General features: G+C 42.2%; 2 protein-coding genes across 4 annotated transcripts; one reads left to right on the forward strand and one right to left on the reverse strand.

The window, feature by feature from the left end:
* Positions 1-19,331: 19,331 nt before the first annotated feature.
* On the forward strand, positions 19,332-83,285 carry fsip1 (fibrous sheath interacting protein 1). Of its 3 annotated transcripts, none has more exons than XM_029713592.1 (11): positions 19,332-19,587; positions 19,705-19,882; positions 22,357-22,414; positions 22,519-22,688; positions 22,780-22,861; positions 23,155-23,250; positions 26,836-26,963; positions 27,160-27,273; positions 33,208-33,375; positions 68,115-68,249; positions 82,917-83,285. In XM_029713592.1, exons 2-11 carry the CDS (start codon positions 19,712-19,714, stop codon positions 83,157-83,159), a joined length of 1,365 nt encoding a protein of 454 aa, XP_029569452.1. In that variant the 5' UTR covers positions 19,332-19,587; positions 19,705-19,711; the 3' UTR covers positions 83,160-83,285. The 3 variants fall into 3 exon arrangements, with proteins under 3 accessions (XP_029569452.1, XP_029569455.1, XP_029569454.1); XM_029713595.1 differs by having other exon boundaries at positions 22,783-22,861; XM_029713594.1 differs by having other exon boundaries at positions 19,332-19,882.
* Positions 83,286-93,687: 10,402 nt separating this feature from the next.
* LOC115162365 (thrombospondin-1) lies at positions 93,688-104,068 on the reverse strand. Its single transcript, XM_029713596.1, has 22 exons — positions 103,829-104,068; positions 103,605-103,685; positions 102,906-103,465; positions 102,542-102,617; positions 102,229-102,321; positions 102,006-102,115; positions 101,561-101,686; positions 100,862-100,958; positions 99,840-100,013; positions 99,558-99,734; positions 99,287-99,460; positions 98,903-99,183; positions 98,568-98,786; positions 98,377-98,484; positions 97,822-97,981; positions 97,585-97,703; positions 96,874-97,108; positions 96,479-96,706; positions 96,084-96,355; positions 95,873-95,970; positions 95,626-95,765; positions 93,688-95,524 (listed from the first exon to the last, which is right to left on the reverse strand). Exons 2-22 carry the CDS (start codon positions 103,666-103,668, stop codon positions 95,517-95,519), a joined length of 3,519 nt encoding a protein of 1,172 aa, XP_029569456.1. The 5' UTR covers positions 103,669-103,685; positions 103,829-104,068; the 3' UTR covers positions 93,688-95,516.
* Between the last annotated feature and the right edge of the window lie 40,111 nt (positions 104,069-144,179).

The following is a 144,179-nucleotide window of genomic DNA, read 5'->3' on the forward strand; positions in this document are numbered from 1 at the left end:
AAATGTTGCAATACTTCAGCTGTTCCTGAACCTGCAAATAAAAACAAGCTGCAGTACCAAAACAAGTGATCTAATGATTGTCTCTTTGCAGCAAAATCTGCAAAACTGGGATGGTTGTATCCCTCATATATATATATACTGCTCAAAAAAATAAAGGGAACACTTAAACAACACAATGTAACTCCAAGTCAATCACACTTCTGTGAAATCAAACTGTCCACTTAGGAAGCAACACTGATTGACAATAAATTTCACATGCTGTTGTGCAAATGGAATAGACAACAGGTGGAAATTATAGGCAATTAGCAAGACACCCCCAATAAAGGAGTGGTTCTGTAGGTGGGGACCACAGACCACTTCTCAGTTCCTATGCTTCCTGGCTGATGTTTTGGTCACTTTTGAATGCTGGCGGTGCTTTCACTCTAGTGGTAGCATGAGACGGAGTCTACAACCCACACAAGTGGCTCAGGTAGTGCAGCTCATCCAGGATGGCACATCAATGCGAGCTGTGGCAAGAAGGTTTGCTGTGTCTGTCAGCGTAGTGTCCAGAGCATGGAGGCGCTACCAGGAGACAGGCCAGTACATCAGGAGACGTGGAGGAGGCCGTAGGAGGGCAACAACCCAGCAGCAGGACCGCTACCTCCGCCTTTGTGCAAGGAGGAGCAGGAGGAGCACTGCCAGAGCCCTGCAAAATGACCTCCAGCAGGCCACAAATGTGCATGTGTCTGCTCAAACGGTCAGAAACAGACTCCATGAGGGTGGTATGAGGGCCCGACGTCCACAGGTGGGGGTTGTGCTTACAGCCCAACACCGTGCAGGTGGTTTGGCATTTGCCAGAGAACACCAAGATTGGCAAATTCGCCACTGGCGCCCTGTGCTCTTCACAGATGAAAGCAGGTTCACACTGAGCACGTGACAGATGTGACAGAGTCTGGAGACGCCGTGGAGAACGTTCTGCTGCCTGCAACATCCTCCAGCGTGACCGGTTTGGCGGTGGGTCAGTCATGGTGTGAGGTGGCATTTCTTTGGGGGGCCGCACAGCCCTCCATGTGCTCGCCAGAGGTAGCCTGACTGCCATAAGGTACCGAGATGAGATCCTCAGACCCCTTCTGAGACCATATGCTGGTGCGGTTGGCCCTGGGTTCCTCCTAATGCAAGACAATGCTAGACCTCATGTGGCTGGAGTGTGTGTCAGCAGTTCCTGCAAGAGGAAGGCATTGATGCTATGGACTGGCCCGCCCGTTCCCCAGACCTGAATCCAATTGAGCACATCTGGGACATCATGTCTCGCTCCATCCACCAACGCCACGTTGCACCACAGACTGTCCAGGAGTTGGCGGATGCTTTAGTCCAGGTCTGGGAGGAGATCCCTCAGGAGACCATCTGCCACCTCATCAGGAGCATGCCCAGGTGTTGTAGGGAGGTCATACAGGCACGTGGAGGCCACACACACTACTGAGCCTCATTTTGACTTGTTTTAAGGACATTACATCAAATTTGGATCAGCCTGTAGTGTGGTTTTCCACTTTAATTTTGAGTGTGACTCCAAATCCAGACCTCCATGGGTTGATAAATTGGATTTCCATTGATTATTTTTGTGTGATTTTGTTGTCAGCACATTCAACTATGTAAAGAAAAAAGTATTTAATAAGATTATTTATTTAATTCAGATCTAGCATGTGTTGTTTAAGTGTTCCCTTTATTTTTTTGAGCAGTATACATATATCTCATTCTATTGGTTGCAATAATTTTGTATAGTATTACTGATGGTGACTCCCGATAGTGGCTAATAATTAACATGATACAAATTGTAAAATAAATCTTAGAAAAGCCAGGTCTCTTTCATCCCTGCAAATTATCAAGACATATAATAATGCCACAGCTATTTATAGCCTACTTCACTGTGGAAAACGGGCCGCAATATGTCATGTTGATATGATTTCCAGTTTGCTTCCATATGACTGGTTTCACATTAGTGCCCAAGGATCATAAGGAAAAATCATTAAAAATATATATATATATTGGGTCAAGAGCCATACGTCCTCCAAAACACAACTCTGCCCTGGATTGAACCCAGGGTCTGTAGTGACACCGATGCGCCACTCAGGAGGCCCCAGTGCATGGAGAAAGTATATGCTTTTTCGCCCTTATTCATTTTCCTTGAGCTTGGAATTATTCGGGAATTAAGTCAAATACAGATACACGGTATTCTGAAGACACACCTCTACCACACAATTTATTTTATCTCCACCCCAAACAAATAGCATAGCATGCTATTGTAACTGGTATGAAATGGATAGCTAGTTAGCGGGGTGCGCGCTAATAGCGTTTCAATCGGTGACGTCACTCGCTCTGAGACCTTGAAGTAATTGTTCCCCTTGCTCTGCAAGGGCCGCGGTTTTTGTGGAGTGATGGGTAACGATGCTTCGAGGGTGACTTGTTGATGTGTGCAGAGGGTCCCTGGTTTGAGACCAGGTTGGGGGTGAGGAGAGGGACAGAAGCAAAACTGTTACATTGATGCTGTTGACCCGGATTACTGGTTGCTGCGGAAAAGGAGGTAAAATCGGCATCAAAGGGTGGGGGGGTGAGTGTAACTGCTGTGACATGGCTAGCTAGTTACCCGGGGTGCGCGCTAATAGCCTTTTATATTGGTGACGTCACTCTGAGACCTTGAAGTAGTTGTTTCCCTTGCTCTGTAAGGCAGGTAACGATGCTTCGTGGGAGACTGTCGATGTGTGCAGAGGGTTTCTGGTTTGAGCCCAGGTAGAGGGACGAAAGCAACACTGCTACACTATTCTCATGCTTAAATTCAAGGTCAGAGAAAAGTACATTAAAGTACATTCCATTTACGCACGCTTAACTCGGGTCGGAATTCCCCCCCTAAGGGAATAGTATGGTCACATCAAAATGAATGTGAAAAAAGAACAGAAAAAACGAATTAACATAAAACAGTATTTATTCATCATGTACATATTCATATTAAGGATTTATGTTTGTGTATATTAAAATATTTGTAAGACCATATAAGAAAACATTATTTTGAAGTTAAAATTACATTCTTTGCCAATATAAAAAAACTATTTTTCCTAAACTGCTTTACACACCCCAGTCAGCAGATGGTGATGTGAGTCTTTCAGGTGCTTCTTGGATGACGTAAAATCTAGTTGACGGGACGCTTCTTCAAGGCTCTGTGCTATCTGGGATCACCATGAAAAATCTCCATTGAAGTTGAAATGTTAAGGGTAGGGATGTCCAAAGGAGACAGGATAGCACTGACCTTTCCTCAAGGCTTCCACTAGTTACCATAGCCACAAAGTCAAAATTGGCTATATTGTAAAAATTCAAAAAAATAATAAAATAGCTTTTTGGTCTTAAATTAAGATTAGGCATATGGTTAGCAGTGTGGTTAAGTTTTAAAATCACATTTTAAGAAGATACATTTTATAAATGGGTGGTGTGTGTGACTGTGGTAACTAGTCATCCTGTTGTGTTTCATGTTAATTCATTTTGTGTTCCCGGTCCAAAATGACCGTCCCATTATAGCTGATTATAAATCCATAATAATACATATATAATCACCTAATGTTGTGTTAGATCTTTGTATAAAGTTCTTGTTAACATTACAAGTTTTGAACTTCTGTTTGCTATTTATGGCCTGTAGGCCTCATTGACCTGAGCTCATACAACTTGTTTTAGAGTAAAAAAAAGCATAATGTATGGATTATTTTGACTATAATAAATACTCAGATGAAATATGTTGTGCTATTTATCACAGACTACTTTGTGTCAAAGTTTAACAAGGACTTTCACTTCACCAGTGTCATGATCAAAGATATGATCAAAAGCCTCACATACAGTATATATCGTTTGGTCATTGTGCTGCCACAGAATGAATTGTGAGCAAGGCCTCAAAAAAGCTTTATATACCAGAGCTGCGAGAAAAGTTCTATATATTATTGAAAAAATGTTGCAATTGTTTGTGAGAATGCCAAATCAAATCAAATGTATTTATATAGCCCTTCTTACATCAGCTGATATCTCAAAGTGCTGTACAGAAACCCAGCCTAAAACCCCAAACAGCAAGCAATGCAGGTGTAGAAGCACGGTGGCTAGGAAAAACTCCCTAGAAAGGCCAAAACCTAGGAAGAAACCTAGAGAGGAACTAGGCTATGAGGAGTGGCCAGTCTTCTTCTGGCTGTGTCGAGTGGAGATTATAACAGAACATGGCCAAGATGTTCAAATGTTCATAAATGACCAGCATGGTCAAATAATAATAATCACAGTAGTTGTCGAGGGTGCAACAAGTCAGCACCTCAAGAGTAAATGTCAGTTGGCTTTTCATAGCCGATCATTGAGAGTATCTCTACCACTCCTGCTGTCTCTAGAGAGTTGAAAACAGCAGGTCTGGGACAGGTAGCACGTCCGGTGAACAGGTCAGGGTTCCATAGCCGCAGGCAGAACAGTTAAAACTGGAGCAGCAGCATGGCCAGGTGGACTGGGGACAGCAAGGAGTCATCATGCCAGGTAGTCCTGAGGCATGGTCCTAGGGCTCAGGTCCTCCGAGAGAGAGAAAGAAAGAAAGAGAGAATTAGAGAGAGCATACTTAAATTCACACAGGACACCGGATAAGACAGGAGAAATCCTCCAGATATAACAGACTGACCCTAGCCCCCCGACACAAACTACTGCAGCATAAATACTGGAGGCTGAGACAGGAGGGGTCAGGAGACACTGTGGCCCCATCCGATGATACCCCCGGACAAGGCCAACAGGTGTGGTTCCTGTGGGGGAAAGATCCTACTGGGGAAAGGTTCCCGTGGGGGTTGCCATGGAAGCCAAGAAGGGGAGTGACGTGTGTGTGTGTGTGTGTGTGCTCAAACACACATGCATGTGGGGGTCTGGGAGAGGAAGTATATCCATCTGATGAATGGGCATGTGCCTGAACTCAATTTTAAACACTAATTGTAGTCTCACCCATTCATTTCTAATGACTGGTCATTTTTGACTGGAACACCACAGGTGTACAAAAGTTAAATAAAACACCCACAATGTAATGAAAATCATCAAAATGTATTTTGTGTGTTCAGATGCCCTGTGTGGACAAAGTCATGGAACCTTATGACAATCAGATTAAATGAACTACTTTTTTCAGAGAGAGAACTTGTAAATCGGTCCAATTCGACCGGAACACAGCAGGAGTGTTAACTACCCTTCAACAACAACACAGCTTCTATTTCAGCCACCTCGGCAACTTGCTAGACAACATAAGCGAAACATTGAAGCTATTTAAACTATTTTGTGTGTATTAACCTGTTTAAACACAGTCTGCGAATTTAACTACGAGTTAATCCATTTCATATGTGCATTCTTAGTTAGTGATGCTAGCTGGTTAACATAGCACTAAGAAGCTAATTGCTAGTAATGCTAAATTACTAGCCAACATCCCAGACCATGAGCTCAATAAGCTACTCCCCCCTTGCTAATGAAGAGGAGGTCTGCTGGACAGAGGAAGACTCTTTAAAGAGAAGGAAGAGGAGGCTGTCACCGTTAAAAAATAAGTAGCGGGTGAGGCTGTTAAAGTGGAAGAGGATTACGTTACAGTGAAAGAGGAAGACATTACAGTAAAATAAGAGGAAGAAACTTGCAGAGCAAGAGGTGGATGATTTCACGGTGAATTAAGTGCTTGTATCGTCGAATTTCCCCTGATCGAGTTATATCATCACACCGGGACGGTCCTGGGAACTCACTTCACATTTACTGAAAAAATTAAATGACAAGACCCAGGAAATTACAAATCTTTCCCCCAATGTCGTACTAATGCAATTCCATAAAATACACAACATGTGCAGCAGTATATTAGCAAAAAATTAAATAGCACATTGTCGCTTGGAAGCCTAGTGTATTTACTTCACACAAAGTTGCCATAAATTCAAAGCACACACATAATTGACACTGCCGGACTGCACACTCAACCCAAATGCAGAGTTACACACGAGTACCCGTTTTATCAGCCTCGTCTCATAGACTAGACGTGACATAGTAAATGTAAATCCGGGACACTCAAATGATTATGATATGGTACGTTTGGTATGGTTACATAAGAGATGGTTACTTAAGGTGGGGTGGATAGGTGGGCGTATAACACAAACATCTAGCAATCTCATCATGGACAACTTTAGCAACTTTTCTACTACCTTTTAGCTACTTTGCATGTTAGCTAACCCTTCCCCTAACCTTAACCCTGACTCCTAAATGTAACCCTAATCCCTAGTTTAGCTAGCACTAGTGCAATTGCTAACTAGCTTTAGCGCAATGATTGGAAGTCAAGATGCCCATAGACTTCCAGTCATTGGATTAATGCTAGTTAGCATTGGGTCGCAAAACTACCTCTAACTTCATTCATACTGGACACAGATAAGAATGGTATCCACAAGTTCATCTGACTCTGGGGAATTAGATACTTCAGGATCGTTGCCAAAATCCTGAAGTATCCCTTTAACAAATCACATAAATTACAGTGCATTCGAAAAGTATTCAGACCGCTTGACTTTTTCCACATTTTATTACGTTTGTATTAAAATGTTTTTTCCCCATCAATCTTCACACAATACCCCATAATGACAAAGCAAAAACTGTTTTTTAGGCTTTTGCAAATGTATTAAAACAAATCTGATATATCACATTTACATAAGTAAATGTATCATTTAGGTGCCTTTGGCAAACTCCAAGCGGGCTGTCATGTGCCTTTTACTGAGGAGTGGCTTCCGTCTGGCCACTCTATCATAAAGGCCTGATTGGTGGAGTGCTGCAGAGATGGTTGTCCTTCTGGAAGGTTCTCCCATCTCCACAGAGGAACTCTGGAGCTCTGTCAGAGTGACCATCGGGTTCTTGGTCACCTCCCTGACCAAGGGCCTTCTCCCCCGATTGCTCAGTTTGGCCAGGCGGCCAGCTCTAGGAAGAGTCTTGGTGGTTCCAAACTTCTTTCATTTAAGAATGATGGAGGCCACTGTGTTCTTGGTGAACTTCAAGGCTGCAGGAATTTTTTGGTACCCTTCCCCAGTTCTGTGCCTCGACGCAATCCTGTCTCAGAGCTCTACAGACAATTTCTTCAACCTCATGGCTTGGTTTTTGCTCTGACATGCACTTTCAACTGTGGGACGTTATATAGACAGGTGTGTGCCTTTCCAAATTGTCACGTTTGTCGTAGGAATGAGCGGACCAAAGTGCAGCGTGTGTGTCGTTCCACATTTTATTTTCAATGAGAAACTATGCGATACATAAACAATAAACTGAACTAACAAAAACAACAAACCGTGTCGCAGAGGTGAAACATACACTACTCAAAAATAATCTCCCACAAACCCAGGTGGGAAAAAAAAACTACTTAAGTATGATCTCCAATTAGAGACGAGGACCAGCTGCCTCTAATTGGAGATCATCCCAAACAAAACCAACATAGAAATACAAAACTAGAACATGAACATAGAAATACAAAACATAGAAAAACACCCCCTGTCATGCCCTGACCTACTCTACCATAGAAAATAACATCTTACTATGGTCAGGACGTGATACAAATCATGTCCAGTCAATTGAATATACCATAGGTGGACTCCAATCAAGTTCTAGAAACATCTCAAGGATGATCAATGGAAACAGGATAAACCTGAGCTCAATTTCGAGTCTGTAAGGGCCGTCGTCAGAATGAGACCAAGGTGCAGCGGAGGATGTGTTCATCTTAAATGATTTTAATGACCGAATGAACACTAGCAAAAGATAACATGAAAATGACAGCCAAACAGTTCTGTCAGGAATAACAAAATACTAGACAGAAAACATTCACCCACCAACCCCAAAGGAAAAACAGGCTGCCTATGTATGACTCTCAATCAGCAACAACGATCTACACCTGTTCCTGATTGAGAGCCATACACGGCCAAAACAAAGAAAACCACCAACATAGAAAAAGAAACCTAGAACGCCCACCCATGTCACACCCTGGCCTAACCAAAAATAGAGAACAAAAAACCCTCTCTATGGCCAGGGCATTACAGAGTCTCATAGCAAAGGGTCTGAATACTGTAAGTAAAGTATTTGTTTTTATTTTTAATACATTTGCAAAAATCTATTAAACATTTTTTGCTTTGTCATTATGGGGTATTGTGTGTAGATTGAGGAAAAAATATTTAATCCATTTTAGAATAAGGCTGTAACAGCTGTCTTCAAGAATGGACCAAGGCGCAGCGGGTATGTGGATACTCATATTTTAATTCAAAAAGAGTAAAACATCCACCGGAAAAAACAATAAACACGACAACAGGAACAGTCTTGCAGGCACACAAAACGCAATGCAAGAACAAGCAGTGCTCAGAAACAACTACCCACAAAACACAAAGACAAACACACCCTATTATATAGGACTCCCAATCAAAGGCAACTCAACACACCTGCCTTCAATTGGGAGTCCCACCCCAATTAACAATGCATAGAAAACAAACCTAGAACCTATTCCCACAACTAACTAACTAAACATAGAAATACATAAACACAGAGCAGTACCCAAAAACCCCGGACTACATAAATAAAACGACGTACTACCTACACCACCACCCTGAACCATATAAAACAAATACCCTCTGCCACATCCTGACCAAACTACAACAACAAATAACCCTTAACTGGTCAGGACGTGACAAAGGCTGTAACATAACAATGTCGATAAAGTCGTGGGGTCTGAATACTTTCCGAATGCACTGTATATGGACTCACTGTGTGAAATGATACGGGTTGACATGATTTTTGAATTACCCCTTCCTCTGTCCCCCATACATACATACAGTTGAAATCGGAAGTTTACATACAACTTAGCCAAATACATTTAAACTCAGTTTTTCACAATTCCGACATTTAATCCTAGTAAATATTCCGTTTAGGTCAATTAGGATCACCACTTTATTTTTAGAATGTGAAATGTCAGAATAATAGTACAGAGTATGATTTATTTCAGCTTTTATTTCTTTCATCACATTCCCAGTGGGTCAGAAGTTTACATACACTCAATTAGTATTTGGTAGCATTGCCTTTAAATTGCTTAACTTGGGTCAAACGTTTCGGGTAGCCTTCCACAAGCTTCCCACAATAAGTTGGGTGAATTTTGGCCCATTCCTCCTGTCAGAGCAGGTGTAACTGAGTCAGGTTTGTAGGCCTCCTCGCTCGCACACGCTTTTTCAATTCTGCCAACAAATGTTCTATTGGACTGAGGTCAGGGCTTTGTGATGGCCACTCCAATACCTTGACTTTGTTGTCCTTAAGCCATTTTGCCACAACTTTGGAAGTATGCTTGGGGTCATTGTTCATTTGGAAGACCCATTTGCGACCAAGCTTTAACTTCCTGACTGATGTCTTGAGATGTTGCTTCAATATATCCACAGAATTTTATTTCCTCATGATGCCATCTATTTTGTGAAGTGCACCAGTCCCTCCTGCAGCAAAGCACCCCAAAAACATGATGCTGCCACCCACGTGCTTCACGGTTGGGATGGTGTTCTTCGGCTTGCAAACCTCCCCCTTTTTCCTACAAACATAACAATGTTCATTATGGCCAAACAGTTCTATTTTTGTTTCATCAGACCAGAGGACATTTTTCAAAAAAGTACGATCTTTGTCCCCATGTGCAATTGCAAACCGTAGTCTGGCTTTTTTATGGCGGTTTTGGAGCAGTGGCTTCTTCCTTGCTGAGCGGCCTTTCAGGTTATGTCGATATAGGACTCGTTTTACTGTGGATATAGATACTTTTGTACCTGTTTCCTCCAGCATCTTCACAAGGTCCTTTGCTGTTGTTCTAGGATTGATTTGCACTTTTCGCACCAAAGTACGTTCATCTCTAGGAGATAGAATGCGTCTCCTTCCTGAGCGGTATGACGGCTGCGTGGTCCCATGGTGTTTATACTTGCGTACTATTGTTTGTACAAATGAACGTGGTACCTTCAGGCATTTGGAAATTGCTCCCAAGGATGAACCAGACTTGTGGACGTCTACAATTTATTTCTGAGGTTTTGGCTGATTTCTTTTGATTTTCCCATGATGTCAAGCAAAGAGGCACTGAGTTTGAAGGTAGGCTTCGAAATACATCCACAGGTACACCTCCAATTGACTCAAATGATGTCAATTAGCCTATCAGAAGCTTCTTAAGCCATGACATAATTTTCGGGAATTTTCCAAGCTGTTTAAAGGCACAGTCAACTTAGTGTATGTAAACTTCTGACCCACTGGAATTGTGATACATTGAATTATATGTGAAATAATCTGTCTGTAAACAATTGTTGGAAAAATTACTTGTGTCATGCACAAAGTAAATGTCTTAACCAACTTGCCAAAACTATAGTTTTTTTAAAAACAAATTTGTGGAGTGGTTGAAAAACGAGTTTTAATAACTCCAACCTAAGTGTATGTAATCTTCCGACTTCAACTGTATATATAAACACTACCATTCAAAAGTTTGGGGTCACTTAGAAATGTCCTTGTTTTTGAAAGAAAAGCACATTTTTTGTCGATTAAAATAACATCAAATTGATCAGAAATACAGTGTAGACATTGTTAATGTTGTAAATGACTTTTGTAGCTGGAAACGGCTGATTTGTAATGGAAAATCTACATTGGCGCATAGAGGCCCATTATGAGCAACCATCACTCCTGTGTTCCAATGGCACGTTGTGTTAGCTAATCCAAGTTTATCATTATAAGGGCTAATTTATCATTAGAAAACCATTTTTCAATTATGTTAGCACAGTTGAAAATTGTCGTTCTGATTAAAGAAGCAATAAAACTGGCCTTCTTTAGACTAGTTGAGTGTCTGGAGCATCAGCATTTGTGTATTCGTTTACAGGCTCAAAATGGCTAGAAACAAAGAACTTTCTTCTGAAACTTGTCAATCTATTCTTGTTCTGAGAAATGAAAGCTATTCTATGCGAGAAATTGCCAAGAAACTGAAGATCTCGTACAACGCTGTGTACTACTCCTTCACAGAACAGCGCAAACTGGCTCTAACCAGAATAGAAAGAGGAGTGGGATGCCCTGGTGCACAACTGAGCAAGAGGAGAAGTACATTAGAGTGTCTAGTTTGAGAAACAGACGCCTCACAAGTCCTCAACTGGCAAATTCATTAAATAGTACCCGCAAAACACAAGTCTCAACGTCAACATTGAAGAAGCGACTCCGGGATGCTGGTCTTCTGATTTTTTGTTGTAGAAAATTAGAAAGTTTGCAATGAAAATAGATAGCGACAATTGCCTTACACTGTGCGTTTCCATTGAACTGTCTTGTCGGGAAAAAAAACAATACAGTCCAGCTGCGATATCATGTGTCAGAGCAGTCATCCCTCAGGGTGTTTTGGTTGCCACCTACTGATATGTCATCTCTCAGGAAAAATGGTGGTCGAAAGGAGTGGGGGTTTCGAAAGGAACTATATAAGGAGAAGTGGGGATTTCGAAAGGAATCTTTTAACACATGATATTTTAATTATTATTATTTGAAATATTCAATAATAAATAATACATTGTAAAATTAATGCATTTTATATAAGTTAAGGCATGATGTTACAGCTGGACCACTCTCATAAAAACAGCTGGACGAAATGTCGTCACACCAAAATAAATGCTATACTTTTTCATAAAAAGCCAGAATGTCGAATAAAAAGGAAGTGGTTGAAGTGTTTCCATAATCCTATTAGTAAAATGAAGTGGCAACAACCTGTATGCCCTGCTCACCTATGTTATCTGTTTCATGTCTCAGGAAGCCCGTAAAAGCCAGCTTGAATTGAATGCAAGAATTGACGATTTGCCATATTCAAAAAATTCTCATGTGCCTACTTATCGCCATGGTCCGTGACGTGAAATTTGCACTCTTGTAAGCAATACCTAACAAAAATATGAACACAACATGTAAAGTGTTGGTTCCATGTTTCATGAGGTGAAATAAAGGATCCCAGAAATGTTCCATTTGCACAAAACGTGTATTTCTCTAAAATTTTGTGGACGAATTTGTCTAAATCCCTCTAATTGAGCGTTTCTCCTTTGCCAAGATAATCCATCCACCTGACAGGCTTGGCATAAACAGCTTGATCATTACACAGGTGCACCTTGCGTTGGGGACAATACAAGGCCACTCTAAAATGTGTAGTTTTGTCACACAAACACAATGTCTCAAGTTTTGAGTTAGTGTGCAATTGGTATGCTGACTCCAGGAATGTCCACCAGAGCTTTTGTCAGAGAACTGACTGTTAATTTCTCTCCCATAACCTGCCTCCAACGTCGTTTTAGAGATTTGGCATCCAACCGGCTGCTACAACCACAAAATAAAAATCCACCCCTGTCGAACGGATAAAATGTTAGTCGATCTTTAGAACATTTCTCCTACATCTGCCGTTTTCGTTACACGTCACAATGATTTTTTTGTTGTAACATTGCTTTGGTGGATTAAACCTGGGTCAAAAAAAATGTTTTATCCAAGATGGCAGCGAAGTAGGACGTGTATATGTCTTATCCCATGTAAATAGCCGGTCTTTTTCGTATATATCTTAATCTCTCTTTCTATCTACGAACTAAATATACTTTCCTGTAACCCGCCTCACACAATGTGGTATGGATCTGCTATTTCTATTCCTTATAACTGGAACTTCCATCAGGAGCTAGCCAGCTAACCAGCTGCTAGTCGTTGTTAGCCACGGCTAGCGGTCCTCACCTTCTCCCCTCCGGCATCAGCCAACCTTGGCTCGGACAATTACCTGCCAGGCTGCACAGCGCGATATCAACCCAGAGCATATCGGACTGCTTCTCTCTACCATATCACCGGATTCCTGCCACTCTGGATCATTACATCAGATCATTACTCCGGATCATCGCAGCTAGCTAGCTGCAAACGAGTGGCTACTGTTAGCTAACGTCTCTGTCACGAAGCAAGCACCAGCTAGCTTTAAGCTAGCCTCGAGCCAGGCCCATATACCAGCTAATTCTAGGGCTACAATACCTCCTTTGCCAGTTGGCCTGGACCCTTTATTGTCGACACGGAGCCTCGCCGATCCATTACGACTGGACTGCCGACGTGATCGCCCGATGGGGTCTCAACAGGCCACATTATGTTATGATATGCTGAAGAACCATCTACTAGCCCCGGCCCGCTAGCTTTTCTGAACGCTGTGTTCCCTGCTCGCCTAGCGTAGTAGTGACTACCGAACATCACCCTGACTCACCTATTGCTGCACTTCTGACCCTATGATCACTTGGCTACACAGCTGATGCCCCTGGACTGTTTCAATAACATGGTACCTCATTTTGTTTACCTGCCGGCCCCCAGCCTCGAACTCAGGTCCTGTATGTACCTAACTGACCCGCTCTGCCCATTCATCGCCATTTACCCGTTGTTGTCTTAGCTCTCCTGATCAACACCTGTGATTGCTTTATGCCTCTCTCTAATGTCAATATGCCTTGTCTACTGCTGTCTTGGCTAGTTTTTGTTTTATTTCACTGTAGAGCCCTCAGTCCCGCTCAAAATGCCTTAGATAGCTCTTTGTCCCACCCCACACACATGCAGAGACCTCACTGAGGTTAACTGATGCCTCCAGAGATGAAACCTCTCTTATTGTCACCCAACGCATAAAACGTTCTGGGACACTGTAAAGTCCATGGAGAATAAGAGCACCTCCTCCCAGCTGCCCACTGCACTGAGGCTAGGAAACACTGTCACCACGATAAATCTACCTACGATAATCGAGAATTTCAATAAGCATTTTTCTATGGCTGGCCATGCTTTCCACCTGGCTACCCCGACCACGGTCAACAGCTCTGCAACCCCACAGCAACTTACCCAAGCCTCCCCCATTTCTCCTTCACCCAAATCCAGATAGCTGATGTTCTGAAAGAGCTGCAAAATCTGGACCCCTACAAATCAGCCAGGCTAGAAAATCTGGACCCTCTCTTTCTAAAATTATCCACCGCAATTGTTGCAACCCCTATTACTAGTCTGTTCAACCTCTCTTTCGTATCATCTGAGATACTCAAAGATTGAAAAGCTGCCACGGTCATCCCTCTCTTCAAAGGGGGAGACACTCTAGACCCAAACTGTTACAGACCTATATCTATCCTACCCTGCCTTCCCAAGGTCTTCGAAAGCCAAGTTAACAAACAGATCACCAACCATTTCGAATCCCACTGTACCTTCTCCGCTATGCAATCTGGTTTCCGAGCTGGTCATGGGTGCAGCTCAGCCACGTTCAAGGCTGAGCCACGCTAAACGATATCATAACCGCCAATGATTAAAGACATTACTGTGCAGCTGTATTCATTGACCTGGCCAAGGCTTTCGACTCACCGTCACTGTCACTCACCAATCACCGTATTCTTATCGGCAGACTCAACAGCCTTGGGTTTCTCAAATGACTGCCTCGCCTGGTTCACCAACTACTTCTCAGACAGAGTTCAGTGTGTCAAATCGGAGGGCCTGTTGTCCGGACTTCTGGCAGTCTCTATGGGGGTGCCACATGGTTCAATTCTCGGGCCGACTCTTTTCTCTGTATACATCAATGATGTCGCTCTTGCTGCTGGTGATTCTCTGATCCACCTCTACGCAGACGACACCATTCTGTATACTTCTGGCCCTCCACTGTGACATGTACGCTCTCGTTGGCTGGCCCTCGCTTCATACTTGTCGCCAAACCCACTGGCTCCAGGTCATCTACAAGACCCTGCTAGGTAAAGTCCCCCCTTATCTCAGCTCACTGGTCACCATAGCAGCACCCACCTGTAGCATGCACTCCAGCAGGTATATCTCTCTGGTCCCCCCCAAAGCCAATTCCTCCTTTGGCCGTCTCTCCTTCCAGTTCTCTGCTGCCAATGACTGGAACGAACTACAAAAATCTCTGAAACTGGAAACACTTATCTCCCTCACTAGCTTTAAGCAACAGCTGTCAGAGCAGCTCACAGATCACTGCACCTGTACATAGCCCATCTATAATTTAGCCCAAACAACTACCTCTTCCCCTACTGTATTTATTTATTTATTTTGCTCCTTTGCACCCCATTATTTTTATTTCTACTTTGCACTTTCTTCCACCCCAAATCTACCATTGCAGTGTTTTACTTGCTATATTGTATTTACTTTGCCACCATGGCCTTTTTTGCCTTTACCTCCCTTATCTCACCTCATTTGCTCACATTGTATATAGACTTATTTTTCTACTGTATTATTGACTGTATGTTTGTTTTACTCCATGTGTAACTCTGTGTTGTTGTATGTGTCTAACTGCTTTGCTTTATCTTGGCCAGGTCGCAATTGTAAATGAAAACTTGTTCTCAACTTGCCTACCTGGTTAAATAAAGGTGAAATAAAATAAATAAATACATTTGGACACTGTGTTAACAAACCTCCAGATGAGCTTCAATGCCATACAACTCTCCTTCCGTGGCCTCCAACTGCTCTTAAATGCAAGTAAAACTAAATGCATGCTCTTCAACCGATCGCTGCATGCACCTGCTCGCCTGACTAGCAATCACTACTCTGGACGGTTCATATTTAGTACTGTGCACCTTCCATAGTCTGTTCTGGACTTTGGGACTGTGAAGAGACCTCTTGTGGCATGTCTTGTGGGGTATGCATGGGTGTCCAAGCTGTGCGCCAGTAGTTCAAACAGACACCACGGTGCATTCAACATGTCAATACCTCTCATAAATACAAGCAGTGATGAAGTCAATCTCTCCTCCACTTTGAGCCAGGAGAGATTGACATGCATATCATTAACATTAGCGCTCTGTGTACATCCAAGGGACAGCTGTGCTGCCCTGTTCTGAACCAATTGCAATTTTCCTAAGTCCTTTTTTGGGGCACCTGACCACACGACTGAACAGTAGTCCAGGTGCGACAAAACTAGGGTAGGTAGGACCTGCCTTGTTGACAGTGCTGTCAAGAAGGTAGAGCAGTGCCTTATGATGGACATACTTCTCCCCATCTTAGCTACTGTTGTATCAATATGTTTGACCATGACAGTTTACAATCCAGGGTTACTCCAAGCAGTTTAGTCACCTCAACTTGCTCAATTTCCAGATTATTTATTACATGATTTAGTTCAGGTTTAGGGTTTAGTGAATGATTTGTCCCAAATACAATGCTTTTAGTTTTAGAAATATTTAGGACCAACTTATTCCTTGCCATCCACTCTGAAACTAACTGCAACTCTTTGTTAAATGTTGCAGTCATTTCAGTCGCTGTAGTAGCTGACATGTATAGTGTTGAGTCATCTGCATACATTGACACTCTATCTTTCCTCAAAGCCAGTGGAAATTCATTAGTAAAGATTGAAAAAGTAAAGGGCCTAGACAGCTGCCTTTGGGATTTCCTGATTTTACCTGGATTATGTTGGAGAGGCTTCCATTAAAAGAACACCCTCTATGTTCTGTTAGACAGGTAACGCTTTATCATATCACTTCCACCTTACCTGACACCCTAGACCCACATCAATTTGTATACCGCCCCAATAGATCCACAGATGATGCAATAGCCCTATCCCATCTGGACAAGAGGAATACCTATGTAAGAATGCTGTTCATTGACTATAGCTCAGCCTTCAACACCATAGTACCCTCCAAGCTCATCATTAAGCTTGGGGCCCTGGGTCTGAACCCCGCCCTGTGCAACTGGGTCCTGAACTTCCTGATGGGCTTTCCAGGTGGTGAAGGTAGGAAACACCTCTTCACTGATCCTCAACACTAGGGCCCCACAAGGGTGCGTGCTCATCCCCCTCCTGTTCACCCATGACAGTGTGGCCACGCACGCCTCCAACTCAATCAGCAAGTTTGTAGATTACACAACAGTAGTAGGCCTGATCACCAACAATGACAAGACAGTCTACAGGGAGGAGGTGAGGGCCCTGGCGGAGTGGTGCCAGGAAAATAACCTCAACAAAACGAAGGAGCTTTTCGTGGACTTCAAATCAAAGTTTATTTGTCACATGCGCTGAATACAACAGGTGTAGACCTTAAAGTGAAATGCTTACTTACAGGTTCTAACCAATAGTGCAAAAAAGGTATTAGGTGAACAATAGGTAGGTAAAGAAATAAAACAACAGTAAAAAGACAGGCTATATACAGTAGTGAGGCTATAAAAGTAGCGAGGCTACATACAGACACCGGTTAGTCAGGCTGATTGAGATAGTATGTACATGTAGATATGGTTAAAGTGACTATGCATATATATGATGAACAGAGAGTAGCAGTAGCGGTGGTTGGTGGGTGGGACACAATACAGATAGCCCGGTTAGCCAATGTGCGGGAGCACTGGTTGGTCGGCCCAATTGAGGTAGTATGTACATGAATGTATATTTAAAGTGACTATGCATATATGATAAACAGAGAGTAGCAGCAGTGTAAAAAGAGGGGTTGGGGGGGGGGGGGGCACACAATGCAAATAGTCCGGTTAGCCATTTGATTACCTGTTCAGGAGTCTTATGGCTTGGGGGTAAAAACTGTTGAGAAGCCTTTTTGTCCTTGACTTGGCACTCCGGTACCGCTTGCCATGCGGTAGTAGAGAGAACAGTCTATGACTGGGGTGGCTGGGGTCTTTGACAATTTTTAGGGCCTTCCTCTGACACCGCCTGGTGTAGAGGTCCTGGATGGCAGGCAGCTTAGCTCCAGTGATGTACTGGGCCGTACGCACTACCCTGTGTAGTGCCTTGCGGTCAGAGGCCGAGCAATTGCCGTACCAGGCAGGTTGTGTCGACTTCAGAAGACAACAGAGAGAGCATGGCCCTTTTCACATTGACAGGACCACAGTGGAGAAGGTGAAAAGCTTCAAGTTCCTCTGCGTACACATAAATGACAATCTGAAATGGTCCACCCACACAGACAGTGTGGTGAAGAAGGCGCAACAAGGTAGAATTGAGAGTATCCTGTCGGGCTGCATCACTGCTTGGTACGGAAACTGCACCGTCCGCAACAGCAGGGCTCTCCAGAGGGTGGTGCGGTCTGCCCAACGCATCACCGGGGGCAGACTGCCTGCCTTCTAGGACACCTACAGCACCCGATGTCACAGGAAGGCCAAAAAGATCATCAAGGACATCCACCACCTGAGCCACGGCCTGTTCACCCTGCTCTCATCCAGAAGGCGAGGTCAGTACAGGTGCATCAAAGCTGGGACCGAGAGACTGAAAAACAGATTCTATCTCAAGGCCATCAGACTGTTAAATAGCCATCACTAGCCGGCTTCCACCCGGTTACTCCACCCTGCACCTTAGTGGCTGCTCCCTATGTACATAGACATGGAATGACTGGTCACTTTTAATGGAACACTAGTCACTTTAATAATGTTTACATACTGTTTTACTCATTTCATATGTATATACTGTACTCTACTGTATTTTAGTCAATGCTACTCTGACATTGCGCATCCTAATATTTATATACTTCTTAATTCCATTCTTTTACTTTTAGATTAGATTAGTGTGTATTGTTGTGAATTGTTTGATACTACTGCACTGTTGGAGCTAGGAACACAAGCATTTCGCTACACCCACAATATCATCTGCTAAATATGTGTATGTGACCAATACAATTGGAATTCATAACTAGCTTTTTGTTTTTTTGTATTCTAGGGAGTCTCGTGAGTAGACTGGACCCTGGTTTTATGGATACAAAATCAATTGTTTTTCCTGTACAGTGAAATGTGTTTGTGCCACACAACAAAAATAAAGACTTTTCTTAAACATTACATCTGTAAATTAAGAATAATTACACAGTCAAAATAATGATTTCTTATTTTTTAATTGTTATTTTTTTTGTCAGTAGGCTAATGTACCTAACCTTCATTTACTTAAGCTACATCCGTTTCTCAATGTGCTCCACCTTATTTAAAAAATCTATATATAATTTAACTGGGCAAGTCAGTAAAAAACAAATTCTTAATTACAATGACGGCCTACCCCGGATGACGCTGGGCCAATTGTGCACTGCCCTGTGGGACTCCCAATCACGGCCGGATGTGATACAGTCTGGATTCGAACCAGGGACTGTAGTGACGCCTCTTGCATTGAGATGCAATGCCTTAGACCGCTGCGCCACTCGGGGAGCCCTTATTATATTCTTTATCTTATATGAAGTAGAAATGCTCGTAAACATTTTCCCTGATTTGGATATACTTTTTTAACCACATTTTTACATTACGCACTATGCAATGCTGCAAAAAAGATTGATTTCGTTTCATATACATAGCTTTTTACCTCGGACTTGTATTTTGAAGGCAAAATCTGAAAACGGGAAGTCATGTGGACAGATGCTTCTACGTGTTGCGTCTGTGAAGCTAATGTTAGTGCAATCTGCAATCCTTGGGACGTCCCTACTCTAAACCCATATACCCTAACTATAACCATAACCTAACCCTACCATTTTAAATGTCAACTTCCCAAGGATTCCAGATTGCACCAACCGTGATACTAATAATACATATGGCTAGTATTCAAAGTTTGTAGTTACCACATCCGGGTCTTTTGTGTCCTTAGATACCACTCCGAAAGAAAAACATTACCACGCCTGCCTACACAGCTATCAGGTATCTAGACTATATTTATAATTGAACGAAAAATACAAAAGAACATTTGATTTATTTACCTATATACTTATTGCAAAATGCTCAATTCTAATATTGGGTTGCGTTAACATTACCAAGAGCACCCATGGATATTACGAGAGGCAGTTTAGATGATATCTCCCGCCCGGCATCCAACGAGCGTTCTCGCCCGGGTAGCCGTGTATCAACTGTGTCACTACCTGACGTCGGGAGAGTTTTTCATCCCAGCCCGACGTCCCTGGTGGTCCTGAGCGATGATGCCCCCAACAATAAGCAGGTAATGTACTTGCATGTACACTTTGTGTGTGTAGAACAAGATGACCTAACATATGCTCCTCAAGAAGTAAAGGGTCAAGTCAAGAAAACACATTTGGAATAATGTGTCAAGAAGGGGACACAGTTTGAACCTGATAGTATTTGGTCAATGTTTCACAATGTCCTTTGGGTGGTGGACCATTCTGGATACACACAGGAAACTGTTGAGCGTGAAAAACCCAGCAGCATTGCAGTTCTTGACACAAATCTACTACCATACCCGGTTCAAAGGCACTTAAAGTTTTTGTCTTGCCCATTCCCCCTCTGAATGAGACACATACACAATTCATTCAAAGGTTAAAGAATGATTTTTAAGCCATCGCCTCCCCTTCAGCTACACTGATTTTAAGTCGATGTAACAAGTGACATCAATAAGGGATCATACTGTAGCTTTCACCTGGATTCACCTGGTCAGCCTATGTCATGGAAAGAGCAGGCTTTCTTAATGTTTTGTATACTCAGTGTATAAAAGCACCACCGTATTTTGTTCTGTTAGCTAACTGTCCAGGTGGGAGCTTTGTACCTGATGGTCCCATGTAGAGGCTGTGTTGTGTGGTTGCTGTGCATGTTTGTTCAAGAACCATTTGAGGACCTTAGAATAATTTGGTGTGGTGGAGTTTCTTACACTTTTGTACTGTGTTTGGAGGCTTTGATGATGGCTTTTGGGTCTGGGTAGACAGACAAAATATCCACAGGAAGGTATTATTAAACCGACTTCAACGCACAAGTCTCAGTGTGTGGTGAATATATGTTTGCTCGAGACCTAAGACACATGCATGTAATTCATGCATATTAACTGAAGTCTTGCAGCTGTTTTACATGGTTTTGTGCATGTGACAGAAATTTAAACAGCAGTACTTTAAATAATACTTTCCTATGGATAATTTGGCAAAAATGTTGACCCTCTGAAGGACCAACCGCACACAGACAACCGGTAGAGTAAGTTCAAATGTAACCTCATCCCCAGGCTATTGCGCATATAAGCCTGGGATATCAATGATTCAGTGTTGGCCTTAGTGGGAGTGACCATAGAAGTCTATGGAAGTGACCTACTGAGTAAAGTATTTGAATCATAACATTTTTGTGAATCACACAACTGCGAGGCGTGTTGTGGGAGATGATTGGTTGGCAGATTAGCCAAAGGCAATATGTCCAGGTCTTTCTGTTTTGGCAAACAAAGGCCAAGTTTGATGCGTTGGTCCATCAGACATTTGGGTGGAAGTGTCTGGGAACGAGATTAGTTCAAATGTAATTTGATTCAACATTCTGGCTTGTAAGGAAACTTTCTGTTTCAGACTGTATACCAATAATTGGTATCACAGTCTGATTTATTACATTTTAGTCGATGCTCTTATCCTGAGCAACTTACAGGAGTTATTAGGGTTAAGTGCCTTGCTCAAGGGCACAATCCCTGCTCAGGGAATCGAATCAGCGACCTTTCAGTTACTGGCCAAATGCTCTTAACCGCTAGGCTACCTGCCGCCCTTATTATTAGGCAAGGGTCCGAGCAGTTTGAGAGCAGTGTAGCCTATATTCAACCAGTAGAAAATGAATGTTGGCAGAAGGCGGTAAACTAACGCTTTGGAAACTTTGATACCTTTCTGAACTATACAGAAATAGTAAGAGCATCTTGGTGTGTTCTCTTAACTTGTCTTTTTGTCTTTTACTGTTACCCAGTCCTTACAAGGCAAGCCAACCCTAACCTTTATCCTAGACGTTGCTTTAAATATACTACCATTCAAAAGTTGAGAGAATGTCAAGAGTGTGCAAAGCTGTCATCAAGGCAAAGGGTGGCTACTTTGAAGAATCTCAAATATTACATATATTTTGATTTGTTTAACACTTTTTTTGCTTGGTTCCATATGTGTTATTTCATAGTTTTGATGCCTTCACCATTATTCTACAATGTAGAAATATAGAAAAAAATAAAGAAAAATCCTTGAATGAGTAGGTGTGTCCAAACTTTTGACTGGTACTGCATATATATCTGCCTGTAGTAAGGTTTCTTATTGTAACATATATCCACCTTGCTGGTTATTTCTTGATCCGTGCCTGTTTGGCAACACTTTTCCCACCTCCGAAGGTACAGTATATCCATAATCGGTAGACTTTTCTGATTTGAAAAGTCGTCATTTGCGTCACCAAGGTGTGCCCAAGAAAGATTTAAATAATATTGAGTAGTTATTTATGATGCGAGGTGATTTGTAGATTAGTCAGTTTCGACTCGCCTTTAAAGCCGGCTGCAATGTTGAAAGCGCAAAAGCGAAATTCATGGGAAACTCTGCCTCCGCTTCTTGTCTGGAAAGCCCTTAAGACGGCATGTTAATGTTAAAATAAATATACTGTTTTTAACTGTAAACATGACTGCCTCTTGACTTTCCCCATCAACGGGCCTAGAACCTGTGGTTTGAATAGATGTTACATTTACTTTCCTAGGATCACAACAACTCACATGAAAACCTCAAGTCTCCAGATGAAAGTCTTCCTGAGAAAGGTAGGCATAAGTACATATCACTATGACATTTTAGGAAGTAGAATACTGAAAAGAAAACGGATGAACATATTTGTATGCATGCATTTCTTTGAATGAATTTCCAGATCACTCCATTGGAGATGTATTTGATGAGGAGAACGAAGATCCAGAACTCCAGAAGGCCATCAAGAAAATGAAAATACTTGACACAATCTTGGCTTCAAGGATCTCAAATGAAAAAGAGGTCAAGAGAAAAGGAAAGGAGCTCCGTCAAAAACTATGGCAGGAACTATTGGTAAGCACAGGGATATGCAGAATACACACATTAAATTACATTTTAAGAATGTCTATATGTTAAAGTATATTTCCTACCTATTTCTGTGCAGCAGATAAAGCCCAACAGATCTTCAGAATGGGCAGATGAAGCAGAAAATACAAGGATGTTTTTGGCCCTGGCTCCTTCCAGTAGTAAGTGAAATATTAAACAGTAATTCCAAAACGCAGATCAATGTGGATACTGTTTGCAATGCACATTAGCTGGAGCTTTGAGGACAATGTACTCATATGCCAAATTACTATTCCAAGATATACAGTATAAATCACTTTTTTTTTTTTTTTTATCATCATTTTTTATCAGCTTTTTTTGTATGGGATATGTCACAGCAAATTGATAACATTTAGATTCAGTCTCAGAATTTGAATATGGTAATTTACTATTCATATACCGGCTATGTGTAATAATCCATTTTCATTCACCCTAGCTCACGGATCCAGTGAAGAATTGGACTTTGCTCCTGTGTTTGGGACTCAAGTGCCTGACAAAGAGTATGAAAGACACAACAGACAAGTGGAGGAAAGTGAGTTTGTTTAAAAATGCTGGAACACAATTATACACTTTACATCATTAAGTTGCTCATATATGTGTATGTAGGCCAATGTACACTGTAACTAGTCCTGTAACAACGTTAGAATAATAAAACTACATTGCAATATAGTCCTACGCTAGATGGCAGTATAACCCTAGGAAACAAATGTAACTATTTTGTACTTTCACTGTGTATTCAGTTTTCTTGGTGCTTTCATTCCTGAAAACACTGCATAGGCTACATCTTTCCCTCCAAACTATCCATGAACAACTTTTCCCATCTTTTGAATTTGCTGTTTGCTGGATGACATGTCATAGTTTGAGAGCCATGAACATTGTGGAGTGGGCCCTTTTCAATTGCATGTATTTCAGTGGTCCAGAAACATAACATGCATCAAGTTTAATTGATACATGGTCATTTGGAATACTTCCTTAGATTGTTGACAATGTCTCTCCAAAATGTCTCGGGATGATATTAGACAGAGCCTTCTAATGGTTCTTAAACTCCTAAGTTTACATGTTTACCTGCTGGAATCCAAAAATGCATGAACAGCTCCCAGCAGTGGAGGATCCTCAGAAGAGGAAGGGGAGGACCATCCTTAGTAAATTTAATAAAAATAGTGAAACATTTAAAGAAGTAATCCTTTTTAGATAAAACTATACTAAATACAGTGCATTCACAATGTATTCAGACCCCTTGACTTTTTCCACATTTTGTTATGTTACAGCCTTATTTTAAAATTGAGAAATTGTTTATTTCTCCTCGTAAATCAACACAAAATACCCCATAATAACAAAGCAAAACTAGGTTTTTAGAAATGTTTGCAAATGTATTAAAAATAAACTGAAATATCACATTTACAAAAGTATTCAGACCCTTTACTCACTATTTTGTTGAAGCACCTTTGGCAGCGATTACAACCTCAAGTCTTCTTGGGTATGAAGCTACAAGCTTGGCACACCTGTATTTGGGGATTTTCTCCCATTCTTCTCTGCAGATCCTCTCAAGCTCTGTCAGGTTGGATGGGGAGCGTCACTGCACAGCTATTTTCAGGTCTCTCCAGAGATGGGTTCAAGTCTTGGCTCTGGCTGGGCCACTCAAGGACATTCAGAGACTTGTCCCGAAGCCACTCCTGCGTTGTCTTGGCTGTGCGCTTAGTGTCGTTGTCCCAGTCTGAGGTCCTGAGCGCTCTGGAGCAGGTTTTCAACAAGGATCTCTCTGTACTTTGCTCCATTCATCTTTCCCTCAATCCTGACTAGTCTCCCAGTCCCTGCACTGAAAAACATCCCCACAGCATGATGCTGCCACCACCATACTTCACCGTAGGGATGGTGCCAGATTTCCTCCAGACGTGACGCTTGGCATTCAGGCCAAAGAGTTCAATCTTGGTTTCATCAGACCAGAAAATCTTGTTTCTCATGGCCAGAGTCCTTTAGTGGCCTTTTGGCAAACTCCAAGCGGGCTGTCATGTGCTTTTTACTGAGGCGTGGCTTCTGTCTGGCCACTCTACCATAAAGGCCTGATTGGTGGAATGCTGCAGAGATGGTTGTCCTTCTGGAAGGTTCTCCCATCTCCACAGAGGAACTCTGGAGCTCTGTCAGAGTGACCATCGGGTTCTTGGTCACCTCCCTTCTCCCCTGATTTCTCAGTTTGGCCAGGCAGCCAGCTCTAGGAAGATTTTTGGTGGTTCCAAACTTCTTCCATTTAAGAATGATGCAGGCCACTGTGTTCTTGGGGACCTTCAATGCTGCACAAATGTTTTGGTACCCTTCCCCAGATCTGTGCCTCGACACAATCAGGTCTCGGAGCTCTATGGACAATTCCTTCGACCTCATGGCTTGGTTTTTGCTCTGACATGCACTGTCAACTGTGGGACATACATACATACATACATACATACATACATACATACATACATACATACATACATACATACATACATACATACATACATACATACATACACAGGTGTGTGCCTTTCCAAATCCTGTCCAATCAATTGAATTTTCCCCAGGTGGACTCCAATCAAGTTGTAGAAACATCTCAAGGATGATCAATTGAAACAGGATGAGCTCAATTTTCGAGTCTCATAGCAAAGGGCCTGAATACTTATTTACATAAGGTTTTACATTTTTTTATATTAAAACCAGTTTTTACTTTCTCATTATGGGGTATTGTGTGTAGATTGAGGCCTTTTTATTTATTTAATCCATTTGAGAATTAGGCTGTAACGTAACAATGTGGAAAAAGTGAAGGGTTCTGAATACTTTCCGAATGCACTGTATAACCACATGTCACCAAATAATTGATTTAAACACACTGTTTTGCAATGAAGTTCTACAGTAGCTTCAACAGCACTCTGTAGGGTAGCACCGTGGTGTACTTCCGTCCTCCTCTGGGTACATTTACTTCAATACAAAACCTAGGAGGCTCATGGTTCTCACCCCCTTCCATAGACTTACACAGTAATTATGACAAAATCCTGAGGACGGCCTCCAACCTATCAGAGCTCTTGCAGCATGAACTGACATGTTGTCCACCCAATCAAAGGATCAGAGAATTAATCTAGTATTGAAAGCATAAGCTACAGCTAGCTAGCACTGCAGTGTATAAAATGTGCTCAGTAGTTGACTGAAAGAGAGAGAAAGACAATAGTTGAACAATTTTAAACAAATTAATTTCTTTAAAAAATGAAGGAGAAGCGAAAGAAAGGGGACATAGCTATATTTCATCATTTTTTTTACCACTTACTTAGCTAGCAAATGCAGCTAACTAGTTTAGCCTACTCAAACACCCGGCTGAAACCAAGGGATGCTATGTTAGCTAGCTGGCTATAACTATCCAACAAAGTTAAGGTAAGCTTTTGGTTTTACAAATTTATTGCCACCGGGGACTGACTGTGAAACTGCTTACTGACTGTACACTGTACTACATGATTGTAGCGGGTTTACTAACGCATTAGTTATATTAACTATGTTGACTATGAAGTTACTTTAGCTAATATGGTGACAACAATGTAGGCTGTTTGTAGCTGTTATTTGGTTTGGTTTGGCTTGGAATGTTTTTCTTGCCTGGTCATATACAGCTGATGTGTTGTGTATTGAAGTCCGCAAGCGAAGGGAAAAGGTGAGAGGAAGAGAACGCATAGATGCGAGAAGGAATACAACCTGGCTGCTATGAAAGTGAACTGTGTTTATGTGTGGTCAGGGGTCTATTCATTCCGCCGATTCTGTTAAAAAACATTTCTAAAACGGAAGCAAATGGAACGAAACGGGGATAAACATACTTGAATTTGTCCACCATCAGCTAGATGCAGGCAAAATGTTCTCTTGACCTGTGTGCATCTACATTGTAAACTTTCATTCATAGGCTAGGTTGTAGCAACCTCATGATGGGTATATGGAAAATTTGAGTATCATTCATGTAGTAGCCTATCAATGTTACATTGAACTGGGTGAATGGAATATGAATGACAGTCATCCAATATGCTGTAATAGAAATAAGGCCATGCTCATGAAAAAAAATGAAAACATCCTTCACCTAAAACTGTACCAACCGCCACTGACTCCCACACAGGTGAAAAGGACACAGCAGCAGACTTGGCTGAAGTGGGTCACGAAGAGAGGGCAGACGAGTCAGAAGGCAGCCAGAGTGGGGTTCCCAGGGGCAAAAATAAACAAGACTTTGTGAAGAAAAATATTGAGGTATGTCAAAGTTCATGTTGGGCAAAGTGCAGTGTCAGACTGTCACATGACTTTAGAGTCTCACATTACTCATGTTATTTTTTTTTCAATGGGAAATATATATAGTTCTTCAACTCAAAGACTCGGGCCTGATTTGAAAGTAACTACAATCTGATCTGATGAATGATTGTTGTCACTACTTTGTCAAACATGACAGTTGGCGAGTGGTGCTGGAGGTCCAGTGCAGATGACACAGGAGGAGAAGTATCGTCTCGAGGAGCTCCTCAGAGACATGGAGGAAGGGGACAATGCTGGGAAGGCAGGCTGTGAGGTAGGCCAAAATACAGCCCTGATGGTGAGCATGTGGTGTAGGAGGACTCATGTTTTCAAGTGTCTAAATATGGCAAACAGAGTTCATCTAGACTGCACCATTTGTCTCTCTCGCACAGCACTTGGTCTACACACAAACATTTCACTTATTATGTTTAGGGTAGTAGTAGCCAGTAATCACTCGTTATCATGGTGTGAATAGTTTGTAATGTATTGAGCAACATCTTTCAAGCACTGTGTTACTCACATAGCTGTTATGGTTGTTGCTATGGCCATTACTCATGAGTACACAGAGAAACTGTTTAAATGGTCTACCGTTTTGAAGTCATTTGCTAATCAAATTGAAGTGGCCTAACTAAACTGGCCTAAACGCTGACCTACTTTACAATTACAGCATATGTTGTAATATACACTACCGTTCAAAAGTTTGGGGTCACTTAGAATGTCCTTTTTTTTGAAAGAAAAGCACAAAAAAAATGTCCATTAAAATAATGTAAAATTGATCAGAAATACAGTGAAGACATTGTTAATGTTGTAAATGACTATTGTAGCTGGAATATTTTATGGAATATCTACATAGGCGTACAGAGGCCCATTATCAGCAACCGTCACGCCTGTGTTCCAATGGCATGTCGTGTTTGCTAATCCAAGTTGATCACTGGCAGCTTCATTAAATAGTACCCGCAAAACACCACTCTCAACATCAACAGGGGGTGACACTCTAGACCCAAACTGCTACAGACCTATATCTATCCTACCCTGTCTTTCTAAGGTCTTCGAAAGCCAAGTTAACAAACAGATTACCGACCATTTCAAATCCCACCGTACCTTCTCCGCTATGCAATCTGGTTTCAGAGCTGGTCATGGGTGCACCTCAGCCACGCTCAAGGTCCTAAACGACATCATAACCGCCATCGATAAGAGACATTACTGTGCAGCCGTATTCATCAACCTGGCCAAGGCTTTCAACTCTGTCAATCACCACATTCTTATCGGCAGACTCAACAGCCTTGGTTTCTCAAATGATTGCCTCGCTTGGTTCACCAACTACTTCTCCAATAGAGTTCAGTATGTCAAATCGGAGGGCCTGTTGTCCGGACCTCTGGCAGTCTCTATGGGGGTGCCACAGGGTTCAATTCTCGGTCCGACTCTCTTCTCTGTATACATCAATGATGTCGCTCTTGCTGCTGGTGATTCGCTGATCCACCTCTACGCAGACGACACCATTCTGTATACTTCTGGCCCCTCTTTGGACACTGTGTTAACTAACCTCCAGACGAGCTTCAATGCCATACAACTCTCCTTCCGTGGCCTCCAACTGCTCTTAAATGCAAGTAAAACTAAATGCATGCTTCTCAATCGATCACTGCCAGCACCTGCTCGCCCATCCAGCATCACTACTCTGGACGGCTCTGACTTAGAATACGTGGACAACTACAAATACCTGGGTGTCTGGTTAGACTGTAAACTCTCCTTCCAGACTCACATTAAGCATCTCCAATCCAAAATTAAATCTAGAATCGGCTTCCTATATCGCAACAAAGCATCCTTCACTCATGCTGCCAAACATACCCTCGTAAAACTGACCATCCTACCAATCCTCGACTTCGGTGATGTCATCTATAAAATAGCCCCAACACTCTACTCAACAAACTGGATGCAGTCTATCACAGTGCCATCCGTTTTGTCACCAAAGCCCCATACACTACCCACCATTGCGACCTGTACGCTCTCGTTGGTTGGCCCTCGCTTCATACTCGTCGCCAAACCCACTGGCTACAGGTTATCTACAAGTCTCTGCTAGGTAAAGCCCCGCCTTATCTCAGCTCACTGGTTACCATAGCAGCACCCACTCGTAGCACACGCTCCAGCAGGTATATCTCACTGGTCACCCCCAAAGCCAATTCCTCCTTTGGTTGTCTTTCCCTCTGCTGCCGATGACTGGAACGAACTTCAAAAATCTCTGAAGCTGGAGACTCATATCTCCCTCACTAGCTTTAAGCACCAGCTGTCAGAGCAGCTCACAGATCACTGCACCTGTACATCTGTAAATAGCCCATCCAACTACCTCATCCCCATACTGTATTTATTTATTTATCTTGCTCCTTTGCACCCCAGTATCTCTACTTGCACATTCATCTTCTGCACATCTACCATTCCAGTGTTTAATTGGTATATTGTAATTACTTCGCCACCATGGCCTATTTATTGCCTTAACTTACCTCATTTGCACTCACTGTATATAGACTTGTTGTTTTCTTTTGTTGTACTGTATTATTGACTGTATGTTTTGTTTATTCCATGTGTAACCCTGTGTTGTTGTATGTGTCGAATTGCTATGCTTTATCTTGGCCAGGTTGCAGTTGCAAATGAGAACTTGCTCTCAACTAGCCTACCTGGTGAAATAAAAATAAATAAAAACAGTGAAGAGGCATCTCTGGGATGCTGGCCTTCTAGGCAGAGTTGCAAAGAAAAAGCAATATCTCAGACTGGCAAATAAAAAGAAAAGATTAGGATGGGCAAAAGAACACAGACACTGGACAGAGGAACTCTGCCTAGAAGGCCAGCATCCCGGAGTCGCCTCTTCACTGTTGACATTGAGACTGTTGTTTTGCGGGTACTATGTTTAGGGTAGCTGCCAGTTGAGGACTTGTGAGGGTTCTGTTTCTCAAACTAGACACTCAAATGTACTTGTCCTCTGGCTCAGTTGTGCACCGGGGCCTCCCACTCCTCTTTCTATTCTGGTTAGGGCCAGTTTGTGCTGTTCTGTGAATGGAGTAGTACACAGCATTGTACGAGATCTTCAGTTTCTTGGTAATTTCTCGCATGGAATAGCCTTCATTTCTCAGAACAAGAATAGACAGACGAGTTTCAGAAGAAAGTCCTTTGTTTCTGGCCATTTTGAGCCTGTAATCGAACCCACAAATGCTGATGCTCCAGATACTCAACTAGTCTAAAGTCCAGTTTTATTGCTTCTTTAATCAGAACAACAGTTTTCAGCTGTGCTAACATAATTGTAAAAGGGTTTTCTAATGATCAATTAGCCTTTTAAAGTGATAAACTGGGATTAGCTAACATAATGTGCCATTGGAACACAGGAGTGATGGTTGCTGATAATGGGCCTCTGTACGCCTATGTAGATATTCCATAATAAATCTGCCGTTTCCAGCTGCAATATTAATTTACAACATTAACAATGTCTACACTGTATTTCTGATCAATTTGATGTTATTTTAATGGACAAAAGGCTTTTCTTTCAAAAACAAGGACATTTCTTAGTGACCCCAAAACTTCTGAATGGTAGTGAATGTCAGAGCGGCATTGGACTTAGTCATAGTGGCATAGTATAGAATACAGTATATACATATGAGATGGATGATGCATATTTACCAGCAATTAAACTGACTAACATACCATAGAATAGTATAGAGGACATATGAGATGAGTAATGCAAGATACGGAGGCATTATTAAAGTGGCTAGTGTTTCATTTCCTTAAAGTGTCTACACTGTATTTCTGATCAATTTGATGTTATTTTAATGGGCAAAAAATGTGCTGTTTTTTCAAAAACAAGGACATTTCTAAGTGACCCCAAATTTTTTAACGATAATGTAGTTTAGATTTGGGCAAATCTACGGTAACAGAGTGATGCTGAGACTGAGATTTTTCACTTTAAAATGTATGTCAAACTAAACACAATGTTTGCAAAGTTAAACAAGCCAAAGTGAAATATCTGAGTCTCTGCATCACTCTGTTACTGTGCCCATATGCACGTTTTGAAACAATGACTACTTGGCAGCTACGGTAGCTGATTTTGACTCCCCATAGTCGTTATTTACCAGATGTCATGTGCCATGCAAAGGTCACAGGGATTGCCGCATCTTCTGAATATTAGACAGCAATCTTATTCAGTATTATGGTTTATTCGTATGTGCAGAACATTTGTGCTTATGCAGTGCCAGGTGCATTTGAATAACCCCCTGTATTCCTATGTTTAATATAATTTGTGAGAGTGTTTGCCACCTGGAGCAGACAGTTTTCTGTTCTGCAGCCACCCACTGACCCACACCCTGTAAACTTCAAATGGTTGATTTTCAGGTGCAATTTTCCCCAATTGGCTTAGCTGGCAGCTGTGGCTGCAAAGCCTGAATTTTGAGGTCAGTTATGATGAACCTTGCCCGTCTGATGAGAGGACCTAGACTAGCACTTCTCTCACATACGGTACCATTTAGTCTGACCTGGACTGCCATGCATCCCTGGAACATCTTGCCAACGTTTTGAAGTCTGGCTGCTGTATTTATGATGGTTTCCTTTACTTTTTAGAACAATACTGCTGTAATTACGTGGCGGATATCAAACCGAGAGGAGCATACATGTAGATGCTGGGGTCTTTTATTGGTTAGAATTAGACTTCCTGTTATTGCGTGGCGTGCTGTTATGAATGGCTGTTGAATAGGGAGCACGTATTTCATGTTGATTGTCAGGAATCCACAGTGACCATGCGGGCAAGTGCACCCAGACAGGGAACTTGGCAGGGCCAAGTAGGACTCATAATCAGTTACAGGCCATAGCGCTGCGTCTGTGTCTCTCTTCCTGAAACACTTTCATGAGGGCCTTGCCTCCATTACTAGTACGATCCTCAACTGCGTATTGTACTAGAAACCTGGGGTGATAAACATGGCATCACACTGAGTGCTCTTTGAAAGGCTGCCTTTCCATAAACACAGGAAGACCTCTCTTTAGAAAGTGAATCGCTTAGGCCTACCTCAGGTCCCACTGTGTTTTCAGTGTAGAACAGGACACAATGTTCCTCAGATTTGGCTGTAGTTTTTCCTTAAATTAATCTTACAGATCATGGGTACAGTAATACAGTATATAGGCCATTCAATACAGGGTGTTGAAGAACAACTTTGTGCGTCATTCTCTATGCCTCAACAGTATAAATAAATGAATAGTGTGTCCAAGACCGTGGATAGCTCTGTTTCATCATGTCTCTTCCTAGATCAATCCTGTTGTGCTGCACATCCAGTAGCTGACCGATTTGTCTGTTAATGTGTCAATTTGTGCTCCTAGCAATTAGACTGTCCTCTTTTTACATTCACATTCTATCATTCTACTGTATTCACATTCGATTGGTCAACTATATTACTACATATTTTTATCACGAAGTAATCACACGCAATAAACAACTGTAACTGGGCATATAACTAATGGGTTATAATTTTATTCAGATGGGTCATTTTGAAGTCCTTGGTTTGTGCTAGGTGGTAGTGGAAGCTTTATGGCTCTGTTTGTTGATAAAATATTCTCCTGTTCACTCCTCTTCATGCACTGAGATCATAGCGTGAAAGGGTTTGGCTCTCTCTGTGGAGCCACTACTGAGATCTCTGAGCTTAGCAGTAGGGCTGCTGGACAAGTCTTAGCTCATTACTGGGCCCAAAATGAGCTCACCATCCATCTGCTGTTTCATATGATATAATGTAAGCCTTACGAGACAGTCACTCATTGTGAGGCAGAGGCAATTGTTAAATATTTGGCATTTTGAGGAGTTCTTGGCAAGACCCATGGAGCAGAGTGACCAGTAGTCTGTCTTCTCTCCAAAAGCGAATTCCGGGTGCAAGAAAGAGTTGTATTTAGAGTACCTTTTTTGTAAAGAGTGTAATTTGTGACAGTAGTTTGGATGGGAGGTCAAGTAGTCCAATTTTGTATTTGAATAATAACCGGAGGGTAGATTTAACTTGGACATGGCTTCGGTCCAGTTTTGAAGATATAGGGTTTGCCAAGTATTTCTGACAGAATTCTCAGTTGGGAGTCTGTTTTTTGGGCTCAACCTTTTTTCTTTTGTTGTTATTTGGGGGACATTTTTGTGCCCTTGCTACATGGAGGGAGGGACCGCTTGTCATATACTACAGCCTATATGTTGTCTTCTTCCTAGGGAGACATGTGGGCCGCTCCAGTACAAGCGGGTGAGGGTTACACCCCCGAACCAACAGAACGAGACCAGCTAATTCATATTGACTCCAGACTGCAGCTTCTCCTTCCTGTTGAAGACTTCCTGTCTGTGCGAAGCCCCTACCCTGACCACAGTCTGCCCCAGGCCCAGGTATGTACTGTACAGCCCAAATGTCTACTGCCTAATAGGCCTGGGTTCACAAAGGTGCCATTAACTACTCAAAACACCATCTCTACCTGCAAAGAGCCAAGGTCATTAAGACTCATAACATGGTCAACACAGTGGGACATCAACTACAGACTCTTGTAAAAGCTTTGTTCATTGAACCTCAGGCAGACCCACTTTCATAAAATGGGAAAATTTGTGATTTTGTGTTGTTAGTTTGCACCCTAACTTTAGTACTCACATGTTGAGTCATATTACCCCAACACCCATGCTAAATGCAACAGAATTGCATAGTTTACCCCTTGTAAATTGTAAAAAAAAAAATTAAAAAAAATTGAGCATTAGCAAATTGTAGGCTACTTTAAGTTTCTGCGAGGCTGAGCTTGAGAATTGCCCAATAAATGTTCATTCACTTTTCATATGTTGCATGCACAAATCTATCTGGCTCTTACCCATGCTAATGCAGTACAACAAAGTACTGTAAATTCCGGACTATAAGCCGCAACTTTTTTCCCAGGCTTTGAACCTCGCGGCTTAAACAATGACGCGACTAATATATGGATTTTTCCCGCTTTCAAATTTTTTTTTTTCTCCAAAAAAGCCCATTCTGTGACGTGCTCAGTTTTTTGGCGGCATGAAGCTTTCATTAGACCAATGAAATTGCCGAACGGGTTAAGGTCAAACAACTTTTTTGTTTACTGTTTAGATTAAATCGAGCGCTCTCAAACTTCCCATCATTCTGATTACGGTAGTCATTTTGTCACCCTCATCATGGCAAAGACACGGAGAAATGCATATGATGCAGCTTTCAAGTTGAAGGCGATTGATCTGGCTGTTGGAAAAGGAAATAGAGCTGCTGCCCGGGAGCTTGGTCTTAATGAGTCGATGATAAGACGTTGGAAACAGCAGCGTGAGGAATTAACTCAGTGCAAAAAGACAACTAAAGCTTACTGCAAATTTTTTATTTTTTGTTACAAGCCGTGTTTCGTTAAAGCCTATTTATTTTTGTTACAAGCCGGTTTCGTTAAAGCCTGTGTAAAGTTCATTTGTTTCAATGTACCGGTAGGCACCTGTGGCTTATAGACATGTGCGGCTTATTTATGTTCAAAATAATTATCATTTTTAAATTCAGTGGGTGCGGCTTATATTCAGGTGCGCTTAATAGTCCGGACATTACGGTATATGCAAAATCAACAAAAATCTGGGTTTGAGGCGAAGGATGATGGGAACGATTTCCCTTCATAAAACTACCACAATGGAAGAGGAACATTGTGTCCATTGATTCACATGAGGATTCCAACATCTCCTTGTGTGCTGTTTGAACGTACTGTTCTGGAGTGGCATGGTCATTTATCTGCTCATTAAAACCCTATGTGCTACTTGAAAGTCAACTCTCAACTGTTTACCATTTCATCACTGAATATATAATTTATCTTAGATTTGAATTTCAATGACAGAATAATAAGGCTAATTTATTCAGCTTCTACATTAGGAAAGCAGAAGCTGTACTTTTTCTTCAGGTTAGGTAGTTGAGACTGAGCTTGTTGAGGAGCCTAGATAAGACTTGGCAAGGCATGACTCCTGTGGCTCTCCTTGTTTACTGGATCTTTGCAGAAGAGGAATCAACACAATAAAAGACAACAATAGTCATAATCAGTATTGATACCCCTTCGGTAAAGACCATTTTTGAGGACATTTAAGTTCATTGTATTGGCACCAGATTATCTTTTGTCCTCACTTTAGTGACTTCTCCCAGACATGAGCTCACTCAGAATTATCTCAGAACCTTATTGCTAAATTCACTAGGCCAGATGGCATCCTCATTAGTGTCTTCTGTTGAGGCCGTGTTCCTGGGGAAGATGTTTTTGAAGTCATAAAATGTTTTGGGATAAGAATTTTGAGCATCTAGGGTATCATTTAATTCTGTCACTGATTGGATCAGTTTGGAAAAAGAATGGCCATGGAATCCCAGCCTTTCAATGTCAAGTTCACGTTTTATTTCGTAATGTCCAGAGTATTTATTGTGCTGGAGAGGAGTAGATGAATCTCTGCCTGTCCGATTTGACTTTTTCTCATGCTCCCACCAGAGGCCTAGATCTTTTCAACCATTCAAAGAATATTAGTAACAGAATGTGACACTGAAGGGACCATACAAAGTTTGATTTCGAAAGGCAAAAATAATATATGCGGTGCGATGTTGCAAGCGGCTGTGCCCATAAAAGAGTTTTTAGCAGTTTGATTGCCATGTCTGAGGGGGCAGGGACTTGAAGCTATGGTCACAGTTATGGCATGCGCATTAAAGCTGGACTACATTGTCAATAAACCAAGAGCTTGGGACTATAAGGTTCTGTCTGCATTTTTGTCCAATTTTTGCTATTGACCTGTTCAATGTTCTCTACCTATATAGTACTCTGAATACCCCAATTAATGTTGTTAAGTTCAAAAGAATACAATATAAAAATTGCTGACACCATTCAAACTAATGAGGGTTCGGAACTTTAAAGCCAATTATATCAGAATCATCTTTTGGCAGATAGAACGTTATAGTCCCAAGCTCTCTAAATCACTATATACACCAGCCCTTCATTCTGCCTCAGTGGCGGTAAATCCAAGGGTGGTCGTAAAATGATATGCTTTTGTTTTGTGGTTGCCTTTCTTCTCGGAAGTAGCTTGCACGAGTCTGACTCCTAATTGAAACCGTTTGGATGCACTGTAGTAACCTGCTTACGTGCCGTACACACACCGCCAAGTTATCGGAAAAAGTTATTTATTGGGAAGTTCTTCCTTGCTCACACTATACAAAATGAAACATAGTGTGTCTTTTTAAACAGCACATGTTAACCTTCAACTAACAGATTGCTGTTGGAACAATCTCGTTTCAGATCGATGACCTTCTACATTTGACATGGAAGAGGCAACTGTTTTAACACCCCATCATGCCCAGAGCTTAATGACAGGGCTGCTCAACATAGAGAAGTGCGAGCCCCACACATGGCACAACCTTATCCCTTTCATTTAGAGGCATCTGGGCATACAGTTACAGCATACTACATGTAGATGATGTGGAATAGTGTCTCCTTAATAGTATTCTTAATCTCATCATACCGCAGTGATATTTTTTAATTTTTTGGAGTCCGGTGTCTCAGACCAAGGCAGAAAATACATTTTAAATGCCTTTTTTTGTTACTGAGACCTTCTACCATGCACACATATCTTTAGTTAGGGTGTGGTCTTGTCTACATCCTGGTTTTTAGTCAGACATGCAGCCTTTGGTTTAGTGGTGGACCTAGCCCAAGTTGAGTTACTTGAGGCTGACATTTGATTTTGAAGTTCTCTTTTATACATACCTCCACTCTATTGTAAAACACTGGCATGCAGGCCTTGGTGGATATTGTACTCATTTAAATGAAAGATGCATGGATTCCTGAAAAATCCATTTTGTTAAATGGCTCATGAACCTGATTCTAAGAAACATCAGTCAAATGGCCCTTTCACGGCAAGGGTGTCTCCCGTCTCAGGTGGAGGGCTTACATAAGAGAGGCCCTGAACTCTTTCCCCTTCCATTTTTTGTTTTTTATTCTAGGAAGTGGCCATGTATCATATCAATCTCATACCTGTGTTATAAACATATAGTTAACCTCACCTTGTTGCAAATAGGATGTAGTACTAAGAAGTTGTGGACATGGTTGTCTATCATTACTGTATATGCACCAGCCCCTTACAGTGTGTTTGTGTGGGAATGTGTGTACCACCCAAAGGTAAAATCTAGAGGTGGGGACTCAGTTATGAGCATCAGCTATTGAGTGGTGCAGCTTTTACATTTCCTTATGACACATGCTATTCCTGCAAGAGGTGGCTGGTAGGGAATGTAGTGGTCAAAAGGGGTGGTCACCATGGCAGCAGATGCAGTGGGATTTGACTATGGAACAGTTTCCTTAGTGACCATTGCGATTGCACCTGATCTTTCCCCCAAGAATATCAAGGCCTTGTTAACGTTTGCCTCCTAACTCCAGCATTGCTATTGTTGTGTGCTGGCAGGCTATTTCTGCTATAAGGCTATGAGGTCACTTTGTGGGTTTTGAAGAAACCTATGGTTTCACTGCACTGAATGGTGAGTCAGAGACCAACACAGAAAACGCCCTGCTGACCACCACATGAGCAGAGTGTTTACTAGGCCTATACTTTGCGAACTCAGCTTATTTGATATCTTAAAACCCGTTAGCAGCTTTGGCAATGTGTACTAGCCCGTCTTGCCATGCCATCGCTACAGGAGTAACAAATCCCGCCGAGGCTTTGGAGATAGTGTCATCTCTCAAGCAATCACAGATATTCCTTAGTCCTAGAATGACCTAGAACGTTGTATGAGGAGGTGTTTTGTTCCACGTTTTGAGCACTTCTGTTTGTTTTTCTTTCCCAAGACCCACTGTGTGCCTTGCCCTCAATAGGACTAGAGTAATTGATATGACAAAATGGGGCCGGTGTAGATTTCAACAGAACAATATCAGTTCCTCTAATCCTTTGCCATTAGGAAGATGGGAGTAGAATTCTTTGCCTTAATATTAGAAGAAAATGTCCTCCTTGATATATTAAAAACACTACCAAAGGCAACAATACAAAAGGTATGTTCTGTTTCTGGGCGACTGCTTTAGTTTTCAAGTCCAACTTGTAGTACATTGCACATTGTTAAACCAATCTGACACAGTTGAGCACCAAGCCATTTAGACTAGCACGACCAAGGCAAGAGATGACAAGGCGGTCAACCTATGGTCTGGTATCAACCTTAATTTGAGGATAAAGTATAAAACAGGATGGTAAAGAGAGCTTGGCCTTGGGAGCAGTGAGATGTCATCTGGTGGCACTTTAATGTTTCTTGCCTGGGTAAAGAGACCGTACTCCACACCCTTCCCTTCCCTGTAATTCCCATGAAACAGGTTTATAGGCTCTTTATAAACACGTTTCCCATTGGTGTTATCCACAGGAACACTGGTGTTTATTTATTTGGTTAACTTTCTTTGTTTTCTTTTTTATTCCGATGTTAAGACTCATGAGTTTGATATAGGCCTGGGCCTATACTAGTGATACAATGATACATGGATTTAAGAAACAAAGGCACTGCAAGCTATTTAAAATATGCCTTCTAATAGCCTAAAGCAGGCAATCCTTTCCATTCCCTAGTTACTTGCACATTTACATTTACGTCATTTAGCAGACGCTCTTATCCAGTAGTGAATGCATACATTTCATACATTTCATTTCATGCATTTTAATTTATTTTTTTGTTTATAATTGTTTTCTTTTTTTTCTTTTTTTTGTACTGGCCCCCCGTGGGAATCGAACCCACAACCCTGGCGTTGTACACACCATGCTGGCGTTGCAAACACCATGCTCTACCAACTGAGCCACAGGGAAGACTTGCCTTGCCTGATACAGTTGTAATAATATTATAGATATAGCTGTTCGTTTAGCAGTAGGACAGGAAATGATGACAGGAAATGATCACATTCCCCTGCAGTCACTACTTGTCTGAATGTATGGCCCTGGCCAGCTATACATTAACTACTGGCACTGCTCCCTGTTCAGCAATCTGTGTCCTTTAATAAACGTCATTGTATAATTAAGCAATGAGGCCCAACGGGGTGCGGTATATGGCCAATATACCACGGCTAAGGGCTGTTCTTAAGCCCTGAATGCTGATTGGCTGACAACATTTTAATTTTTACTGCTATAATTACGTTTGTAACCAGTTTATAATAGCAATAAGGCACCTCAGGGATTGGCCAATATACCACGTCTAAGGGCTGTATCCAGACACTCGTTGCATTCTGTGTAAGAACAGCCTATTGGCTATATTCCACAAACCCCCGAGGTGCCTTATAAGTTTCTCAATTTATTCATGTGCGTCATTCTTTGGCTAAAGTTATCTCTACTTCATATTGTTGAAGGGTCTAAAGGGGGGATGTTAGTGGTCTCCAATGTATCCCTATGCTTTAGCTGAAGTGTTGGGTTGTGATGTGTTGGTGAGAGAATAGCGTAAACACAGAGGCAATTGCTGGATGTTAGTATAGGTCCTCCTTTGCCGAGAAATGTGTAGAACATATTACCCATGCAAGACTTCAAAAAGATTACACACTAATTTCCTCCAAGCTTTACATATGGTTTAATTGTATTGCATGCCTGTTGTGAGACATAAGACATAATATTTGTGCAATATTGTATTCCATGTTCTTTTTGGGTAGTAGATAAGCCATGAGGTTTTGATCTACGGAACAATGATTGCTCCAGACCACCCTCAGTTCCCCAGGAAGGAACTATAAAGTCCAGATGACCCACGAGAACATCTTCTAATACCTCAGGAATGTCCAGCAATCAGAATGTCATCTGCTGATGATCCAGCATGCTGTTGTAAAAGCTGAACTCTTGTGTGAGGGAAGGAAAAGGTCAACTTCGACACAAGCTAATATAGAAACTAGGACATTTGAAAGATGTAAATATATACTGATAAAAAAATATAAACGCAACATGTAAAGTGTTGGTTTCATTAGCTGAAATAAAAGATCACAGAAATGTTCCATACGCACAAAAAGCTAATTTGCCATGATAATCTATCCACCTGACAGGTATAGCATATCAAGAAGCTGATTAAACAGCATGATCATTACACAGGTACACCTTGTGCTGGGGACAATAAAAGGCCACTCGAAAATGTGCAGTTTTGTCACACAACACAATACCACAGATGTCTCAAAGTTTTATGGATCATGCAATTGTCATGCTGACTGCAGTAATGTCCACCAGAGCTTTTGCCAGAGAATTTAATGTTAATTTCTCTACCAGAGCTTTAGAGAATTTGGCAGTACGTCCAACCGGCCTCACAACCGCAGACCACGTGTAACCACGCCAGCCCAGGACCTCCACATCCGGCTTCTTCACTTGCGGGATCATTTGAGGGGGTGCTAAGGAGTATTTCTGTTTGTAATAAAGCCCTTTTGTGGGGAAAAACTCATTCTGATTGGCTTGGCCTGGCTCCCAAGTGGGTGGGCCCTTGCCCAGTCATGTGAAATCCATAGATTAGGGCCTAATGAATGTATTTCAATTGACTGATTTCCTTATATGAACTGTAACTCAGTCAGATCTTTGAAATTGTTGCATGTTGCGTTTATATTTTTGTTCACTCAGTATATGATCTGACATTGTCCTCTTTTAAAAACATTTTTTATATTAAGTGTATATGTTTTTCTATGTCAGTCAGGTCTCTAGTAAGTAGAGGGATACTGAGAGAGATCAGTGTGGGCTGCAGTGTATGTCTGTGTAGGTTGATTAGTGTGGGGTTATGGGGTTGTTGCTGTTGGATTGACCTCCATGTCCAGGCATCACTGTGCAGGTGGTGCTGACAGGCCACATCTGCATTTCACACCTCTGTCTGCGAGGCGGGGAGAAGGTTTGGGCAAAGCGTCAGTCTGACAAAGGATCTCAGCCAGTGCTTCCGCACGGCAGACCCCAGAGCTCTCGCAGCGCAGAGCTCTTGGCGAGGCATGTGGAAAGACCTTGGCAGATAGCCAGAGTCCACGTGGCACAGCCCAAATACGAAGCTCCGCTGTAGCCCAGCCTGAGAGGGGAGCATGCTTTTCTAAGAAACAACCGCTCTGAATGAGTCAGACAGGCTACGTCCTGTTTTCATTAGTACACATTCATCTTTCACTGCTTACAATGAAGAGCCCTGTCAGAAGGTCACCTGCAAGACAACAAAATGTTGTTAATTTATTAGATATGCAAAACAGTGAATATACTTTTTCAAGCTAGACATGGTCGATCATGGTTAGCACTAGGATGAGAGTTTAAGCCCCTGCAAGAGCATTAGTCCTATGTCAATGTGTATCATGAGTATTGTTTTTAGCATTATCAGTGATCAGAATGTACTGTGGTCCTTGCTGCATTATTGTTGCATTATTGGTTATTGGGCAGCGTGCCACGTCTTTGTTTATCTTATTTCCTACTATGTTCGGGAAAAAACAGGCCCTGTTTGGCTCCTCTTCAGTCTGTTGACAAGGGAATGGTGCAGTTTCGGTGGCTCTTGTTATTCTTACCTGAATCTGGACTCCTGTAGTCAAGAATAAATCTAGCATCAATATGCTTTCAAGCTGCTGCCATGTATCGACTGTCAGAATAAATATATGGCTCCTATGTGAATACACGTGCTGATAGATAGTAAGTGCAAATGTGACCTAATTAGTTGTCTTGTTGCAGTGGGTGGGCTATGCAGTGGTGTCTGTATCAATAGGGATCCAGCTGTTGCTCTAACCTGGCAAGCAGCAGGACAGACGGGACCCACATTGGACTCTTGCAGGCACTGCTCAGTATCAGTCTCAGTGGCTGTTCTTCACTCCTGAAAAATAAAACATTCGCACAACGACATGTCATTTGTTCAGGTACAGGACCTAAAAAATATAAAAAATGTCCACACCTCTGATATGGTGCCAGGAGTTATCTTTACTCGTACAACTCTGATTGATTGTATTTTAATTTTGTCTTGAGTAGGGCTGTGGCGGTCATGAAATTTGGTCGGCCGGTTATTGTCATGAAAAAGTCTACTGGTCTCATTGTAATTGACCGTTAATTAACTGAAACACCTTTTAGCATCTCCAGGCCTCCATGCATACAAGCTGCGTACAAGCCTCAGATGCACGCCTTTGGAACATCAATTTAATATCCATTATTTATTTTAGTCAGGGCTAAAGAAACATTATAATATGAAGAAAATGTGTTTCAGAAGAACAGAAAATGAGTTGGCCTAACCTCTACCCTATGTTATCTGGCTATGCTCCATGCCATAGGCTGTAGGCTTTTTCATTTATCTGACAAGATATGCTTATAAGTCCTGTGCCGTTTTTATATTATATGATTGTAAAGAAAGAATAATATAATTTAATATTAATATAGTATCATATAATAAGGATATTTTTCCCATTCGGGAGTGACTGCACATATGAAGTGGCTCTGTTGAGCGTAAAAGTTATAATTTGAAATAACTCTAAATCTAGCATATAGGACCTATTTGGCAACTTTAGTTGTGAATGATACAAACCTTAGAATGTCTTACAAATCAAAACGTAGATGGGCTGCATGATACGACTATAGGCTATTCATGATTTGAGAAAGTTGGGGGAAAAAAGCTTGCGCTCTGTTCCTTGCCTCAGGCTGGAAAGCTGTTCTCTCTTCAAAGGATCATATTTTCACCCATCAGACTATTCTCAATTGAATCTTGTCTTCACTAATATGTAAAATTAGTTTGGATTTAGAATGGCCCATTACAAAGTCGGCAGGAACAGGGGTGGGGGAACAGGGGCAGGAACAGGGCTGGGGCGAAAAAAGACATGGCATCTGTATGCACTCAAATAGCAAATGGAGGCCGAGCGCTTTCCCGCCGATATGTTTTTCTATGATGCCGGGTAGGCTACTTCGGTTTTATAGTGGAGCTGTGCTTAATATGAGCGGCTGAGAAATAAATATAACAACTTATTTCACTCCATGCATCAACCACTGAGGAAAATGCGCTCGTCGCACAAACTGTGTATGCCATGGGCTCTCCAACCCTTTTCCTGTAGGTTCCCAGTGCTTCATTTGGGAAACCAAGTGAAATCTGTTCGGGAACATCGATAGGAACATGTTTTTGCGACTGAACATATTTCACGAAACTGTTGACAGCCCCTCTGCACACTTGAGAAAGGAATAAAGGAGAGCGAGGAAGAAGCCACCCAATCTACCTACCTCATCCCCATACTGTTTTTATTTTATTTACTTTTCTGCTCTTTTGCACACCAGTATTTCTACTTGCACTTCATCATATGCTCATTTATCACTCCAGTGTTAATCTGCTAAATTATAGTTATTCGCTCCTACGGCCTATTTATTGCCTACCTCCTCATGCCTTTTGCACACACTGTATATAGACTTTCTTTTTTTTCTAATGTGACATTGACTTGTTTATTGTATAATTGGCTTGTTTATTGTTTACTCCATGTGTAACTCTGTGTTGTTGTCTGTGTCACACTGCTTTGCTTTATCTTGGCCAGGTCGCAGTTGTAAATGAGAACTTGTTCTCAACTTGCCTACCTGGTTAAATAAAGGTGAAATATAAAAAATAAATGGAAACGCATGGTGGTGAGATATTCTGTATAGCTAAAGGTAATGTGTCACCCAATTTAGTTATGAAAATTGAAAAAAAATCCCTATTACTAGACTATTGAAAATCAAATACATATCACTATACTTGTGGGCTAACTGGAAGCCGCCCTGCACAATCAATGAACCAACAGCATTGCCTAGGGCTCTGCGTTATCTCCCAGAGTCGTGGATAGAAATTTTGGAGTGTAGCATAAGGTAACCGGTTCATCCAGTATGCATGATAATACAGTCCACACTCAAAGGTGATTACTCAAATTTGTTTAATTTTAGAGTATAGGCTAGACCAGTGGTTTCCAAATGTTTTATAGTCCCGTACCCCTTGAAATATTCAACCTCCAGCTTCGTACCCCCTCCAGCACCAGGGTCAGCGCACTCTCAAATGTTTTTTTGCCACCATTGTAAGCCTGCCACACACACACTATATGATACACTCATTCTTATGTTTAATAAATGTGAGTTTTTGTCACAACCCGGCTCATGGGAAGTGACAAAGAGCTTTTATAGGACCAGGGCACAAATAATAATAATCAATAATGTTGCTCTTTATTTAGCCATCTTACATATGAAACATTATTTGTTCATCAAACATTGTGAATAACTCACCACAGGTTAATGAGAAGGACGTACTTGAAAGGATGCACATAACTCTGCAATGTTGTATTGGAGAGAGTCTCAGTCTTAAATCATTTTCCACACACAGTCTGTGCCTGTATTTAGTTTTCATGCTAGTGAGGACCGAGAATCCACTCTCACATAGTTACGTGGTTGCAAAGAGCATCAGTGTCTTAACAGCGTGAAACTCTGAGCACAGCCCTATCCAGAAATCTGGCAGCGGCTTCTGATTAAATTCAATTTTCACAGAACCGCTTGTTGCAATCTCGATGGGGCTCTCTTGTTCAGATATCGGTAAGGGGACTGGAGGTAGGGCATGAAAGGGATAACGAATCCAGTTGTTTGTGTCATCTGTTTCGGGGGAAAGTACCTGTGTAATTGCCCACCCAGATCACTCAGGTGCTTCGCAATATATCACATTTGACATTGTTCGTAAACTTGAATTCATTTGCACACAAAAAATCATACAATGAGGGAAAGACCTGTGTGTTGTCCTTGTTAATGCAGACAGAGAAGAGCTCCAGCTTCTTAATCATAGCCTCAATTTTGTCCCGCCCATTGAATATAGTTGCAGAGAGTCTCTGTAATCCTAGATTCAGATCATTCAGGTGTGAAAAAACATCACCCACATAGGCCAGTCGTGTGAGAAACTCGTCATGATGCAAGCAGTCAGACAAGTGAAAATTGTCAGTAAAGAAAACTAAGCTAGTCTCTCAATTTAAAAAAACATGTCAATACTTTGCCCCTTGATAACCAGCGCACTTCTGTATGTTGTAAAAGCGTTACAAGGTCGCTGACCATATCATTGCATAATACACGAGAGTTCAGGGGCCTTGCTTTCACAAAGTTAACCATTTTCACTAGTGTCCAAAACGTCTTTCAAGCTGTCAGGCATTCCCTTGGCAGCAAGGGGCTCTTGGTGGATGCTGCAGTGTACCCAAGTGGCATCGGGAGCAACTGCTTGCACGCGCGTTACCACTCCACTATGTCTCCCTGTCATGGCTTTTGCGCCATCAGTAAAGACACCAACACATCTTGACCACCAAAGTCCATTTGATGTCACAAAGCTGTCCAGTACTTAAAAAATATGTTGTCTCTCATGTTGTCCTGGTTTCCAGTGGTTTGCAGAAAAGGATGTCTTCCTTAGTTGACCCCCCATAAACATAACGGACATATGCAGTTGAAGTCGGAAGTTTACATACACTTATGATGGAGTCATTGAAACTCGTTTTTCAACCACTCCACAAATTTCTTGTTAACAAACTATAGTTTTGTCAAGTTGAAGAAATTTGTCCAACAATTGTTTACAGACAGATTATTTCACTTATAATTCACTGAAGTTTACATACACTAAGTTGACTGTGCCTTTAAACAGCTTGGAAAATTCCAGAAAATGATGTCATGGCTTTAGAAGCTTCTGATAGGCTAATTGACACAATTTGAGTCAATTGGAGGTGTACCTGTGGATGTAAGTCTGGTTCATCCTTGGGAGCAATTTCCAAATGCCTGAAGGTACCACGTTCATCTGTACAAACAATAGTACGCAAGTATAAACACCATGGGACCACGCAGCCGTCATACCACTCAGGAAGGAGACGCGTTCTGTCTCCTAGAGATGAACGTACTTTCATGCGAAAATAGCAAATCAATCCCATAACAACAGCAAAGGACCTTGTGAAGATGCTGGAGGAAACGGTACAAAAGTATCTATATCCACAGTAAAACGAGTCCTATATCGTCATAACCTGAAAGGCCGCTCAGCAAGGAAAAAGCCACTGGTCCGAAACCGCCATAAAAAGCCAGACTACGGTTTGCAACTGCACATGGGGACAAAGATCGTACTTTTTGGAGAAATGTCCCCTGGTCTGATGAAACAAAAATATAATTGTTTGGCCATAATGACCATCGTCATGTTTGGAGGAAAAAGGGGAGGCTTGCAAGCCAAAGAACACCATCCCAACCATGAAGCACGAGGGTGGCAGCATCATGTTGTGGGGGTGCTTTGCTGCAGGAGGGACTGGTGCACTTCACAAAATAGATGGCATCATGAGGTAGGAAAATTATGTGGATATATTGAAGCAACATCTCAAGACATCAGTCGGGATGTTAAAGCTTGGTCACAAATGGGTCTTCCAAATGGACAATGTCCCCAAGCATACTTCCAAACTTGTGGCAAAATGGCTTAAGGACAACACAGTCAAGGTATTGGAGTGGCCATCACAAAGCCCTGACCTCAATCCCATAGAAAATTTGTTGGCAGAACTGAAAAAGAGTGTGCGAGCAAGGAGGCCTACAATCCTGACTCAGTTACAACAGCTCTGTCAGGAGGACTGGGCCAAAATTCACCCAACTTATTGTGGGAAGCATGTGGAAGGCTACCCAAAACGTTTGACCCAAGTTTAACAATTTAAAGGCAATGTTACCAAATACTAATTGAGTGTATGTAAACTTCTGACCCACTGGGAATGTGATGAAAGAAATAAAAGCTGAAATAAATAATTCTCTCTACTATTATTTCACATTCTTAAAATATAGTGGTGATCCTAACTGACCTAAAACAGGGAATTCTTAAATGTCAGGAATTGTGAAAAACTGAGTTTAAATGTATTTGGCTAAGGTGTATGTAAACTTCCGACTTCAACTGTACCAGGAGCTGTGCCAGGCCCGCCATGTCAGTTGACTCATCCAGCTGTAACGCATATAATTCACTGGCTTGTATGCAAAGCAGTAATTGTTTCAAAACATCTCCTGCCATGTCATTGATGCGTTGTGAAACAGTGTTGTTTAATGAAGGCATTGTCTGTCTAGTTTTTTTGGCCTTTTTCCCCAGCATTGTCCCAGCCGTATCCGTGGCAGCTGGAAGAATTAAGTCCTCCACAATAGTATGGGGCTTGCCTGTCCTAGCCACTCACCATATAAGACCCTTCTAGACCCTTCTTATTAATGGTATCTGTATCTTTTATATATGTCTTACTACTCGAAAGTCGTCTTTATTCTTGCTCAAAAACCTCCCGTGGCTTATTTTTCAAATTGTCATGTTTCGTTTCTAAATGTCTGTACAAGAGTGAAGGTTTTCTGCGAGAAAGTAACGGTTAATGTGATTGGATGTTCATTATTTGACTAGGCTACCTGTATTTGACATTGTTATTTCGCTGAACACTAGATGGTTAAATTTTATTTTTGGTAGTGAAACGAGGCTACTCAGCGAGAGAAAAAACCTCACCCAAATGTATAGCCTCGTTGGAAAATATAAATGTACTGTTTGAAAATGTGAAGAACATTTTTTTATTTTTCATATATATTCATTCTTTATAAAAAATGTATATATGTGAATCACATTTTAATTTGCCGTACCCCCGACGGCCAGGGGTACCCTAGTTTTGGAATACCTGGGCTAGACCAGTTATGTACCAAAGACATCTTAAATCAGTTTTGTTTTATGTTTTTCTGCCAATGCGTAATATGTGGTAGGCTATATATTGTATAATGGTGCAAGCATAATTTGAATTATGTTTTTTTCGTGCTTGGGCTTATATGCATATGCATAAACACTCATTCTTCCAAACAAGCTGTTGTCCAATAGATTGATGATCATATTATGAGCAAAAAAGCATGCTATTTTACTCTACAAATGGTGTCAGTAGAGGTGTTAAATCTATTGAAGTCATTACCCGATGGTAAATCTAAAGGTTATGATCTTATGACATTTTTTTTACTTTGCTTTGCTGCTCCCCAGATTGTAGCTCCACTGAAATACATATTTAATTGGTCACTGGAAAAGGGGACATTTTCAAATGAATGGAAGCATGCTAAACTGTGACCAATCCCGAAAGACTCCTGCCAATAGTCGACCAATTAGTCTACTCCCTTCACTCAGTAAGATATTGGAAGGTATTGTGAGTAGACACATATGGGAGTAATGGAAAATAATGATCTGATTACAGCCAATCAGCATGCTTATCGCAAAAAACATTCCACCACCACTGCATTGGTTGACATGACTGACCAGAGGCTCAATGCTATGGATAATGGCAGGTTTGTGGAGTACTATTTTTACATTTTAGTGCAGCATTTGATTTAGTGGATCATGAAATAATTTTGACAAAATGATAACATTATGGGTTTAAAGAAGCAGCATTGAATTGGGTACAGTCATATCAAACTGACAGGAAACAGTCCACCTATATCAATGGGTTGTTTTCTTCCCCTCGTGCTTTAAACTGTGGAATACCACAGGGCAGCTGCCAAGGGCCACTTATTTACTTAATATATACCATCAACCTTCCTTATGCCTTATCTGAAACTCAAGCTGCTATATTTGCTGATGATACTACAATTTATACAGCAAGACAATCGGTTCAACAGATACAGCAAGCTCTACAAGTAGATCTGGGAAATATCAGGGATTTGCCGGAACAAACTTGTTTTGAAAACCATGGTTATGTTGGTCTGTTCCACCAGGAAAATGCCAACACAGCATGGGATGCAATTAAGTATGGGGGAGTACAAATTGAGGAAGTGGCAGAAACCAAACTAGGGGTGCATCTAGACAACTGCTTATCATGGTCGTCTCAGATAACTAATCTATGTAAAATAATTTAAACTTCATGCATGGTAAGAAGGATAGCTAAATATTTACCAGGAAAGATTCTTAAGCAAACAACCCAAGCATTAATTCATTCAGGTAAACTACTGTTCTGTGGTCTGGGTAAATGCATCAGCAAGTGAAATTAGGAGGCTGCAGATTGAACAGAACTAAGCAGCAAGGATTGTTTTAAGGTGGAGATATGGTTCTTCTGTGTAGTCATGCTCAATGATCTTGGTTGGTCATCAATCAACAAGATAATTGACAAAAACATGCTTATTTTCACAACATTCTATTCCAAGATGGCATAGCAGTCAGACGTCTTTGTCTTGTCTCGTCCCATGTATATATCTTTTTACATCTTTTTCTTTGCATTCTTTTTAAGATTTTTCCTAAACCTCAACTTCAAAATACTCTCCTGAAACCCGCCTCATTCAATGTGGTGTGGATCTGTTTTTTTTTCTAAAGTATTTCGATTTACCTCCGAACTGGAATACCTCAACTGAAGCTAGCTAGCTAACTAGCTACCAGCTATCAGCTATCAGTCAGCTAACCACTGCTAGAGGTCATCAGCTAACCTTTAGCATGGAAAGCTCTCGCCAGTTCGTACAACACGTTTCAAACCAGAGCATACCGGACCTATTTTTCTCTCCATATCCCCGGATTCCTACCGCAAACTCTGAACCTTTTCATCTGGATCGTGGCAGCTAGCTAACCGCAACCCGGGTTGATTTCTCCTGGCTAACGTTTCCGTCCCGGAGCAAGCACCAACTAGCCTGGAGCTAGCCCATGCTATACCCATCTCCCGGCTAAAGCTCCTGGGCTACGCCTGGACCCTTCTACTGCCGGTACGGGGCACAGAACCCCGCCGATCCTTCACGACTGGAATACCGACATAATCTGCCCGAGGAGGCAAAAACAGACTTTCCCCCATCGCGATGTCCCTCTAAGGCCCTTATGCTAGCTTGCTAGCCCTGGCCTGCTAACTGCTAGCTTGCTAGCCCCGGCCTGCTAACTGTCTGAATCGCCGTGTCCCCAGCCAGCCCAACCACTCACTGGACCCATACAATCACTTGGCTACGCATGCTTCTCCCTAATATCAGTATGCCTTGTCCATTACTGTCCTGGCTAGTGATTGTCTTATTTCACTGTAGAGCCTCTATCCCTGCTCAATATGCCTTAACCAACCATGTTGTTCCACCTCCCACATATGCGATGACATCACCTGGTTTAAACGTCTCTAGAGACTATATCTCTCTCATCATTACTCAATGCCTAGGTTTACCTCCAATGTACTCGCTTCCTGCCATACCCCTTGTCTGTACATTATGCCTTGAATCTATGCTATCGTGCCCAGAATCCTGCTCCCTTTACTCTCTGTTCCAAACGTGTTAGACGGCCAGTTCTTATAGCCTTTAGCCGTACCCTTATCCTACTTCTCCTCTGTTCCTCTGGTGATGTAGAGGTTAATCTAGGACCTACAGTGCCTAGCTCCACTCCTACTCCCCAGGTGCTCTCATTTGTTGACTTCTGTAACCGTAAAAGCCTTGGTTTCATGCATGTTAACATTAGAAGCCTACTCCCTAAGTTTGCTTTATTCACTGCTTTAGCATATTCTGCCAACCCGGATGTCTTAGCCGTGTCTGAATCCTGGCTTAGGAAAACCACCAAAAATCCTGAAATTTCCATTCCTAACTATAACATTTCCCGCCAAGATAGAACTGCCAAAGGGGGCGGTGTTGCAATCTACTGCAGAGATAGCATGCAGAGTTATGTCTTACTATCCACGTCTGTACCAAACAATTCAAGCTTCTACTTCTAAAAATTCACCTTTCCAGAAACAAGTCTCTCACCGTTGCAGCTTGCTATAGACCACCCTCTGCCCCCAGTTGTGCCCTGGACACCATATGTGAATTCATTGCCCCCCATCTATCTTCTGAGCTCGTGCTGCTAGGTGACCTAAACTGGGACATGCTTAACACCCCGGCCATCCTATAATCTAAGCTTGATGCCCTCAATCTCACACAAATTATCAATGAACCTACCAAGTACAACCCCAAATCCGTAAAACGCTCCCTAAAGCACTTCAGCGAACAGGCCTTTCTAATCGGCCTGGCCGGGGTATCCTGGAATGACATTGACCTCATCCCGTCAGTAGAGGAAGCCTGGTTATTCTTTAAAAGTGCCTTCCCCACCATCTTAAATAAGCATGCTCCATTAAAAAAAAATGTAGAACTAGGAATAGATATAGCCCTTTGTCCACTCCAGACCTGTCTGCCCTTGACCAGCACAAAAACATCCTGTGGCATTCTGCATTAGCATCGAATAGCCCCCGTGATATGCAACTTTTCAGGGACGTTAGGATCCAATATACACAGGCAGTTAGGAAAGCTTAGGCTAGCTTTTTCAAACAGAAATTTGCATCCTGTAGTACAAACTCAGAAAAGTTCTGGGACACTGTAAACCCATGGAGAATAGGAGCACCTCCTCCCAGCTGCCCACTGCACTGAGGCTAGGAAACACTGTCACTACTGATAAACCACAATAATTGAGAATTTCAATAAGCATTTTTCTACGGCTGACCATGCTTTCCACCTGGCTACCCGTACCCCGGTCAACAGCCCTGCGCTCCCCACAGCAACTCACTCAAACCTCCCCCACTTCTCCTTCACCCAAATCCAGATAGCTGATGTTCTGAAAGAGCTGCAAAATCTGGACCCCTATAAATCAGCTAGACAATCTGGACCCTCTCTTTCTAAAATTGTCTGCCGAAATTATTGCATCCCCTATTACTAGCCTGTTCAACCTCTCTTTCGTGTCATCTGAGATTCCCGTAGATTGGAAAGCTGCCGCGGTCATCCCCCTCTTCAAAGGGGGAGACACTCTAGACCCAAACTGCTGCAGACCTATATCTATTCTACCCTGCCTTTCTAAGGTCTTTCAAAGCCAAGTTAACAAACAGATTACCGAACATTTCCAATCTCACCGTACCTTCTCCACTATGCAATCTGGTTTCAGAGCTGGTGATGGGTGCACCTCAGCCACGCTCAAGGTCCTAAACGATATCAAAACCGCCATCGATAAGAGACATTACTGTGCAGCCGTATTCATCGACCTGGCTAAGGCTTTCAACTCTGTCAATCACAACATTCTTATCGGCAGACTCAACAGCCTTGGTTTCTGAAATGATTGCCTCGCTTGGTTCACCAACTACTTCTTCGATAGAGTTCAGTATGTCAAATCGGAGGGCCTGTTGTCCGGACCTCTGGCAGTCTCTATGGGGGTGCCACACGGTTCAATTCTCGGGCTGACTCTCTTCTCTGTATACATCAATGATGTCGCTCTCGCTGCTGGTGATTCTCTGATCCACCTCTACGGGGACGACACCGTTCTGTATACCTCTGGCCCTTCGTTGGACACTGTGTTAACTAACCTCCAGATGAGCTTCAATGCCATACAACTCTCCTTCCGTGGCCTCCAACTGCTCTTAAATGCAAGTAAAACTAGATGCATGCACTTCAACCGATCGCTGCCTGCACCTGCCCACCCATCCAGCATCACTACTCTGGACGGTTCTGACTTAGAATTTGTGGACAACTACAAATACCTAGGTGTCTGGTTAGACTGTAAACTCTCCTTCCAGACTCACATTAACCTCTCTAGGGTAGGGGGCAGTAATTTCACATTCGGATAAAAAACGTACCCGATTTAATATGGTTATTACTACTGCCCAGAAACTAGAATATGCATATAATTGTTTGATTTGGATAGAAAACACCCTAAAGTTTCTAAAACTGTTTGAATGGTGTCTGTGAGTATAACATAACTCATATGGCAGGCCAAAACCTGAGAACATTCTGTACAGGAAGTGCCCTCTCTGACCATTTCTTGGCCTTCTACACTCTCTTTATCGAAAACAGAGGATCTCTGCTGTAACGTGACACTTTCTAAGGCTCCCATAGTCTCCCAGAAGGCGCCAGAACGTTGAATGATGACTCTGCAGGCCATGGCTGAAAAACAGTAGCGCATTTGGATAGTGTTCGATCTGAGAACAATGCGACGGGTGTGCGCGTGCACGTGAAGAGGCCATTTTACATTTTCAGTCTTTGAACGTAAAAGACGTCTCCCGGTCGGAATATTATCGCTATTTTACGAGAAAAATCGCATAAAAATTGATTTTAAACAGCGTTTGACATGCTTCGAAGTACGGTAATGGAATATTTTGAATTTTTTTGTCACCATACGCGTCCGTGCGTCACCGTTCGGATAGTGTCTTGAACGCAAGAACAAAACAGAGGATATTTGAACATAACTATGGATTATTTTGAACCAAAACAACATTTGTGGATGAAGTAGAAGTCCTGGGAGTGCATTCTGACGAAGAACAGCAAAGGTAATCCAATTTTTCTTATAGTAATTCTGAGTTTAGTGAATGCCAAACTTGGTGGGTGTCAAATTAGCTAGCCTGTGATGGCGAGCTATCTACTCAGAATATTGCAAAATGTGCTTTTGCCGAAAAGCTATTTTAAAATCTGACACCGCGATTGCATAAAGGAGTTCTGTATCTATAATTCTTAAAATAATTGTTATGTTTTTTGTGAACCTTTATCGTGAGTAATTTTGTAAATTCACCGGATGTTTTCGGTATGTTTGCTAGTTCTGAACGTCACATGCTAATGTAAAAAGCTGGTTTTTGATATATGAACTTGATTGAACAAAACATGCATGTATTGTATAACATAATGTCCTAGTAGTGTCATCTGATGAAGATCATCAAAGGTTAGTGCTGCATTTAGCTGTGGTTTTGGGTTTTGTGACATTATATGCTAGCTTGAAAAATGGGTGTGTGATTATTTCTGGCTGGGTACTCTCCTGACATAATCTAATGTTTTGCTTTCGCTGTAAAGCCTTTTTGAAATCGGACAATGTGGTTAGATTAACGAGGGTCTTGTCTTTAAAATGGTGTAAAATAGTAATATGTTTGAGAAATTGAAGTAATAGCATTTCTAAGGTATTTGAATATCGCGCCACTCGATTCCACTGGCTGTTGACTAGGTGGGACGATTTCGTCCCACATACCCTAGAGAGGTTAAACATCTCCAATCCAAAATTAAATCTAGAATCGGCTTCCTATTTCGCAGCAAAGCATCCTTCACTCATGCTGCCAAACATACCCTCGTAAAACTGACCATCCTACCAATCCTTCACTTCGGCGATGTCATTTACAAAATAGCCTCCAACACTCCACTCAACAAACTGGATGCAGTCTATCACAGTGCCATCCGTTTTGTCACCAACGCCCCATATACTACCCACCACTGCGACCTGTATTCTCTCGTTGGCTGGCCCTCGCTTCATATTCGTCGCCAAACCCACTGGCTCCAGGTCATCTACAAGTCTCTGCTAGGTAAAGCCCCGCCTTATCTCAGCTCACTGGTCACCATAGCAGCACCCACCCGTACCACGTGCTCCAGCAGGTATATCTCACTGGTCACCCCCAAAAGCCAATTCTTCCTTTGGCCGCCTCTCCTTCCAGTTCTCTGCTGCCATTGACTGGAACAAACTGCAAAAAAATCTCTGGGGCTGGAGACTCTTACCTCCCTCACTAGCTTTAAGCACTAGCTGTCAGAGCAGCTCACAGATCACTGCACCTGTACATAGTTCATTTGTAAATAGCCCGTCCAATCTACCTCATCCCCATACTGTATTTATTTATTTATTCATTATCTTGCTCCTTTGCACCCCATTATCTTAACTTTGACATTCATCTTCTGCACATCCTACCATTCCAGTGTTTAATTGCTATATTGTAATTAATTTTCCACCATTACCTATTTATTGCCTTACCTCTCTTATCCTATCTCATTTGCACATACTGTATATAGACTTTTTCTACTGTATTATTGACTGTACTTTTATTCCATGTGTAACTCTGTGTTGTTGTATGTGTCGAACTGCTTTGCTTTATCTTGGCCAGGTCGCAGTTGCAAATGAGAACTTTGTTCTCAACTAGCCTACCTGGTTAAATAAAGGTGAAATAAAAAAATAAACGTTTTTCAACAAAATCGCCGGAATGAGTCTCCCAGTCCCTGCTACTGAAAAACATCCCCACAGCATGATGCTACCACCATCATGCTTCACCGTAGGGATGGTGCCAGGTTTCCTCCAGACGTGACACTTGACATTCAGGCCAAAGAGTTCCATCTTGGTTTCATCAGACTAGGTGAATCTTGTTTCTTACGGTCTGAGAGTCCTTTTAGGGGCCTTTTGGCAAACTCCAAGCCGGCTCTCATATGCCTTTTACTGAGGAGTGGCTTCCATCTGGCCACTCTTCCATAAAGACCTGATTGGTAGAGATCTGCAGAGATAGTTGTCCTTCTGGAAGGTTCTCTCATCTCCACAGAGAACCTCTGGAGCTCTGTCGGAGTGACCATTGGATTCTTGGTCACCTCCCTGACCAAGGCCCTTCTCCACCAATTGCTCAGTTTGGCTGGGTGGACAACTCTAGGAAGAGTCTTGGTGGTTCCAAACTTCTTCCATTTAAGAATGATGGAGGCCACTGTGTTCTTGGGGACCTTCGATGCTGCAGAAATGTTTTGGTACTCTTCCCGAGATCTGTGCCTCAACAGAATCCTATCTCGGAGCTCTACGGGCAATTCCTTCAACCTCATGCCTTGGTTTTTGCTCAGCCATGCACTGTCAACTGTGGGACCTTTTATATATACAGGTGTGTGTGCCTTTCCAAATCCTGTCCAATCAATTGAATTTACCACAGGTGTAAAACCATCTCAAGGATGATCAATGGAAACAGGATGCACCTGAGCTCAATTTCGAGTCTCATAGCAAAGGGTCTGAATACTGATGTAAGTAAGATATATTTCTGTGTTTTGCTTTTTTATACATTTGCAAACATTTCTTAACCTGTTTTTGCTTTGTCATTATGGGGGTATTGTATGTAAATTGATGAGGATTTGTTTTATTTAATTCATTTTAGAATAAGGCTGTAACATAACAAAATGTGGAAAAAGGGAAGGGGTAAGAATTATTTCCCGAATGAACTGTATAAACAGCATGATCACTTTGCTCGTTGTGTATATAATTATTTCTCGCATTGACACTCTCCTCCTCTCATCTATTCCCTTAATTTGTGGACTTCAGTGCACAATATAACAGCTGTCTGTGACCAGGAAAACAAAACTTTCCAAGCCAAACTTTCATACCAAAACCGCTAACCGCTACACACAGCCTACATCGTTGTCACCATATTGATGTCATAGTCAACATAACTACTAGAACTAACACGTTAGTAAACCCGCTACAATCATGCAGTATAGTGTACAGCAATCAGTTTACCACTTACACCGGCGGGCCCTGGTGGCAACAAATTAATAAAACCAAAAGCTTACCTTGACTTGGAAGAGTTCCAGTGTTGGATAGCCATTGCCAGTTAGCTAACATAGCATTCCTCTCTGTATGAACCAGGTGTTTGAGTAGGCTAAACTAGCTAGCTGCATTTGCTAGCTAAGTAAGTGAAAGTAAAAAAATACTGTGTGTACATACATACATATACACACAAACACACTCACACACAGTACTGTGCAAAAGTTTTAGGCAGGTGTGAAAAAATGCTGTAAAGTAAGAATGCCTTCGAAACAGCATAATTTCTTGTAGATACACTTGCACAAAGTCAAGGATTTTGTAGGCATATAGTCAGGTGTATGATTAAACAATTATGCCAAACCGGTGCTAATGATCATCAATTCAATATGTAGGTTGAAGCACAATCATTAACTGAAACAGAAACAGCTGTGTAGGAGGAGTAACACTGGGTGAGGAACAGCCAAACTCAGCTAACAAGGTGAGGTTGCTGAAGACCGTTTACTGTCAAAAAAAGTCATAGACCATGACAAGACTGAGCACAGCAACAAGACACAAGTTATACTGCATCAGCAAGGTCTCTCCCAGGCAGATATTTCAAGGCAGACAGGGGTTTCCAGATGTGCTGTCCAAGCTTTTGAAGAAGCACAAACGGGCAACGTTGAGGACCGTAGACGCAGTGGTCGGCCAAAGAAACTTACTGCAGCAGATGAAAGACACATCATGCTTACTTCCCTTTGCAATCGGAAGATGTCCAGCAGTGCCATCAGCTCAGAATTGGCAGAAAACAGTGGGACCCTGGTACACCCATCTACTGTCCGGAGAAGTCTGGTCAGAAGTGGCCTTCATGGAAGACTTGTGGCCAAAAAGCCATACCTCCGACGTGGAAACAAGGCCAAACGACTCAACTATGCACGAAAACACAGGAACTGGGGTGCAGAAAAATTTCAACAGGTGGTCTCGACTGACGAGTCTCCTCAGTTTTGTATTGAAATCAATGTACCCAGAGGTGGACGGAAGTTAGCTGTCCTCCGGCTACACCATGGTGCTACTCTACAGAGTGCTGTTGAGGCTACTGTAGAGCTTCTTTGAAAAACAATGTGTTTTAATCAAGTATTTGGTGACATGAATATATTTAAAAGGATAACTTTTTTAATGTTTCACTTTTTATTTTTCTGAAATTCACTAAGGATGGTCCTCCCCTTCCTCCTCTGAGAAGCCTCCACTGGTGCACACTTCCTAAGTAATGTCAATGCGCTTTTATTACTTCAACTATAACAGGGCTATTCAACTTATAATTTAGAATGGCCTTTTGATCAATTCAGAACATCATTTTTTTAAAATCAGCCTAACAATCCCTTCAAAAATTCTGATGTTTAGTGCCAAAAGGAGCCCTCTTTCAATATTCTCCAATGGGATAATATATTTCTTGTAGTCCCGCCCATTAAGTGCTGTCAATCAATATCACCCAACATCTCTTTTACAGCCAATCAGAGCTGCTAACAGGGGAACAGGGTCTGTCTGCCTACCTATCGGCTCTTTCATCTCAGAACATCATTTAACATAATGATGTTCGGTGGCAAAGCAAGGGTAATAACGCTCTTGAGGGCAGTCTACATGAGTTTATGGAGGAGATAGTTGCTTTTCTCTTCGATTGCCACCACAAGAAAGAAAACCCATATCTAGCAAAAATGTATGATGAGGAGTTCGTATCAGATGTGTTTTTTTTGTTGTGACATCTTCAATCAATTCAGTGGACTTAATTTGGGACAACAGGGGAGGGATAAAACAGTTGTTGACATGATTGAAAAATTGACTTCTTTTAAAATAATGTTCTTTTCTCCTTGAAACCAAACAAAACGCTCAATTTCTATACACTTCGCAACTATATTCAGTCATCATCAGTACAGATCACTCCCGTGATGTCAGAGTTTTTAGGTAACTGAAAGCTAACTTTCCAACGAGATTTTATGAACTGAGGGGGGGGGGGGGCATTTTGTTATAGGGACCCGTTCTTTACTGATGTGGGGGAGAGAGACTTCTCCGCAAAAGCTAGTCAATTGAGATATGCCTAAAACGGTTTCAATGTAAAAAAAAATAATAATAATAACGTCAGAGAAATGAACAACATGATAAAGAAATAGAAAATAGAACAGAATATCATGCTGGTCAACTGAGATATGCCATGCATAAAATGTTGAAAAAATATGAAGTTATGTATGTAAAACAGACATTTTAATAAAATTGTATTAATGTGATGCAGATCAACTGTGTTATAAGTACAAATGTGTTCCATTATTTAAACAATTTGATGCACTGAATTAAGCTAATCTTAAAGAACTTAAAATGAACTTTTAACAATATGCCATGCATAAAAGGTTTCTATGTTTAAAAAAACAACAAAACAAGTTAGAGAAAATAATGACGTAATAGAAAATACAGTGGCTTCAGAAAGTATTCATACCCCTTGAGTTATTGTTGAATTCAAAATTGATTGAATATATTTTTCTCAAGTGATTTTTTTTTTATAAAGAAAAATTACATTTTGGCACATTTATTGAAAATGAAATAGTGATGTACTGGGCCGTACACACTACCCTCTGTAGTGCCATGAGGTCGGAGGCCGAGCAGTTGCTATACCAGGCGGTGATGCAACCGGTCAGGATGCTCTCGATGGTGCAGCTGTAGAACTTTGAGGATCTGGTGACCATGCCAAATCTTTTCAGTCTCCTGAGGGGGAAAAGGTCTTGTCATGCCCTCTTTACGACTGTCTTGGTGTGTTTGAACCATGATAGTTTGTTGGTGATGTGGACACCAAGGAACTTGAAACTCTCGACCCGCTCCACTACAGCCCCGTCGATGTTAATGGCTTTTCATGTTGTCCATGATCAGCTCCTTTGTCTTGCTGACATTGAGGGAGAGGTTGTTGTCCTGGCACTACACTGCCAGGTCTCTGACATCCTTAGAGGCTGTCCCATCGTTGTCGGTGACTAGGCCTACCACACTTGTCGTCAGCAAACTTAATTATGCTGTTGGAGTCATGCTTCGCCACGCGGTCATGGGTGAACAGGGAGTACAGGAGGGGAATAAGCATACACCCCTGAGGGGCCCCAGTGTTGAGGTTCACCGTGGCAGATGTGTTGTTGCCTACCATTACCACCTGGGGGCGGCCTGTCAGGAAGACCAGGATCCAGTTGCAGAAGGTCTTTAGTCCCAGGGTCCTTAGCTTAGTGATGAGCTTTGTGGGCACTTTGGTGTTGAACACTGAGCTGCAGTCAATGAACAGCATTCTCACATAGGTGTTCCTTTTGTCCAGGTGGGAAAGGGCAGTGTGGAGTTCGATTGAGATTGCGTCATCTGTGGATCTGTTGGGGCGGTATGCGAATTGGAGTCGGTCTAGGGTTTCCGGGATGATGGTGTTGATGTGAGTCATGACCAGCCTTTCAAAGCACTTCAAGGCTACTGACGTGAGTGCTACGGGGCGTTAGTCATTTAGGCAGGTTACCTTTGCTTCCTTGGGCACAGGGACTATGGTGGTCTGCTTGAAACATATAGGAATTACAGACTCGATCAGGGAAAGGTTGAAAATGTCAGTGAAGACACTTGCCAGTTGGTCCGCGCATGTTCTGAGTACACGTCCTGGTAATCCTTCTGGCCTCGCGGCCTTGTGAATGTAGACCTGTTTAAAGGTCTTGTTCACATCGGCTACGGAGAGCGTGATCAAACAGTCACCCGGAACAGCAGTTGCTCTCATGCATGCTTGAGTGTTGCTTGTCTCGAAGCGAGCAAAAAATGCATTTAGCTCGTCTGGTAGGCTCGCTTCACTGGGCAGCTCTCGCCTGGGTTTCCCTTTGTAGACCATAATAGTTTGCAAGCCCTGCCACATATGACGAGCGTCAGAGCCGGTTTAGTAGGATTCAATCTTAGTCCTGTATTGACCCTTTGCCTGTTTGATGGTTCGTCTGAGGTATAGTGACATTTCTTGTAAGCGTCCGGATTAGTGTCCCGCTCCTTGAAAGCAGCAGCTCTAGCCTTTAGCTCTTGCGGATGTTGCCTGCAATCCATGGCTTCTGGTTGGGATATGTACACACAGTAACTGTGGGGACGATGTTGTCAATGCACTTATTGATGCCGGTGGAATAAGCCGGTGACTGAGGGGTATACTCCTCAATGCCATTGGTTGAATCCCGGAACATATTCCAGTCTGTGCTAGCAAAACAGTCTTGTAGCATAGCATCCGCATCATCTGACCACTTTTGTATTGAGCAAGACACTGGTACTTCCTGGTTTCGTTTTTGCTTGAAAGCAGGAATCAGGAGGAAAGAATTATGGTCATATTTGCCAAATGGAGGGCGAGGGAGAGCTTTGTATGCATCTCTGTGTGTGGAGCAAAGGTGGTCTAGAGGTTTTTTTTCTGGTTGCATATGTGAAATGCTGGTAGAAATTAGGTAAAACGGTTTTACGTTTGCCTGCATTAAAGTCCCTGGCCACTAGGAGCGCCGCTTCTGGATGAGCATTTTCTTGTTTGCTTATGGCCTTGTACAGCTTGTTGAGTGCAGTCTTAGTGCCAGCATCAGTTTGTGGTGGTAAATGGATGGCTTCAAATAATGTAGATGAAAACTGTCTTGGTAGATAGTGTGTTCTACAGCTTATCATGAGGTACTCTACCTCAGGCGAGCAATACCTCAAGACTTCTTTAATATTCGACATTGCGCACCAGCTGTTATTGACAAATAGAAGCACACACCCACCCACCTCTCGTCTTACCAGATGTAGCTGTTCTGTTCTGCCGATGCACGGAAAACCCAGCCAACTGTATATTATCCATGTCGTCGTTCAGCCACGACTCGTTTAAACATAAGATATTACAGTTTTTAATGTCCAGTTGGTAGGATAGTCTCGAACAGAGATCATCAAGTTTATTTTCCAACGATAGCACGTTCGCCAATAGAACAGATGGTAGAGGCGGGTTACTCACTCTCCGAAGAATTCTCACAAGGCACCCCGATATCTGTCCGCTGTATTTCTGTCTTTTCTTCACGTGAATGATATGTATTTGGGCCTGGTCTCGGGAAGCAATATATCCTTCGCGTCGGACTCATTAAGTAAAAACTTTTCATCCAGTTCGAGGTGAGTCATCGCTGTTCTGATATCCAGAAGATATTTTTGTTCCTAAGAGATTGTAGCAGCAACATTATGTACAAATAAGATACAAACAATAGGGGAAAAAATTGCAGTCTGTTAGGAGCCCGTTAAACTGGAGTCATCCCCTCCGGTGCCATTACTCCAGTGACTTGCTGCAAGCAGGATGGATTTTAAAAATATATTTTATTCTGAACAGGCTTCCTTTTCACTCAATTAGGTTAGTATTGTGGAGTAACAACAATGTTGTTGTTCCATCCTCAGTTTTATCCTATCCACAGCTATTAAACTCTAACTGTTTTAAAGTCACCATTGGCCTTATGGTGAAATCCCTGAGCGGTTTCTTTTCTCTCCGGCACCTGAGTTAGGAAGGACACCTGTATCTTTGTAGTGGCTGGGTGTATTGATACACCATACAAAGTGTAATTAATAACTTCACCATGTTCAAAGGGATATTCAATGCATTTTCTATTTTTACCCATCTACCAATTGGTGCCCTTAGGGAGACATTGGAAAACCTCCCTGGTCTTTGTTGTTGAATCTGTGTTTGAAATTCACTGCTCGACTGAGGGACCTTACAGATAATTGGGGTAGAGAGATGAGGTAGTCATTCAAAAATCACAAACACTATTATTGCACACAGAGTGAGTCCATGCAACGTATTATGTGACTTGCTAACCCCAGCAAGACACCTGTCGACAACTTCCGGTGAAATTGGAGGGCGTGCAATTCAAATATATAATCATACAAATTCTGGATATTAAACATTTAGGTATATACAAGTGACTTATATCGGTTAAAAGCTTGAATTCTTGTTAATCTAACTGCATTGTCTGATTTACAATAGGCTTTACAGCGAAAGCATGAAATGCGATTGTTTGAGGACGCCCCACGTCAAAATATTTTTCAACCAGCACAGGATTCATAAATTCACAAATAGCGATTAAATATTCATGTACTTTTTGAAAATCTTCCTCTGATTGGCAATCCAAAGGGTCCCAGCTACAACATGTAGTGTCGTTTTGTTGGATAAAATCCTTCTTTATATCCCAAAACGTCTGTTTAGTTGGCCCCATCGATTTGAGTAATCCACTCGTTCAACATGCAGAGAAAGGAATCCAAAAATCTACCGCTAAACTTTATTAAAACAAGTCAAAATACGTTTCTATTTAATCCTCAGGTACCCTAAAATGTAATTAAACTATAATATTTCATACGGAAAGAAGTATGTTCAATAGGAAAGCGATATTAGCCGGTACGCGTCCTCTTCATTGCGCGTCCTCTTCATTGACTGATTTCCAACTCTGAGTCCCAGTACTAAAACTCATAATTCTTCCTCGTTTTGGAAGAAACAAGCCTGAAACCTTGAACAAAGACTGTTGACATCTAGTGGAAGCCATAGGAACTGCAATCTGGGAGCTGGATATTAATATGCCCCTATACTTTCCATTGTAAGCCATGGGCTCTCAAAAAAAAAAAAATTACGGTTGGTTTATCAATATATTGTGTTATAGTCTCATACATTATTTTAACATTTCTACAAACTTCAAAGTGTTTTCTATCCAATGGTACCAATTATATGCATATCCTGGCTTCTGGGCCTGAGTAACATGCAGTTTACTTTGGGCACATCAGTCAGGCGTAAATTGAGAAAAAAGGACCCTAGCCTGAAGAAGTTCTTGAATGTATTTAAGCTTGCCATAACAAAGCGGTTGAATACTTAATTATTATTATTATTATTTTTTTTTTTACATAATTCCACTTTAACATTATGGGGTATTGTGTGTAGGCCAGTGACCAGAAATGTCAATTTAATCCATTTTAAATTCAGGCTGTAACATAACAAAATGTGGAAAGGTCAAGGGGTGTGAATACTTTCTGAAGGCACTGTAGAAAATAATGTGATGCTGCTTGGTTAACTGAGATATTCCATGCAAAAAAGGTTTCATAAGTGTAAATAAAAACAAAAGATGAAGCTATGTTCAGTTGAAGTCGGAACTTTACATACACTTTGGTTGGAGTCCATTAAAACTCGTTTTTCAACCACTCCACAAATTTCTTGTTAACAAACTATAGTTTTGGCAAGTTGGTTAGGACATCTACTTTGTGCATGACACAAGTCATTTTTCCAACAATTGTTCACAGACAGATTATTTCACTTAACTCACTGTATCACAATTCCAGTGGGTCAGAAGTTTACATACACTATGTTGACTGTGCCTTTAAACAGCTTGGAACATTCCAGAAAATGATGTCATGGCTTTAGAAGCTTCCGATTGACATCATTTGATTCAATTGGAGGTGTACCTGTGGATGTATTTCAAGACCTGCCTTCAAACTCGGTGCCTCTTTTCTTGACATCATGGGAAAATCAAAAGAAATCAGCCAAGACCTCAGAAAAAAAATTGTAGACCTCCACAAGTCTGGTTCATCCTTGGGAGCAATTTCCAAATGCCTGAAGGCACCACGTTCATCTGTACAAACAATAGTACGCAAGTATAAACACCATGGGATCACGCAGCCGTCATACCGCTCAGGAAGGAGACGCGTTCTGTCTCCTAGAGATGAACGTACTTTGGTACGAAAAGTGCAAATCAATCCCAGAACAACAGCAAAGGACCTTGTGAAGATGCTGGAGGAAACAGGTACGAAAGTATCTATATCCACAGTAAAACGAGTCCTATATCGACATAACCTGAAAGGCCGCTCAGCAAGGAAGAAGCCTCTGCTCCAAAACTGCCATAAAAAAGCCAGACTACGGTTTGCAACTGCATATGGGGACAAAGATCGTACTTTTTTGAAAAATGTCCTCTGGTCTGATGAAACAAAAATAGAACTCTTTGGCCATAATGAACATCGTTATGTTTGGAGGAAAAAGGGGGAGGTTTGCAAGCCGAAGAACACCATCCCAACCGTGAAGCACGTGGGTGGCAGCATCATGTTTTTGGGGTGCTTTGCTGCAGGAGGGACTGGTGCACTTCACAAAATAGATCGCATCATGAGGTAGGAAAATTCTATGGATATATTGAAGCAACATCTCAAGACATCAGTCAGGAAGTTAAAGCTTGGTCACAAATGGGTCCTCCAAATGGACAATGACCCCAAGCATACTTCCAAAGTTTTGGCAAAATGGCTTAAGGACAACAAAGTCAAGGTATTGGAGTGGCCATCACAAAGCCCTGACCTCAATTCTATAGAACATTTGTTGGCAGAACTGAAAAGGCGTGTGTGAGCAAGGAGGCCTACAAACCTGACTCAGTTAAACCAGCTCTGTCAGGAGGAGTGGGCCAAAATTCACCCAACTTATTGTGGGAAGCTTGTGGAAGTCTACCCAAAACGTTTGACCCAAGTTAAATAATTGAAAGGCAATGCTACCAAATACTAATTGAGTGTATGTACACTTCTGACCCACTGGGAATGTGATGAAAGAAATAAAAGCTGAAATAAATCATTCTCTCTACTATTATTCTGACATTTCACGTTCTTAAAATAAAGTGGTGATTCTAACTGACCTCAGACAGGGAATTTTTACTAAGATTAAATGTCAGGAATTGTGAAAAACTGAGTTTTAATGTATTTGGCTAAGGTGAATGTGAACTTCCGACTTCAACTGTATGTAAAATGGACAGGAAAGTACAAATTAATGTGATGCAGATAAACTGTGTTAAAAATGTCTTCCATTATTTAAACAATTTGATGCACTGAATTAAGCAAATCTTAAAGCACTTAATATGAACTTTTAGCAACATTTAATTTTAATAAAAGTGCTTCATAAGATTATAATTGTGTTTGTGAATGTTTTCTTTCTACTGGTTTTAGGAATAGTAATCCCATGTAGAAAATATCTGCCCCCCTATAAATAACCTTTTTCATATCTGGCCCCCGTAAGAATCTAGTTGAATGGCCCTGAACTATAAGGTGTTTATTTTTTTTTTTTCCTAGCTGTGCCATTGAGGAACTAGAGCAAGCACATTTGTTAAGTTTGGAGCACAACCCTTCCTCCCCGCCATCACACAATTACTGTAGTTTACGCAATTCAAAAATGGCCCATTTATAAATCGCAATCTGGGTCAGGTGGGCATCATTTCAAAGCTTGTTCTATTGCCAACATAACTAGCTACGTTATAAAATATGATCTTACAGTGTTAGGCTTTCGAAAGGCAATTCAGAGAAACATATCATTATTTTGGTCCGCATGGAAAGGAGTCATGATTCAGGTGCGTGCATTCACAATAGACAAACAGGCTCGTTCTGTTCAGAACAACCCAGGGTATGATGCAAAGTCATCTATTAACTGTATATCAAACATAGTGGTCATAAACGTTGACACTGTATATGGCATGAGATTTATGATATGCACATTTGGACTCACGTCGCATCTTTCAAAATACATTGAGTCCTCTTAATTTACAGCATTTCCCTCACTCGGACAACAAAACATTTGCAAAAGTTGGCCAATTAGTGGGAGGGATGGGGGCAACTTATTGTTGCTTGCATTGCTCAAGCTCAAGTTCTGAATGGCTGACAGTCAAAACCTATACAGCGTTGTGGAGCGCAGAGCCTGAGCTCTGACGTCATGTATACATGTTACTGTACAGCCACTGTATTCCAATGTAGGCGCTTATCAGTGCCTAAATCTGCCATTCAACCCTTATGAGGGTACAAGTGTACAGGGCTACAGTGAGTTATGTTGCAACTGAAAATAGTCAAACTGAAATGATTGAATTTGACTTAATCATATAAATACTTAATAAATGAGAGATGGAATCTCTTGCTCAGGTTAGGCATATCTTAATCAGACACATGCTAAGTTGTCTTTCCACTGTGAAGAAATGCTGTTGAATGGATAAAATATGTGCACATGCTGTGGACTCCATAGTGTATATATTGATAGCTCTAGCCTTAATTACAGTACATGCAATAGAAATAGCACAGGATACCCATGTAGCCTATGTGGCTATTATAAGTGATAAAAAGTCAATGGTATTTCAAGCCTAAATGTATGTCTCATCTAGTCTTCTGACGATGGTTGTGATTTCTTGAAAGTAGGGCAGAATAAGCTGTCTTTTCCAAATTAATGGTCTGTCTTTCCCAACGATTTTTGAGAAAACATTTTTTAGAAACATGTAGTTAGTGGTGTGAATAAGGTAGTAAAACTAGACTTTAATTTGTATTTTGCCTAGTTGGGTCGGCGTGTTTCTCACTCAAGTGCACGAGAGCAACCTGATCCCACGGTGGTAGTCCATTGTGAGTGAGTCTGAAGGGCTCTAATAACAACCACTTAAAAGAGACATCACACGGAGGTTGTCATCGTTTCCCTCAGGCTCAGGGAAACTACAGGGCATGTATAGGTGAAGCCACACACACTCCACATGCCATGTGTTAAAAGAGGGCCTTTCTATGTTCAAATCTAAAATTGATCAAATAATCTCATAGTGCTTGATGATTTCGTGGACAGAAACGTGGATATCAATAGAATTGCGATTGACACTTATTCTGTTAAGTTTACTACTTATGGAAGTTATGAGGTCTTATATCAGACATACATTTACAAAATGTGTGTAATGCGTCGTTACTGAGCTCTCAACTCTGAACTCAACTTGTATATGAAATCATAAATGTGTCATAACAATTATTTACTTTTTTTTGTTTTGTTGCAAAGAACAGGCCTCTCCCATAACCTACAATGTCACAATGAGCGAATCTCACTCAAAATGTCTATTTTTCATCATATTTCCATCAATTTCACATGATTAGATCATAAATAGTGCTGCATGTCAAGCTGACCAGAGGATATGGAGACTTTAACCGCGTATCACTGGTTAGACACACAAAGAACCCTGTGGTTGGCTACATCCTCTTAAAACCAACCATTATTTTACTTAGTTAGGTCTTAAATGTGCACTCATATATTTTAGGGGTTGGATTGTGACCTTACTACAGGTCATCTATTAGTCACTCAAAGCAGGAAAGAAAGACCTCTCCAGGACGCCCTTTGGAACCTAAGTACAAGTGTATTTTCTGAAGTATTTGGTACGATGTGTCAGAACCCATTGCTGTGAATCACCTTAATTATAATTTACAAGAAAGCACCGTAATGTAAACATTATAAACATATGTGATCTATGGATTTCTGGGGTAGATATCTGTGTCTCTATGGAGTCTAGACCTCATGATGATGCCTGCTCAGAGTTTCTCTCCTCTGTAACCAAGACCTACCTAGACCTATGGTCTACCCATGAAACAGATCCCATGGTCATGACAAGCTCTCGAGGCCTTCTCATTCATCAGCCCTGGATAGTCCTCCAGGCATGATTCATCCATTTCCTCCTGACCCATTTTCAACATTTGCTTTGGATGTAGCATACTGCAGTCTGTGTCCCCAGCTTACAAGTCCATGCCATAAATATGAGATTTATGTTGGACCCCATGAGAAGTGGAATGGGGTTATTCAGTTTCCTCAGCTCTTACGACGGTTTGGTTTCAACTCTCCTATGTCTCAGATTTTTTCCCATAAATCTAAAACATTGTACAGAAATCTGCCATTGGGATTCATTGCATTGTATTGTATTGATTACAGTGCATCATTACAGTGAAGTTCTACAGACAGACTAATTAGACTTTAGAATGATGGCATTTTTATACAATGTAGTTAGTTATTGTTAAGTGGAAGTCTTTTGATGGCTGTTTCCTCTGTGACAGTTTCAACTCTGCCTCATGGAAGTCCCCTCTGCTTTTATGGTCAAGTGAATGTCTCCTTCTACATGTGTGATGATTAGGGGTGTGTTCCCCATGAGAACATTACTGTCTGTTGTGTGTCTGTCAGGATCTAGAGGCTGGCTGGGACAGGTTGCCAGGAGAGAAGGTCCTGCAGGATATAAGGGAGAAGAGAGGGCAGGAGAGGCGCCTCCAAGAGATCCAGCTGCAGCTAGAGCTGCTGGACCAGGGCCAAGAAATGACTGTGAGTTCAAAGCAGCCACACTCACACACACCACAGCGCGCACACACACACATTCATATACAGTCACTAATACACACATATGCTCAAAGTGGACAATTGACTCCACAGTGGGAATTCCACATGCACAGATATGCATGCACACGCACTGACACAATTACATATAGTTTGTAGGGGAATTGAAAAGAGCCTTATCACAGCTGGCAAAAATGTCACAGGGCATTGGGCAATTAACCTTAGGTCAGATTAAGCATTACATTATACTGTAGGCAAGTCATTATTTTATTGCACTGTGCCTAGAGTTACAGGTAGCTGCCAAAATAAAGGAAACACTTGAGCCAATGAGGGATACCACACAGGTGTGGCCCCTGAGCAATTAAAACATCCCATCATGCTTAGGGTCATGTATAAAAATGCCCAGTTTCCCAATATTTTGGCTACCATGGCTAGAAGAGATCTCAGTGACTATGAAAGAGGGGTCTCAAAAGAGCATAGGAGGTTTAAAGGGTGTGTCAGTCACCAGATTTCAAACCAATTGAACACTTATGTGAGATTCTGGAGCGCCGCCTGAGAAAGCGGTTTCCACCACCATCAACAAAACACAAAATTATGGAATTGTTTGTGTAAGAATGGTGTCGCAGCCCTCCAATAGAGTTCCAGACACTTGTAGAATATATGCCAAGGTGCATTGAAGCTGTCCTGGAGGCTCGAGGTGCCCAACACCCTATTAAGACACTGTTTTTTGTTTCCTTTATTTTGTCAGTTACCTGTAAATCCAATGACTTTATTTTTAATGCTGTATCACTTTTTAGGTCTTTAACGACCTTATTTATGAATGCTGAACACATTTTACTCTTCATTTGGGAACTTGTTAATTCCATTGATTGTCTGTGCCCAAGGTTCCTTTTTAGTGTTTAATGGCTCACTGCAATTCTTCCCTCAAATTCTATTCTCCCAATGTCCCCTGGAAACAATTGAGCATGGCCTCGTTCTGGGACTCTGTAGAGTTACAACCACAACTATTACAAATGGCAAAAATGCTGGTTTCTAGGGGCAAAAACGCGTGAACACAGGAATGTCCCTGCAACAAAGGGTGATGGATTTGTTTCCTCCATCCACTGACGTTTGTGACTTTCATTTATTGTGTAGCAAAAGAGGGCATCAGCCGTCGATTCAGTGATTTTGCCATGTCATTTTTCAAAGTGGCAGCTCTTTACAACCCCACACATTATGGCTTTCAATGGTAGCTGCCTTATCCCCATTTGGTAGTATGGATGTTTATTGTAGGTGTTACTTTTGGAGTCTATGAAATATGCCTTGATCTCATTTAGGGCTACCACTTTATCAACTGGTTGTGTACACTTTGCCATGGTGAACCACAACTCAACTTATCCGTGCTTAATTAAAGCATCAGTAGAGACTATTATGCTAAACAATTAAAGGTCCAATGCAGCCATTTTTATCTCAATATCAAATCATTTCTGGGTAACAATTAAGTACCTTGCAGTGATTGTTTTCAATAAAAATTGTCAAAAATAGCTTCATACCAAAGGGCAATTTCTCTAGCAAGAATTTTGCTAGGAGTGGTCTGAGTAGGAAGTGGAAAACTGAAAATGTGCTGTTATTGGCAGAGAGGTTTGGAACTCTCTTTCTTATTGGTCTATTAACTCATTTATTGCATGGTGATGTCACCATGGAAGGCCATCCAACCAAATAGGTGGACATTTCAGGCGGTCTTTCAGCTCTTACACTAAAAGGGCATTATCATAATTTTAACAATTTCACAGTATTATTCCAACCTATAGTGTGGATATACAGTACCAGTCAAAAGTTTGGACACACCTACTCATTCCATGGTTTTTCTATATTTTTACTATTTTCTACATTGTAGAATAATAGTGGAGACATCAAAACTAGGAAATAACCCATATGGAATCATGTAGTAACCAAGAAAGTGTTAAACAAATCAAAATATATTTTATATTTAAGATTCTTCAAAGTAGCCACCCTTTGCCTTGATGACAGCTTTGTTTCATAGTTTTAATGTCTTCACTATTATTCTACAACGTAGAACATAGTAAAAATACAGAAGACCCTGGAATGACTGGTACTGTATATATAACACAGCCTCATTTTTGAGGAACAAATAGGATTTTATGTTAGCTAATTAAGGCCAAATCTTCTGGAGGATACTCTCATTATGAAAACCACCACCTAAACAACGACATGATTCTGTTCTCAGACTAGATTTATGTGTTCTACCTCTAGATTTACCCCTAAACTAATCAGAACCCACTCATTTAGATGTTGTAAGAGTATGGTTCTAGAGTTTGATTGTGTTGGTCAGAAATAGAAACAAGCGTATAGGGAGACTAGGTTCACAGCATTGACATGGTGAGTTTGCTTGGTCCAAACTCAGCTGAGTGCTTCATGTTGATGTTCCTGCAGCCTGGTTACAGCTCTTTTGGTACCAGACAATTGTGTCTGTCCTTAGGTCTTTATTTTGCCATCCATTCTGCATAGTTATTGCCCTGGTTAATGTGCCAGGAACAAGCCTGTAAAGAGAGGCAACATAAGCTTCATCTAGGGGACTAGGGATCGTGGGATAAATCAAAAACATAATTCTGCGTATGCTGCAATGAACGGGAAAAGATCTGCCTTCCAGATCAATAGATCCTAAATAAATTGCTTAGAACTACCTGGAGCAGTAGCAGTGGTTTCTCTCCCAAGACTTTGTAGAGGGAGGAAAAGAGGTATGCTCTCTCATATTGTTTAGTCTTGAGTCTCTGGAATTCAGCACTTTTTGGAGAGGAGGAAAATCTTAAAAGCTTTGGTAAACTAAATTGTTGATGTAACTCACAGATTAATGACCAGAGACGACCTGTGTCCCGTCACATCACATTTGATGGATTTCATTGTGGTTGACAGAATTTTAGGTGATTTAATCTTATCTGTATGGATCATGGAAACACACATTCACCCATTTTACTCCAAAACAGTGCTATGTACAGGTAACTGCCAAAGTAAAGGAAATGCCAACAAAAAGTGTCTTAATGGGGCGTTGGGTCAGAACAGCTTTAATGCACATTGGCATAGATTCTACAAGTGTCTAGAACTTTATTGGAGGGATGCAAGCGACACCATTCTTACTCCCATAAGTGTTCAGTTGGGTTGAGATCTGGTGACTGAGACAGGCATATGGTTTACATCATTTTTATGCTCATAAAACTATTTCATGACTACTCATGCCCTGTGGATGGGCCATTGCCATCCTAAGGGGGCATAGCAATGTTAGCAAAAATAATGGCCAAATTAATGCCCTGCCCAGCATTTTTATAGATAACCCTATGCATGATAGGATGCTAATTGCAGATTTAACTCAGGAACCACACCTGTGTGGAAGCACCTGCTTTCAATATACTTTGTATCGCTCATTTACTCAAGTGTTTCCATTACTTTGGCATTTACTTGTATATGTCATATTTTTGCTTCCTACTTTTTTCTGGAATCAGATCTGAGGTTAGCTTTATTGGCGTCCGTGAAGCTTCCCTGTTCCAAATTCTCCTGAACCCCCAACTCCTCTCTCATCGAAGTCTTTCATTTCTCCCACCTTTTGTTCCCAATCTTGCTGGAATGCCTCTGTATCATGTTGATATACATGCACCTTTAAATATCGTCTCATTCATTTATTATGACCATCTATTTGGTCCATTGTGTGATGACCCCCCCCCCCTGAGTTTCTCAGTAACAAAAACATTAAAAGTATACTTGTTGAGATGTGATAACCCTGCTCTTTAGCTGTCTGCAACAGGTCAAGCTAAAATGTTATTCCCACACCCTCTTCTGGCTCTGTCCCAATATCAACAGTATGAATAAGCACAATCACAGAATTTACAGTAAGACAGGATACATCCAATGGGGCACTCCTCATTTTATCACTAATACATCATTAATACTGTCATTAGCCATTGTCTCAGATTTTATAAATGACAATCCAAAGGCCATGTTTATACACACACTTACACTTTTGATAAAAAATATTAGATGTTAGATCTCTGTGAAGTATTGTTGTAGTTGATATATTTTTCACACAGTAGTTGTTGACTGACTAGTACAGGCTCAGACTGTGCTGATTAGAAAATAAGCCTGTCTTATGTGGAATGTGTTTGCTCTGGGCAGGTGGAGGTATGAGGGAAGGGAGTAGCTAGAGGCTATGGCTCTGACACATCGTGGGTGGAAGGCTGGCTCTGCTGTCAGAGACCTGTTATGCTCAGTATTCAGGTGGTTTAGTATATGGGCTCTTTGTTCTGACAATCTGGTAGTTTCATAACAGTTTTCCACATAAGAGCGGTCAAGCAGTCCAGAAAGTCCTGTTTGTCTGTGTCTGTGGGGAGGAAAGCACAGGAATGTGAATTACGGGTGCTGCTGCACACTGCACTGCTACACACCCTGGATGAGTATAAAACAATTATTTTATATATATATATATAAAACTCAGCAACAAAAGACACGTCAACTTTGTTTATTTTCAGAAAACTTAACATGTGTAAATATTTGTATGAACATAACAAGATTCAACAACTGAGACAAACTGAACAAGTTCCACAGACATGTGACTAACAGAAATGGAATAATGTGTCCTTGAAAAAAGAGGGGGGGGTCAAAATCAAAAGTAACAGTCAGTATCTGGTGTGGCCACCAGCTGCATTAAGTACTGCAGTGCATCTCCTCCTCATGGACTGCACCAGATTTGCCAGTTCTTGCTGTGAGATGTTACCCCACTCTTCCACCAAGGTACCTGCAAGTTCCCGGACATTTCTGGGGGGAATGGCCCTAGCCCTCACCCTCCGATCCAGCAGGTTCCACACGTGCTCAATGGGATTGAGATCCAGGCTCTTCGCTGGCCATGGCAGAACACTGACATTCCTGTCTTTCAGGAAATCACGCACAGAACGAGCAGTATGGCTGGTGGCATTGTCATGCTGGAGGGTCATGCCAGGATGAGCCTGCAGGAAGGTTACCACATGAGGGAGGAGGATGTCTTCCCTTTAACGCACAGTGTTGAGATTGCCTGCAATGACAACAAGCTCAGTCCGATGATGCTGTGACACCCCGCCCCAGACCATGACGGACCCTCCACCTCCAAATTGATCCCGCTCCAGAGTACAGACCTTGGTGTAACACTCATTCCTTCGACGATAAACACGAATCCAACCATCAGGCTAAACCGCGACTCGTCAGTGAAGAGCCCTTTTTGCCAGTCCTGTCTGGTCCAGCGATGGTGGGTTTGTGCCCATAGGCGACGTTGTTGCTGGTGATGTCTGGTGAGGACCTGCCTTACAACAGGCCTACAAGCCCTCAGTCCAGCCTCTCTCAGCCTATTGCGGACAGTCTGAGCACTGATGGAGGGATTGTGCGTTCCTGGTGTAACTCAGGCAGTTGTTGTTGCCATCCTGTACCTGTCCCGCAGGTGTGATGTTCAGATGTACCGATCCTGTGCAGTGTTGTTACACGTGGTCTGCCACTGTGAGGACGATCAGCTGTCCGTCCTGTCTCCCTGTAGCGCTGTTTTAGGCGTCTCACAGTGCGGACATTGCAATTTATTGCCCTGGCCACATCTGCAAGTCCTCATGCCTCCTTGCAGCATGCCTAAGGCACGTTCACGCAGATGAGCAGGGACCCTGGGCATCTTTCTTTTGGTGTTTTTCAGAGTCAGTAGAAAGGCCTCTTTAGTGTCCTACGTTTTCATAACTGTGACCTTAATTGCATACCGTCTGTAAGCTGTTAGTGTCTTAACGACCATTCCACAGGTGCATGTTCATTAATTGTTTATGGTTCATTGAACAAGCATGGGAAACAGTGTTTAAACCCTTTACAATGAAGATATTTGGATTTTTACAAATTATCTTTGAAGGACAGAGTCCTGAATATATATATAATTCTGTTGATGTGCCATTGAGCAAGGCACCCTAATTGCTCCTGTAAGTTGCTCTGGATAGGAGCGTCTGCTAAATTACTAAAATGTTGGAGGGGAGGATTCTCCCTGAATCTAATTCTGACTAACTCAGAGTGGGTTTGTTTTGGGCTCTGGCCAAGTGGCCACTGCCTGCCACTGGGCGAGACATCTAATGAAAGATTTAATGGAGCACTTTACCATTTAGCAGAAATTAAATATATTTCCATAAAGACTCTCCTGCCGGAGTGTGAATAAGGCTTACTCACCCTTGTATTCACACCCAAAATACTACAGTTCTATAGTTCTACTGTCCTTCTGGTCATTATGTATACCTGTAGCTGTAAACCCACTTGAAGCATTTCGCTACACTCGCAATAACATCTGCTAACCATTTGTATGTGACCAATAAAATTTGATTTGACATTTATCCAAGTCAGGTCAAAGTGCATCTGTCATAATCTCACTAAACGAGTGCCTTGTCATACTGAGCCATCCCTCAGCAGCCCTCTATTGATGAAGACCAGAAGAGGGCTCCCTGTTGTATCTTATCTGTTGGACTTACAGAAGCAAGTAGGGTTAAGTTCCTTGCTCAAGCGCACATCAACAGATTTTTCACCTAGTTGGCTTGGGGATTCAAATAGCTACCCAGACTATTCTCCCCCCGCACACACACACACACTGCTGCTACTCTCTGTTATTGTCTATGCATAGCCACTTTAATACCCTACCCTCATGTACATAGTTACCTCAATTACCTCGACACCGGTACCGATACCCCCTGACTATAGCCCCGCTATTGTTATTTACTGCTGCTCTTTAATTATTTGTTTTTCTTATCTCTTACTTTATTATTATTTGTATTTTTAGGTATTTTCTTAAAACTGCATTGTTGGTTAAGGGCTTGTAAGTAAGCATTTCACTGTAAGGTTATTTATATATTTTTTACTGTTAGTCTAGCTGTCAAACCTAACTTTCTTTTTTTCTGAAAACACTTTTTTTGAAAGTGACTTTTTTTTATGGAAGGCTTTGAAGGTGATCACACTGGGCACTGTAAAGTAAGCCCGGATCTTTATTGACCGGCCATCTCCGCCGGTCATCTTCAAATAATATTTTTGCAGGAATCTCCTTGCGAATGATTTTGCCGAAGATTGTATCACCGCCGGCCTGGGCAACCTGAGCTTTTGCTATCACATGCGCCGAATACCTGTTGTATTCGGCGCATGTGACAATTATTTTGTTGATTTGATTCAAACCAGTTGACCTTTCGTTTACTGGCCCAACGCTATACGCTAGGATATCCCAGACCTAACCTCATCCCCAGGCTAAGTTGGCCTTAGTGGGAGTGACCATATAATTATATGGGAGGGAACTTATTGAGTAAAGTATTTGTCCTCATTTAATTTTAGCGAGTCACACATCCCTCCCTTTATTAGAGTAGCATTGGCCACAGGTTACTTTGGCTGAAGAAAAAAGGGGAGGTTTGTGACTGACCTTGTAACTTGAGCAGTCCACAATGTGGGAAGCTAGCACCGAACCCTGCGTGTACAGGATCTCAACAGTGAGCCCTCCGAGGTGATGTAGTCCAGGCTGGGGTGGGGTGGGCTGGCCTGGGCTAGGTGAGGTTGGAGGTAGGGGGTGGCTGGTGAGTTTGAGGGTGTTGAAAGATGCAACTCCAGTGGGCCACCTGTGTGAAGGGGAAGCTATGATCTGTTGACAGCTGACGTTGTTGTTTGTTTGAAAAACTTGAACGCAAGGAAGAATTTGACTTACCTGGATGGAGGATGACACATTGGTGGGTTCTTATATTTCTCCTGTTTGTCCAATGATCTTAGAGTTACAGTACTATACAATACAAGTACATGGGGATGACTGATTTTACAGTGTATCAACTAGCCCTGTAAGGTAGAGCTTTGATATGTCTTTCACTTTCTTTTATAAAGTGTGAGAAAAAGAGTTGCGGATGGTATTTCACTGTGACAATGTTTAATGAGAGAAATAGATATTATAACGCCTATATCATTAGGAGAGGCAGTCACTAATCATCTGAATCCAGGGTCTCCTCTTACTCGCAATTCAAATTCGACAATAAACAAATTTACCACTTCCCGAATTTACCCTGCAAGTGTAATATATGCATGGCCAAGGTTCAGCTGGTGTTATATGGATTTTGTTATATGAATTTTGAAAGGTTTAGAATATTTGACTGTCTGAAATGAATTAAATGGGTCTGTCTGGTGTGCATGTGGTGCAACCAGAGTGGGGAACATGGAGAGATGTCGGTCGGTCTGTCCGTCTCTCTGTCTGGCCCAGCCTCATTAGGATTCTGTAACAACCGCCAGACATATGGCCTGGATCTATACTCCATGTCTTGTTCTAATCCTTCAGACCTCCAAGTCTTCCCTTCTCTAGAATATAGTTGATCCTCGGCAGCATCACATTTATGTAGAAGTATTTTTGTTCTTCGTAGTTGATGTCTTTATAGTCTTTATAGCCCATACACTATCAGAATTTTGCAATTTCCTTTCCATAGTGTTACTTACAAATTGATCAGAAAGTTGTAGTTCATGCTTTGTTTTCATTGTGCTATAGGCAGCTTCAGTCAGAAACGAGATCAAGGAATCTGGCACCTCTGCCTTATATTTCACATGTCCGTGTGGAGGTTGTATCGCTGTGAGGAAGCTGACCACAACGGGTCCGCAACTGCCGACTTCCTGACTGGCTCAGAGTTGGTCAAAAGCAAACATGTATTATTAACTTTTATTTATTCAGGGTAGCCCAATTGAGACCAGGGTCTTATTCCCAGTGGTGCCCTGAGTTAGATTTTTTTTACAAACAGGAAGAAACATCTGCATTACAAAAAAAAAACAAGAAGAGTACAAATAACCACAAGGCACAACCTCAACAAAATGTCAGCAAATAAACCATTACAATCAATCAAAACAACTACAATCCTCACTGAGTTCATTCAACACCAGAGTCCTAAACTGCTCTAGCTGTCACGCCCTGACCTTAGAGAGACATTTTATTTCCTCTAGTTTGGTTAGGTCAGGGTGTGATGTGGGGTGGGCAATCTAGTTTTTGTATTTCTTTGTGTTTGGCCGAGTATGGTTCCTAATCAGAGGCAGCTGTCTATCGTTGTCTCTGATTGGGAATCATACTTAGGCAGCCTTTTCCCCACCTGTGTTTGTGGGTAATTATTATTTCTGTGAGTGTTTTGGGTGCGCCACAGTTCCGTCACGTTTATTACTGTTTATTGTTTTGTTCGGTTATCTTCAAATAAAGAATGTGGAATTACCGGCACGCTGCGCCTTGGCTGATTTATGACAGGGAGTTTGAGGACAGTGAACGTGACACTAGCGGCACCAGGGAATCATGATGTAAGGAATTTTGTAGGTTATTCCAAAAATGGGGGGCACTAAAACTAAAGAGGGATTTACCTAATTTGGTCGAGACCAGAGGGACCTCAAGAGTTAAACAAACCTTTTGATACAAGATGTAGTGGTAATTATTAAATCTGTCACCTGTGATAAAGCGAAAGGTGCTATGGTAGACGCCATTGAAAGGTTTAAGAGTAGTGGCTGTTGTAATCTGGTACATGGTGTCACCATAGTCAAGAACTGGCAGGAAAGTTGACTGTACAATCTGCTTCCTGCTATTTAAGGAGAGGGGACAAGATCCATTTTTTAGAAAGAAGCCCCCTTCAAATCTTGGATTTTTAACTAGCTTATCCAGATGTTTTTTAAACGTTGTCTTTATCAATCCAAATGCCCAGATATTTCTAGGCGGGAACCCGATCGATGAGAGAACCATCTAATGAATAAAGGTGTAGTTCATCTGAAACATGTTTGTGAGAAATTAGAAAACAACATATATTTAGTCTTGCCCACCTTAAGTACAAGTTTTAAACCGACCAGGGCTTTCTGTAAGGCAACAAAGTCGCATTGCAGCTGTAACAGCCTGGTCAACATACATAATATTGTGCCATAAATGTTTCCCAGCTCACTCCCCAGAGCGTTCAAACGGATTGTCTCACAAAGACATGCATTCTCCAGGCTGTCCTTTTCCCAACGGAACCAGCGTTTGATTGCTTTGCTCTGCATTACAAATGCCCAAGCAGGCCTAACGGCCTTATTCCCCACTCAATGATAACCCCGTGAGAGAGTGCAGTCCCAAAACACAGCACCTCATTGAAACAAGTCACTTTTCATTTCTTTTGGATAGGGTTCCTCACTTTCCTGTCAACGCAGCACTTTCTCTGTTTGCTGGAATGTGGTCTCTGGGCTGCTGGACGGCATCCCAGAAGCCCCGGCTGCAGCACAGGCCTTAACGAGTGGGTGCTGTGGAGAGCAGACTGGGCAGAGACAGACTAGTTAGAGACACACTAGGCAGAGACAGACTGGGTACAGACTTGGCAAAGAGACTGGGCAGTGACAGACTGGGTAGTGACTTGGCAAAGAGACTGGGCAGTGACAGACAGGGGAACATACATCAGTCACCCAGCAACACCACCGGCCCGCATGGCAGAGGGGCATCTAGGGTCAGCCGCTCCGTCGGATCAGAGCACTTTGTTATAGCCATTAAGGCTTCTCTCTCTCCATAGGGGAAGCTCACATGTGCTTCCCATGTCCAACGCACATGGTATTGGTAAGCCTAGAGCCAGAGGTACCCATTACTGCAGGCTGACCATGGAGTGTGTTTTATTGCCTCATCCATGAGCACTCAAACGCTGACGTGCCTATAATTGACCGATGGCGATGTGTTTTAATTACAGTGGTTTCAAGTTGAAGTAATGGCTCATTTACAGTCCAGCACATGTATTTCTAGTCACTGTCGTTCCCTCATGGCCCTTATCTTTTAGTGTGTGAGTCAAACACACCAGTCAAAAAATGATAGTGTAGACAGGTTGAGAGAAAGGTTAAGTGTGTAATGTTTTACTTAGTGTTATCACCATATATTCTGTACACACCATCAAGAGGCCCTAAGCCAGGGCCAGGAACATGCCCCATGCGTCCTCGCCCCTCAGTGCAGGGGTTTCCTCAGGGCCCCTTAGCCATGCTAGGATTGAAGGTCAAGTCCACAGGCGGAGCAGCATGGGGTGCTTAATGCACGGGGTAGGGCAGGAATGTGTCCGTGGAGTGTACACCTCTGGCCGTTGTCAGCAGGGAAAAGACGATATGCTGTGCGGGTAATTGCAGGGGTCGTAAATGAGTAACACCGCCCACCCTGTAATGGCCTAAAGCATTGGTATTCAAAGTTGGGGTCGTGGGGGAATGGCAGTGGTGTTGCCAAATAAAAATGAGGAGTACAGATTATTTTATGGGACAATATACAAACGTTTTGAGAAAGATAATTTTGATTTTATTGAGTAAATGTATTTATTGGTTCTCTTCATTTTTATTTGAGAGATTCAAATGTAAGGAATTTAAGGTTATTTGTTGGTGTGAACATTTTTATTTGGCGATTTGTAAGGTTGTGTCATTAGATGTGGGGTGGGCAGAATTTCTAGTGAAAAAACAAATGGGGTCTCGGCTGAAAAAGTTTGAATACCACTGGCCTAAAGGGGGTCATTTAAGCAATAAGGCCTGAGGAGGTGTGGAACATGGCCAATATACCACAGCTAAGGGCTGTTCTTATGCACGACGTAACGCAGAGTTGGCCATATACCACAAACCCCTGAGGTGCCTTATTGCTATAATAAACTGGTTACCAACGTAATTGGATCAGTAAATAGTAATTGTTTGTCATACCCGTGGTATACTTAAGCATTAAGGCACGAGGAGGTATGGTATATGGCCAATATGCCACGTCTAAGGGCTGTTCTTAAGCACAACGCAACACAGAGCGCCTGGATACAGCACTTAGCCGTGGTATATTGGCTATATACCACAAATCCCTGAGGTGCCTTATTGCTATTATCAATTGGTTACCAACGTAATTAAAAATAAATGTTTTGTCATACCTGTGGTATACGATATACCATGGCTGTCAGCCAATCAGCATTCAGTACTCGAACCACCCAGTTTATAAAGTCTGATATACCACGGTTTATAATACATTTTAGAGGACGTTCAACATACACAGGTAAGCTGAGGGAGAGACATCTAGCAAGCAACTGGGTCATGAGGGGCTGGTGAGTTTCAAAGGCTGGAAAGAGAAGGGACATTGATGAGCGATTAGGCCGTGTTCCCATTACGAGATATCAAGGAGAGTTTAAGGAGCGGGGTAGCGAAAGAGAATTCAACTTTTCAATTCGCATTACATTCTTGCCTTACCTATCATTGTGGCTAGACATTTTTGGTCCGCACCTCAAATTGAACTTAAATATCCCAGTAGCGAATTGCCAGTAAGCACAAACTGTTCAACAATGACAAAAACTTTTCTTCCAAAACATATTACATATTGAATAATGCAGCCAAACCATATTACTCTCTTGAATAATACAAACAATTCACAAGCTGTACAGTTGAAGTGGGAAGTTTACATACACCTTAGCCAAATACATTTAAACTCAGTTTTTCACAATTCCTGACATTTAATCCTAGTAAAAATTCCCTGTCTTAGGTCAGTTAGGGTCACCACATTATTTTAATAATGTGAAATGTCAAAATAATAGTAGAGAGAATGATTTATTTCAGCTTTTATTTCTTTCATCACATTCCCAGTGGGTCAGAAGTTTACATACACTCAATTAGTATTTGGTAGCATTGCAATTCAATTGTTTAACTTAGGTCAAACGTTTCAAGTAGCCTTCCACAAGCTTCCCACAATAAGTTGGGTGAATTTTGGCCCATCTCTCCTGACAGAGCTGTTGTAACTGAGTCAGGTTTGTAGGACTCCTTGCTCGCACAAGCTTTTTCAGATCTGCCCACAAATTTTCTATGGGATTGAGGTCAGGGCTTTGTGATGGCCAGTCCAATACCTTGACTTTGTTGTCCTTAAGCCATTTTGCCACAACTTTGGAAGTATGCTTGGGGTCATTGTCCATTTGGAAGACCCATTCACGACCAAGCTTTAACTTCCTGACTGATGTCTTGAGATGTTGCTCCAATATATTCACATAATTTTCCTACCTCATGATGCCATCTATTTTGTGAAGTGCACCAGCCCCTCCTGCAGCAAAACACCCCCACAACATGATGCTGCCACCCCTGTGCTTCACGGTTGGGATGGGGTTCTTCGGCTTGCAAGCCTCCCCCTTTTCCCTCCAAACATAACGATGGTCATTATGGCCAAACAGTTCTATTTTTGTTTCATCAGACCAGAGGACATTTCTCCAAAAAGTATGATCTTTGTCCCCATGTGCAGTTGCAAACCGTAGTCTGGCTTTTTTTATGGCGGTTTTGGAGCAGTGGCTTCTTCCTTGCTGAGCGGCCTTTCAGGTTATGTCGATATAGGACTCGTTTTACTGTGGATATAGATACTTTTGTACCTGTTTCCTCCAGCATCTTCACAAGGTCCTTTGCTGTTGTTCTGGGATTGATTTGCACTTTTCGCACCAAAGTACGTTCATTTCTAGGAGACAGAACGCGTCTCTTTCCTGAGCGGTATGACGGTGTTATACTTGCGTACTATTGTTTGTATAGATGAACGTGGTACCTTCAGGGGTTTGGAAATTGCTCCCAAGGATGAACCAGACATGTGGCGGTCTACAATTTTTTTGCTGAGGTCTTGGCTGACTTCTTTTGATTTTCCCATGATGTCAAGAAAAGAGGCACTGAGTTTGAAGGTAGGCCTTGAAATACATCCACAGGTACACCTCCAATTGACTCAGGCTAATTGACATCATTTATCAGAAGCTTCTAAAGCTATGACATTTTCTGGAATTTTCCAAGCTGTTTAAAGGCACAGTCAACTTAGTGTATGTAAACTTCTGACCTACTGGAATTGTGAATTATAGTGAATTATACGTGAAATAATCTGTCTGTAAACAATTGTTGGAAAAATTACTTGTGTCATGCACAAAGTAGATCTCCACAACTATAGTTTGTTAACAAGAAATGTGTGGAGTGGTTTAAAAGCGAGTTTTAATGACTCCAACCTAAGTATAAACTTCCGACTTCAACTGTACATGCATATGATACCTCTAACACAATACATTAATTCGACCTGGTGAAAATCCGTTTTTGGGACCTTACTTGCTTACCACTTTTTCCATGTGCTTTCGTCCTTCACAGAAAATGATGACCTCTTCCTAATATTTGGTCAAATTATGCATTTTTAAAGATGGTTTCCAAGAAATAAGGTTAACCTCAACTTACCCCTTTTGCTCAACTTACCCCACTTTGAAAATGAATCCTCATTGTTAAGTTAAGAAAAAGAGCCTTGATAATACAGAAGTTGCCAAACAGTTGAACGCCCTGCATTTCCAAAAGGCGCTTGAAAAACAACCTCTCGTCCAACTAGAAGTGTTTTAGGCAACTGGAAATTTGTTTAGTTGGATTGTCCAACTATTTTGTGGGACGCAGTCCCGCCAAGCACAGAGACGTCTGTGGCAGGTTCATTTATCATCTTGAAATACCACTGCTATCAATGGTAGAGCATTTTCATCAGAGCTTATCGGAACCAAGTCATCGGCCTACTGAACAATGACTGCAGTAGGAATACTGCTGGGAAGTGATCTTAGACATCTTCAGTGTTTCTTGTTCAGTATAGTATTTTGTCTCTCTGTCTTTGTCACTGTCTCTATCTCTCTCTCTTGCCCTCTCTTTTTCTAGTTTGACAAACCAATACTACTGGAGGAGCAGCTGATGACTCTGTTGGAGGAGTTTGAGATATCACAGAGCTGGGGACATGGTCTGGGGACAAGGGACACATCACCCAGGGACAACTCTGATACGGAGAGCCTGCCAGACAGCACCCCCCGTCTCTCTGACTATATCCTGTCAGAGTTGCTTAGAGATGCATACACCACCAGCTTTAGCCAGTTGGACAAAGCCACCACTATGTCTTCACCATAGGGTATTAATACATATGTTGGGTGTGACAAATATAGAAATGTGTATATTTACTGTGCATTCGGGAAAGTATTCAGAACCCCTTTTTCCACATTTTATTACGTTACAGCCTTATACTAAAATGGATGAAATACGTGTTTTGCCTCATCAATCTACATACAATACCCCATAATGACAAAGCAAAAATAGTTTTTTTGATTATTTTGCAAATGTATATTTATAAAAAAAATAAAACACATTTACATAAGTATGCAGACCCTTTACTCAGTACTTTGTTTAAGCACCTTTGGCAACAATTACAGCCTCGAGTTTTCTTGGGTATGACGCTACAAGCTTGGCACACCTGTATTTGGGGAGTTTCTCCTATTCTTCTCTGCAGATCCTCTCAAGCTCTGTCAGGTTGGATGGGTAGCGTTGCTGCACAGCTATTTTCAGGTCTCTCCAGAGATGTTCGATCGGGTTCAAGTCCAGGCTCTTGCTGGGCCACCTAAGGACATTCAGAGACTTGTCCCGAAGCCTCTCCTGCGTTGTCTTGGCTGTGTGCTTAGTGTCATTGTCCTGTTGGAAGGTGAACCTTCGCCCCAGTCTGAGGTCCTGAGTGCTCTGGAAAAGGTTTTCATCAAGGATCTCTCTGTACTTTGGTCCTTTCATCTTTCCATCAATCCTGACTAGTCTCCCAGCCCCTGCCGCTGAAAAACATCCCCACAGCATGATGCTGCCACCACCATGCTTCACCGTAGGAATGGTGCCAGGTTTCCTCCAGACTTGACGCTTGGCATTCAGGCCAAAGAGTTCAATCATCAGACCAGAGAATCTTGTTTCTCATGGTCTGAGAGTCCTTTAGGTGCCTTTTGGCAAACTCCAATCATGGAATGTGCCTTTTACTGAGGCGTGGCTTCCGTCTGGCCGCTCTACAATAAAGGCCTGATTGGTGGAGTGCTGCAGAGATGGGACTTTTTCTTTATGGAAAGTTCTTCCATCTCCACAGAGGAACTCTGGAGCTCTGTCAGAGTGACCATCGGGTTCTTGGTCACCTCCCTGACCAAGGCCCTTCTCCCCGATTGCTCAGTTCCAAACGTCTTCCATTTAAGAATGATGGAGGCCACTGTGTTCTTGGGGACCTTCAATGCTGCATAACTATTTTGGTACCCTTCCCTAGACCTGTGGCTCGACACAATCCTGTCTCGGAGCGCTACGGACAATGCCTTCGACCTCATGGCTTGTTTTTTGCTCTGACCTGCACTGTCAACTGTGGGACCTTATATAGATAGGTGTGTGCCTTTCCAAATCAAGTCCAATCAATTGAATTTACCACAGGTGGACTCCAAGTTGTAGAAACTTCTCAAGGATGATCAATGTAAACAGGATGCACCTGTGCTCAATTTCGAGTCTCATAGCAAAGGGTCTGAATATCTATGTAAATAAGATATTTCAGGTTTTTTTTAATTATACATTTGCCCAAATTTTGAAAACATGTTTTCGCTTTGTCGTTATGGGCTATTGTGGGTAGATTGAGGAGAAAAACAACATTTTAATTCATTTAAGAATAATGCTGTAGCGTAACAAAATGTGGAAAAAGGGAAGGGGTCTGAATACTTTCCGAATACGCTGTGTATGGTTATATGGTGCAAACAACCAGGCCTGCGGTCATGTCACCAGAAGGGCAGCAAAATAGATTTCTTCCAGACACTCTCCCACACCAACTAACACACATATCCTGTATGAATCACTGAGCCTTGTTAAACTGTGTAGTGTATAATCATAAGAATATAGAGAAATAACCATATTATACAAGTATTTTGATGTTTGTCAAGGCTTTATACAATGTCTTAAGATTTCCTAAATGGCGTGATACATTATGAAACATTTAAACCTGTAACAAATGTTTTAATCGCTCTATTGTGCCTTTTTTACAATGATTGCTCCCCTAGCTCTGTATATTCTTCTTGAGTATTTCCATTCATTTACACTTTCCTGTAGCTCCAAATGAGGAGTCAGAACAGTAGGAGAGCCCATTGTATTAACCCTGGTAATGTAGAGGAGAACAGACCGTTTCTGGTCTCATTAAACTTAACAACGGATTTATTTGACACAATGTACTACATGTATAACCATTTAGCTGTGAGCAGTTGGAGTGTGGGCCTGTTGGACAGACAGACCCCCAGGAACCAAACTGCCCAATGATTTCACTACAACAGTTTCACTCCAATTCACTTAGTCAATCTATATGTGCAGTTGAAGTCTACATACACTTAGGTTGGAGTCATTAAAACTCGTTTTCAACCACTCCACAAATTTCTTGTTAACAAACTATAGTTTTGGCAAGTCGGTTATGACATCTACTTTGTGCATGACAAGTAATTTTTCCAACAATTGTTTACAGACAGATTATTTCACTTATTATTCACTGTATCACAATTCCAGTGGGTCAGAAGTTTACATACACTATGTTGACTGTACTTTTAAACAGCTTGGAACATTCCAGAAAATGATGTCATGGCTTTAGAAGCTTCCGATTGACATCATTTGATTCAATTGGAGGTGTACCTGTGGATGTATTTCAAGACCTGTCTTCAAACTCGGTGCCTCTTTTCTTGACATCATGGGAAAATCAAAAGAAATCAGCCAAGACCTCAGAAAAAAAATTGTAGACCTCCACAAGTCTGGTTCATCCTTGGGAGCAATTTCCAAATGCCTGAAGGCACCACGTTCATCTGTACAAACAATAGTACGCAAGTATAAACACCATGGGACCACGCAGCCGTCATACCGCTCAGGAAGGAGACACGTTCTGTGTCCTAGAGATGAACGTATTTTGGTGCGAAATGTGCAAATCAATCCCAGAACAACAGCAAAGGACCTTGTGAAGATGCTGGAGGAAACAGGTACGAAAGTATCAATATCCACAGTGAAACGAGTCCTATATCGCCATAACCTGAAAGGCCGCTCCGCAAGGAAGAATCCAAAACCGGCATAAAAAAGCCAGACTACGGTTTGCAACTGCACATGGGGACACCATCCCAACCGTGAAGCACGTGGGTGGCAGCATCATGTTGTGGGTGTGCTTTGCTGCAGGAGGGACTGGTGCACTTCACAAAATACAGGGCATCATGAGGCAGGAAAATTCTGTGGATATATTGAAGCAACATCTCAAGACATCAGTCAGGAAGTTAAAGCTTGGTTGTGAATGGGTCTTCCAAATGGACAATGACCCCAAGCATACTTCCAAAGTTGTTGCAAAATGGCTTAAGGACAACAAAGTATTGGAGTGGCCATCACAAAGCCCTGACCTCAATCCCATAGAAGATTTGTGGGCAGAACTGAAAAAGTGTGTGCGAGCAAGGAGGCCTACAAACCTGACTCAGTTACACAAGCTCTGTCAGGAGGAATGGGCCAAAATTAACCCAACTTATTGTGGGAAGCTTGTGGAAGGCTACCCGAAATGTTTAACCCAAGTCAAACAATTTAAAGTCAATGCTACCAAATACTAATTGAGTGTATGTAAACTTCTGACCCACTGGGAATGTGATGAAAGAAATAAAAGCTGAAATAAATCATTCTCTCTACTATTATTCTGACATTTCACATTCTTAAAATAAAGTGGTGATCCTAACTGACCTAAGACAAGGGACTTTTACTAGGATTAAATGTCAGGAATTGTGAAAAACTGGAGTTTTAATGTATTTGGCTAAGGTGTATGTAAACTTCCGACTTCAACTGTATCTGCAGGGACACAGATGTTCTAATCTATCAAATCATTATTGCAGTTATTGGCAGAATAATACGGTTCAATCAGAGTGATTTGAGGAGCCAATGATGTCCTCTAAGTATGGTCTGCTTACCTTCATTCCATAACAATGAGGTCAACTCTGAGGTTAAGGGAGCAGTAGCAAGCTGGGGCTGTCTGGATTTGGATTTGGCATAAACTTGCAGTGTTGCCATTCGCTGTCAGAGATGTGCCCTGGTAAATGACTGAATCAACATTCTATTTGTAGACAATAGAAAGTACAAGCTCAGTGTCTCTTCTACAAAAGCCAAACAGCAAAGGCTGTAGGTCTGTGGAATGCCTCAGATAGGTGTGACTGTAAGCTATGAGGTTTTATTCACTGGGCAATTCCAAGACAAATAGACAGTGCTATGTGGGTTATATTGTGTAATAGCTCTACATTAGTAATAGTATTCTAATGGTGGCACACATTCCCATAACACAATCATTTAGAAGGCTTTGGTGCTAAAGTCCTATGGCTCCTGAGCAATGTTCACTCAAAAAAAATTCAGCATTGAGAAAATGTCAGGTCTGCTGAGTGCAAACTTGAACATTCTGTGCAACTTCCGCCCTGAATTTACTGTGAACGCAGAGGCTGTACCCACTTTAAGTTTTAGCAGTGATCAAATAGCCACAGTAGCCTTACTGTGGCTATTTGATCATAATGTAGGCCTACCAGAGTGGCCTACCATCAAAAACAATGGAGAAAAACACATCCCATAACATTTTAACATGGAAATAGCTGTTATATCATTCAGCCTACAGTAGCAGCCAATGTGTGGTGTTCAATGACTACATTCCATGAGACTTAAAAAATAGAAAATACATCCAGGGCTTGACATAAACCTGTTCAGGAGGTGACTTAAAATGTTATGTTTGATGCAATAAATCACTTTCCAAAAGAAATGCATTATTATTCCCATACCATTATTACAGACAATCAGACAAATTATGCTACGTACTGCCTATTGGCTACTTACCTTATTCAAAACCGTCTCAAAATACAACACTTCCCCTAAGACATAAAATAGGTTTTTACCTGATTTGCCTTTCAAAAATGGATAGAAATACACACGTTTTGTGCTCTTGTTGGAAGCAACCACTCCCCTATTGTTGACCCAAAATGAACTATAACTTCTTACTACTCGAAAGTCATCTTTATTCTCGCTCAGAAAACTCCCATGGCTTATTTTTCAAATTGTCATGTTTCGTTTCTAAATGTCTGCGCAAGAGTGAAGGTTTCCTGCAAGAGAGTAACGGTTAATGTAATTTGATGTTAATTATTTGACTAGGCTACCTGTATTTGACATTGTTTTGTTATTTCGCTGAACACTAGATGGTTTAATTTTATTTTTGGCAGTGAAACCAGGCTACTCAGGCGAGAGAAAAAACCTCACCCAAATGTATAGCCCCGTTGGAAAACTATTAATGTAGTGTTTAAAAAAAAGAATGGGAATCATATTTTTATTTGGCGTACCCCTGATGGCATTGCGCGTACCCCTGGGGGCTTGCATACCTCAGTTTGGGAATACCTGGTCTATCGTATCAAAATCTTTGGCCAAGTCAATAAAAATAGCAGCACAACATTGCTTAGAATCAATGGCAAGGGTGACATCATTAAGGACCTTTTAAGGTTGCAGTGACACATCCATAACCTGAGTGGGAACCAGATTGCATACCAGAGAGAATACTATAGACATCAAGAAAGCCAGTCAGTTGATTATTAACAACACTTTTGATCAACAGGGCAAAACAGAAATAGGTCTATAACAGTTAGGATCAGCTTGATCTTCCCCTTTAAATAAAGGATGAACCGTGGCTGCCTTGCAAGCAATAGGAACCTCCCCAGGAAGGAGAGACAGGCTTGGCAATGATAGGGGCAGCAACCTTAAAGAAGAAAGGGTCTAAAATATCTGACCCAGATGGGTTTTTTGGGGTCAAATTTCATGAGCTCCTTTTGCACCTCATGACTGCCTGCAGGGAGAAACTTTGTAGCGGGGTAGGGGAAAAAGAGGGAGAAGCATCGGGGATAGTCACATTAGAAGGAGTGGGAGATGAGGAAATATGGGACGGGCAAGGAGGCATGGCTGAGTCAAATAGGAATCATGACTTAAGAGCTCAGCTATGTGCTTCTTATCAGTAACAACCACATCATCAACATGAAGGGACATGGTTAGCTGTGATGAGGAGGTTTTATTATCCAGGTCTTTAACCGTTTCCAGAACTTCTTGTGAGAGAACTGCCCCTTAAAGTAACTAACGTTGGCCTTCCAGATAACCTGAGTGCACGTATTTCTCATTTGTCTGAATGAGAGCCAGTCAGCTTGAGTATGCGTGTGCCGAGCCTTTCGCCAAATGCAATTCTTGAGGTGGAGTAACTCTGGTCGAACCAGGGGCTGAACCTGTTTTTAATTCTCCTTTTCTTTATGGGGGCGTTTGTTAACAATACCACTGAAAATATTAAAAAAGAAGGTCCAAGCGTCTTCGACAGAGGTGATCAAGCTGATTCTATACCAATTTACAGAGGCCAGATCTTGAAGGAAGGCTTGCCCATTAAAGTTTTTTAGCAAGCGTCTATGACAAATCAGGACAGGTCGTTTCCATTACGAACAAAGGCTGTAAAACAGTGATCACTAAATTCATTACAGAAAAAAACAGACTGATACCTATCAGGATTATTTGTGAGGATAACATCAAGGAGAGTAACCTTTTCTGGGTGCTTGGAGTCATACCTTGTGGGATTGGTAATAATCTTGCTTTATTACTTGGTCAGGTGGTTTGGGGTATGTGGGACGTGACCGTCCCACCTGCGGGACACACTATTTAACAGCCAGTGAAATAGCAGGGCGCCAAATTCAAAACAACAAAAATCTCATAATTCAAATTTCTCAAACATACAACTATTATATCCCATTTTAAAGATACACTTCTCGTTAATCCAACCACATTGTCCGATTTCAAAAAGGCTTTACGGCGAAAGCATAACATTAGATTATGTTAGGACATCACCTTGACAAGAAAAACCACACAGCCATTTTCCAAGCAAGGAGAGGCGTCACAAAAAACAGAAATACAGCTAAAATGAATCACTAACCTTTGATGATCTTCATCAGATGGCACTCATAGGACTTCATGTTACACAATACATGTATGTTTTGCTCGATAAAGTTCATATTTATATCCAAAACCCCATTTTACATTGGCGTTGTCACCTGCGTCAAAATGAGTAGACCAAGGTGCAGCGTGGAATATGTTCATCTTGTAGTTTAACACTTTACAAATTAAACAAAAATGACAGCCGACAGTTCCGTCAGGTACTTACAACGAAACGGAAAACAACCCACAAAACCCAAAGGAAAAACTGTAACAGTATTCGTCGTCTGAAGAGGAGGAATCATTGGACCAAAACGCAGCGTGGTAAGTGTTCATGCTTTATTTAATAAACTGAACACTAAAACAAAAATAACAAAGAGAAGAACTGAAACAGTTCCGTAAGGTGCAAAACACTAAACAGAAATGAACTACCCACAAAAACCCTGTGGGAAAAGGCTACCTAAGTATGGTTCCCAATCAGAGACAACGATAGACAGCTGTCCCTGATTGAGAACCATACCCGGCCAAAACAAAGAAATACACAAAACATAGAAAAGGGCACATAGAATGCCCACCCTAGTCACACCCTGGCCTGGCGTGACAAAAACAGGCTGCCTAAGTATGGTTCCTAATCAGAGACAACGATAGACAGCTGTCTCTGGTTAGGAACCATACTCGGCCCAACACAAAGAAATACAAAACATAGAATGCCCACCCCACACCCTGACCTAACCACATAGAGAAACAAACCCTCTCTCTCAGGTCAGGGCGTGACAGTACCCCCCCCAAAGGTGCGGACTCCCGGCCGCAAACCTGAACCTATAGGGGAGGGTCCGGGTGGGCATCTATACTTGGCGGCGGCTCTATTTCGGGGCGTAGCCCCCACACCACCCGCTGATCCCCCCGCTTCTGTGTCGCCGGAGGAACCCGACCGTGGATCACCGTGGATCAGCGGCTCTGAACTGCCGACCGCCGCTGAAGACTCTGGGCTGCAGGCCGTCGCTGCAGACCATCGCTGAAGACTCGGGGCTGCAGACCGTCGCTGAAGACTCCGGACTGGAGAGCGTCGCTGGAGGCTCCGGACTGGAGAGCGTCGCTGGAGGCTCCGGACTGGGGAGCGTCGCTGGAGACTCCGGACTGGGGAGCGTCGCTGGAGGCTCCGGACTGGGGAGCGTCGCTGGAGGCTCCGGGCTGAGGAGCGTCGCTGGAGGCTCCGGGCTGAGGAGCGTCGCTGGAGGCTCCGGGCTGGGGAGCGTCGCTGGAGGCTCCGGACTGGGGAGCGTCGCTGGAGGCTCCGGACTGAATAGCGTTTCTGTAGGTTCCGGACTGGGGACCTTCGCTGCAGGCTCCATGCCATGGATCATCACTACTGGTTCCGCGCCATGGATCATCACTACTGGTTCCGCGCCATGGATCATCACTGGAGGCTTTGTGCCAGTCCACTACTCCAAATGCAGGAAGCGCGCGAAAATGTCACGACGAAAATATAAAAAAACTTTCTATTTACGTTTGTAGAAATATGTCAAACGATGTATAGCATCAATCTTTAGGATGTTTTTAACATAAATCTTCAGTAATATTCCAACCGGACAATTCATAGAATGCCCACCCCACACCTTGACCTAACCACATAGAGAAACAAACCCTCTCTCTCAGGTCAGGGCGTGACAGTACCCCCCCCCCAAAGGTGCGGACTCCCGGCCGCAAACCTGAACCTATAGGGGAGGGTCCGGGTGGGCATCTATACTTGGCGGCGGCTCTGGTTCGGGGCGTAGCCCCCACACCACCCGCTGATCCCCCCGCTTCTGTGTCACCGGAGGAACCCGACCGTGGATCAGCGCCGGAGGCTCTGAACTGCCGACCGCCGCTGAAGACTCTGGGCTGCAGGCAGTCGCTGAAGACTCGGGGCTGCAGACCGTCGCTGAAGACTCGGGGCTGCAGACCGTCGCTGAAGTCTCCGGACTGGAGAGCGTCGCTGGAGGCACCGGACTGAATAGCGTCTCTGAAGGTTCCGGACTGGGGACCTTCACTGCAGGCTCCGCGCCATGGATCATCACTACTGGTTCCGTGCCATGGATCATCACTGGAGGCTTTGTGCCAGTCTACTACTCCAAATGCAGGAAACGCGCGAAAATGTCACGACGAAAAATTTAAAAAAGTTCTATTTACGTTCGTAGAAATATGTCAAACGATGTATAGCATCAATCTTTAGGATGTTTTTAACATAAATCTTCAGTAATATTCCAACCGGACAATTCCAATGTCTTCAGAAAAGAAAAGGAACACTCACGTGAGCGTGCGCCTCTGAGCTCATGTCATTTCCTCACTCCCAGGCCCTCTTCCAGGCCCTCTTGTTCGCTTCATATTCACAGTAGAAGTATGAAACAACGTTCTAAAGACTGTTGACATCTAGTGGAAGCCTTAGGAAGTGCAAAATGAACCCTAAGTCACTGTATACTGTATAGGCAATCACTTGAAAAAACTACAAACCTCAGATTTCCACACTTCCTGGTTGGATTTGTCTCAGGTTTTTGCCTGCCATATGAGTTCTGTTATACTCACAGACATCATTCAAACAGTTGTAGAAACTACAGAGTGTTTTCTATCCAAAACGACTAATAATATGCATATCCTACCTTCTGAGACTGAGTAGCAGGCAGTTTAATTTGGGCACGCCTTTCATCCGGACGTCAAAATACTGCCCCCTACCCTAAAGAAGTTAAGCATGTCCCAATTTAGGTCACCTAGCAGGACAAATTCAGACTTAGTGTAAGGGGCCAGGAGAGAGCTTAAGGTAGGTAGGGTACAGGCCGGTGCTGCTGGAGGACAATAGCACCCAGCAACAGTCAACAAAGAGCTATTTGAAAGTTTAATGCTTTAAAACCAGCAAATCAAATTGTTTGGGGAACCGAGCACTGAAGGTGATCCTTGGTAAAGATTGCCACTACCCCACCTTTGGAAGATCTGTCTTGCCGAAAAAGCTTATAACCAGAAAGGTTAACATCAGTATTCAAAACACTCTTCCTTAACCACGTCTCAGTAATAACCAACACATCTGGATTGGAGCTGTGTTGGAGCATATAGGCCTACTTCAGCTCTGATTGGTAATTGTGCACTGGTCTGTGTAGAGTACTGCCTGTCCATGCAATAAAATCTTAGTCCAATGCGCTGTGCCTACAAGAAAAGCTCTTGCACACTTAGTTCTGCATACTAAATCTTGCATAGTTCGTTTTGTTTCAGTATATTACATTGAAAGTGGCTAATATTGCGTTGATTCGATCACAATTCCCACAGTAGAGCGAAACGTTGATAGTGTTAACTAAAGGGGAAAACTGTCAAGTTGAGTGAAGTTTGATCTCGTGCTTCTCTGCAGGGGCTCATGTTTCTTCTGTGTGGTCGTCCTAGGGGAGCTGTGCGCCCATGTGCAGCTTAAAGGCAACATTGCTCCTGTGATTGTTGAATGTGGATAATGTTCTAAAACTGGGCCTTAGTTCATCTTAAATGATCATGCTGTTGACTCTCAAGGATACTCCCTTTCTCAGAGGGCTCCCAGGAATCAAGTAATAGATTCCAGCAGTTGACAGAATATGGCATCTTTCCCTGTAATGCTTTGTAATACTGTAGTTATTAAAACTGAGAATATATCCACAAGCAAGCAAAGGACACTCAAACAATTTTTTTCCCTCGTGTATTTATTGTTTGGTTGAGATTACAAAATAACTGACAGAAGTATAAACAACATTTGGGGAGTAAAAATATGGTAAAAATGTTTATAGACAAGCATCACTAACAGTAAAAAAAAGAAAGGAAATATACAAAACAAAACAATATTCAAAGACATCCTCATGTCAGTGTGCAAACAAGTTTATACAAACAGAAACACAGGTCACGTTTCTTGATAAATTATTTAAATAGCATTTATCTACACATATGAAATAACCTCTTAACATAGAACAGACAATCCTAACAATAATTTATCCATTACAAATGCACAGGACATATATAAAACAAATCATATTTATGAAAACGTTTTTATCAATTGCTTTCTTGTTGAAGAATTTTCTGCTACAAAAATATCTTACAGCATACAAATTATTGTACTACAGTGAAACACACAAAAAAAGCCAACCAAATTCTGCTGCTAAAAAGGTACTATCATGTTTTGTTGGTTTCAATAAAAAAAAGAATGAGGTAATATTTGTACATAAAGGTTTTCCTTTGTTTTTACCATCAGAAATGTACACACATTCTCAAGCACACAAGTCAGACATACTGTGCAAAAGAACAATGAGATTTAAATGACACCTAATTAGTCTATTTTGGAAGGTTGGAATGAGGGATAATACTGATAGTACTGAACACTGTTATTAGAGGACTTTTTAGAGGGATTTATCCCGGTTTCAAGATTTCAATTATTTAGAACAGGTTTCTATGAAAATAAGACACAGAGATGAATAAAGACAAGAGATATCCTAACTCTAGGATCATGTGTCAATACTCTCAAATGGTAACAAACAAAATATGTAATAAGTTATATACAACCTTAGTAACCATAGTCCTTTCTTTTTTCAAGGCAGGTTAGACTGACCCATGTGGTTTTTGTCTCTCCACTTATGTCTAAACTAAGATGAGAGAAAACCAAAAATATCTTCCTGGAATTCTGGCGAAATAGCAATTGTGTTGTTGTTCGCTAGTAGTCTATATTGGCTTTTGGTGCAACTCCTGGTTCTATGCTCCTTCCATATATCATCTAGAGTTCTTTCCTGAAAAACCACTTGGCAAGCCTGGTCAAACCCTGAGGACATACTTCATACTGAGCTGAACTTCAAGGGTCTACTTAAAGCCAATTAGTTACCAAATATAACAATTTGTAGACTCGGGGGGAATTTAAAGTTATTGAGAATTTGAAATTGCTAATGCATTGACTACAACTGGCTTAGGTGCCTTTATCACAAAGCTCTTCATGGGTAGCATTCACTCTCTTTGATGGTAACAGTCAATCCATACTGTCACTGATGCCTCCACAGTTCCTTCAACAGGTATCTCTGGCCCATCTGTAGAACATCTACTGCTTTCTTCATTTGGAAACAACTCAAGTCATTTTGAGTCCACAGCAGATCTGAAGTAATGCTCAAAAATAAAGAAAATACTCTTCCCTTTGGACCTCCATCCAGAGAGAGATAACAACTAGTTCAGAAGTGCAGAGATATCTGTCTGAGTACAGCTAGAGAAACAGAAACTTCAGAGACAGAGAGAGACCGATTTCTTCACTGAGCAAAGTTATGCTCAACCTGCTGTTAGTGCAGGGGTCTAGTCATCACAGGGCAGTCAGTTGGCCTATGTCCTGAGGTCAGTCTGCCTCAATGCTGCACACTCGCTCTCCATTACACCAATGTGCGTGTCACAAAGTAAAGAGTAATAAAGATATGGTCCCAGGTCATACGTTACATGTATATTTGAGCAGGTAGATACATTCTTCTAAGAGCCTCTCTCTGGTCTGATTTAAGAATCTGGAGGAAAAAGAGAAGAAAAAAATCTGCTAAATCCCTGTAAAAATGCAGACTCAAAGTACGTTTTTTGTTTGCCAAAACATTAATAAAAAGCATCTTACCTCTGCATTCGTATTTGAGGTCTGAGAAGTATGTCATCTCCTGAGAGAAGACATACATGCCTAGTCTTCCACCAGCATAAGTCTTGTCGTAGATATTTCCAGAATCCGCCATGATTCTCTTGCCTTCATACATCACAACTCTAAAAGGAGGGAAGATGACATGAGATCATTAGCTCATGAAAGCAGGAGTTTATGTGGCCTTGGTAAAGGCGGAGGTCATTCAGAGCTAAAGGTAATCTGAGCTCACCTGATGAGTCCAGACTTGGGCCTGTGGACCAGGTGCCATCTGTAGGCGGTGTAGTCTTTCCAGCCAATGTTCTTGGGGTCGTGCCACAGAGTACGCACCTAAGAGGAGGAATAACAAAAATACATGAGACATGTTTCCTACCCAGTAGTTTTCTCTCTCACTGCTCTTAGATATGGCCTGTGCTCTTAATGTGGAAGGAAGCTAAGCGTACCTGTTCAGCAGTGTCACCAGTGTGCCAAAGGGCGTTCCTCAGATGCTCCCCAGGTCCTGTGGTGGAGTTGACTACTTTGATGGACACTCCGGAGTAGCCCTGAGCTCTGGTCGGGGTGTGGGACCAGTAGGTCTGTGTGATCTGCTTCCACATCACCACATAGAACCTGGAGCTGGACTGGTAGCCAAACACAAAGCCAGCGTAGTCATCATCCCTGTCTGTGTTGATGAAGAACGTTCCACTGAAGTCCACTGCATTAAACTCATCGAACCCTATAGACAACAAAGAGAGATGGTTAGGACTTTCTCAATGGACCCATGATCTAGAAATGGTAGTTATTTTTGTAGTTGTTTTCCTTAGTTCCAAAGGTGTTATATTATTGGTGCAGTACATACCAACAGCGATGCCAGGGTCACAGTTGACAGTCTGCACCAGCTCTTTGCCCTGGTGGCGGACCACCCAGTTGGGGTCGATCTGGGAGGTGCCCTTGGGGTCCAGTGGTACCATCTGGAACCTGCGGAAGTCTGTCTCGCTGATGGCAAAGTTCTCAGGGCACACATCGTAGATATCAAGTATGTTGTCTTGGTCAAAGTCATCTTTGCAAACATCTCCACGACCATCACCTGACAGGAGGAGGCAGAGAAAAACACTTAGACACTTTGGCATGGAGACAACAGGTTGACCCTATGTTAATCTCTGTGACACTGCACTTCTGTAGCGAGTACTGTATCTTTCTAGATGAATCGTTCTATATGTCAGTTGAATCGAGCTACTGGAGAGTGTGACTCACCATCAGAGTCCACCTGGTCAGGGTTAAAGGCCAGCCTGCAGTTGTCCTTGTCGTCAGGGATACCGTCGTTGTCGTCATCGTGGTCGCAGGCGTCACCCTTGCCATCTTTGTCGTGGTCGGCCTGGTTGGCGTTGGGGATATAGGGACAGTTGTCCAAGTTGTTCTGATGACCGTCCTCATCAATGTCCTGGTTGTTGTCGCACTTGTCTCCCACACGATCTGAGTCAGAGTCAATCTGGAGGACAACACAATTAATTTAGTCTTCACAAAAGCACATTCTTACACACTTGTATAAGCGAAACTTCTCTCTACTTCAATGCACTCAGACATGATGAATGTATTTCACCACTCATCTCCCTTAACATGAGAAGCGCTATTATTTCCCTCATCTTAAATGTACCCCATTGTCTTCAGGTATTCTAGCAATGCTTCTTCAAACAAGAATCCTGTGTCCTTGAACCTTGGCAAGACTACACACACATACACATTCATATCTCTTCAAAAAGGGGGAATGAATAAGGGGAGGAGGAGGATTGCACTCATTTTTCTCGCAGCTTTCTCATTCCTGTCTTTCATTAAAACTGACCCCTGATGCAATATGTGGCTACTGTCCTAAAAGGCAGGGGGGCCTATGAAAGTTCTACATCCCTCTAAGGAAGATATTTGATAAGATTGGGTTCTTATGTATTAGAAGATGAAAGCTGCAGTTACCTGGTCTGGGTTATGCTCAAGAGGGCAGTTGTCGCAGTGGTCTCCCACTCCGTCCCCGTCAGTGTCTCTCTGGTCCACATTGTAGACATAGGGGCAGTTATCCCTCTCATTTAGAATACCTGTGAAGTGAACACACACTTACATCAATCTATGATACCTTTTAATAAGGACTTTGATAATGACTGACAGCACTGAGAAATGTAATTGTCTGGTGCTGGAGGAATGATGATATCTTACCATCACCGTCAATGTCAATAGCACAGGCATCTCCCTCTCCGTTGTTGTCTGTGTCGACTTGGTCGGGGTTGCTCTCATGCACACAGTTATCACAGCGATCACCAACGTCATCTGTGTCCACATCATACTGAGCGGGGTTGTAGACCATTGGGCAGTTGTCCTATTATTAAAATGTTTGTTAAAGAATACCATTAGTACATTGAAAATACAGTATTAGAGAGGCTATTGTATTGGAAATGGGAAAAACTCTGACTTTACAGCTGGCTAGTGTGTAAGTGAGTGTGCTGGAATCTGATATTTCACTCTGAGAAAGCTAGTGTTTGCTTACCACACCATTTCTCCCTGGCCTATTTACAGTATGCACACTATGAATTATGGGCATAAGGCCATGCTGTTTTGCACTTTTGGCCACAAGCCCAAAATGATACTATTTCTCATATTTCTCCCTGACTCCTCCACTTTCTCTAGCCAAGAAGAGAAATGCCTACTGATTGCTATGTTTAGTTTCTCTGTGGATACCAAAGTCCTGAGAGAGAGGATGTTTTGATGTCTCACCCTATCATCAGGGATCCCATCATTGTCATCATCGTGATCGCAAGCGTCACCAAGCCCATCTTTGTCATGGTCCTCCTGCCCAGAGTTGGGAAGGTTTGGACAGTTGTCCTGCAAAACAAAAGGGTTGGTTAGACCACAATAACACAGTGGAGAAGCTAGGAATAGACTGTGTGTAGTGGGGTCCTTCCTACTTTCTTGCAGTGGTAGGTGGCGTTCTCCACACACAGGAGGTCTTTGTTGGGCCATCCATCCAGGTCGGTGTCATCTCCACAGATGTGGCCATTGCCAGCGTAACCAGGTTTGCACTCACAGCGGAACATGGTGTCGCTGAACTGACCCAGGTAGATACAGTTAGCATTCTTGTTGCAATCATGGCTGCCATCTTGGCAGGGGTTACGGGGTGTGCACACCTAGGGGGAAGGGAGAGATATGTAGGGTTAAAATGTGCTTCTGAGCTCCTAGCATCAGAATAAAATCGAATCCTCGCATTCTTGTATTTTGTCGCAGTAGTCAACGGCTGTCTCACCTGTTTCTTGGCTGTGGCCTGCTCCACTCCCCTCCCGAAGGGCTGTGGTCCTGAGTAGCGGGGGGGGCAAGCAAGGCAGTTGTAGCCAGGCTCAGTGTTCTCACAGCGTTGGACTCCGTTGAGTGTGAAGCACGCGTCAGGGACCTCCTTGCACTCGTCGATGTCCTTGCAGTTGATGCCGTCTCCGGTGTAGCCCACTGGGCATGCGCCACACTTCCAGGAACCATCATCAAAGCTGGTACACTTAGCGCCAGCAAAGCACGGGTTGGACAGACAGCCATCTGTAGACAGAAGCATGTTGATTTTAAATACTGAACAATATTGGATTTGTACACTGTTAGGTAAAAAGAACAAATGCCATAATCTATTGATAAAAATGCTTACTGATAGGGCAGTCCTCTTTGCCACACAATTGGGATGTTTTGGTGTCACCCTGACATTCCTTCCCTTTGTACTTGGGGGCGGGGTTGTTACAGAGACGCTGGCGAGTCTGGAGTCCACCTCCACAGGTGACAGAGCAGGTGTCCCACAGAGACCAGGGTCCCCAGCCTCCGTTAACTAAAGGACAGAGAGAGAGAGAGAGATGAGTTACACCTGTATCTCCAGACAGATGGATAGATATGTGCATGTGTTTAGATGCTGCTCTTCTGCTTACTTGGACAAGGTGATTCCTGGCAAACCTCTGTCTCTCGGCCCTGTCCTTGACAGTCTCTGCCTCCCATCTGGGGAGTGGGGGAGTTGCAGAGGCGGATGCGGGTGATGACTCCCTCACCACAGATCACAGAGCAGGAGGACCAGGGAGACCAGTGGCTCCAGCCACCATCCTGCTTAACTGTAGAGGACAGACATGTAATTATTAATGAATGTGCTATTACAGTACATATGAGAAGGATGTTACTGAGAGAGACTGTAGAGTAGAAATGGTAGGTTTACTCACAGCGCTTGTCACATTCCTGAGGGTAGCAGTCGCGGGTCTGCACAGAAGTGCCTTCGCAGTTACTGTTGATGCGGTCACAGGAGCGACCTCGCTGCTGGATACCCCGTCCACAAGACACAGAACAATGGGTCCATTCAGACCAGGGGGACCAGCCATCCTCAGCATAGTTATTCGCTGGGGGCAGAGAGATAATGGGAGAGCTATTACCACAGCAGAGCTCAGCCAGGGGGGCAAAGGATTTGTGAAGAACAGTGCCTTTTTAGAATCAGTTTAACCCAGGAGATTTGACACTTGGCATTCCAAGGTCAGGGAATGTGAAGGACTGAGAAAAGTTAATGAAAAGTAAAATGGAAGACATTTTGCAAGTTAAAATACACCGATAAGCAGGTTGTTAAAAAAGTTAAACTTCTAGGGCCTCCTAAGTGGCGCAGCGGTCTAAGGCACTGCATGGCATCACTACAGACCGAGTTCTATCCCAGGCTGGGTCGTAACCGGGAGTCCCATAGGGTGGCACACAATTGGCTCAGCGTCGTCCGGGTTAAGGGAGGGTTTGGCCGGGGGGCTTTACTTGGCTCATCGCACTCTAGCAACTCCTTGTAGCGAGCTGGGTGCCTGTAGGCCGACTCCAGTCGTCTGTGTTTCCTCCTACACATTGGTGCAGCTGGCTTCCGGTTTAAGGAGGCTGGTGTTAAGAAGCACGGATAGGCGGGTCATGTTTCGGAGGATGCATGACTCAAACTTCGCCTGTCCCGAGCCCTTTGGGGAGTTGCAGCGATGAGACAAGATCGTAATTGCATCGCAATTGGATATCACGAAATTGGGTGGGGGGGGGGGGGGGGGGGGGGGATTATTCTACAATGTAGAAAATAGTAAAACATCTTGAATGAGTAGGTGTGTCCAAACTTTTGACTGGTACTGTGTGTATATATATATATATATATATATATATATATATATATATAAGTTCAACTTCTAGTTCAAAGTCCAGCTCACAAAAAAGAACTACGGAGAAAAATACTCACGGTTTCCACAACGTGGGCAGCACTCTCCATCAGGCACGGTGGCGTTGGCACAGGGCATCAGGGGGCAAGAGATTTTGCGACACACAGTGGCAGAGTTCTGTAGGGAGGATTGCTGGGATTAGTAATGGGTTTGTCTCCAGAGCAGAGTGTCTGGCAACAGCAATGGAAAAGAATCTGGATCATTAACTTTGCGCTACGCAAAAGCGCTTGCTGCTTTGCCAGGATTAATTGCTATGTTTGGGAACATTGGGATGGTCTCTGGTTAGGGCAGGGGGTTCACCGCTATGCTACCACCCCAGTTCTGTGCACCTGCACTGGGTTCAGGCAAGCAATGAGCTGGGGGGAAGGATAGTGGCAGTGGGAAAGGCAGAACAGAGGGTCTCAGCAAATGTCCTAATTAAAGACACATTCTTGATACCTATCCAAATAGATAACCCTTAGTGAGAGAGTAGGTGAGAAAGAGAGGGGTTTGACAACCCCCCTACTTCATTGCTATTGTCTCTAACATCTCATTAGAGGTGATGGATAGCAGACGGACACTGCCTGGTCACACAGAGGCTTTGGTTAAGTCTATAAACATAAGAGCCCATTAGCACCTTATTACAGAAGGGGTTTAGGAGCTACTGCCTGGTTTTCACACAGCTTACTACTGGCCGGATTACTGGATAACTGCATTCCAACAAGTGTGATGACACCTACCTGGCAGGTACACTCTGTGCAGTCGTCCACAGTCCACTCATCTTTGTCCTTGTGCACAATGCCGTTGTGAAGACAGACCCCTCTGTGGATGTTCATCTGGTTCATGAGCAGAGTGCTCTCCTTATTCTGCACACAGAGGGGAGGTAGAGAAAGGAGCATGGTTTCAGACACGAGGATGGAAACTTTTACATAGCCAAGGTTCCAGTAGAAATGAATCACCTACCAACATTGTGATTAAAACATAGCTTGATTTAACTGAAGTAAATACAAATTAAATGACAGTCAAACATATTTGTGTCCTCATATGGGAGTCATTAGGGATCTGGCAGGGAATGCCATTCCAGGGACAAGTGGCTGTGCAGTGGAGAGGTTTTAACTGGGAACAGACTAGAGAGGGAGGGAGAAAGGATGACAGTGCGCACACCAAGCTGCTTCCTGTGCTTACCACTCTGTTGAGCTCATTTGACAGCTGCTTAACAATCACACCAAGTCCCTTGAGCTCCTTGAACATGCTAGTGATATCCTCACAGGAAAAACCACAGACCTGCTGAATATCTGGAGAGGAGAAAATCAATCAGTTAGTTACCTACCTCCTTCACATTAACAGTTGTACACAGACCAGTATTAAGCAAATGACTTTGTCCATGGAGTGTGAAGTCTGGTCTCACCTTTAGTTTTGTGGCCAGTGTAATCAGTCCTTATTGCTGGGCTGGACCCATTTACTGGGTTGTCCAGTGTCATGACATCAGTCAAAGTTACAGCTGGAGAAGAACAGACATATTCATTTCCCCAAACAGCATAATAACACCCACTGTGAATTGACTTTAATGACCAAAGCAATAGAATTACTATTAATTATATTTGTTAATGGAAGGCATTTAGATTTGTACAATTAACAAGCATTGGATAACATATACCATACACAGTAATTCCAACATTTAAATGCAAAAAGAACGTTTATATTTTGTAATTTACACTTACAGCTTTGGCATCCCTTATTGCGTAAAATCGCCTCCAAAGTGGTTCCAAAAACGAAGCGCACGTTCTGAAGCACTCCCTGCAGACGTACACATTGCACTTGGAGTTATTCCATATCCACGCATTTACATATTTTCAATACATTTCCTAAAGGATCATAATAGCGTATTTTAAGTTTGATGTCAAACATTAGGCTACATGTCTGTGAGTGTGACTATCCTCGCGCACCAAACGCTGCGCTGCTCGCAATAGCCTCTGGACAAGGTTAGACTTACTCAGACTAGGCTATAACTGTAACATTTATATGTATACAATTACAACATTATTTGCAATGTATTTATGAACTCATAAATCAATTCATATTTACCATAAATCTATCTTTCACAGCTCCTTTTCCGATCCTCAGACGGGCAATGTCGGCAACCTCATGCGTCAGGACCTTTTGAATGGGCACATCCATTTCTGATATATTGATCTCTTCACACCCGACGAACAGCTGGGCACGATCCTCCTGAATGAACAGTGTGATATTCTTCCAGTGTCCAGTCGCTAGATCCGCATCTTCTATGGACACTACCTGTTGCTTGTTCCCGGTGGAGTATACCACATCCAGAGTTTGCGCCTTGCCATTAGAAATTATTTCGAATAACGGTCCTGATCCGTCATCCTTCTCCACAGTCAAAAGACTACCCCTGGTTTTCTTGAACTGCTTGAAGTTGACCAGGAGAAGGAATCCCCTCTCAGCTTGTATCGAATCGATGAGGTCCCTGAAGGAGATCTCGGGAACCGGGGGGATCAGGTCTGCGTTCAGGATCTTATAGGCTGGGCTGTAAGGATCTGCGCCTTTTACCAAGGTAACTCCTTGGTGCCTTTTATTCACTTTCACAAGCTCGAATAGGTCGTATACACTGTTATCATCTCTACTCTCTGTGAAGGGAGAAACTGTAGTGAGTCTCTATGGGCAACTTTAAGTTCACAGATAAACTATTGACAGACCTTTTAACAGAATAATTCCATTGTTGATTTTAATATTTCTATATTTAATAAAACATTTACAAAAACTCACCTGCCACCCTGCTGCCCTCACAATTCCAAAGCACCAAAAGGAGAAAGACTCCTGTCAGCTTCATCTTGAAACCTCAGAAATCTGTTTAAACCAGAAGGTAGAAACACAGTTAAATAGGTATTGTCATTTACACACTTCTAAAAGTTACAGTCCAATTATAAAAACGTAATAAAAAGCTTATAATATATTATTCAAAGAAAATATTATGATTAGAATTTACCGACCTGAATAAAATAAAATAATATAAATAAGTCACAGATGGATAAATTGAAGAAACTCCTTGATTGTCAGAGCTTCGTTTTCCCGTTATTTCTTCTTTAATTCTCCAATTTATTCCATGTGTTAAATAGTCTTAGAAATCTTAATGTTCGCTAAAAACTCTCAAGTTCATTCTGTCTTTATTCCAATGCTCAGACTATTCTACTAACACTGTGGACATAAACGCTATTTAAATAGTTTCGTGACATTCCTGAGACAACACTTCCTCCAATCAGAGCGCAGAAGGAAAAAGGGACGAGCTTATTACCTCAAGAAGCTGAGCGTAATATCCGAGACATACTTTCAGAGCCGATTTCCATCAGCGGATAAATATTTTATAGATGGACAGGGGCCAAGTGGGGCAACCCGTCATTTCCTGTAAAAAGGAGCCTACCTTATTTGTGAAATGTGCTTCTCTCTTTATTTTCATTGTCGCTTTTTAATACATTTCATATAAAATGGATCAGAATAAACCATGTAGATCCCCTTATAAAAACATGTGGGTGAAGTTGTTAGGCCATATGTTATGGAGGGAATCATATATAAATGGAAAAACCTTTACTTTAATAAGCTATAATGGAAAATATATAATATCAATGTGTGTGAATAGGCCTATGTCCGTTTTTTGAGAGGATGCGTATTGCTGGTCTATTCATCTTGCCATTCACAGTTCATCCACCGAGAGCCGTTGTGAGTTTAGGCTACACCTTTGTGTTGGACAGACTTTTCACTAACACATACACAAAGTATACAAAACATTAAGAACACCTGCTCTTTCCATGACAGTATACAGTGGCTTCTGTAATTATTGGGACAGTGAAGACTACTTTCTTATTTTGGCTCTACACTCCAAAAGACTTTAAATCAAACAATGACTATGAGGTTAAAGTGCAGACTGTCAGCTTTCATTTGAGGATATTTTCATCCATATCGGGTGAACCATTTTGAAATTACTGGACTTTTTGTACATAGTGCCCCCTATTTTAGGGGAGCAAAAGTATTTGGTGCCATATTCATAGCACGCAAAGACTACAACAAGCTTGTGACCCTATCTTGAATAATGATGAGTTAGAAAGTACAGACACACAAATATCATACCCCCAAGACATGCTATCCTCTCACAATTACAATAACAGGGGAGATTACCATTTTGGGGTGGGTATGATATTTGTGCGTTTGTAACTTTCTCACTCATCCTTATTCACAATTCATTCTGGATTATCCATAATAGTGGTAGCATCCACATTCATGTAGAAGTGTTTAGAAACATATTACATTCTTATTTACAATAAAAGTGACTTAAAAATTACACAATACATGATTTACAAATAATTTCTATTGGGCACAAAATATTCTGAAACAACCAAAACCAACAGAAATGCATCCAACAAATATGTATTGGGTCACAAACTTGATATAATCATTGTGTACTATGAATATGCGATGAAATACTTCACTTTTTACTACTTCAATGCACATATAAGTGAATTTGTCCCATTACTTCTGTTCCCCTAAAATGGGGGGACTATGTACAACAAAGTGCTGTAATTTCTAATTTCTTTTAATCCATATGGTTCACCCGATATGGATTAAAATACCCTCAAATGAAAGCTGACAGTCTGCACTTTAACCTCACAGTCATTGTAAAATTTGAAATCAAAACTTTTGAAGTATAGATCAAATCAAATCAAATTTATTTATATAGCCCTTCTTACATCAGCTGATATCTCAAAGTGCTGTACAGAAACCCAGCCTAAAACCCCAAACGGCAAGCCATGCAGGTGTAGAAGCACGGTGGCTAGGAAAAACTCCCTAGAAAGGCCAAAACCTAGGAAGAAACCTAGAGAGGAACCAGGCTATGAGGGGTGGCCAGTCCTCTTCTGGCTGTGCCGGGTGGAGATTATAACAGCACATGGCCTAGATGTTCAAACGTTCATAAATGACCAGCATTGTCAAATAATAATAATCATAGTAGTTGTCGAGGGTGCAACAAGTCAGTAACACAAGAGTAAGTGTCAGTTGGCTTTTTCATAGCCGATCTTTGAGAGTATCTCTACCGCTCCTGCTGTCTCTAGAGAGTTGAAAACAGCAGGTCTGGCACAGGTAGCACGTCCGGTGAATAGGTCAGGGTTCCAGCAGGTCTGGGACAACAGGTCTGGGACAGGTAGCACGTCCGGTGAACAGGTCAGGGTTCCATAGCTGCAGGGTGAACAGTTGGAACTGGAGCAGCAGCACGGCCAGGTGAACTGGGGACAGCAAGGAGTCATCAAGCCAGGTAGTCCTGAGGCATGGTCCTAGGGCTCAGGTCCTCCGAGAGAGAGAAAGAAAGAAAGAAAGAGAAAGAGAGAATTAGAGAGAGCATATTTAAATTCACACAGGACACCGGATAAGACAAGAGAAATACTCCAGATGTGACAGACTGACCCTAGCCCCCCGACACATAAACTACTGCAGCATAAATACTGGAGGCTGAGACAGGAGGGGTCAGGAGACACTGTGGCCCCATCTGATGAAACCCCCGGACAGGACCAAACAGGTAGGATATAACCCCACCAACCACCAACATACCATCCCGGGACAAGGCCGAGTATAGCCCACATAGAGACAAAAGAAGAAGAAATTACTGTCCCAATAATTATGGAGGAAGTTGTAGGTAGGAGTAAAGTGACTAGGCAACAGGATAGATAATAGACCGAGCTGTGGCAGCATCGTATGTGGAGTAGTAGCAGCATATGTGGTGAGTATGGAAATGTGAGTGTATGCATGTGTGCGCATGTTATGTGTGTGTGGGGGTATGTGTAACAGTGTAGGTTCCGTCCCTCTCTTCGCCCCAACCTGGGCTCGAACCAGGGACCCTTGCACACATCAACAACTGATACCCCACGAAGCATCGTTACCCATCGCGCCACAAAAGCCGCGGCCCTTGCAACGCAAGGGGAAACCCTACTTCAAGTCTCAGAGCGAGTGACGTCACTGATTGAAATGCTATTAGCGCGAACCACCGCTAACTAACTAGCCATTTCACATCGGTTACATATGTAGTGTGTGTATGTGTGCATTGGGGTGTCAGTGTAAGTATGTGTGAGTGTGGGGGTAGAGTCCAGTGTGTGTGCATAGAGTCAGTGCAAGAGAGTTAGTATAAAAAAAAGGGTCAATGCAGGTAGTCTGGGTAGCCATTTGATTAGCAATTTAGCAGCCTTGTTTAGCAGTCTTATGGCTTTCGGATAGAAGCTGTTCAGGGTCATGTTAGTTCTAGACTTGGTGCACTGGTACCACTTTCCGTGTGGTAGCAGAGCGAACAGTCTGTGGCTTGGGTGGCTGAGGTCTTTGCCAATTTTTTTAGGCCTTCTTCTGACACCGCCTGGTATAGAGTGATGTACTGGGCCGTACTCACCACCCTTTGTAGTGGTTTAGCATTCGCTTCATTAGACCACTTCCTTATTGAGCGTGTCACTGGTACTTCCTTTTTTAGTTTTGCTTGTAAGCAGGAAGCAGGAGGATAGAGTAATGGTCTGATTTGCCAAAGGGAGGGCCTTGTATATGTTTCTGGGTGTAGAATAAAGGTGATCTAGAGTATTGTCACCTCTAGTTGCACAGGTGACAAGCTGGTAAAAATGTGGTAAACGGATTTTAGTATTCCTGCATTAAAATCACCAGCCTCGGGAAATGCAGCCTCTGAATGTGCATTTTCTTGTTTGCTTATGCCCCTATACAGCTCGTTGAGTGCGGTCTTAGTGCCAGCATCGGTGTGTGGTGGTAAATAGACAGCAACGAAAAATATAGATGAAAACTCTCTTGGTAAATACTATGGTCTGCATTTTTTTATCAAGGTATTCTAACTCAGGCGAGCAAATACTAGAGACTTCCTTAGCATTAGAGATTGTGCACCAGCTGTTGTTAATGAAGAGACACACCCCTCCTCCCTTGATCTTACCCAAGTCTGCCATCTGGTCGATGCATAAAAAAACAGTGAGATGTATATCCATGTCCTTGTTCACCCATGACTCTGAGAAACATAGGATATGTTTTTCAGGTCCCATTGAAAGGATAGTCTCGAACGGAGCTCATCCAGTTTGTTCTCCAGTGATTGCACGTTCTCCAATAGAGCAGAGTGTAATGGGAGTCTTTTTGTTCACCTTGGTATTTTCATCAGGATGCCGGCTCGCCTGCACTCTTTCGCCGCCGCTTCCTCTTTAGAGTCCCGGGGCTAAGGCCTCGTCCGGAGTAAGCAAAACATCCAGACCTGCAAATGTTGGTCCAAATCGCAGTTAGCAATGGCTGTTATAATGTCCAGAAGGTGTTTCGGTCATAGTAAGTGATGGCGGTGACAATTATGTACAAAAAAATGTTAAGATCTGCTTAAAAAAACACAGTTCACGTGAAAGGTAAGGCCATGCAGTAGCCTCGGAGTCATTCCTAAACTCTCTAAAGCCCTTTTCACTGCATCTGTCTACTCTCTTTCGGTGTCAACTCAGACGCTAGACCCCTGCTATGTAATGACAGCTTCCCCCCTTCCTGATTGAGACTTATTTCACTTTTGGCAGGAGATTATGTATTTTAGCCCAAATCAATGTTAGCTAATTGTTGGAATAGTAACTTCCCTCCAGATGTGGATGAGGAGCAGAGATTAGGAGGAGGCAATGACAGTGATAGAAACACTCTGGACTAACAGCAGGGGACTCACAGCAACTCACCACCTACGCATCATCACTTATTGATGTAGGATCTTAATTTGATCCCCCTGTTTCAGGATAACTTTCCTGCAATGCAGGACATTTAAAACTTGTAATGTATTTTTAGGTTGAAAAAGGCGTCAACCCCTAAAAAGTTAATTAGCGGTTAATGTGAAACCTATTGTCATTATTATTATTTTTTATATCTTTTTTTCTTACGTTAACAATCTATGCTCCAGTTACCATGTCAAATAACTAAAGCATAGATTGGTAACAACAACAACAAAACATATTGCACACGAGTAAATTGGTCAAAAACAATGGCACTAATTGGCCTATAGGTGGTGCGGTTATAAGCAGTCTCACTTAAACCCTCAAATGCGCCGCCCCATTTGATCTAGACTTCAAACTTTGTATGTATGGGTCTTTCCTCGTGCTGAACAAATTTACCTCAAGAACCCATAAGGTCTGTCAAGATAGATTTTCCTCCATCTTGGACATTTTGGAAAACCTTTGAAAACTTCTCATGAACCATCTCATGATCCAAATAACACCAACTTCACTAAGGGATTGGTTAAAGGGAAATTTCTAAAATGTTCAACTTCATGTTCATCATCTCCAGCACCACCTTAGGTTTTGTAATAAAAAAGATAGAAGATAAGTGTTTCCAATGTCATCATCGGTGTGTATTGTGTGATTTTTGCAAAATATGATTAGGCATTGCCTACTAATTGATTGATGTCATTGGAAACACTTTTCTTCCTCTATCTTTTTTACTACAAAACATAGAAACGCCATTTTCACATATTGTTACGCTCGTCGATTGAAGAATCAGACCAAGGTGCAGCGTGGTAAGCGTACATCTTTCTTTATTCGATGAACACCAACAAAACAACAAAATACAAAACCGAACGTAACGTTCTGCAGGGCTAGACAGCACAATGCAAAAACAAGATCCCACAATCTCAGGTGGGAAAAAGGGCTGCCTAAGTATGATCCCCAATCAGAGACAACGATAAACAGCTGACTCTGATTGGGAACCATACTAGGCCAACAAAGAAATATAAACATAGATTTGCCCACCCAAGTCACACCCTGACCTAACCAAAAGGAGAATAAAACAGACTCTCTAATGCGTGACACATACAGTGGGGGAAAAAAGTATTTGATCCCCTGCTGATTTTGTACGTTTGCCCACTTACAAAGAAATGATTAGTCTATAATTTTAATGGTAGGTTTATTTGAACAGTGAGAGACAGAATAACAACAAAAAAATCCAGAAAAACGCATGTCAAAAATGTTATAAAATTATTTGCATTTTAATGAGGGAAATAAGTATTTGACCCCTCTGCAAAACATGACTTAGTACTTGGTGGCAAAACCCTTGTTGGCAATCACAGAGGTCAGACGTTTCTTGTAGTTGGCCACCAGGTTTGCACACATCTCAGGAGGGATTTTGTCCCACTCCTCTTTGCAGATCTTCTCCAAGTCATTAAGGTTGAGGCTGACATTTGGCAACTCGAACCTTCAGCTCCCTCCACAGATTTTCTATGGGATTAAGGTCTGGAGACTGGCTAGGCCACTCCAGGACCTTAATGTACTTCTTCTTGAGCCACTCCTTTGTTGCCTTGGCCGTGTGTTTTGGGTCATTGTCATGCTGGAATACCCATCCACGACCCATTTTCAATGCCCTGGCTGAGGGAAGGAGGTTCTCATCCAAAATTTGACGGTACATGGCCCCGTCCATCGTCCCTTTGTTGCGGTGAAGTTGTCCTGTCCCCTTAGCAGAAAAACACTCCCAAAGCATAATTTTTCCACCTCCATGTTTGACGGTGGAGATGGTGTTCTTGGGGTCATAGGCAACATTCCTCCTCCTCCAAACACGGCGAGTTGAGTTGATGTCAAAGAGCTCCATTTTGGTCTCATCTGACCACTACACTTTCACCCAGTTGTCCTCAGAGTCATTCAGATGTTCATTGGCAGACTTCAGACGGGCCTGTAAATGTATTCTTGAGCAGGTGGACCTTGCGTGCACTGCAGGATTTCAGTCCTTCACGGCGTAATGTGTTATCAATTGTTTTCTTGGTGACTATGGTCCCAGCTGCCTTGAGATCATTGACAAGATCCTCCCATGTAATTCTGGGCTGATTCCTCACCGTTCTCATGATCATTGCAACTCCACGAGGTGAGATCTTGCATGGAGCCCCAGGCTGAGGGATATTGACAGTTTTTTTGTGTTTCTTCCATTTGCGAATAATCGCACCAAATGTTGTCACCTTTTCACCAAGCTGCTTGGCGATGGTCTTGTAGCCCATTCCAGCCTTGTGTAGGTCTACAATCTTGTCCCTGACATCCTTGGAGAGCTCTTTGGTCTTGGCCATGGTGGAGAGTTTGGAATCTGATTGATTGATTGCTTCTGTGGACAGGTGTCTTTTTTACAGGTAAGAAGCTGCGGTTAGGAGCACTCCCTTTAAGAGTGTGCTCCTAATCTCAGCTCGTTACCTGTATAAAAGACACCTGGGAGCCAGAAATCTTTCTGATTGAGAGAGGGTCAAATACTTATTTCCCTCATTAAAATGCAAATCAATTTATAACATTTTTGACATGCGTTTTTCTTGACATTTTTGTTGTTATTCTGTCTCTCACTGTTCAAATAAACCTACCATTAAAATGATAGACTGATCCTTTCTTTGTCAGTGGGCAAACGTACAAAATCAGCAGGGGATCAAATACTTTTCCCCCCACTGTATGTTGATGTTGGGCTCGTGCTGGAGATTGGAAAATTATTTTATATTCCCCTTTAAGAGGTGGCTGAGTTAATGATAAATCAGAAAATCCACATGTCCATTTAAATCCTTTGTAAATCCACTTCAAAATGGCATGTCAACTTGAAACATTTTAGGGTCATCAAAGACATTACCATGATAAACTGCGCTCAGTTGATATGGCATTGATATCTTCAAAAATAAGGAAACTATTAACAATTCATTTTTTGTTTGACTATGTAACGCTAAAATAATCATATACAATCTTCTCATGGACTAAGTCAGATTCACTCCAAATTTGGTCTTTGGACTCATCACAATAGTCCCTAAAGAGTTTGAGAAAATAATGTTGATGCATTTAATGATGGCCACACTATGATATCCATGCAAAAAAATATTTGGGTTCTGGGTTATCATATACTCGGTCACAAAATGTAGTGTGCAGAGTCATTGTTCGAGAGTGCAGGCGATTGGCCTCCACAATCACCCGACCTCAACCCAATTGAGATGGCTTGGGATGAGTTGGACCGCAGAGTGAAGGAAAAGCAGCCAACAAGTGCTCAGCATATGTGGGACCTCCTTCAATACTGTTGGAAAAGCGTTCCTCATAAAGCTGGTTGAGAGAATGCCAAGAGTGTGCAAAGCTGTCATCAAGGCAAAGGGTGGCTACTTTGAAGAACCTCAAATATAAAATATATTTTGATTTGTTTAACACTTTTTTGCTTACTACATGATTCCATATGTGTTATTTCATAGTGCTGATGTCTTCACTATTATTCTACAATGTAGAAAATAGTGAAAATAAATAAAAAGGGAAGTATGGCTTTTACCATGGCATTGGAACTGCCTAGCACGGCTTGATCTAAATGAAGTACTATGAAATAACGTCATGATCGCCTATTCAATCTTTTCACCATAACACTACCATAGAGCCTGGCAAACAGCATGTTCTGATCTGGATATAGGTTATCATTGCGTATCCATGGGCACTATACTTGTATGTATGTATACAAGTCTAGGCAACATGTTTGGAGGTAACTTAGCGAAAGCACTTCCAATGCAGTGTGTTAGCATTGTTAACATTGGAGTCCTTCTGGATCCATGCTTGGAAGAAGATGATTCATTGGTTGCAGTGACTCTGTCCGATTCCTGTAAGTGAGGTCATACTGTGAATATGTTGGATGCACTTCTCTCAAAGGTCTTGTCTTCATCCATTGTTTATAGACAGACGCCAAATCATCCGCAGTGCTCCGTGTGCGCCAAAGATGCAAGCCCAGAACATTCTAGCTAATTGGCTCAGAGTTGGTGATAATGGACGATCAGCTGCCTTTCAGGGTATAGGTATGTCCCACTGTGTTTTGCCATGTGCTGTACTAAATATATGGATGAATAATGCCCCTCAACTCTCAGTCCATTGAATCCAGGAATGTAAAACACAGTGTGCCGTTTGTAAATGAATCGTAAAGCATTACGAAATGCAGAGCAACAAGGTGTCTCATCACATCATTACATTAGAGGTCCTCCTGGCGACCACACATGTGGATAAGGATGACATTGTCTGAGTGCCGTGGACATGCAGACTGTATTTCACTACTTCAGTTGACTGACTGGCACCAGTGGAACAGAATGATTCTGAGAATCCCATCCTGACACTGATGAGGTCTAGAAGGAAAGTTATTGGAAAGGTAACTCATAGGATCACTAATGATATTGTTCTGAGATGTCCGTTCAAGCTTAGTGAAAATTGCATTTTTGGCTAATAGCAAAAGCACAAGAACATACCATGATCGTTGTTACTACAGAATATGGAATTAAGTTGTTCCAAAAAACCCAAAGCAGATATATATGTAATCATTACTCGTACAAAGCAAAATAATTTGCACTATAATCATACATCTTGTTTTTTGGGGAACATGTCCTGTTCCATTGCTCAGTTTCCAGTGGATATTGTACAAACTTCTGTTTCATCAGTTCATTCAGTTCGATTAGAGAAAGACCAAGCAGCTGTAGGGATTATCTTATTGTGTTTGTTTGCTTTTTCGGTATGTAAACACATCTGTACCACCAATATTATGTCATTTCAAATCTTATTGACAGGGTACCGTACCTCAGAGTATTGCCAAACTATCGTAGTTTAATAATATGGCATGAATGTAATCTGAGGGACTGGTCATAGCTGTTCATGACTTAATAATTGAGTGGTTGATAAGAGTGCATTAGTAGAGTGTTGCACACAGTGAACAAATATGCACACACAAACAGACAGCCCTTTCACTGTACAGAACACCAGCATAGCCTGCCTTTCCCACTAGCCAACACTGATTTGAATGAAAGTAAATTCTTCACTGAGGGTTTGCAGAATGAATCGAAGGTCAACAATGGCATTTCATCCTCCCACATATACTTCCAGTTTTATTTGCTGTGGCTACTCTGCTTTTGTCCATTCTGATAGTATGGGCGTTTGTGCAATTTTAGCTGCTCAGGCGCTGGATGATGTTGAGACCCATGCATCGAAACTGCTTTGAATAATGGCAACGGATTGAAGTCAAACCTCTCCCTTGTGCCACCCCCCAGACACTGAGCACCCATTAACAGCCATTCGGCCATAGCTCTCCACAGTGCGCCAGCATACATCATTCCCCTGACATCATAGTAATCTGCTGATGTAGAGGTTCTAGTTCTGACAAAGTCACATAACAGATCTGGATATGAGTCCATGGGGAGCTCTGGCTCTCAATGCTCCTACAGTATGTGTGTAAACACTTCCAGTGCTTTTTATTGGGCCCTTTACAGTGCCAGAGTGCTCTGAGGGGAAAGAAAAGAGCACAGACAGCTCACAGATCTTTTAACTGCTTTAGGCATTGGGCTAGTTCTGTCTTTGGGTTTGGAAACCAAAGGTACTGCACACAACACTGAGTCTTACTACAACTCATGCTTTTATCTGCACTTTTTGCACCCCACAAAAACCTTATGAACTAGGCTTTGGATAAATCAAATATGATGACTGATCTACGTAGCTGAACAATATAAGGTTATTATGACCATCCACGTGTAGTTAACAATGTAGGGTTATGAAACAGTGTAGGCTTATGACCATCCACGTGTAGTTAACAATGTAGGGTTATGAAACAGTATAGGCTTATGACCATCCACGTGTATGATTTACTCAAACTGTAAAAACATCTGCTTTCGATTGTTGGATCAAAAGCTCTTGTTGCAAATCACTTGATCATATCACACCGTGCGCCTGCACATAACAGGAGAAAAAGTGTCAAATGAAAGCCACGCGATGGAAACATTAATCATTTGGAAAATAAAAGCGATGTTCACTTGCATTACGATGCATCATCCATACATATCACGTAGCCAAGGCAGTCTCTGTTGCCATGTATCATCCATACACAAGTCACAGATAGTTCAGTAGTGTAAGCTATCTCTGAATAGAAACAACTGGGAAAAACCAAGGGGAATTCCTCGGACATTGATGGCTCGGGAATCCCTTTTATCCCAGGTTTCAAGAGTGTGCAAATTAACAGAACAAGATCATCGCTCATTTACAGGAAGCATATGTTCTTTGCGATATAAGTCAGAGTATCAGAGGGGATCCCTCATTGTGGGCTTTAGGAGTTCCCCCTCTTGCATAGCTGAGGTACTCTGGGAAGTGAGATCTGCTGTACATGTTTTACTATCGTGATTTGTGGCACATGACTGATCCATTTTGAAAAGACTAGTAAAAAACTACCCCCTTCTTCTGTGAAAGTATTTATTGTCATTTTGGACTATGAAAACGACCACGAAAACCTGTGAAAGCATGCCGTACTGTCCGCCCTTCCTATTGTGGGGAGCTCTCAGTCTGTCACGTCAGATATTATTATTTGTATAGAGAAGTAACTAATTGGAATAGTTTATGACGCATATCTCCATAGTGCCCTCCAAACTCAGGGTCTGAACCCCTTCCTGTGCTACTGGGTTCTGGACTTCCTGATGGGCCAACACCAGATGGTGAAGGTAGGCAACAACACCTCCACCACACTGATTCTCAACACGGGGTCCCCACAGGGGTGAGTGCTCAGCCCCTTCCTGTACACCAGGGGAGAGCAATTCCAACCCTCTGGGGCCTGATTGGTGTCACAGTTTTGCCCCAGCCCCAGCTAACACAACTGACTCCAATAATCAACTAATCATGATCTTCAGTTTAGAATGCAATTTGATTAATCAGCTGTGTTTACTAGGGATGGAGAAAAAGTGTGACACCCATCAGGCCCCTGAGGACTGGATTTGCACACCCCTGCTGTACACCCATGACTGCGTGGTCATGCACATCAACAACTCAATAATCAAGTTTACTGATGACACAACAGTGGTAGGCCTGATTACCAACAACGACAAGAAAGCCTACATGGAGGAGGTGAGAGCCCTGGCAGAATGATACCAGGAAAATGTACATTTAGTCATTTTTAAAAACACTTTAATCATTTAGCAGACACTCTTATCCAGAGAAACTTACAGTAGTGATTACATACTAGTCCCCCATGGGAATCAAACCCACAACCCTGGCATTGCAAGCAGCCATGCTCTACCAACTGAGCCACACAGTACACCTCTCCCTCAATGTCAACAAAACTAAGGAGCTGATCGTGGACTGCAGAGAGAGCATGCCCCCATCCGCATCAACGGGGAGAGGGTCAAATATTTCAAGTTCCTCGGCGTGCACATCACTGACGACCTGAAATGATCCCTTCACAATGTGTTGAAGAAGACTTGCCATCTAAGACCCTCGCACACTTCTATAGATGCACCATTGAGAGCATCCTGTTGGGCTGTATCACCGCCTGGTACAGCAATTGCACCGTCTGCAACCGCAAAGCTCTCCAGAGGGGGGTGTGGTCAGCCCAACGAATCCCCGGGTGCACACTGCCTGCCCTCCAGGACATCTACAGCACCCAGTGTTCACAGGAAGGCCAAGAAGATCATCAAGGACTTCAGCCACCCGAGCCACAGCATGTTCATCCCGCTTCCATCTAGAAGGCGGAGACAATACAGGTGCATCAAAGTAGGGACCGAGAGACTGAAAAACAGCTTCTGTCTCCAGGCCATCAGACTGTTAACAGTCACCACTAGCCAGCCATCGCCCAATACCCTGACCTGAACCTTAGTCACTGTTACTAGCCGCCTACCACCCGGTACTCTGCCCTGTTCCTTAGAGACTGCTGCCCAATGTACATAGAGTCATCCTATATAACTACCGCTGTACACACATTTTCTATTCATATACTGTCCATACTGTCTATACACACCATTATGACCAAAAGTATGTGGACACCTGCTCGTCGAACATCTCATTCCAAAATCATGGGCAGTAATATGGAGTTGGTCCCCCCTTTGCTGCCTCCACTCTTCTGGGAAGGCTTTCCACTAGATGTTGGAACATTGCTGCGGGGACTTGCTTCCATTCAGCCACAAGAGCATTTGTAACAATTTAACCACAGTCTCTTTCGCAGATGAGCCCTGCATCTATGAGGTACTATGATTTGTAAGGCCTCTTTGGATAAGGCTTGGGAATGTCTACCCATCTCCAGCCCCCAAAAATACAGACATTGTCAGGGGGTCGGGTGCGTACTGGTGGCGAAGTCAGGTGCAGGAGAGCAGAGAGTTGTGAACAGGCGCACACTTTATTGAGGCAGGAGAAAACAGCAGACGGACGCAACTGCGTCAAAACCTCCAGCCACAATAGCAAAAGTGCAGAGCGCAAAACACAGTCACAAAAGCTAATGATATCAAATAAACATATTACGTGCAATAACACGGATCATAAACACCAGCCTGGCGCGTAACCTCAAACACGTAACATGAAACAATTTCACACAAAGACATGGGGGGAACAGAGGAATAAATACATGCAGTGTGATTGGGAATGTAAACCAGATGTGCAGGGAACAAGACAAAACAAATGGAACAATGAAAAATGGAGCAGCGATGGCTAGAAAGCCGGTGACGTCGACCGCCGAACGCCGCCCGAACAAGGAGAGGAGCCAACTTCGGCGGAAGTCGTGACAGAAATGTAGGAAGAAGGTTTGATTATCTTCATCTTGATTCATGATTAAGTTGGCTGGGTGTCATAAACAGCAAGTAACCGCCCGTCCAAATAGGGCTTCTGTTTTGGTATCAGTCTGTGGCTTACACTTGGTTCCATCTCCTACTGTTTATATGGTTTCCATGCAGATAGGTAGGTAGTACACTCTTAGAAAAAAGGGTTCCAAAAGGGTTCTTCGGCTGTTCCCCATAGGAGAGCCCTTTTTGGTTCCTGGTAGAACCCTCTGTAGAAAGGATCCTACATGGAACCCAAAGGAATAGATGGTGCCGAAAGAAATAGCAGCAGTTTTACGGGCGCCTAACCAATTGTGCTTTTATGTGTTGTTTTTGGTGTTATTTGCAACTTATTTTGTACATAATGTTTCTGCCACCGTATCTTACGGCAAAAAAAGAGCTGCTGGATATCAGGACAGTGATCACTCACCTCGGATTAGACAAAAAAAAAAAATTCAACAAGCAGGACGCACAGGATGTACTTCAGACACCCGACAAGGCCGAAATCCCCGTCATTGACAAGAGAAAGAGACGCAGGTATAGAGGACACAGGGCGGGGTGCCTTGTAAGGATCTATATTTGTAAACAACAGCTGGTGCAAGAAATCTAAGGAAGTTTCTAGATTTTGTTCACCTGACGTAGAGTATCTCATGATAAGATGTAGACCACACTATTTGCCAAGAGACATTTCATCTATTTTTTTCGTGGCTGTTTATTTACCACCACAGACGGATGCTGGCACTAAGACCGCACTCAGTCAGCTGTATAAGGAAATAAGCAAACAGGAAACCGCTCACTCAGAGGCGGCACTCCTAGTGGCCGGGGACTTTAATGCAGGGAAACTTAAATCAGTTTTACCTAATTTCTATCAGCATGTTAAATGCGCAACGAGAGGGGAAAAAATTCTAGATCACCTTTACTCCGCACACAGAGACGCATACAAAGCTCTCCCTCGCCCTCCATTTGGCACATCTGACCATAATTCTATCCTCCTGATTCCTGCTTACAAGCAAAAATTAAAGCAGGAAGCACCAGTGACTCAGTCTATAAGAAAAGTGGTCAGATGAAGTAGATGCTAAACTACAGGACTGTTTTGCTAGCACAGACTGGAATATGTTCCGGGATTCTTCCGGCATTGAGGAGAACACCACATCAGTCAATGGCTTTATCAATAAGTGCATCGAGGACGTCGTTCCCACAGTGACCGTACGTACATACCCCAACCAGAGCCCATGGATTACAGGCAACATTCTCACTGAGCTAAAGGGTAGAGCTGCCGCTTTCAAGGTGCGGGACTCTAACCCGGAAGCTTAAAAGAAAACCTGCTATTCCCACCGACGAACCATCAAACAGGCAACGAGCCAGTACAGGACTAAGATTGAATCGTACTACACAGGCTCTGACGCTCGTCGGACTATTAAAGACTACAAAGGGAAGCACAGCCGCGAGCTGCCCAGTGAAACGAGTTTACCAGACGAGCTAAATCACTTCTATGCTCGCTTCGAGGCAAGCGACACTAAGGCATGCATGAGAGCATCAGCTGTTCCGGACGACTGTGTGAACACTCTCTCCGTAGCCGACGTGAGTAAGACCTTTTAAACAGGTCAACATTCACAAGGCCGCTAGGCCAGACGGATTACATTTTCAACATGTCCCTGATTGAGTCTATAATACCAACATGTTTCAAGCATCGATAGTCCCTGTGCCCAAGAACACTAAGGTAACCTGCCTAAATGACTACAGACCCGTAGCACTCATGTCTGCAGCCATGAAGTGCTTTGAAAGTCTAGAAATGGCTCACGTTAACACCATTATCCCAGAAACCCTAGACCCACTCAAATATGCATACAGCTCAAACAGATCCACAGATGATGTACTCTCTATTGCACTCCACACTGCTCTTTCCCACCTGGACAAAAGGAACACCTATGTGACAATACTATTCATTGACTACAGCTCAGAGTTCAACACCATAGTGCCCTCAAAGCTCATCACTAAGCTAAGGATCCTGGGACTAAACACCTCCCTCTGCAACTGGATCCTGGACTTCCTGATGGGCCGCCCCCAGGTGGTGAGGGTAGGTAGCAACACATCTGCCACGCTGATCCTCAACACTGGAGCCCCTCAGGGGTGCGATCTCAGTCCCCTCCTGTACTCCCTATTCACCCACGACTGCATGGCCAGGCACGACTCCAACACCATCATTCAATTTGCAGACGACACAACAGTGGTAGGCCTGATCACTGACAACGACGAGACAGCCTGTAGGGAGGAGGTCAGAGACCTGGCTGGCTGGTGCCAGAATAACAACCTCACCCTCAACGTAATCAAGACAAAATAGGTGATTATGGACTACAGGAAAAGGAGGACTGAGCACGCCCCCATTCTCATCATTGGGGCTTTAGTGGAGCAGGTTGAGAGCTTCAAGTTCCTTGGTGTCCACATCACCAACAAACTAGAATGGTCCAAACACGCAAAGACAATCGTGAAGAGGGCACGACAAAACATATTCCCCCTCAGGAGACTGAAAATATTTGGCATGGGTCCTCAGATCCTCAAAAGCTGCAACATTGAGAGCATCCTGACTGGTTGCATCACTGCCTGGTAGTGCAACTGCTCGGCCTCCGACCGCAAGGCACTATAGAATGTAGTGCGTACGGCCCAGTACATTGCTGGGGCTAAGCTGCCTGCCAACCAGGACCTCTACACCAGGCAATGTCAGAGGAAGGCCCTAAAAACTGTCAAAGACCCCAGCCACCCCAGTCATAGACTGTTCTCTCTGATACCGCATGGCAAGCGGTAACGGAGCGCAAAGTCTAGGACCAAAAGGCTTCTCAACAGCTTTTACCCCCAACCCACAAGACTCCTGAACAGGTAATCAAAAGGCTACCCAGACTATTTGCATTGTGTCCCGCCCCCCCTCCCCCCTCCCCCATCCCACCTGCCAACCCCTCTTTAACGCTGCTGCTACTCTCTGTTTATCATATATGCAGAGTCACTTTAACTATACATTCATGTACATATTACCTCAATTAGCCTGACTAACCGGTGCCCCCGCACATTGACTCTGTACCGGTACCACCTGTATATAAGCCTCACTACTGTTATTTTAACTGTCATTTTACTGTTTTTTATCCTTTCTTTACTTATCTATTGTTACCTAATGTCTATTTTTTACTTAAAACTTGCACTGTTGGTTAGGGCTTGTAAGTAAGCATTTCACTGTAAGGTCTACTACACCTGTTGTATTCAGCGCACGGGACAAATACACTTTGATTTGATTTGATTACCTAAGAGGACACTAAAGACAGGCTCAGCTTTGAATAATTTATTTTTGGTCTCCTCACAGTAAATGTACCTTAAACTCATGATCAATGAAGCAATACCTGTCCTCAAGCACACACATTCAGAATAACATGATACTAAGCACAGACATCTGGTATAGCCATGAATTGAACACATTCCGAAATAACACTGTGTTTTCATAAGAAAGACGAGGAATTACACAACTGAATTATACCTTTAAGGTATTTTACAGATGTTAGCACCACAGCCACATTTGCTTTCACTGAAACCCTGCACATCAAAGAAGGGGAGGAATGAATTGGCTTGGCTGGATTGCATCAGATCCCGATTGATTGATAGATTTTTGATGTTGGATCATGTATGTATTCCATCCTCTTTTAGATTTCGACAATGATTCTGTCTAAATGGATTTTTTCAGCTTCTCGTTTTCTCCGGACTAGTTATCTATAACCAACAACATGTTGTTGATTCACCTTCAATAATGTCCCAATGGACAGGCATAGCTTGACGTAGATGGATTGTACCTCAAGTTTCTACTAGAATAAGCCTGTTTCTAGTGTAAAATATAGTCATACTTTATACACCAGTTAAGAGTTCAGTGAGACCTGGCATTAGACTGGAGGACATGCAGGCTCTCCCCAGTGATTCATGCCAAAGCTCAAAGAGGTCGCCATGGAACTCTCCAAGACTAAGTGTGCATAATTTCCGGTCATTTGTTACAGGGAATTGGCCAGTAGAAGCAGATGTTCATTGGATGGGTCCTAACTAGGATCTCAGCACAAGCAGCATGACTATTTATCACTGGTTATCCATACTGAATGTTTGAACACATTAGCAGACTATGAATGTCATCGTTTTATAATAGTCAGGAGCAGAAAACCCTCCTCAGCTACAGACTAGGGGAGTTGACCAACGTAGCAACTAGGCTTATTTTGTGTGTCTAGTCCCTTCATGCGAAGGCCTTGAATGTGATTTACTACCTTTTCCTGTCAACATTGAAATTCGAGGTACAATGTTTTTTCTCTAATCTACCATTTCTAAACATGGGAGGTAGGTATGCAGACAGTTGGCCACAAAAACAGTGAAGGTTATCTGCAAGATCTAGTGACACGTGCCTGCTATGTGCTCATGTCTAGATTAACTCCCAGTTCTCTCCCACATTGGACGTTAGATTACAGTATGTGTTCTTAGTCACCATTCAAAAAGAATGACGACTATTATTCACATGTGTGTGGAAGATTAAATAAATATTTGGTCTGCATAAATAGTCTGTCTGTATTTGTTCATATTTAGCAGCGATTAGAATCTTAAGACTCCTAAGCTACAAGGGCTGTAAACAAGACATAAACCATGTGTTCCGCACATATTGTATATAGTTTCCCATATTTGGAGTAAGAATCACATCCCATGGAGGATCCCAAGGATAACACATGAAACTCAAACCTGCATTTGAACACGTATGCCTATCCATTAGATTTACTGGAACATACGCTAGATTTATTGGAACAAGCAGGAAAGCGGTTGAGTGAGACAGTGCATTGAGCTATAAAAGAACTGGAGACTGCGTCCAAGATGGCTGACTGTTGTTTTCAACGTGATCTACCCATGTTCGCATACCCCGTTTCGTGGTTGCAGCCATGTTTCTAGATCCGGTTTTACTGGGACGTCTACATCTACACACTAGCACTCAGTGCGCACTGGGACCCTCCGCGAGTATCGATGACGTCATCACATCATCCAGAAGCATGACAGACAATGGATGAATATAATGGATGAATATCTCAGTGATGAATATAACATCACTGAGAGTGATGAAAAACAATCTGCCTCAAAAACAATTATTTAAATAATTAAATGGATCTTTGGGCAAAAAGGTGATGAATAAAGTGTCTTATTAGGAATTTTCTCATTATACTTCTCTCTGGGGCCGAATGGGAATTGTCTTTCTGAGCCAGACTTCAGTTAAACTGCAATTCCGAAACTGTCCTCTTGGTACAGTGGAAAGCGTGCTTCGAGACTGGAACCCTGGGGCCTTAAGGCAGTCTGGGCTCCGCTAGACAAACTAAAGCCTTGTTCACATTGGCAGTTTGAAGTGACTCAAATCCAATTTTTTTGCATATCCAATTCGAATCTGTTCTTTTTCCTGCAGATTTGAACAGCCAAAAAGCACATGGAATCATATATTTTAAGCCACATTTCAAACCACCTTCGTAAGGGGTTTGAAGTCAGATAGAAATCTGATTCCTGGCAATGTTACTAAAAGGTGATTTGGCAATAAAAAATAAAATAAAAATCCCTTCCATTGATTGTTAACTTGTGATTGATGAAGTTAGCGGAACTTTGTAGTGGCTGTTTAAAAAAAAAGTTTCTTCTCGCCCATACACACGTTCAGGGTGAGTAACCATCTAGTTTTAAGTTGTAAAATAGTGAACAACTTCTTTAATTGTTTACAAAGAAATTAGTGAATGTGCTAGAAAGCTCAACAGCTTCCTAGCTAGCTAAGTGACTGCTCTGGCTTGCCAAAAAATACTAGTTTTGAAAGTTGGATCATCATATCTTTTGAGGCTTTAAAAGTGTTATTACACTATGATTCTGAACATTCAAAGCAAATGGGAAACATCCATGGCAGGCATTGTTGTCACTTTAGTTTGCTACATAACTTCTGAGCGATAGGAAGCAGGAGCACTACCACCAATCAGCCTACAGTACACCACAGCATGCACACCCATCATTACTATGACAACTAGTGTAGCCATGTCAGCAAAGGACTGCTGTCTGAACACACACAAATCCGATTTGGTCACTTATAATTTGATGTTTGAACAGTCAGTATTAAAAAGTATTCGCTATTTCTATGCTTCCCGGTCTTAAGTTTGGTTTTTGCCTTTTTTAGTTTTGGTTTGGTAGACAAGCTTTAAACAGTTGAAAATACTATATGTTTGTGTTATGGAAAATATATTTCACAGCGGTTTAGATTGTACAATGATTCTCTACACTATACCTGCTTATTTTGTCACATAAACTGAAATTAGGTGAAGAATTAGAATTTTAGTAACCAGGAAATGGCGGAGTGTGACCAAGGCAGTGTGACCAAGGCTTATGAGGCTTTCTCAGATGAGGGGAGAAGAACTGGGGGATCTCTCCATAGTGCCCTCACACACACACACAGGGGGTTTCTCAATATGCATACTACCGTGCTCCACACTCTCATGCTCCAAGTGCATTCTCAGAGGATGTTCTCTTGAGTACGTTCTTGTGAGGATGAGAGTGTGGTAAGTTGCTAGCTAGCATTAGACTTACAAAAAACTATCAATCTTAACATAATCACTAGTTAACTACACATGGTTGATGATATTACTAGTTTATCTAACGTGTCCTGCGTTGCATATAATCGATGCGGTGCCTGTTAATTTTCATTGAATCACAGCCTACTTCGACAAACGGGTGTTGATTTAACAAGCGCATTTGCAAAAAAAGTACTGTCGTTGCACCAATGTACCTAACCATAAACATCAATGCCTAACAGGAATATTTAGACTTAGCCACCTGTTAGATAAAATACGGAACGGTTCCGTATGTCACTGAAAGAAAAAAACTTTTGTTTTCGAGATGATAGTTTCCGGATTCGACCATTTTAATGACCTAAGTCTCGTATTTCTGTGTGTTTATTATATTATAATTAAGTCTATGATTTGATAGAGCAGTCTGACTGAGCGGTGGTAGGCAGCAGCAGGCTCGTAAGCATTCATTCAAACAACCCTTCGCTGTGCTTCAAGCATTGCGCTGTTTATGACTTCAACCTGGGTGGGTATAATTTGTGGAACGTTCCAACAGGAATCTATTCCAAAAACTTCGTAAATAACAAGGTTTCCAAAAAACAACGCATACAAAGATGTATAGCGGCAGAATAAGATACCGGGTAGGGAGTGGTCTATTTCATTGCGTTTTTCACTCATCACGTTTATTCCGAAAAATGTCTCTCCTCACATGTCTGTTTGCCTATGGACAAACATTAAGAATAAGCTACGTGGTGAGTTGATGCCTATTCGGCAGCTAGTTAGCTAGGTTTGTATGCGTTGCTACTTTGTATGCGTTGTTGGTTGGCAACCTTTTACTTTACGTTTTTTGGAACAGATTCCTGTTGGAATGTTCCACAAATTATTCCCACCCCTTCAAGCCTGTCAACTCCCAAGATTAGGCTGGTGTAACCGATGTGAAATGGCTAGCTAGTTAGCCGGGTGCACGCTAATAGCGTTTCAAACGTCACTCGCTCTGAGACTTGGAGTAGTTGTTTCCCTTCCTCTGGTAACGCTGCTTCGAGGGTGGCTGTTGTCGATGTGTTCCTAGTTTGAGCCCAGGTAGGAGCGAGGAGAGGGACGGAAGCTATACTGTTACACTGGCAATACTAAAGTGCCTATAAGAACATCCAATAGTCAAAGGTATAGGAAATACAAATCGTATAGAGAGAAATAGTCCTATAATTCCTATAATAACTACAACCTAAAACCTCTTACCTGGGAATATTGAAGACTAATGTTAAAAGGAACCACCAGCTTTCATATGTTCCCATGTTCTGAGCAAGGCACTTAAACATTAGCTTTCTTACATGGCACATATTGCACTTTTACTTTCTTCTCCAACACTTTGTTTTGCATTATTTAAACCAAATTGAACATGTTTCATTACTTATTTGAGGCTAAATTGATTTTATTGATGTATTATACACTGCTCAAAAAAATAAAGGGAACACTTAAACAACACAATGTAACTCTAAATCAATCACACTTCTGTGAAATCAAACTGTCCACTTAGGAAACAACACTGATTGACAATAAATTTCACATGCTGTTGTGCAAATGGAATAGACAACAGGTGGAAATTATAGGCAATTAGCAAGACACCCCCAATAAAGGAGTGGTTCTGCAGCTGGGGACCACAGACCACTTCTCAGTTCCTATGCTTCCTGGCTGATGTTTTGGTCACTTTTGAATGCTGGCGGTGCTTTTACTCTAGTGGTAGCATGAGACGGAGTCTACAACCCACACAAGTGGCTCAGGTAGTGCAGCTCATCCAGGATGGCACATCAATGCGAGCTGTGGCATGAAGGTTTGCTGTGTCTGTCAGCGTAGTGTCCAGAGCATGGAGGCGCTACCAGGAGACAGGCCAGTACATCAGGAGACGTGGAGGAGGCCGTAGGAGGGCAACAACCCAGCAGCAGGACCGCTACCTCCACCTTTGTGCAAGGAGGAGAACTGCCAGAGCCCTGCAAAATGACCTCCAGCAGGCCACAAATGTGCATCTGTCTGCTCAAATGGTCAGAAACAGACTCCATGAGGGTGGTATGAGGCCCGACGTCCACAGGTGGGGGTTGTGCTTACAGCTCAACACCGTGCAGGCCGTTTGGCATTTGCCAGAGAACACCAAGATTGGCAAATTCGCCACTGGCGCCCTGTGCTCTTCACAGATGAAAGCAGGTTCACACTGAGCACGTGACAGACGTGACAGAGTCTGGAGATGCCGTGGAGAACGTTCTGCTGCCTGCAACATCCTCCAGCATGACCAGTTTGGCGGTGGGTCAGTCATGGTGTGGGGTGGCATTTCTTTGGGGGGCCGCACAGCCCTCCATGTGCTCGCCAGAGGTAGCCTGACTGCCATTAGGTACCGAGATGAGATCCTCAGACCCCTTGTGAGACCATATGCTGGTGCGGTTGGCCCTGGGTTCCTCCTAATGCAAGACAATGCTAGACCTCGTGTGGCTGGAGTGTGTCAGCAGTTCCTGCAAGAGGAAGGCATTGATGCTATGGACTGGCCCGCCCGTTCCCCAGACCTGAATCCAATTGAGCACATCTGGGACATCATGTCTCGCTCCATCCACCAATGCCACGTTGCACCACAGACTGTCCAGGAGTTGGCGGATGCTTTAGTCCAGGTCTGGGAGGAGATCCCTCAGGAGACCATCCGCCACCTCACCAGGAGCATGCCCAGGCGTTGTAGGGAGATCATACAGGCATGTGGAGGCCACACACACTACTGAGCCTCATTTTGACTTGTTTTAAGGACATTACATCAAAGTTGGATCAGCCTGTAGTGTGGTTTTCCACTTTAATTTTGAGTGTGACTCCAAATCCAGACCTCCATGGGTTGATAAATTGGATTTCCATTGATTATTTTTATGTGATTTTGTTGTCAGCACATTCAACTATGTAAAGAAAAAAGTATTTAATAAGATTATTTCTTTCATTCAGATATCGGATGTGTTATGTAAATGTGTTCCCTTTATTTTTTTGAGCAGTATATTAAGTTAAAATAAGTGTTCATTCAGTATTGTTGTAATTGTCATTATTACAAAAAAAGAATAATAAGCGGCCGATTAATCGGTATCGGGTTTTTTGGTACTCCAATAATCAGTATCGGTATCGGCGTTGAAAAATCATAATCGGTCGACCTCTAGTATCAAGATATAATATTGTAATCATGCGACTTATGAGATGTGAATGGGCAACATTTTTTCTTGCTTCAGCTCAAATATTGGACACCATTCATTTCAATATATTTTGCATCCTTTTTTACTTGATTGCGTCATATTTCTGTGTATCCTTTCTATTGAAGCTTGTGTTGATGCATTCTTCAAAATATGTACCAACGGTGTAACGGCTGTCATAGAGAGGGACCAAAGCGCAGCGTGGTAAGTGCTCATGATTTTATTCCACTATGAAACACTTGAACAAAATAACAAAACAAGCCAACAGTTCTGTCAGGTACAGAAAACTTAACAGAAAACAACTACCCACAAACACAGGTGGGAAAAGGATGCCTAAATATGATTCCTAATCAGAGACATCGAAAGACAGCTGCCTCTGATTAGGAACCATAATCGGCCCAAAACAAAGAAATACAAAACATAGAATGCCCACCCCACACCCTGACCTAACAAAATAGAGAAATAAACCCGTCTTTCTCAGGTCAGGGCGTGACAAACGGAGTACGCATCTGCGAAGTGGCCTCCGTGCACCGTTTCACAAACTTTGATTTTGACTCATACTCCAACCCTCCTGTGCTCCAATTTGCGTGCTCGGAGAGCGGTAGTATGCATTTTTAGAAACACCCACAGTGTTTATAGTACATCAGACCTTTCTAAAGGAGGTTTCCTGTATCTTCACACTGCTGTTTGGGGGTACTTACAGAGACGTGTGAGGTTGTACTAAAGTTGTACATGTTTGCCAAAGTAGATCAGCAATATATCCAATAAAGAAATGAATCAATGCTTAATTTTGTTGTTTTATAACGAGCCAAGAGCAAAATGCTAACAGTCAAAGCAAAGTCTGTGACTTCTCTGGCGTATTTACAACACAGTCAGTCACCAGACACATTCTTGCAACATTTTCCAGTTGGTAGCTGGGGCTGATGTGTAGAATATGGACATAAATCATGTGTAGTCAAACACTATCACTCGTTAGAGAGTTGAGTCCTGTTTATGTCGAATCTGCTTTGAAGTTTCTTGACATTAACCAGGACCATGTGGTGGTAATTAATTAATTTGTACCGCGTCTCTTTTCTTTCATCCAAAAACAGAAAGTCAAATGTCACAGTGCAGAGAAACACAAACATCTGCTAGAGTTTTTAGATCAGTTGCATGTGCCTTATCTTTTCATGTTTGGCATAATGTTGTAATCCTCAACTGCAGTTTTCCTACAACTCAATGTGCTCTTATAGCCCAACTTGCTCATAATACTAAAGTACACACATCTTTCTCCTTTAAATAAAAGTATTTCAAGCCAATGTTGAAGAAAGAACTACCTAAAGAATATTTCTGTTAACTTCCATTCAGTTTCTTTTAGTTACTTGACCAAGATCATGAGATCATTAAATCATCATATGGGCCAACATTACATTTTCCTACTCAGTGATGTGGCCCCTAACTGTCTGTCGATGGGGAGTAATTTGTTCAGGAAGCTTTACTCCTGAAATCAGGTCAGTGGTACATCCTCTTGGACCAATATATCTGCGGTGGGATTTCTTTAGCAGATGATACGTGGCAGTAGAAAAACAAGGAGTCCATCGAATGTCAACAAATGACTAATGTTCCAAATCAGCTGTGTTCAAAGGTCAAAACCTCTTTCATCAATTTTCACGAACATCCCTGATGAAGACAAGCTGGTAAATCAATCAATAATACTGTACGGTCATTGTCCTTCTCCTTTTTTCTCTAGATTTTTCCTCTACACTGATTGCACTCAGAATGTGCCATGGAATACCTGAACAGCTATAGTACTTATTCATGAGATTTCCCCAAAACTGATAATACATTTTCCCCATTACACTGCTCAGGAGGTAACGTGAGGTTCATCATCACAGGCTCTAATATGGGGATTGAACCAACCCTGTGATCAGGGGGGCAAAGTAACTGACATTGTCGTTCAGTAACTGGTGCCTATGTATTTATTTGTAAAAATATATATATATTTAGGGGGCTAGATCAGCTTTAATATTGCAGATAGGTTGTAGTTTCCATCAATGTAATGGTCTGTATAATTTCCAATCCTCCATATATATTTTTTGTAAATATCTACAGTACCAGTCAAAAGTTTGGACACACCTACTCATTCAAGTGTTTTTCTTTATTTGGACTATTTTCTACATTGTAAAAAAATAGTGAAGACATCAAATCTATGAAACAACACATGTGGAATCACGTAGTAAGCAAAAAAGTGTTAAAAAAAAATCTAAATCTATTTTAGATTTTAGATTCTTCAAATTTCCCACCCTTTGCCTTGATGACAGCTTTGCACACTCTTGGCATTCTCTCAAGCAGCTTCACCTGGAATGATTTTCCAACAGTTTTGAAGGAGTTCCCACATATGCTGAGCACTTGTTGGCTGCTTTTCCTTCTCTCTGCGGTCCAACTCATCCCAAACCATCCAAATTGAGTTGAGGTCAGGTGATTGTGGAGGCCAGGTTATATGATGCAACACTCCATCACTCTCCTTCTTAGTTACATAGCCCCTACACAGCCTGGAGGTGTGCTGTGTCATTGTCCTGTGAAAAACAAATGATAGTCCCACTAAGCGCAAACCAGATGGGATGGCATATCGCTGCAGAATGCTGTGGTAGCCATGCTGGTTAAGTGTGCCTTGAATTATAAAAAAATCACAGACAGTGTTACCAGCAAAGCACCCCCACACCGTCACACATCCTCCTCCATGCTTCACGGAGGGAACCACACATGCAGAGATCATCCATTCACCTACTCTTACGTCTCACAAAGACACAGTGGTTGGAACCAAAAATATCAAATTTAGACTCATCAGACCAAAGGATAGCTTTCCACCGGTCTAATGTCCATTGCTCGTGTTTCTTGGCCAAAGCAAATCTCTTCTTCTTATTGGTGTCCTAGTAGTGGTTTCTTTGCAGCATTTCGACTATGAAGGCCTGATTTACACAGTCTCCTCTGAGCAGTTGATGTTGAGATGTGTCTGTTTATTTGGGCTGCAATTTCTGAGGCTGATAACTCTGAGGAATTTTTCCTCTGCAGCAGAGGTAACTCTGGCTCTTCCTTTCCTGTGCCGGTCCTCATGAGAGCCAGTTTCATCACAGCGCTTGATGGTTTTTGTGACTGCACTTGAAGAAACTTTCAAAGTTCTTGACATTTTCCCGATTGACTGACCTTCATGTCTTAAAGTAATGATCGACTGTCGTTTCTCTTTGCTTATTTGAGCTGTTCTTGCCATAATATGGACTATGGTCTTTTACCAAATAGGGCTATCTTCTAAATTGCAATGTCCGTATTGTGAGACGGCTAAGACAGTGCTACAGGGAGACAGGACGGACAGCTGATCGTCCTCGCAGTGGCAGACCACACGTAACAACATCTGCATAGGATCGGTACATCTGAACATCACACCTGCGGGACAGGTACAGGATGGCAACAACACCTGAGTTGCACCAGGAACACACAATCCTGCCATCAGTGCTCAGACTGTCCGCTATAGGCTGAGAGAGGCTGGACTGAAGGCTTGTAGGCCTGTTGTAAGGCAGGTCCTCACCAGACATCACCGGCAACAACGTCGCCTATGGGCACAAACCCACCGTCGCTGGACCAGAGAGGACTGGCAAAAAGTACTCTTCACTGACGAGTCGCGGTTTAGCCTGATGGTTGGATTCGCATTTATCGTCGAAGGAATGAGCGTTACACCGAGGCCTGTACTCTGGAGCGGGATCGATTTGGAGGTGGAAGTTCATCATGGTCTGCGGTGTTGTGTCACAGCATCATCGGACTGAGCTTGTTGTCATTGCAGGCAATCTCAACGCTGTGCGTTAAAGGGAAGACATCCTCCTCCCTCATGTGGTACCCTTCCTACAGGCTCATCCTGACATGACCCTCCAGCATGACAATGCCACCAGCCATACTGCTCGTTCTGTGCGTGATTTCCTGCAAGACAAAAATGTCAGTGTTCTGCCATGGCCAGTGAAGAGCCTGGATCTCAATCCCATTGAGCACGTCTGGGACCTGTTGGATCGGAGGGTGAGGGCTAGGGCCATTCCCCCCAGAAATGTCCGGGAACTTGCAGGTGCCTTGGTGGAAGAGTGGGGTAACATCTCACAGCAAGAACTGGCAAATCTGCTGCAGTCCATGAGGAGGAGATGCACTGCAGTACTTAATTGCAGCTGGTGGCCACACCAGACATTGTTGTTACTTTTGATTTTGAACCCCCCTTTGTTCAGGGACACATTATTCAATTTCTGTTAGTCACATGTCTGTAGAACTTGTTCAGTTTGTCTCAGTTGTTGAATCTTGTTATGTTCATACAAATATTTACACATGTTAAGTTTGCTGAAAGTAAACTCAGTCGACAGTGAGAGGATGTTTCTTTTTTTTGCTGAGTTTATGTACATTTCACGGATTACAATAGTTATCTTTTGTTTGTCTTTAATCCCAACCTTCAGCTCCACTCAACCTCTCCCATCTATCTCTGAACCCCATTATATTTTGATTTCTATTTGCCATATATGTGCACTTGGTTTGTTTAAGGTAGCTGGTTCTGTGCTGGGCTTGTGAGTCTTGGCCCTGGAAGGCCATTTTGTAATCTGCTGATAGCAGAAGTGGTGAACGCCACAGCAGTTCCATTGAGAGAGCCGGTCACATAATGACCTGCCCATTCATTTCCACGTCCCACAGGTTTATCTACTGCTCCCTGCACACTCACACAGCGTACTGCATCTACACTAGAGGTCCCATGCAGCAGGTATGTGCCCTCTGAGATGTGCTGTGCCAGTGAAAGTGGAGAAACAGACATAGACTGTTTTTGGTTTTCTAGGTTTCTGTTGATGGCTGAGTCTTGTGACACTTTCCGGTGGTTTTCCCATTGGGAGGCATAATACAGGGGTGTGTAACCTGCTGAGACACAACAATGAACAGCAGCATCTACTCAAACCCCTCGCTTGGATATCTGTTATCCAGATCTCATCAGAGCCCAGGGACGTGGAGAGCCAAAATAAGCTGTGAACGGGGCTGAGGGGGCCTGCAGGAAATTGGACATAAGTACAGACCTCTTGTATGGGGATTGTTAACATTAACGACAATAACAGACATTGTTTCATTGACAGTGGTATGAAAAGTATAAAAGCATCTAAGAAATAGTTTCTATTCTGTTCATCATAGAACATTTTAATGTTTTACTAATCCTAAAGGAGTCTGGACTGGAGACTAAACAAGCTGAATCTGGTGAAGAAATGATTGGTAATGTTTTAGTTTTGACTGATCTGCTATCCCAACAGATGAGCTCCAGTCTGTGAAATGCATCTGTATACAAGGAGACAAAATGGTAGATGCGTTATTGTGTTCATGAGTTGGTTTCAGGATCCAGTGTGTTCCTAAATCATTGTTTTCTGTTTTAACAGCACTTGCAACAAAATATTATAGTAGTTCAGGTGACATTCGTTTACATCTTTCAGATCGAGTTCCAAATAGCTCAGCAAGCTCTCGTTAGAATTGATTGCTAAAAATTCTATCGAGCTCATTTCCAGAAGTTAACTGAAATACTTAATTACACCGTTCACTGTTGATAATTTAAGTAATATATTATTGTACATTATGAATCTCAAAATGTTATGTGGTATCCTCTAGCCAGACTCAAGGATTTGACATACAAACGTAGTGACCTCCATTGATGGAAGAGGTGGTCGGCTTACAATCTACTACCCTCTGATGTCAAGTAGACAAGATGAATAGCCAAAGGATGTCACGTTAATCCAAACAAGATGGCTAACAGACTCAAATTGGTGTCCATATAACAGAAATGTGGTCCACATTTTTAAAAGGCTCTGTTGTTTCTAGTGGTGCTTGTGGTCAATTCCCCAATTTTTACCATCAGTCTACCATTAGCAGGCAGAACCATTAAAGATTTCAAACTGATGAGTAAATGTGTTACGAGAACCGTGTCATACAGTCTTGCCTCTGTCATCTTAAGAATGATAAATACAAACCAAATGCATGTCTCATCAAAGAGACAAACATGTAATCAAGTCTGACAATGGGGAGAGACCCGTATTTACTTGCCAGCTGTTGAACCTAAGCATAGTGTAACTTAATGAGATGATTGGAAAGAGGCAAACCATTGACATAGTAATCCAGCAAATTGACAGGGGAAGAGAGCGGACAAACAGCAACAGTACTGTTGTGTCATGCCAGTGGGGAAGAGCCATTGGAAAGGGAAAAAAATATCACTCATTTGTGGACTAAACGGTCTGACTACGTAAACTTAGCTCAACATTTCAAAGATTGAGCTGACATTGAAATATTGGAAAAACTCAAAACAGAATCCAAAGCTCTCAATCCTGCTTTGGTTGTTCTAGTTAAACCAGAGATCAGAGGGCTGTTTATTTGAGATGTCGGCAGGAACACCAAAGGCTTTGTCTATAGTCTCAATCAGCCTGGTTTGCATTGTTACTTTAATTATATAAACAAGGGTTTAAACTAAATGGTATCCTTGTGGTTCCATTTCTGTAGTTGCTAAATTAACCAACATGATAAATAGCATGTCACAGTTCATTTCCTTGTTTTCATCAGTGGTGGAAAAAGTACCCAATTGTCATACTTGTGTAAAAGTAAAAATACCTTAATAGAAAATGTAAAAGTATAAGTGAAAGTCACCCAGTAAAATAAAATACTACTTGAGTAAAAGTCTAAAAGTATTTATTTTTAAATATACTTAAGTATCAAAAGTAAATGTAATTGCTAAAATATACTTAAATATCAAAAGTAAAAATATAAATAATTTCAAATTCCTTATATTGAGCAAACCAGATGGTACAATTTTACTTCTTGTTTTCTTCTTTTTTTACGGATAGCCAGGAGCACACTCCAACACTCAGACATGATTTACAAACAAAGCATTTATGTTCAGTGAGTCTGCCAGATCAGAAGGCAATAGGGATGGCCATGGCTGTTTTCTTGATAAGTGCGTGAATTGGACCATTTTCCTGTCCTGCTAAGCATTCAATATGTAATGAGTACTTTTGGTTGTCAGTGAAAATGTATGCAGTAAAAAGTACATTGTTTTCTTTAGGATTGTAGTGAAGTTAAACTAAAAGTTGTCAAAAATAGAAACAGTAAAGTTAAGAACAGATACCCTGAAAAAAGTACTTAAGTAAAAATACTTTAAAGTACTACCTAAGTACTTTACACCACTGGTTTTCATAGAGACACACACTCCTGTGTGTGATCACTGTAGAGATTAGTTTAATCAAATTAGTTGACTGTTTTGAAAAATAATTGACATGGCCATATCTTATCTTTCATTTCGCTAACGTTACAGGTATGAAAACAAAGATGAAGGAAGTCAATTGAATGGCAGGTCACTGCGCAAAAAGGTTTGGGAACCACCAAGTGAGATCAAGCATGTCGTGACAGAATTATCCAGGTGAATGAATTAATATTCAGTTAAATTCTCTAGTAATACAATGCTAATATACGTAGAATTTTTGGGGGACCAAGTCTCTGGCTTCCCAAGTGATTAACTGATTTATGCCAATGTATTTGGCTAATCAGGATTCTCACGTGATTGCTTATTAACATAAACATATTTGGAGGATGCGCTGAATGAGTGTTGAACGTTATATAACAGCCTTCGTTTCAGGCAGCTCTTTTTCTCCAGTGTCAACAAGTGTAATCAAGGAAAGGCATAGCCATGGATCCTCAGTTCTCTCCTGACGTTACAGTCAGATGAATTGGTTGGCTTGGTTGCTTGGTTTATTTCAATCATGAAATTACAGACATTGCCTTCATCCAAAACGATGCACTCATTCGACATATAAAAATCTGTGATTTTAGATGGCCTTTTAATTACCCATACACCTTTGGTCTAAAAAGTGCAATAAAACTAAAAAGCCTGACTTTGAAATCAATGACTTTGCTAACTAGAAAGGGGAGTCATGACAGCAGTGTGTTTTTAAAGGAAAGGAGTTTTTATAGACTTTCATTTGATTGATTTGATAGACCTTTCTAACTCCCCTCTCTCTCCCCAGCTGAAGGATTTATGAGAACCCTCCCCCCTTCTCCTCAGGGACTATCATATTTGCTGCTACTGTACACTTCAACACCACAGAAAGACAGAGCTGCACGTTCGTGCGTATGTGTGTGTGTGTGTGTGTGTGTGGGGGGGGGGGGGGTGATACAGTAGGACCATCTGCAGCAGAATATCAGAGTGAAACTGAGACGGCAGGATTGCGGAGCAATAATCCGTACCACACCACACTAGACCCCGATAAATGGTCATCATACAGTATGATTAGGGACTTTCCATTCATAACATTCACACTGCTCATAGCATAATGAGTTAACACCATGGCTCTGGTCTGTCTGAGACATTGAACAGTCTGAGAAACAGGGGTCTGTGTCTGTATGGTTATTTGGTGAGATTTGCACTCAATTTGAACAAAATATGGCTTACATTGGACATGTGGTTTGTTAACTCTTTTGACATGATGGAGTAGTTAACATAATAAACAGCATTCTCAAGAAGATCCCTCTGAACTGGACGGTGGCACTCTGATGGTACTCCAGTAGAACAGTAAGGCAATCCTGGGAAGGGGTTCCTTCCTTTGACAAGTTTACAGTAGCTGTATAGAAAACTAGGTGTGAAGTAAGTAACCAATGAGAAACAGTATATTGATCCTAAGAGAGACTGAACTGTGTATGAAGAGGTGAACGGAGCCCTCCACTGATCCCACTTCAGACAGACAGGATCTCAGCTATCCAGGGTAGACAGAAGGCCAGTAGTGCAGCAGCATCAAGACCAGCCACAGCAGACTCATGAATGTCCTTTACATCCTTCATCTGTGTTATGAATCACTTCAACATCTGCTCAGCTGCTAGGATGAACCCTTACACAATACTTGCTTTCGCCTTACTCTAACATGTTGGTCTATCCTCTCACTGACCACTGTCATAGTTGATGGATGTATCTGAATCCTGAATTTTGTTCAAACTAGACAAGCATTTAAGAAGCCATGATAAATAAACAGAGCTATCTATTTGCCAAGAGCAGACAGTATAAACAAGAACCGTCGTGAGAACCAGTATATACGGAGGGAATGCAAATCACAAGTATCAGAAACATACTTTTTGGGTAAAATGTACTCTTAAAATATGGACATATGTCAAAATATTTTTCAAAAGATCTATCTAGGTTTGTGGTCAAATTTTTGTATGATAAGATTACACTTTTTAATATTATATGTCAGGATATTTTTAAAATTTGGTTAAGCCATTTTTTTGTCTCCTTGTCCTGGTGGTTTTGGCTTTTAGATACTACGGGCTGAATTTTACAAAGCTGGAATTTCTTGCGTGCTGGACATTCCAGACTTTGGGATGACAGCTAAGACAGCTGAATCATCTCCTGCCGGAATGCCAATCACTGGGACAGAGTCAAAAGAATAAACAGTGACCTGTAACAAAATCATAATCTGCCCTGTAAAATCACTCAGGATCATGTATACCCACTTGTGAGTGCTGCATGGTCAAAAGGCAAGTTAACTCTCATTACCTGCTGTCTTTTATCTGAGGTATGCATAAGGGAAACCTGATACTGCCTGCTATGGACCCAAATAACATACCTACCTACCTACCTGTGTTTCTCTCAATGTTGCTTTATCCTCATAACGATTAATGATATTGGGGTACAGAGAGAAAACTGAACCACAGTCCATCATTTCATAGGGCTAGAGACAAGCAGTTTGAAGAAGTTTGCTGATCTTTCAAAACACTGAGGGAAATGAATTGCCCTGTCCACAAGATAAATGGCTTTTTCATCCTTCTCTACTTCCTGCTTTGTTAAATAAGAGTGATCAGGTATTCATGGCTGTGCAGTGCAGATGCAGTGGAGAGTCGAGTCTTAGGCCAGTTAAGCTCAAGAGATCATTCAAGAGACCCTTCCAGTACACAATTTTAAATCTATGCAGACAAAACGGTCTCACTGTTGAAAGGTTAGTTACTGAAAATGGACTCACTCTCTGAGAGGATTTTCTCAACATTACCCTTACAAAAAAACACCTGAAAAAATCATGTATAATTCCAAAAGGTTTTGGGGCACTGTAAAGTCCATGGAGAATAAGAGCACCTCCTCCCAGCTGCCCACTGCACTGAGGCTAGGAAACACTGTCACCACCGATAAATCTACGATAATCGAGAATTTTAATAAGCATTTTTCTACGGCTAGCCATGCTTTCCACCTGGCTACCCCTACCCCAGCAAACAGCTCTGCACCCTCCACAGCAACTTGCCCAAGCCCCCCCCACTTCTCCTTCACCCAAATCCAGATAGCTGATGTTCTGAAAGAGCTGCAAAATCTGGACCCCTACAAATCAACCGGGCTAGACAATCTGGACCCTCTCTTTCTAAAATTATCCGCCGCAATTGTTGCAACCCCTGTTACTAGCCTGTTCAACCTCTCTTTCATATCATCTGAGATCCCTAAAGATTGGAAAGCTGCCGCGGTCATCCCCCTCTTCAAAGGGGGAGACACTCTTGACCCAAACTGTTACAGACCTATATCTATCCTGCCCTGCCTTTCTAAAGTATTCAAAAGCCAAGTTAACAAACAGATCACTGACCATTTCGAATCCCACTGTACCTTCTCCGCTATGCAATCTGGTTTCTGAGATAGTCATGGGTGCACCTCAGCCACTCTCAAGGTCCTAAACGATATCATAACCCCCATCGATAAGAGACAGTACTGTGCAGCCATCTTCATCGACCTGGCCAAGGCTTTCGACTCTGTCAATCACTGCATTCTTATCGGCAGACTCAACAGCCTTGGTTTCTCAAATGACTGCCTCGCCTGGTTTACCAACTACTTCTCAGACAGAGTTAAGTGTGTCAAATCGGAGGGCCTGTTGTCCGGAGCTCTGGCAGTCTCTATGGGGGTGCCACGGGGTTCAATTCTCTGGCTGACTCTTTTCTTTGTACATATCAATGATGTCGCTCTTGCTGCTGGTGATTCTCTGATCCACCTCTATGCAGACAACACCATTCTGTATACTTCTGGCCCTTCTTTGGACACTGTGTTAACAAATCTCCAGATGAGCTTCAATGCGATACAACACTCCTTCCGTGGCCACCAACTGCTCTTAAATGCAAGTAAAACTAAATGCTCTTCAACCGATCGCTGCCCGCACCCGCCCGCCCGACTAGCATCACTACTCTGGATGGTTCTGACTTAGAATATGTGGAATATAGGTGTCTGGTTAGACTGCAAACTCTCCTTCCAGACTTACATTAAGCATCTCCAATTAAGCATCTCTAAAATTAAATCTAGAATTGGCTTCCTATTTCGCAACAAAGCCTCCTTCAATTATTCTGCTAAAAATACCCTTGTAAAACTGACTAGCCTACCGATCCTTGACTTCGGCGATGTCTTTTACAAAATAGCCTCCAACACTCTACTCAGCAAATTGGATGTAGTATATCACAGTGCCATCCGTTTTGTCACCAAAGCCCCATATACTACCCACCACTGCGACCTGTATGCCCTCGTTGGCTGGCCCTCGCTTCATATTCGTCGCCAAACCCACTGGCTCCAGGTCATCTATAAGTCTTTGATAGGTAAAGCCCCGCCTTATCTCAGCTCACTAGTCACAATAGCAACACCCATCCGTAGCACACGCTCCAGCAGGTATATTTCACTGGTCATCCCCAAAGCCAACACCTCCTTTGGATGCCTTTCCTTCCAGTTCTCTGCTGCCAATGACTGGAACGAATTGCAAACATCACTGAAGCTGGAGACTTATATCTCCTTCACTAACTTTAAGCATCAGCTGTCAGAGCAGCTTACCGATCATTGCACCTGTACACAGCCCATCTGTAAATAGCCCACCCAACTACCTCATCCCCCTATTGTTATTTATTTTTGCTCTTTTGCACCCCAGTATCTCTACTTGCACATCATCATCTGCACATCTATCACTCCAGTGTTAATGCTAAATTGTAATTATTTTGCCACTATGGCCTATTTATTGCCTTACCTCCATATCTTACTACATTTTCACACACTGTATATAGATTTTTCTATTGTGTTATTGACTGTACGTTTGTTTATCCCATTTGTAACTCTGTGTTGTTGTTTTTGTCGCACTGCTTTGCTTTATCTTGGCCAGGTTGCAGTTGTAAATGAGAACTTGTTCTCAACTGGCCTACCTGGTTAAATAAAGGTGAAATAAATAAAAATAACGTGTACGCTGGGAGTCGGGAAGCAAGTTCAGGGAGTGACTTTAATAATAAATAACACAAAGAACAAAACAAGAAACACGAGTAGCGTACAGACATGAAACAACGGAACAGAAACAATAACGTCTAGGGAAAGATCCAAAGGGAGTGACATATATAGAGAAGGTAATCAGGCAGGTGATTGAGTCCAGGTGAGTCTCATGAGGCGCATAACGATGGTGACAGGCGTGCGTAATAATGAGCAGCCTGACAACCTTGAGCGCTGGAGAGAGAGTACACGTGACAACGTGAAAAGAACACGTGATAAAACATGATTTTCAACACCTCAGAACAAACACATGAAAAGTTCACATAAAAAATATATGTGTGACGTTTCACATGTGAACAATTCACGTGAAAAATGTCAGGTGGGAGAAACAGACATGAGAAGTTTCACATGGAAAGTGAGATTTTTAAAGTTGGTGTTTTCCTACATGTGAAACTGCATATTGCAAATTCACAAGTGAAAAACAATACACGTGGAAGTTTTTCACATATTAAACTTTTTCACTTTCACATATGGAATTGCAAGTTCACATGTGAAAGTGAGATTTTCACATTTTGAGCTTTCTTACAAGTGAACCTGCTAATTTGATTTTCACATGTGATTGATTTTCATGTGATTGATTTTCACATGTGAACTTATAAAAGTGACATTTTCACTTGTTCTTCATTTGTGAAAATGTTATTTCACATGTGAAAATGTAAATAGATCGGAAATAAGAAATGATCATTTTTAACACACTTTAATTATTATACTCAGGTAGGCTAAGTTACCTTTTTACAGAATGGCATTACAGAATTTGCAATTCCATATGTGGAAACATTGCTACTACTGTACACATGTTAACACCCCCTTTTCAGATGTGAGGGGAATAACACTATTTCACCACCACATGTTAAACTTGCAATTCCACATGTGAAAGTTGGATTTTCATATGTGAATGTTTCTTACATGTGAAACTACAAATTAGATTTTCACATGTGAACTTTGAATTCCACATGTGAACGTAAATATTTTCACATGAGAAAGTGTTTCACATGTGAAACTGCAAATCAAATTTTTACATGTGAAAGTTTTTAACATGTGAAACCACACATTTGACATGTTTTTTTTTTGCAAGGGAAGTGCATGGCAGGGAATATATTTTTCTCATCTTCCACCAATACATTGTTTTGTTGTTTCTACAATTGTTAGATACATGTTGTACTTCTTCAAGAGACAATTTGAAAAGATCTTGTGTTCAAGTATTGGCAGTGCAGTTGTTTTACTTGGTGACAATGAGGCATTTTATCAATTTATTTATTGTGCTGGGAATGTATTATGGCAGGTTTACAGAGGATTGTCTGGCTCGTAGTGACTTGCAGACCTACCCGGTGCTGCTTTATCCATAGAGTTTTTATTATCGAGCTCTAAGTAGTTTTAAATCTGCATGCATTATGTCGTAAATTAAGACAGTTGAGTGAGACGAGGCAAATTCCATGGCTGGACAACTAACCATCTGCACACTGATCTTCCAGAGCTGCATCACGCTGTTGGCCCGATGGGCTTTAGGGGGCTTGACCCATTCAGCTGGAGGGGGACGTCTAAACACACAAAAGAACTTGACCTCTGAGGATTGGCAGTCAGTGGAAAATGCTGACACTGCTCCAACGGACAAAATAAATCTACTGAGAAAAGAAGCAGTTTTGTCTTGCTCATCTGTAAAACAGTTTAGCCTTGGAAGTAGTGGTGGAAGCAGATCAAGGCACTGTTGACGTAAAGCTAGTTGGATATATACCTGCAGAGCGAGACTGATACTGTGAATTAGCACCCAGGATTCCACGGTGAGGTTGAAGTGTTTGATGATCAGCAGAGCACGTTTCACTTCGTCATTTCATCGATACAGACAGTCACATTTGTTCACAGATTATAAAAAAAGAAAAGGTCACAGATTTGATCAAAAATACCCTGTCAAATGGACAGAAGTTTGACAGCTTGACACGGTTCCATGGTCCAGATGAGAGCAGGGTCAGTCGAGTCCAGATCCAATCTCCAAATGAACTCTCGAGGTTGACTGCCAAGGTCTATTTGGGGTTGGCGGTGGGAAAATAGTTCAGTGACAGTCTTTGAAAAGATAAAGGTAATAATGGACATCTTACAAAGTGACACATTAGCCAAAGAGGAAGGAAATGTGGTGAAATTAGTGAACTTAAAGGGAGATAGTGGTGAAATGAGTGAGCTTAAGCCTCCATGTAATTTCTCTCTGCTTGACTCCACTCAGGGTTGGCCCAGTCTGTTCTGTGGGCTTCTGTGAGGCCGCTATAGGACGAGTGTCCAGGGATATACAGCATGATCTAAAACTGACCTAGGTGAAGAGAGAGGGGGAGAGGGGGGGGGGGAGAGAGAGACGGAGAGAGAGAGAGAGAACGGGAGAGAAAGGGAGAGTCTGCTGCTACAGTACAAAGTTCCCTTGGGATTATGTTGAGTGTTATTTACCACTTGCTTAGGGTCACGGAACGGTAACGGGAAAAAGGGATACAATTCTACAACTAGGTTAAATAGTCATAGTCATCTTGCAGAGTATTATCATTCTACAGAGTATTGTCATTCCACAGAGTACTGTCATTCTACAGAGTACTGTAATGCTGCAGTGTATTGTCATTCTACAGAGTATTGTCATTCTATAGAGTTTTGTCATTCTATAGAGTAATGTAATTCTACAGAGTATTGTCATTCTATTGAGTAATGCCATTTTACAGAGTATTGTCACTCTACGGTGTATTGCCATTCTACAGAGTATTGTCATTCTATAGAGTATTGTCATTATACAGAGTACTGTCATTCTGCAGTGTATTGGCATTCTACAGAGTATTGTCATTCTATAGAGTATTGTCACTCTACAGAGTATTGTCATTCTACAGAGTATTGTCATTCTACAGAGTAGTGTCATTCTATAGAGTATTGTCATTCTACAGACTACTGTCATTCTGCAGTGTATTGTCATTCTACAGAGTATTGTCATTCTGCAGTGTATTGTCATTCTACAGAGTTCTGTCATTCTACAGAGTATTGTTATTCTATAGAGTAATGTCATTCTACAGAGTAATGCCATTTTACAGAGTATTGTCATTCTATAGAGTATTGTCATTATACAGAGTACTGTCATTCTGCAGTGTATTGGCATTCTACAGAGTAATGCCATTTTACAGAGTATTGTCACTCTACGGTGTATTGCCATTCTACAGAGTATTGTCATTCTATAGAGTATTGTCATTCTACAGAGTACTGTCATTCCACAGAGTACTGTCATTCTACAGTGTATTGTCATTCTACAGTGTATTGTTACTCTACAGAGTTCTGTCATTCTACAGTGTATTGTCACTCTACAGAGTACTGTCACTCTACAGTGTATTGTCATTCTACAGAGTTCTGTCATTATATAGAGTATTGTCATTGTAACGCCCTGGCCATAGAGAGGGTTTTTGTTCTTTATTTTGGTTAGGCCAGGGTGGGCGTTCTATGTTCATTTTTCTATGTTTTTGTATTTCTTTGTTTTGGGCTGTGTGTGGCTCCCAATCAGGCACAGCTGAAGTTCGTTGTTGCTGATTGGGAGTCACACATAAGTAGCCTATTTTTCCTTTGGGTTTTGTGGGTGATTGTTTTCTGTTGTGTTCATTTGTGTAAGGGCTGTCTGAAGAGAGAGTGGACCAAAACGCAGCGGAGTTAGTGTTCATCATATTTAATTATAAAATGGAACACTATACAAATACAAAATAAGAAACTGACAGCCAACAGTCCTGTCAGGTGAAACACTGAACAGAAACAATTACCCACAAAACCCAAAGGAAAAACATGCTCCTTATGTGTGACTCCCAATCAGCAACAACGAGCTTCAGCTGTGCCTGATTGGGAGCCACACACGGCCCAAAACAAAGAAATACAAAAACATAGAAAAATAACATAGAACGCCCACCCAATGTAACACCCTGGCCTAACCAAAATAGAACAAAAAACCCCTCTCTATGGCCAGGGCGTTACAGTACCCCCCCCCAAGGTGCGGACTCCGGACGCAAAACCTGACACTGAAGGGGAGGGTCTGGGTGGGCCTTCTTACTGTTTGCTGTCGTTTCTTTTCGTGTTTTGTATAGAGTGTTTATGTTCATTAAAATCTTTAATAATGAATACACATCCTTCGCTGCACCTTGGTCTAATTCTAACGACAGGCGTTACAGTCATTCTAGAGTACTGTCATTCTACAGTGTATTGTCATTCTACAGAGTTCTGTCATTCTACAGTGTATTGTCATTCTACAGAGTTCTGTCATTCTACAGTGTATTGTCATTCTATAGAGTAATGTCATTCTACAGTGTATTGTCATTCTACAGTGTTCTGTCATTCTACAGTGTATTGTCACTATTCAGAGTACTGTCATTCTACAGTGTATTGTCATTCTACAGAGTATTGTCATTCTAGGGGAGCAAAGCACTCTAGGGGAGCAAAGCACCATAGAGAGGACTGGGAGAGTACTGTAACAGTAACTTGAGGAACTATCCCAGGCTGTGTCAGTAATAGAGGATCAAAGTCCTTCATGGTAGGCTGGCTGCACCGTCACAGATCCAGTGTTGAACGCTCCGGCAGAGCATGTGAATGACCCTGTCACCAGGGGAGCTGTCACCAGGGGAGCACGGCAGAACGGATGTAATCTCCCCTCGCTAGCTAGAGAGGGAGGGAACGATACTCTTC

The sequence above is a fragment of the Salmo trutta genome, chromosome 25 (genome assembly GCF_901001165.1).
Source record: "Salmo trutta chromosome 25, fSalTru1.1, whole genome shotgun sequence".
NCBI classification, from domain to species: domain Eukaryota; kingdom Metazoa; phylum Chordata; class Actinopteri; order Salmoniformes; family Salmonidae; genus Salmo; species Salmo trutta.

Coding starts and splice junctions, on each gene's coding strand:
- LOC115162365 (XM_029713596.1), bottom strand. CDS start 103,668: ATGAAGCTGACAGGAGTCTTTCTCCTTTTGGTGCTTTGGAATTGTGAG. Junction 102,618..102,905: donor CTGTGAAAGATAGATTTATG/GTAAATATGAAT, acceptor GTACGTCTGCAG/GGAGTGCTTCAGAACGTGCG. Junction 102,322..102,541: donor CAATAAGGGATGCCAAAGCT/GTAAGTGTAAAT, acceptor GTTCTTCTCCAG/CTGTAACTTTGACTGATGTC.
- fsip1 (XM_029713594.1), top strand. CDS start 19,712: ATGGATATTACGAGAGGCAGTTTAGATGATATCTCCCGCCCGGCATCC. Junction 23,251..26,835: donor CAACAGACAAGTGGAGGAAA/GTGAGTTTGTTT, acceptor ACTCCCACACAG/GTGAAAAGGACACAGCAGCA. Junction 33,376..68,114: donor ACAGTCTGCCCCAGGCCCAG/GTATGTACTGTA, acceptor TGTGTCTGTCAG/GATCTAGAGGCTGGCTGGGA.